At 42.3% G+C, this 144,179-nt stretch overlaps 3 protein-coding genes across 3 annotated transcripts; 1 reads left to right on the top strand and 2 right to left on the bottom strand.

The window, feature by feature from the left end:
- Positions 1–23,367: 23,367 nt before the first annotated feature.
- TM4SF4 (transmembrane 4 L six family member 4) lies at positions 23,368–28,084 on the top strand (the record flags this gene model as incomplete). The annotated part of the gene is made up of 5 exons (XM_082003653.1): positions 23,368–23,541; positions 23,813–23,902; positions 25,813–25,946; positions 27,586–27,775; positions 28,067–28,084. The coding sequence occupies 5 exons, from the start codon at positions 23,368–23,370 to the stop codon at positions 28,082–28,084; spliced, it is 606 nt and encodes a 201-aa protein (XP_081859779.1).
- Positions 28,085–37,857: 9,773 nt separating this feature from the next.
- WWTR1 (WW domain containing transcription regulator 1) lies at positions 37,858–116,030 on the bottom strand (the record flags this gene model as incomplete). The annotated part of the gene is made up of 6 exons (XM_082003422.1): positions 37,858–38,042; positions 39,105–39,217; positions 39,754–39,887; positions 50,265–50,464; positions 70,245–70,381; positions 115,639–116,030. 6 exons carry the CDS (start codon positions 116,028–116,030, stop codon positions 37,858–37,860), a joined length of 1,161 nt encoding a protein of 386 aa, XP_081859548.1.
- Positions 116,031–128,675: 12,645 nt separating this feature from the next.
- On the bottom strand, positions 128,676–131,825 carry COMMD2 (COMM domain containing 2; the record flags this gene model as incomplete). The annotated part of the gene is made up of 5 exons (XM_082003733.1): positions 128,676–128,873; positions 129,366–129,539; positions 130,880–130,962; positions 131,519–131,596; positions 131,759–131,825. 5 exons carry the CDS (start codon positions 131,823–131,825, stop codon positions 128,676–128,678), a joined length of 600 nt encoding a protein of 199 aa, XP_081859859.1.
- Positions 131,826–144,179: the final 12,354 nt, after the last annotated feature.

The raw sequence follows: 144,179 nt of genomic DNA, 5'->3' as shown, positions 1-144,179 counted from the left end.
TGTGTGGAGGATAACTTCCTGATGCAGCTGGTGAGTGAGCCCACCAGGGGAGGTGCCTTGCTGGACCTGCTGTTTACAAACAGAGAAGGACTGGTGAGAGATGTGGTGGTCGGAGGCCGTCTTGGGCTTAGCGACCATGACATGATAGAATTCTCGATTGTGAGGGAAGTAAGGAGAGGGGTCAGCAAAACTGCTATCATGGACTTCCGGAGGGCAGACTTTGGCCTGTTCAGGTCACTGGTTGAGAGAGTCCCTTGGGAGACAGTCCTGAAGGACAAAGGGGTCCAGGAAGGCTGGACAGTCTTCAAGAAGGAAATCTTAAAGGCGCAGGAGCAGGCGGTCCCCATGTGCTGTAAGAAGAGCTGGCGGGGAAGGCGACCGGCCTGGCTGAACAGGGAGATTTTGCTGGGACTCAGGGAAAAGAGGAGAGTTTATCACCTCTGGAAGAAAGGACAGGCAACTCATGAAGAGTACAAAGATCTCGTTAGGTCAAGCAGGGACAAAATTAGAAAGGCAAAAGCCCAGCTAGAGCTCAGTCTGGCCACAGTCGTAAAGGATAATAAAAAATGTTTTTACAAATATATTAACAACAAAAAGAGAGGCAAGGAGAATCTCCATCCCCTACTGGATATGGCGGGGAACATTGTCTCCAAGGACGAGGACAAGGCTGAGGTACTTAATGCCTTCTTCGCCTCAGTCTTTAATAGCCACTCCAGGTATCCACAGGATATTCAGCCCCCTGAGCTGGAAGACGGGGATGGAGAGCACAATGTACTCCTCATAATCCAGGAGGAAGCAGTCAAGGACATGCTAAGCCACCTGGACACCCACAAGTCTATGGGGCCTGATGGGATCCACCCAAGAGTACTGAGAGAGCTGGCGGAGGAGCTTGCCAAGCCACTCTCCATCGTTTATCAGCAGTCCTGGTTAACAGGGGAGGTCCCAGAAGACTGGAGGCTTGCCAATGTGACACCCGTCTACAAGAAAGGCCAGAAGGAGGATCCTGGGAACTACAGGCCTGTCAGCCTGACCTCTGTTCCAGGGAAGATTATGGAGCGGTTGGTTTTGAGAGTGCTCACAGGGCATCTGCAGAACAGCCAAAGGATCAGGCCCAGCCAGCATGGGTTCATGAAAGGCAGGTCCTGCTTGACCAACCTGATCTCCTTCTATGACCAGGTGACCCGCTTAGTGGATGAGGGAAAGGCTGTGGACGTTGTCTACCTGGACTTTAGTAAAGCCTTTGACAGCGTCTCCCACAGCATTCTCCTGGAGAAACTGGCGGCTCGAGGCTTAGACGGGTTTACTCTTCGCTGGGTGAGGAACTGGCTGGATGGCCGAGCCCAGAGAGTTGTGGTGAATGGCGTTAAATCCGGCTGGCGGCCGGTCACGAGTGGTGTTCCCCAGGGCTCGGTTCTGGGACCAGTCTTGTTCAATATCTTTATAGATGATCTGGATGAGGGAATTGAGTGCTCCCTCAGTAAGTTTGCAGATGACACCAAGCTGAGTGGGAGTGTTGATCTGCTGGAGGGTAGGAGAGCTCTGCAGAGGGATCTGGACAGGCTGGATCGATGGGCAGAGGCCAACTGTATGAGGTTTAATAAGGCCAAGTGCAGGGTCCTGCACTTTGGCCACAACAACCCCATGCAATGCTACAGGCTTGGGGAGGAGTGGCTGGAGAGCAGCCCGGCGGAAAGGGACCTGGGGGTGCTGGTTGACAGCCAGCTGAATATGAGCCGGCAGTGTGCCCAGGTGGCCAAGAAGGCCAACAGCGTCCTGGCCTGTATCAGCAATAGTGTGGCCAGCAGGAGCAGGGAAGTGATTGTGCCCCTGTACTCGGCACTGGTGAGGCCGCACCTTGAATCCTGTGTTCAGTTTTGGGCCCCTCACTACAAGAAGGATGTTGAGGTGCTGGAGCGTGTCCAGAGAAGGGCAACGAAGCTGGTGAGGGGTCTGGAGCACATGTCTTATGAGGAGCGGCTGAGGGAACTGGGGTTGTTTAGTCTGGAGAAGAGGAGGCTGAGGGGAGACCTTATCGCTCTCTACAACTACCTGAAAGGGGGTTGTGGCGATGAGGGTGTTGGTCTCTTCTCCCAAGTAACTAGTGATAGGACAAGAGGAAATGGCCTCAAGTTGCGCCAGGGGAGGTTTAGATTGGATATTAGGAAAAATTTCTTCACTGAGAGGGTGGTCAGGCATTGGAACAGGCTGCCCAGGGAGGTGGTGGAGTCGCCATCCCTGGAAGTGTTCAAAAAACGTGTGGATGTGGCGCTTCAGGACATGGTTTAGGGGACATGGTGGTTCTGGATTAATGGTTGGACTTGATGATCTTAAAGGTCCTTTCCAACCTAGTGATTCTGTGATTCTGTGATGTCTGAAAGCAGCAACAACAAAAGTACCATTGCGTTAGATTTACCACACATTTTAAAATGCCCAGTGTTACGGCATAAAAAGCACTGTGTATCCAGACATTATTCACATAACTTAAATAAGATATTAATTTAATCTTATTGTTCACAGCATTGCACGGTAGTTAGCTGTGAGAAATTCTGAAATGGGATGAAGTTTTTTATAAAAATTTGTCAAATCATACTGGAGATTCTTTGACGTTTATAAAACATAGTGTTTTCAACAGAAAAATGAGAACAGCTTCATGCTAAGAATCTCTCTCCAATAAAAATCACATTTTATCTAGTAGTAGAAAACTACTGTTGTACAGTTTGCATGAATTGAAGTTATGCCTTCTAACTGGGCTTCAGTGAAGACTTTCCTTAGATTGCACATGGCTGAAAACTTCTACATTCATTCTTCTGTGTCTAAATCATACTTTCAGAGCTGGCCAGACTTGAAAAACAAACACATGCCTCTCAAATCTTTTAGTGGATATAAAAGCCATACCTTTAGCATTAGAATTCTCCAAAGTGTTTAGAATCGAGGCTGTGATTCCTTCTCCACTTCGATGTATTTCCCAAACATTCACACACTGCAGGGAGAAAAAGCACTTCCCCCCCTCCGCTTTAAACAACAACAAAAATAGCACTACTGGAAATTTATATTAAAACCAGCATAGAGTGAAGATATTTCTTCATAACACAACAGCAAGGTAGTGGCTTTCCCCACTTCTCCGACTCAGTCTTTTAGAATAAGATACAAGCATTACAAATTGGCACAGTGTTCTGCAGCAGAAACCAATCCGCTGTGCAACCCAGTCTGAGAAAGTGCCAATACTGTCATTATTGCTACATGGGGGGTCAGCTTGAGCCTCCACACAGAATAGATTTCAACTGCAGATTAGTTACGGATACGCATTTTTCATAACGCACTTGAAGGTTACTTAACATTTGGTGCATTCAGGGTCAGACTGTGGCCTTTGGTTTTACCTAGTATTTCCAAGAGCCAAAAAAGCTCAGAACCTGTCCACAGCAGAAACCTGCCGGTCAAAACGGTTTGCAAGAAACACATAAAATTTTCAAATAATAAAAAGCCCTCTCTTGCCTTCAGCACAGGATCTGTAAACTACCCATCAAAGAAGAAGAGCCTAGACCATAACTCTGCTTGCTCATAAGAGGACATCAGTAGAAGTAAAATGTCCTGTAAATCCTGCCAAATATGCATGTACCTAAACTCCTGCTCTGTCAGACAACCGCTACCATAGTCCTGACCGCCAGGATACGGCCTCCTGGGCCTAGCTGCTGCTGCTCCGCTGCAGCCGCGCATCTCTCACCCCCTTCTGTTACTTGAGGTTGTGCGCAAGACAAGGGGGTGGCACTCCTAGCAAGACCAGCTGACTGATAAGGGGTTTCACGTGGAGTAAGACATGTGGTTTAAAATGTTCTCAGGCTGAGGAAAGCCTTTAACTTTCCTCATGCTGGGGTGGCATTTCAATGTCCTGTTGTTAAGAACTGGACACCCCACCTTCTTCTATGGTTGCGCTCCAAAAGCGGCGATGTTTGCTCTACTTCTAAAAATGTGTCTCTGCACACTGATTTGCTACAACCTCCAAAATTCCCTCTTCCCTTTGACAGGATCAAGGCATGACCCGTTCGTCCCCCTGGCCAACAACATATTCCAGCAGCCAGCTTCACAGCCACCTGCTACTGCGAAATTCATCCCCATGGGAGGAATCCCCTCTCCCCCGCGCTGCAAGGCGGCCACGGCTCCAGCGCAAGTGTCCCAGCGCCCGCTGGAAGCCAGGTCTAGCCATAGACCATGTCAAGACAGATGAAGCGCTTCCCATTCCTCTTCCAGCACACATCATCACAGCAAGCCACGCTCTGGCCCCACAGAGCACGGGTACAAACGTGCCCCATGTTTCAGATGCCACACACACACCTGCTGAGCATTAAAGCAGACACCTCCTTTAACAGAGCTAACCCAAATTCTCTTGATAAGTCTACAAAAATCCTGAGAAGTTTTATGTCTGCTTCCAAAGCTGCTACGTATCTGAATGTTTTGGTTTCGGTATTACTCAGCACATGGATTTTCCTGCTTTGAAAATAGGAAATTCACTAGCCCAACAGGTAGCCCATTAGTCCCAAGAGTCTGTCCTCTGTTGCTCAACTTGGACACAACTCCCGTTGATGTAATTAAAAAGTTTCCTCGAGTAAAGGCTACAGGCATGGGTGTGCATGAAGGCAGGTATTTCAAAGTAGTCTCTGTGAGCCATGCTGTGGACTTCTGCTTCTTTCTAAAAATATTTCTCAATAGGCCATGGGTGTGCCATCGAATGAATGGCTAATAACTTTTTCCTGTAAGCTCTGGATTAGAAGGCATGGTTGTTCTTGGGAGTAAGAGGCATTATGGCGTTCCAAGATACTGTGTCTAACAGGAGGGTGTGCAGGGTATGCTGACCTACCCCCTGAGGCAATGCAAGTAGTAACTTCTTCCACGGGAAGAATACAAACCTTCCCTTTTTCCACACATTTTGCAAACCAACTATCATTTTAGTATATAGCCTCAGCATAAAACAGGGCTACACAGTTTTCAGAAGGATGAGAAATATTAGGAAGTAGAACTAGGCAAAGCTCAAATATCTAATCAGCAAGAAATTAAAAATGCAACTTTGCTTTTCTATGCATAATACTTATGAGGTATATCCATACATATCATCATATCTATACCTTTTGAGTAGAAGCACTCCAACTGAAAAAGAACTTAGAGGCAAACCCTTTGCATCATATGCCCTAGAACATTACGTAGAACTAAACATACTATTGTCTTTTGTTTGGTTGGTTTTTTCCCCCATTATTGTTACTATATTGTAATGATTGCTGTATGTGTGACAGAAATGCATGTTGTCAGGCATAACGATTGGGACAGTCAAGAAAACAGAGATCACTTTTTTTAAAAAGTCTTTGTCTTGTGTCTTCCATATTCGTTACTTTTAAAAAGACTAAAAACAGTTCTGAAAACATGTGTCTCCACAGATATCACCAAAATGTACCACCACTAAGTGTTGTTTCTGGGGGGGCTGTCTATCAGCAGTATTAGAAAGATCTCTTGTTTTCAAGCAGAACAGGGGGACAATGACCGCTGAGTGCAGACCAAGACTGGCAGGAGATTTCTCACCATTTGGATCTATAAACCAAACCCCAGTGCATTCCTAGTGACTGCTGTCGGCATAACACCGGAGTGAACACGGAATCCGTTGGTAAGTTCGGTGGCCTCCACAATGGAAAAATCAGAGCAGATGTGCAATGTCATCAGGCAATGTAAAGCCTCAGACAGAAAGTCATCACCTGAGCTCGTCCAGAAGAGCAGTAGGCAATCTCAGAACCGTATGAGCTTCATGTAACTTCTCCCTTAGCTTTGAGGAAGGTGGCTCTTACCATCAGGTGAAAATGGCGCTGTGTTCAGGAGGAAACAACGCTCTCGTGTGAACAGCACAGAGCAGCGGCTGCACAGTAGCAGTGACGGAATACAGAACCAGACCAAGTACCAAGAAGTTACCAACATAACTAACTGCAGAGGTAGTGGGGCCAAGAGAAAGATTTCTGCTTGAGGGCTAACGAGTGCTTCTTGAAAAACATGTAAGTACTCCAGTTGCTGTTCATACTGAAAGTTGGTCGCTGTTCACATACCAAATCCTGAAGATTTCAATTAGCGTATTGGGATATTTGGCACCTTGGAATTTAGGTCACTTACTCTATTGCCTAAACAGAAGTTACAGGTGAATAATCCAAGTTTGACAGCATTGTCCTTAAATTGTACCCAGTTATAAAGAAGGAATGCAGCCTGTATCACTAAAAGGTGGGGAGATTTAATGTTTACACTAGTTTGTGATGTTTTGATGAATGGCATTCTATGAAGTGGAATGGCTTACTAAAACACTAAGGAAAAAGTCATGCACATCAGTGACTTCCATTTAAAGACAGACAAAAAACCTAAGAAAAGCATGCCGTTAAAAACCAGGAGTGTTGACAAAGCGCAGATCTGCTGTGCCTGGGAGCACCCGGTTCTACCTGCAAGCGTTAAGTGTGGCTCTGAGCACGCGAGCGAACGATGACACAGCCATGCAGCCAGAGCTGCTCCTGCTCTCGCATGCTGGGGAAACGGCAATTTCATCCCTTGTACATGCACGCATAAAACGGCTTAGCATGTTTCAATACTGTCGTCAAATTTACAGGACGAGCTCTACACTCAAATTACAGAGACTGGCAAGTCAGTAAAAACAGCAGAGAACAAAGATGAAGCTGGGTATAAAGACCTCATTGTATTAAGATGACACTTCATGTAGCAGGTCAGGCAGCTCTGAGTTATTATAGATAATTATATTGCAAGAACATGCAATACTTTTACTCAAAAAGGCAAGGGCATGACAACAGCTGAAGCACTAGCAGGAGGTCACGCAGTAATGACAGAGCGGCTGAGGAGAACCCCGTCAGGTCAATTAAGCACAGCCTGGCATGGTATTATGACACATACTGGTGATGATCTAAAAGAACCTACCGTGCTATAACCAAGCGAAATATATTCACCATTTAAAAAAATATTTTAATCCCCCTCAATGAAAAGTAAGATACCTGGTTAGATTTGAAAACAGTTATTCCCAGCTGTTCTAAATGATGTAAGAATTAGCTACCAACAAGTTAACAAACATACAGCAATAAAATCAATTCACACACACTGAACTTGAAACTATTAACAGAAACCCTTAGTACCACATATGCAAGTCCATTCTTGGTTCCTAAAGTCACCCAGACTGCCAGTAGTCCAAAAGGGAAAACAGAAACAGGGAGATACCTCGCAAACAATTAACACAAAAGGCACCTCTACATCGGACACCCCAGGGCAGGAGAACCCACCACAGGAAGTTTTTGCCGGTTTCCAAAGCAGCATCCTGCTGCTGCCCCACAGCTCACGCATGTTTTGTCAAACCCAACGCCGTATTTTAACCGCGAGCAAATCTGAGTACGGAACCCCAGCTGAGGTACGACCCATCCGAGCCATGGCTTGGGGCTGTCCCCTTCCCAGGGCAGGGAACACCAGGCCGCATTTCAGGGAGACCCACGTCAGGGTAGCCAGCCACCAGCTGCACGCCCGCCGCCGCCCCTTTGGCGAGACGAGAGGCAAAGCCTGCCTCAGCCTCCGCCCGCGACTGCGCCCGGCTGAGCCGGGAGGGCGGCAGGCCGGGGGCGCACACGTGGGACGGCCCGAGCAGCGGGGGATAGAAAGTGCATCCCGAGAACACGACAGCTCGTGTACTTCCTCCACCAGCACCAGGCTTTACTCCCACCTTCCAGAAGGACAGCGGGGACAATTCGCACCAAACGTGTCCGGGGGCCTCTCATAAGCAAAGCTGGGAGCACCTCAGCACAGCCCAAGAGCGAGCCGCCCCCCACAGCCAGCTCACACACACTTTGAGGGCACTCACTTCCACCAAGGTCAGCAACATCCTCCTGAAGAAGCACCTTGTTAATTAGGCCAGATCCAGACCTCCTGTGCAGAACAAGCTGCAGTCAGCATGGCCTTGTTTTGTCTTCAACCCACAGGGACTAAGTGAGTACGACTGGAAAAAGTTACCTTAACGCAAATGGCCACCCATAAAACTTCCACCTTGCTGCCTACTGGCTAGTGTTACTTCGTGGAGAGGCCCAATACCCCCGCTCCAACCGCACTGCTAGCTTCAGTCTCAAGGTGCAATCTGTCAGTTGGCAGATCTAACTGCAGATTGTTGCCAGAGGTTCAGTCCCACTCTCTACTTGCCGCTATAAATATATATATAATGCAAAAAAAAAAAAAAAAAAAAAAAAAATTCCTGCTGCTTCCCTGATACTGGTCCTGGCATTCCTGTGGCCTCGCTCGGGCCAGGTCAGAGAACTAACGTGGGTGAAAACTAGCCTGGCGGTGGAAATTAAAACACAGTGAACAAGCAACTGGTTTTCAGCCGGATCAGTCCCTCGATCCTCTGCAGAGGCGACCGAGCAGTGCTGCCGCCAAGCCAGCGCCATGCCTCCTCCTCTCGCGGGCGGCGGACGCGAGTGCTGCCCAGCTGCCTTCCCAGCCCCCGCGGGAAGGGGGCCTCCCCCCGCAAGGGGCCGGGAGCAGCGGTGACGGCCGGGGAAGCGGCGGGTGAGGCGGGGGTGGGGACGGCGGGAGACCGGGGGGGGAAGCAGCAGCAGCAGAAAGCAGCCCATCTCGGAGGCGCAGCCGATCCCAGGCACTGGTGGCAGAAGGAGGTGTAGGAAAGCGCTTAAAAGACGGACTTGAACAACTGAAATACGCAACCTAAGGGCTGCTACAGTCCCTTGGTCTCAGGCCAGCTTCAGAAGGGTCAGCATATTTTTCACAAAGAGATACAGGTAACTAACTAGAATTATTTCTAATTTATTTCCCTTTTTTTCCCTGATCTAATTTATTTCTAACTTTTTTCTAATCAGTATAAGCAAGATCAGGATTAGGCTCTCGGAATCTTAATGTTTGCACTGTTGGGATCCACCGCAGCCTTTACGCAAAGATGAACGCAACAGAAGCACTGGGCCTTTGAGGCCACACAGCACGTGCCATCCCAGATCGCTGGTACTGAGGCAGGAGATGCATTATCTCTCAAAACAATACGGGAGTGTTCAGAAAGTAGCAGGGTACAGCCTGGTACCATACCATTAAATATTAACACAAGCGATAACTAATCTACTCAAGGTGAGTCAACTCTGACCACGGTTTTAACCATTTACAAAAAAAGAAGTTTAACAAATCAAGTCTAAACACATAAATTATTGTAAGACATGCTACATTATAATTTTGAGTGGAAAGACATATGTGAAAAAGATCAGAATTTTATTTTGCTGTTTGGGGGGTGGGGGGAAGGTTCGTAACCGCCCCTGGGCTTGCAATTGCTTTTATGGAACAACCCACTCTTTTGCATGCAAACTGGATTACTTCCATGCCTTCAGAAAAACAGAACCAAACCCTAAACCCACACATGATACATCTCTGAAATAAACACTGTCCTTCTAAACTTCCCTCTGGGCCTTCTAATTGCATGGTAGCCAACTTCAAATTTTAAGCCGAAACAGGAGCAAGAGGGGTTTTTATAGAATAAATTACCTAGCTCTAGTCACACTAGTAAACACAATAAAATGTCACAGCAGAAAGAAAGAAAACAAAAAAGCAAGGCCTTATGTTTTCTACAGCCAAGATCCTGTGTGTGCTTTTAGCATGGATAAACTGGCATTATCAATAGGCTCTCACCCTCAATTACCTATTTATTTTTGCTGACATCTGATTCTCAGCAACCTGTAACGTTACGTTCCCTTCACAACGAGGTTAAGTGCCTATATTTATCTGTTCATGGTATGGAAATTTATTGTAGTTGCCCACTTATTACTGCACAGAAGGGACTCTCTTCCACTCACTTCAAGTCTTACATGTACTGAAGAAAAGTTATCCGGGAAGCAGAAAGAGTTGTCATGGAAATAAAACCATTTTAACAGAGGCTGCCGCAAAACCTCCATTAATTAACCTATTTATGGTAAGACCACTTCTCCTCTCGTTACATGCAGTTGGTATCATTTCAATGACACAACAAGAAAAATACAGCTGCTCTTCCCTTCTTGTATATTCCATGCTCCAGTGAGAAATGCATCAGCACATCGTCTTGCACCTTTTTTTACTTCATGATAGAGTTTAAACCGAAGTGGTGAAAAGGAATTAACAATTTGTATTGACTTTGAGCACACAAGTGAAGGTCCATCTATAAAACCGAATATAACTTGCTCCTGAAAAAAGCAGCAAAAATTTGACTTGCTTGTTTTGAAACAAAAAGATCTGATTCTTCTAAGAAGATGTTTAAAATTTGTTTTCACTTCTGAAATCCAGACTGTCGAATTCTTTCAGAAAAACGTATCATGAATGTTTTCAATAACTCTCTTGACAAAATGAAATGGTCCATGTCAAATCTCAGGAAATAAAAGAAACTCTAGAGTATAATAAAAGACAAATCTGTGAAATAGTTAACATATCCCAGCTCTCCTCTTGACAGGATACTAGTGTACTATACCTGGAAACCATACAGGCTTTCAGTGAAGGAGTAACAGCTAATTCACTTTCAAGCTGGGACAAACTTTTCCTGAAAAAAAAAGGAAGGTGTAACTAAATGAAGGAACAGTTAAAATACCCTTTTGTTTAGTAACAATTCAGCAACAGAGCCCTGTCTAAACAGATACTGTGACAATGACAAGAACTATGCTATAAGGAGGGACAGAGCATACCCAGAGGCAAGATTTTCAGCGCCAAGGATCATGTGAAGTTTAATGTGGATGCAGTTACCAGCAGTATAATTCTACTCCTACCCTGGCAAATTTGATACAATAAATCATAATTACCAGCCACAAACAGTATGTAATACAAAACAGTTCCTATGCCTTAGACCATCTGGATGTCTATTTAGAGAGCAACCAGTTTGTTGCTGTTCCTAATGCAAATTTCGTGACTGCAAGGTGATTTGGTGGAGGGCGAGAAAGGAATATGAAAAATGCACCACCCCTCATGTGAGTGCTCTGAAAGTAGGAACGGGGTAAGCCTCTCAAAGTTGCAAAGGAAGAACTGAAGGGGCAAAGAGGTTGGCAGAAGGTGTGGAGGGTGTCCCATCCTCCCTCCAAAACTCTAGCCAAGAAATGCAAGCTAAAAAAAAGTAGTAAGAGTCTGATAGCAGCAGTAGCGTCACATCCGTGCCAGCATGGGGCTGTCAACAATCGATTCATAAAAAGAAGAATACAAATTTTCACAGAATTGGTGAGAAATTAGACTTACCATTGCACGATCTATCTAGTTTTTTAATTCATTTGTTAACTGAGAAATCCATGAGCAGCTACAGCAGTGCAAAGTGCAAAGGCAAGCTGCTCAGGTTCTGCTCTGCACTGCAGCACTGAGGAGGAACAAATCCACTGTGGGTAAGGCCACAAAGATGTAGTCACATCTCACCCATAAGAGCGCTCCAAGAGTCTATGGAGCCTAATGCTGGCAAGAGGGAGCACAGAGGCTCCAAGGTCAAGCCACCAGCAGTTTGAGACATGTCGGGTAAAATGATGCACTGTCTTAACTGTGGATGAAGAAAGATTTTGGTAAGACAACTCAATTCTGCATTTCTTCTCCAACAAGGCTTCTCACAGAAGTCAGTGGGAACCATGGATACATACAGGGTATGTACCTAAATTCTTAATGTATAGCTAAAAATTAAACGTTTTATCTGTTCTGGAAAAACAAAGAAAAAAGTCACAATTGTGAGTTCTAGGCATCCCAAAGGTAACAACACAGCTGGCTGCTTCCTTTAGAACTTCTTGATTCTTGCTATCAGAGGAGCTCAGTGTGGAAGAAAATACTACTCAGTCATGAAAATCTCTCTTTTGAACAGAATGCAAGCAGAGAATAGTTAAACAAACAACTGAAGAGGAAATGAAGTGTAAACATGGACTCTGACCCCTTTCTTAACAAACGTCCCCAGTGAAATCAGCATGGGAGATGGACTAGCCAGCTGGAAGTGTATTTGTAGTTATAAGATAAACACAAGGCATTAAGCATCCCAGTCTCACACCAAATGGATTCAAATGAATGCAGTACATAACAGCATTCTTATTGTCAGTCAAAACCTGTTCAGAATCGCATCTAAGTATGTGAGACATAAAGCTTGGAAGATATGATCCATGGCAATTCTTAAATTTGAATGAATTCAAAACAGTAGCAGTCTTTCAAATTTGATCCAAAATGGAAACAGGAATGACCCAGTTCCACTTCCAGGGAAGAGCCAGCCTTCCTGTCTTTCTGCAGTCTGCCTCCCTGCACAATCAGCAATTATGATCCGCACCGAGAAGTGCCTTCATTTCAGACAGGTGATCTGGAAGCAAAACTGAACCTACCTATACAATCCAGATACTCTGAGTATCAATATCATAATATTAGATTAACTTCTTTTACACCACAGGAATTCTTTCTTGCAAACCAGGGTCCATTATTTTCCTCTGTGACACATAAGCCATTTCCACACAAGGGATTTTAGAGCAAAGATGTCTTTGAGGCAGGCACATCCCTTACAGAAAGACGGGTGGGAGACGCAAAAAGCCACGGGCCGCAATCGTGTCACTTCCGTGGAGCATGTGAACAATTCCCCCAGACAACACAAACGGAGGACACGAAGCCAAGCAGCGGGGATGCAACTGGAGAGACATTCTTGGTTCGAGCAATGTGCAGCTCACGTCGCCCCACTGAGACAGGAGCTGACGTGCTGTTGAAGAGCTAGCATAGGGGGAATGCTGTTTCTCAGCAACACAAACAAGCAGCAGAAATTAAGACCTAGTTCTCCTTTGCTCCCATCTCCTCCAAGTCTAGAAAGAAAGAAGAGAGAGACAGGTATTCTCTTCCAGGGTAAAAGCAAAGCAACTCCATATAAATTTTCAGTGTTATTCCTGCTTTACATGTGGGGCCACTCAGGCGCCAGTTTGTTCCTAGGTAAGGTGAGTTAATGAAGCCACAGGAGGATTTTCCTCTCTATTGCACTGGTATCTAGCACGGGATAAGAACACCCAGGCTTTATCTCTGGAACCCACCTTCCTTTAAGGCCATGCATGCACGTGGTGTTTGCATCCCAGCAAAGAGAGAAGTGATCTCCAGCTGCGCCAACGCTGGCAGGTCCGGCGGCGCTGCGGGCAGCAGCCGCGGCAGCACAGCTACCGTTCTTTCAGGTGTCTGCACCAGAGAGTTCTGTCGAGTTCTGGGCAGGCTGGAAGTCCCCTGGACAGGAGAGTGGGAGAGAAAAAAAACAGCAAAATCTCTCCACTACCTGACCAGGTAATTAAGGGTCTGAGTGCTTACAGATGCAAAGAAGGAAATTCCAGGTTCAGAGACATTAAGATGTGAAACCTTCTTAGTTTAAAGGTGTTTGTTGTTGCAGAAGACAGAGAAGGATGATAATTTCAAAAGACAGACATAAAAAAGTCTGTCAGAAACAACAATACAAGGATTAAAATCTGCCCTCACTGAACTTGGTGTGAACTGTGTACTTTAAAGTTGTAGCCAAGCTTTCACTCAAGCAACGGTATTTTCAATTTCTCATGTTTTCACAGCTTTGCAGACTTGTACAAATGTATTTCAGTGGTGCTTAGATGGCCCGCAGCCGTATTGAAGTTCCTTTGTTTTCTCATACAGGCATTGTAGTTTACAAAAAAGCAGTTTTGATTAATATGTAACAAAACACCTTTTCTGCAACGGAACAAAAATAAATATCACAAGACTCAACAAATATAACAGTAGTAAAAACAGACATTACATACACATAGTTACATAATTTTTACTTACTTAAAAGTAATATAAATCAAAGAAGTGCCAGCGATTGCTTAGGAGCGACGAGCCTATTTGCTAGTGGTTGACAGTTACTTTTGGCCCCATGGTTAGAGTATACCTTGAGGAGAATGAAGGACTGGGATTTTTAAAGCCTTAACAGAAGATGTTCCACGTAGAAAAGGGCATATGTGGGAAAGCTGGTGAATGGGCAGTGGGGGTGGGTAAAATGGAAAGCAACAGAACATGACCACAGAACAGTAAAACGGCAAAGTAGTATGAAGTTGAGTTACGGTAAAGCTGTAAAAGTCCAATTAGTAAAATTAATTTCTGTGTAATTTCACTTTAAGTGAAAATGTCAGTAACTTAAACATATGTCTGACACCAATGGGAATCGAAACTTCTTTTCAAATATTTTTCTCTAATGAGAAAGGACTCGGCTGTCAGATATGAGAGTGATGTCATGGAATAAAAACTTTTCTTGGAATGGGGCATTACAGTTCAGGCTTCTTCGTCTGAACCATTTCCATTCTCACCAGAGGCAGAGGAATCTCCCACTCTAAGCTGGCAATTATCTGCCTATAGTAGATACTCAGCCTAGGGCCTAATTAATTTGATCTTTCTTGCAACCTGAAGTTATATCTAAATCCTGACCATTCGTAGCAAAACTGCCCACACAGGATGTGAATCCAGGCTCGTTTTAGTTCTAACACGTTTAGTTCTAAAACATTCCAGCCCACTTCTCTTAAGTACTCTTCATTAGCGTACTTTGCTTTTCTGTATTCACAATGATACCAACGTGCAACTTCAAATACCACCTGGGCCAAGCTACGGAAGCTGTTATCTGAACAACCGTCAGGAAGCGCACGAAGGCCAAACGGCGCCAGGGAACCGCGCCCGTCGCCCGTCTGTCCGTGAGCCCGGGGAGGGCGGGCAGCTGGGGCTGGCACAGCAGAGCCCCGTCCCCGGGAAGCCCCCGACACCTAGTTTTCGCTTGGACGTTTTTCCCTTCTCTGTGTTCGCATGTCTCACCGCACAGCTAGCTGCCGGGGTTGACAGAGAAGTCTGTGGATAGAAAAGGGAGTTAATTCCTCCTGTGTCAAAGCTCTGGATAAGGGCGCGAAGAAGGCTCTTCCTTTGCACGTACACAGCCCCGCTCGTTAGCACCTCACCGATACGCGCTCCGTAGCCATTCGTTTCACCGGGACGGAGCGGCTCATCCGAATCCCTAGCGAAGAGGAGCGGGGTGGGTTCCCTCTGCATGTCCACCTGGGCTTGTTACGCTGCTCTCAGGGCTGGGGGGCTTTCCTGTATTCTCCAAAGGACAGCTTGTACTAGTGTGACCCCTCACTGCAGTGAAGACTGGGGTAACATGAAGGGGGACATTTTTCTCCCCAGAGAGAAGGAACTTAGGCCACAGTTTACCTGCCTCTCTCCAGTCCTCAACGGAACGGCACAACACAAAAGGAAATACAACACTGTGTTAAGTGTGTTCAGCATGATTTTATGCAGGAGCTTCCTTCTGTATTTCTTGCTTGAGATCATTGTGTCACCATGTATATAAGATTACATATATATACACACATACACATAAATCTAGTTGCAGCAGCAGAGGCTCAAACAGACGTGGTTTCAGCTACGCTGCTGAATCCTACCCATAAATTTGTAGCAAATTCCTCCCTGGCTTAATTGGAGGCAGGATCAGTACTTCTCACAGACGCTTGTGAAGCTCCAGATCTCCAAACTGCAGGTAGAATATGGAAGCAGCTACACAAATCACAAGAGAAACAACTCATGACCCTGGGTCATACCTCTACAATGAATTCAGTCATTGACACAATAACTGATTGACACACCTATCGACAATTAAAAAGTAACAGATACATCAAAATACATGTTAAGCCACGTTCATCTATCTGAACAAAATAAAAATCTGATTACCAAGATCAGCAAGAAATCCATGGCCACAAAACAACGGAACTTCTTGTGAAAATAGTACTGGTGGTATCTCAGGCGGTTAGCCTCAGGTACTGAGAAAAGGAGGGCTAACGAGTATATGCTGCATCCAGGATAATTTACTCTTCAGGTTACCATCTATGCTACATCTGGTTCTGTTTCAGGATCACTGCTTCCATGCACTCTGCAGGTTTGTATATAGCCACCGGGCATGTAGCTGTATTTATATTTATCCTTTATATCTATCAAATTATCTGTTCCTGTCATTTCTCAGTCTCCAGGTAGTTTGCAGATCATTGCCTGTCTGTGTTTCAAGAAACGAGGCAAAGGATTGATAAGGTATCATCACTGCTTACATCCTCCTGAAACTACCAAAACTGTCAGAGTGGCCTTCCATGCCTATTGTTTTTTCCATAGGAAAATAATGTCATTTCACCTTTCTCTGCACAGCATGGACTCTGCACGACTCAGGAGGGGAGGAGAGGAGGAAACACCCTCTCAGAGCACACCAGAAAGGAGCGCCTTCCATTGTGACTCCCCAGCTGCTAGGAAAACCCTGTTGAACAGGACAGGATGACACAACATTCAAAGATCGGCTCCACCCCAGTTCACAATGGAGTATTTATTCCAGGACAAGCAGTTGCGGCTAATGCTTGACAATGGGCTCACTGGTCCTCCTCCCAGATAGATGGCCAGAATTGGAAAAGGTGGGCTAGAACGGAAGGGAAGAACCGCTTTGAGAGGAACTCAGTTTTTCCCTGCAAAAAGACTTGGGTCAACCTGAGTTTTGTCTTCCAGCTCAGGCTGGATGCCACTTCTCCTTAAGCCACTCCTGCTGACAAGTATGTGTAACTTAAACCCTCACATAAAGGTTACCAGTAGTCCAAAAACGCCGTGCATAGATAAGAATATAGTTGAGCAGAGGAGTCTGGCTAGCCTTCTGTGGTACTGACCGTGTCGGTGAGTGGAGCGCGAGGGAAAGAGCCGGACTGTGGGGAAGCTTAGCTTGAAAGCCTGGCACGAGCCTGGCAGAAGCCTCTGCCTTGAGCTGCTTGCCGTGAATCAGGATGGCAGGGTGGTGGACGCAATGCAGTTTAAACCTTTTCCCCTTACTGCAAGCCAGGATTCACAACTGCAAAAAACCCACATCCTAGTCTGATAGAGGAGGGGAGGGAAGTAAGATTTATGTTCCAGCTACAGCAGGTATTTTCCCTATGCCTGTTACTGAGTCACTATGCTATAACTGGGAGCCAAATTACAGATGCTCTCTACCCACTGGGAATGTCATGAAAGTCTATTTAACAGATCAGGTGGAGAGTTTTCAAGTTCTGAATCTTTGCCACAGAAGCAATAGCAGGCTGTAGAAAGCCATGAAAACTGCTCACATTGGCCTAACTCTGACATCCTGTGAGCACCACATGTAGGCTGTGCTGTCAGTCAGGACTCCTTCATTTGTTTCTCTGTCCGCTTTTCTGTTGCTCTCCTTCTTGGAAGGAAATACTAAATTTACGAGCACGGGCCTTTCAAAATGCTGTCCTCAGTGGCCATGTGCACGTTGCTTTGACACGTCCAGGACCAGATGCTCCTCCCTCCTTTGGGGGCCCGACGAACAATCACTGGCAATGTCTCCAGACAAACAATCAGTGGCAATGCCTCCAATGGTGCATGTTCTATGAGGAGGAGGACAGAACATCCAGCCCCACGTTAGGCATGACACCGGCCAAAGCAGCACGCAGTTGGCAGAGGAAGCTCCCAGAGCTTGACAGAGCCAATTGCTCTGGCTGAGCAGAGTGGGACGTGAAGGGCCACGCTTTCCAAATGTCCACCAGACAGCTAATGTTGTTCACAGCCTGCACTGCTCCTAGCAAAATGGCTGAGAGGCATCACAATGACACAACAAGAAAAACACATACAGCACAACTCCCAGAAACTGTTCAGTGAATCATCGGTTACAAGCTCCTCCTAAAACCACGCGTGCCAATAGCACTGAACGCACGGTGCTTGATAGGGATCTTCCAGTCTACTGGGAACAACCACTGTCACTGTCCAGGCTGTTCCGCTAGACCTGCTCTTCACACCAAGAACCCGCAGGCTTCATTTGTGTTGCATTATATGCAAACTTGAGAAGCCACTCAAAATTTGTCTTACTAAATACCTGAATAAAACTCTTTTACAAAGTAAACTAGTGTGATTTTCTCGGGAACCATGAGTTCACTCAGCACGACAGACATCAGCACTACAGACATGTTTGTTCCTAGGAGTGGTCCTCACAAAGGAACCATCCTCTGGTCTTCTTAATGCACAAAAGAATCCATGTGATTATTTTGGCAGTGGTGACAATCATTTCTTGCCAACTCTTATTGAATGGGCTTAAGTGTATATGATATGCAACATTCTCCTTTTAAAGAAAAAACTGTGTGCGCATTATCCTAAAATGTGGCATATTTATATGAGGTGGTGGAGTCACCATCACTGGAGGTGTTCAAACAACATGTAGATGTGGCACTTTGGGACATGGTTTAGTGAGCATGGTGGTGTTGAATTGATGGTTGGACTTGACGATCTTAAAGGTCTTTTCCAACCTTAATGATTCTGTGATTCTGTGATTCTCTGATATGCCATAATTTCAAAATACGATCTATGGAAGATACATTCAGGTTTTGATTAATCTTCATCATATGACTTAATGTTTCAATGAAGAGGGCTACTCAAAATTAGAGCATTTCTAATTCAGTCTTTCCTGCAAACAGTCTTGCACCATGTAGCACAGTTTCCAGAAAACACAAAATAAATATAAAAACAACCTTTTAATCCCAAATGTGGGGAAACACATACTCTGTGGCACAGTCCAATAGCAAAAGTCTGTAGGTTTCTAATCTCTGGCAAGTCATCTACACAGACTAGTCTGCCAGAGAAAAGGTCAGCTAAAGAGCAAAAAGAGTCTCTAGCATCACCCCAGGGACTTCTTATGGGAAGGGGAGTTGTTTAAATAAGTTCTTACTTTCTTAGTGCCGTGGGAATTCCCGGTGCCGGAGGTATGGAGCTGATGTGAATCACACCACATATTCAGTCATTCACTCTTTTTTGAAAGATTGGACCCATGGTGTCTGCTGTGAGCAACACTCATACGGCAACAGTGAAGGACAACATTCTGTCTGTGGCACCTCCAGCACTAAACAAACTGTGAGCCAGCTCCCCTTCCACATTACTAACTGGGCTGCTAACCTCATTTTGCAGTCTTCAGGTGGATCGTTCAAGACCCTACTTTCGAGTTTGCTTTTCTTGTCATTAACAGTTACACTAGTGAGAGAGAAGGTGTATGAGAGGTGTAGAGGGTGATACTGCCATCTCTTCCTTCAACATCGACCATCACTCTTAGCAGGGTTTGTTTCATCCAGGATTTAAAGGTATGACATTTTATTTGTGTCACTTAGATGATGGAGCTTCCTTGCAGAACTGGAAAAAAGTAAAAAGAAAAATGGCAGAGGCGGCGACAGCATAAGGAATGGGATAAATGCTGGGTTTCATTAGGGCCTTTTTGAATAATTTCTTGACTAGTACAACATAAGATGGACTCCATGGTAACTTTGCTATTAGTTGTTTGCGTGTAAGTCATGCCACCGTAGTTCTGTCTCTGCTGTATCCATACTACAGAGGACACAGTTCGCTGTATATGGCTGCATAAAGCTCCCACGCTCACCTTCAACAGGCTAATTTATCCCCCCTTTGCTTCTACAGGCCTAACATCAATAGACTGGTGTTTCTCATTCTGTTGCAATCCAAGAACTTTTTCAGATTTGTGGATGTGTATCTTTATCAGTCTATAATGTCTCACCTTTGCCTCAGCTGGCTTATCTACTACTTCATTTACAGAACCACCTCATGACAGGTAAAAAGAATTTAGACCATGAATATGCAATTGTAACAAAATTAACTTCTCAGCTCGTTGGTAATGAAAAAAACCCCAACAAACCCCAATGGTTGTTATTCTCTAATATGCATCTATCCAACACAAAGCTGCCTCCTGCAAGGCCCTGGATACAGGTTTTTGTTAAAGGCGGAATGCCCAGCGAGCGGTACCGCCACTGCACTGAGCTTAACGGCAAATTTTATACACCTGCTAACACCACTGTTAGTCCCCAAAACTTTCACAGAATTCACTTGGAAAACTGCATGTGCTGTAGCCGAATAAATGACACAGGCATGTCACATGCGTGTAGCCAAAGGAATGATAAAACGTTCACCTCTGTCGTACGTGATTCATAAACAGTCCGTCATGCCAAAGCGCAGTGTCACTGACAGTCAGTGTACAGCTGGCGGATCATAAAACAAGGGGACATGCTGCCTAAACGAGTAAATAAATTCCTACCTGTATGAAAGAAAAACTCCCTGAGAGCAGTTTTGGAGAGTTTGGTTGGTTTGGGTCTTTTGCTTTGCGTTTTCATAAACGGGCCGTCTTAACTGTGTGTAATTAGCTGAATAGGGCTGAAGTATGGATCCGATGTAGTCTGATGTGAAATGCATCCTGTGTGAACCTGATCTATTTCTACTGAAATCAGCGCTGCGGTTCTAGATAAGCTTGGCTGGAAAAGAGATGGATTTGACCCCATTACTGTTTTTTTCCTCCCGGTTTTAAAAGGACAAACAGCTGATTTCAGCATTCTGCAGTTCTAACGATTCTAGGACTTACTGTAGTCCCCACCTGGTGCTCCACTTATTTTTACAAATATTGTCCCACCTCCCAGGCTTTTTCGATGTCTTAGATTTTTTCTGGTATTTTGTAATTTAAGAATTAACAATCCCAAACCAGGTAAAAGGGAGGCGACCTCCACACGCTCATGTCTAGTTTAGATATGTCTTTTTTTCCTATTCTCCCCGCCCCGGTTCTGCATCTTCTGCGCAATGCCGATACTTTCACCTCATGGTAATGGTTTTCACAGTTATCAAACAGAGAAGAGAATCAGTAACAGTGACACTGAGTGACATCGTTGCAGTATTACTGACCTTCGAGAAGAGGCTCACAAGTCATGCAGAGTATAAACTTCTAAGTAACAGCATACCAGCTTCAATACAATTTTCTTAGATGTTGAGGCCAAAGAAGACGAGCAGTGTATTTATCTACTGACTACCCTGTAGCTTTTGAGCTGGTTTTCCAGAATAGGTCAGCAGAGTCTCCTATGGCGTATAAAACAGGAAGAGAAGCTAAACGTAGCTGTGGTACTGGGGCAAAGCATGGCTTCCTGGCACTGGGAGCCAAGAGGCCAGCTCCATTACCCATGCTTTACCCAGTCTTGATAGCTTCATACTTCAGACCAAGCACACCTACTTCCATCCATCTTAAATCATTCACAAATTATATCAAAATGCTGTTCCGTAAGTGGTCATACCCAGACAAGGTTAGATGAAGGTAAATGGTGAGACAGATTTATTTATTTGGCTCTACTTACCATTTGGGTGAATAAATCTCATCTACCCAACATGTCCAGCCGGAGATGGTTTGGGGACATCAACAACACTGCTGGGCAGCCCCACTGGCTTTTCACCCCTTATCTTTGTTATGAGCATCTGGGGCTCATTTGGAAAATTCAGTATCATCACACAAAAACAAGTTAGTTCTTTTGCTTTTACATAATTTGACATCAGCCCAGATTTACTTTTTTGTTTGTTTCTCACAACATAATCTTTTCTTGCAGCCTTGTTCCGAGACATGCACTCCAGAGAGACTCCTTAACAGAGAAGATGGCATATATTGCCCAAGCATCTGAATCACAGTGTTATTTTTGCTTAGTGGACCTTCTGTAAATGAAGCACCATTTTTACTTCCCAAGCTATTAAAAGCTATTTGAGAGTTCCATAAATCCTCAATAATAAAAACTTTCGGTGAGTATTTCCTACTTCCCTTGATCTATGCAAATACTTATTTTAATTACAGCAGTAATAGACATATCAGAAAGATGTGATTATCAATTAACCCACCAAAGTACCTGACCACCTTTAGCATTTGCCCAGTTGGTTCCTAGTATCTGGAAAAAGTAAGATTTCTTTGTAGAAATTGCTCCACTCAAGGCCAAGTGAGTGCATAGTAAAGAAGGGAGCTGATTTTTTTACCTGCAAAGATAAATCATACTGTGATAATTTTCTTAGTCCAAGAGCAGGCTCCTTGAAGTAAACATGAAGCTCAAATATCTAGTCCAAAGTTGACATGAAGACGGCTCAAGGTGTCCCTGTCCCTGCTTTCCCAGCTTCCTTGTGTCCACACAGCTGTCGGTGTGGCTTGGGATGAACCAGACGAGGGAATTAGTCCAAATGAACTGTGACTTGTGTTTTTTTCAGCTGTGGCATTTCTGTAAGGATGGTGGCTGCAAAACCCAGTTTATTCAGCGTTGCCACTGAACCGTAAGCCGTAGCTCTGGACAGTTCAAGGCAGCTTTGGACAGTCCAATATCATGTACGTCACAGGATTTTGTGGTTGTTCAAGGTAAAGTTTTAGATGTTTCTGGGCTGCCTGTCTTTGAAGATTAGATTCAGCAAACATCTTTAAAAGGCGGCTTATTTCAAATTTGAATGAAAATTTATCCTCTGAGGAAAGTGGAAACCGTTGACCATCTCAAAATACAGGGAATTCTCGTGTCCACACAGAGACAGCAATGGATTGCAGGTATCACCATTTGCTAGGAATGACGACTGGTGTGAAAATCACCCTAACACAAGTTCTGCGGGACAATATACCAAGTCTAAATACGAAAGAGACAGTACCCAGTGTCTGTCAAAGAGCTGCAGGGCCGGCTTCAGAAGAGGCGCTCGCTCAAACAAAACGCTGGATGCTGAGCCAGCGAGGCTCTGCTTGCGCTCGGGAGCCTCTGCCACGCGCAGCGTAATTTTAGGCGGAAATTTTGCCTGAGCGCAGCTGAACTGCTGGGCCTTGAGGGAGCACATTATCCTTAGCAAACACAAAATGACACAACATAGGGAGCAAGTCCGCTGACTTTTTTTTGATCGTTCACCTTTATCCAGAGATACCAGCTGCAAAGCTCTGCCTCCGTAACAATTCCCTACCTGTTGCAAATTTATAACTTGTCCGAGTGCTTCAAAATAACAAATTACTATCTCAACTTTCCCAAAGAAAAGAAAATTCACTAGAACTTTTCCATCGCACACGGCTGTTGTTAACATCAGCCGATTCATTATGTGTTTTCAGGTCAGTCTTTACAAAGGAGCATTTGGTAGTGTGAAGAAGGATCGTGGGTTGTAAAAACGATGATCCAGAACTAAGAAGGCTATCTACCCATGACCTGAGCCCAGATAATGAAGTGTCTCATCCACTTTAGTAAAATATTAACAGAGGTTATTGGTTGTCATAGTACAATGAGAGGCTGCACTGAACGTAATTTCATTTACGGACGTTCAGAAAATTGACATCACGGCTGTGAGAACGTATAAATAACCAGGACACTGCATTTCGGATCGACTGCGGCAACATCATCTCTGAAGGGAGCATTCTACAGGCTCAGCTCCTCCCAAGGCACAGCAGGAACTGGATTTTGTAAAGTACACCAAGAAGCTCATTTTTCTAACACGGTTCTGAGAACGCCTGAGAGATTTTTCCTCTGCCTTTAGTTGTGTTTGCCATTTCTTTAAAAAAGCATGTGCACAAGAGGTTGTGCTAAGTGCCTGGGAACCACTCTTATCCCCCTGGCTGTGCTATGCACCCTCGCCAACATTTTGTTGTTTTTCCCTGGAGGAAAAGTGGTTGAAAACAACCTACACATTACAGATGAGGTTTGGTACTTCGGAGGGATCTTGGGATCTGGTGTATTGGTGAGTACATAAATTAAATTCAGACTTTCCCACCTTCTCCCCCCACCCACACCACGACTTTGCATTGCTGAATTTCCTTAGTACCTCAAATGCAGGTTCCGACACTGCAAATTCTTCTTTGATAAACACATAAGTTGTAAGTCATCCAAGAGTTTTGCAATAAGTAACTTCATTTAGTGATAAGGAAATAAAAAGACATAGAACTATTACATTTAAAAGCACATGTAACTTGAATTAATCCCAATTCAAACTGTATTTCTGTTATTGGTAGATGATCTTTCCTGCCTTGGTATTTTTGGGCCTTAAGAACAATGATTGCTGTGGATGCTGTGGCAATGAGAGCTGTGGAAAGAGGTTTGCGGTAAGTGAGAGGAAACATGGCAAAAAAGTAAAAGCTAAAGTGTTACTGATACGATATATGTATTTCTGCTCACAGTCCTTGAGAGACTAGACAGATGCTGTCCAGAGTGCAGGACACAGAGCCCTGCCATTTTCCTGAGTGCTGGAAAGTAGAAATAGCAGGCTGTAAAAATTGTATTATGCCTTTGCTGTTGTGCCACAGGTACCACAGCTGTACTGCCTTCTTGCGTTTTGCCGTCTCAGGATACTCATAGTTGCTATCACAATTAAAACTAATTTCTGAAAGATCTGCACTTTGTTTTGCAGAGCACAGCAGTTCTCTCTTCAGCCATTTTTTGTTGGCAGTTTTAAAAATTATTCTGACAGTTGGGCACTACATTCCTAACTCGCTGCAGACCCACGCAAGGGGCTGCGAGTATCTCACTGGGTTCACAGGAAACTTCAGGTTGGAAGAGACCTCAGGTTGTCACGTAATCCCACCTCCTGCTTAAAGCCAGGTAGACCAGGCTCCACTTTGAATTTATAGCCTCCTTGCACACTAGAAGTGAAAATTTTCAAATGGATACCTTCAGACATTAGTAAACATTCCAAGCATTTTAGTTTACAAGTGAGATTAAAGAAAGAATAAAGATATTTCTACCAGGCAAGTCTGTCCTTGTGAAATAAATTGTTTGTGTCAAGGAGATCATTACACTTTTTTATGAAGGAGCAGTTTTTCCAACTGAAAAAAAAAGGATAAAACAGGAAAAGAATCATGACTGTGAGGTTAACAAGCCTTTGATGCTACCTTCAGGCAGCCCCAACAAAGCGGGTGGAATTGCGAGGGGGGACACGGAGTCATGTATTTCTCTTCATCACACTGTGTTACCCATTTTCGTTGACACCGGTTAGCAGCGAACGTACCTTAGTTTAGCTCTGAAGGCCACACACCGCCCACGACTACCAAAGCCCCGTGGCTTTGCCGCCAGGCTGCCGCGCACACCTCCGCCATGCAGCAGAACGGGGCGCGCGGTTGTGCCGAGAGGGGCGAGCAGCGGCGAGCGCTCGCGCCGCTGCTGGCGTCGGTCAGCTACGGCGGGTACTGCCCGCAAAGCAACCTGCGCTCCGCCGCGCGGCGCCTCGCAAGCCGCCAACTGAGAGACCGGGAGCGCTGACACAAGTACGAAGTACGCGGTACCGAGAGTCCGGGGGGCCTTACTGCAGCGTGGCTGAGATCCGAATTTGCTTCAGAATTCAAGCAGGGCATTAGTTTTTGCATAATTTGCTTACATATTAGTATACATGAAAATGCTGTAATGGAAAGCCAGAAAAATAAAAACATCCTTTCCAATCCACTCCAATGGCACTATCAGAGTAATGACGACAAGTACCTCCAAGGCGATGAAGTACACGAGTATGAAACCTGAAGGGGAGGCTCAGGAAGGAAAAATATAATTACTTGGTCCAAATATGACCAAGACATCAAAGCTAAGGGTGCTTCAAGTAAAAGCCCTTTTAGTGAAGGGTGCTGTAGATTTTTTTTTTTTACTGCCTGGAGTGGTCCAAGACGTCAGTTTTGCTTACAATCTCTTGAGAAGGACATCCATGGCAGTTAAAGCCAGGACCCTGAACAACAACCAGGTCTGTTGGATAAATGCTGTCTAAAGGGGAGGAGTGCCATCTGCTGTGTCAGCATGGGCCCCTTGCGTCTTCGGGTAAATGCCGCTAATTCTTTTAAAGCTTCTAAATACCAGTGCAGGTATGCGTTAAACATTTATTATTATGTAACTGCAAACTAACATATTTTAGCTGTTCAGGAGTTGGCTATTTTGACCATTAAGAGCTGAATTTAGGGAATGTACATTCACATTAATAGGGCACATTTAATTGTTTGACTGAGAACAAAAATAACATTATTTTTCTCTTCATCAGATGTTTTCTTCTACAATATTTGCTGCAGTTGGAGTTCTGGGAGCTGGATACTGCTTTGTTTTGTCAGCAGTAGCCCTAAACAGAGGCCCTAAATGTAACACTGGAAAAGAGTGGACCTATCCTTTCCACGATGGGTAAGACAAGACAATAAGAAAAAAAAGCTATACATGTTTTGTTATATGATTTAACTTCCACATCCGTTGTATAAAAATGGGAATTATACTGTTTGTCTAAAACACAGCAGCTCTTGGAAGAGCCAGCAACATACAGGAATACTAAATAAGGTTCAGGAGCACGGAGGTGAAGACTAGCAAGTACAATCAAAACGCCGAGTTTCGAAGGAGCTGATAAAGAGAAATGCACAGCCTTCTAGGTTATTCTTGGGACAATAAGCAGTGTATGGGGATAAATTCCACCTAGATGAATAGCAGCGACATCTTACATTCACATCATTAGTATCCATGTGTCATTTTATCTTGGTTATGGAATTTGGCAGTTGTCTGTTACTCACACTCTGCAACTCAAACACGTTTGCTGTCGTGTATATTTATCGCTCTCAGAGAGGTGGTGTGAACAACATGAAACCCCAGCAATCCGATGGCTCCAAGCTGAAGCCAGCAACGCTCCAGCTGAAAACAGGGTACAATGTGTTAGCGAGGAGACTGGGACAGATCGGCGAGGGGTGCAGCAAGCACCTCGTCACCCGAGATCTTTAATGAGTCTTCCTCAGTCAAGAGCGACCTAGCAGCGTTTCTTGCATAATTCACCACAAAATTATAGTTCAGGTTAAAAAGAAAAAAAGAGGTGTGATGCTGTGTGTTACGGAGTATTTGTTCATGGGCCAGCGAGGGCTGGAAACCAACTGCTTTGGTCTAATTCTGGGAGTATCTGGAAAAATACGCTCTGTTTCAAACACGGTTTTGGCTGCAGTCAAGGAATCACTTGACAAGAACACAAGAAACAAAACAGCATTAAGAATACACAGTGGAAACATAGTGAGTGGTTAAGCAGTTCACAAATAAATCAAAGTGTGAAGGTAGAAATTATGGAAAATACTTTTACCTAATACTGCTGTTCTTTAGACGAGGCATGTAGAAGAGCAAAGGTTGTTTGTTTCTGCTCAGTGGGCAAGAGGCAACCAGTCTTGCAGCATTTGATATTTTGTTAGGAAAACCGAGTTTGTTCATCTTTTATCATACTGTTTTGGTAATTCATTTTTTTTGTTTTTATTACAACGTAATACAGTAAATTAAGACAAATGCTTGGGTGTAGACACCCATCCCGTGTTTCTGCCAAGGAGTTCTAGAAGGTGCCACACTCCCAAGGAGACCCTGGGCATCCCGTGTCCGCAGGGGCACGCTTTGTGGGTGCATCACACACTGCCAGCTGCCGGCACCGCTGCAGCGGCACAGAACCACCACGGCGCGGCCCAACAGCCCGAAGGCATCGGCACGGACGAGCAGCCGTTTGGCACACGCTGGCCTGAGACCTCTTCTTCCCAGAATACCAGAAACTGCCTGAGTGTATCTAGCACATACTCTCTCCGGCTGCTCCCCTCTGATGCCTTTTCTTTTCAAATCGATCGCTTCCATTGATCTAGAAACGCAAATGAAACCTCACTCTAGATAAGCAGCACCAGTGCGGTAACGGGAATTCTTTCTGGCAGTACTGAGGCTAACAGAAGACCACCACAGCGACAGCTTGTCGGCTGAGACAGACCCCCTCTCCACGAGCTAACGTCGTCATCTTCGTAACTGTTTTGTTCCCTCCCAGGAATTACCTTGCTAACCACACATTGTGGGATGTGTGCCATTCCCCCAAAAACATTGTCCCGTGGAACCTGACCCTCTTCGCCTTGCTGCTCGTCATGAGTGGGATCCAGGCAGTGCTCTGCAGCATTCAGGTGGTGAACGGCCTGTTTGGAACAATCTGTGGGGACTGCAAATGTTGCGGATGTTGTGGGGTGAGCAACTGATGGTTTTCTTTCACTATTTTGTGTACTGATGACGGTTCTCTATAGACCTGACTAGCTGACAGTCTGAAAAACTGAATCAGCCTTCATTCAGCGCCATGATCATGTCTTCCAAAGTACAGCTGAAACCCTACAGGGTTGCCAGGTGCTGAAAACACGATCTCAGTCCATATTTATGGTGTTTATCTGACATCTTCCCATAGTCGCTGGGAAACAATAAAAACCTTTGAAAGTCACAGGACTAGAAGCCACTAAGTCACCTCCATGTTTTTATTCTTCCAGGGAGATGGAACTGTCTAAATTGCAGACAACCCTCCCAACCTCGGGAGGCTCCCTTTTGCGACGGTTCCATAAAGCAGCCCTCAGACGCAGCATGCTAAGAAGATGAGAATGAAGGGCACTTCCCCCCACTAACGTTATGAAGCCCTGACTCCCTTTCTAGCCTTCCTGAAACCTCTCATCATGGAATAAAATAAGTTAAATTCAACTCTCACATTCATATTTATTTTTGTAAAACAGCTTCCATTTAAAAAGAGCGTATCCTCAGGCAAAATATTTTCTCTCCCGCGTCAGCTTTCCAAGTGGGAATCACCAAAGGCTGCTGGTACAAGCTCAGCTGTAATGCAGTTGTGTCTATTTTCTTTTGAGGTTTATCAGATGGAAGTATCACAATTCTCATTTTTTTGAGTACATGTTTATGTTACGTGGAAAAGTGAGGACTTCTCTCTCCCAGACCTGCAATGATTAAAATGCTCTCAATGAAGAGAGTCTCTGTTGCAAAAGAGATTTCATGAATCTCATGGCGAGGTCTCTTTTCCGGGCTGTGTCTGCCAGATGGGTGTGTTCAGCAGCACTGCTGTGCAGGTAAGTGTAGGGTCAAGGTAACGGGCAAAAGAACAGCGCGGTGTGGAGCCCCAGCCTGAGGCATCACGAGTCACCTTGGACACCACCATACCCTGCTTCACACCAGGAATTCAGTGAGAAAGGCCAATTCACAGCCATTTCTCAGCACGATGGGGATCTGGCTTCTTCACTAATCCATCACCAATTTTCCTCCAGTCACTCTCACCAGAGGGAATGTTCACAGCACAGTATGGCTGTAGAAGATGAAATTGAAAACAGAAAGTATAAGAATACAGGAGGCTTCTAGAGAGCCTTTCCCAGCCTACGATCCTTTGTACTCCAGGGACCTCCTGAGACAAAGGTTCCATCTCTGAATTTAACTCTCCTTGAGGGACTGCTTCTCCGTGAAGCCGTCCAGTTGTTTCTTGGATTACAGTATCTCTTCCATAGTCTAACTTCACGCTGTGGGAAGAATCTCCTTTGTTCTGACCCTGCCACCTGCGCTTTTTGTTCAGTGCCTCCTAGGTCTTGCCTGCAAGAAAGAGTACACAGCCAGTCCTACCCCCTCTTGCCCACGATAGCTAATTTCATAGGTTCTCTCATATATCCTCTCAGTTGTCACTTTTTTTAGCCTAAAGAGCATTAGTACATTTAGCCTTGCCTCATTCCAAAGTTGTTTCACCTTTATTTGAAGTTTTTTCAGCTCTCCCCACTACACTCTGAGAGGGAGGGACAGAGCAGCAGTGTTCCAGGTACAGGCACACTGCCATAGCCATTTATTCTAACAGTAAACCAAGGATGAACCACAACCTGATCGGTCACTGCTGTGAATCCCACAAGTCTTGTCTGGTTAGAGAGCAACACGGTTTCTCATACAGAGCATCATCTTCAAACACTGGCTCCAAACAAATGGTAAATGAAGCCTCATTTCTAGAAAATCAAACAAATTTCCACATCTCTCATACAATACTGATAAAAATTGGTACCCATGGAAAGGCGAGGGAAATATCCTATTTAAATCCAAGTATGTGATGAGAAAACTCAATGAAAACGTCAATATACGTATCTATCTACTCGCTGAAATATGCCCTATACCTGTAATCTTCATCTTGAATCACTCTTGTACAGAAACTACACAGCCTGTTGAGTTGAAAGGCAAAAATACTTTTTAGAAAGAACCAGTCTTTTAAAAGTTAAAAAGAAATAACTACTTCCCAAAGAAATCAAGGAGGAAATAAGAGGCACTGGAGAAGTTTGAGGGATTCAGATCAACTGACAGGCTTCTTAAGAAAGTCCTAAAACAAATTTTCACAAACCAGCTTGCCAGACTGGATGTCTCAAGGCTTCCAGTTCATTAACATATTTGCCACATCTCTTCCCTAAAATTTTCTTCCTGAAATAATGATTCTGTGGCCTGTACTTTCAGAAAATGTACTTTGTGTACTCTGTATCTACACTACAGATATCTGAAGAACTTATTCAGAAGCACTAAAAGCTCGTGAGCAATATGCAAAAATGTTAAATAGCTAGATATAGGTACTAAAAGTTACATTAATAAAAGCAAAGTGGCCTCTGATAGATTGTGCAAGATCATAAAAGAAATTATAAAAAAACCTCTTTAGAAACAGCTGTCTCTCCCACCTGTTCTACTGCACTGCCAGGGAATTTGAGAGTACCCTTTATATCACCACCCACTGATGCAACCATTTTACATCTATTCTTTCATCTGTGGTTAGCAGCTGTCCTGCACCTCATCTCCCATTTGTCTCGTTTTATTTATATGAAGTCTTTGGGAACATGGAATGTTTCTCATCAGCATTCAACAAAGGGACGGGTAGCTGCATACTGTACAATTTTGATATATTAATAAACAGAATACATAAATCTTTGTGGGAGACTTTGGATCAGAAGTAACAGACAGGAAGCTATGATACCTAAACCCAAAACCAACGGGTGCTTCACGAGTCAATGCTTCTAAGATGCCCAACTACACGGTGGTTTTCTAACATGAGCTAGTATCTAGCAGACACTGAGACAAGGCGCACACGTTTCACCTTGTGATCTGGGCTGCATTTGCACCTTGGCCTTGGGGTGTACTGAACAAGCGTAAATGAACCGGAACCAGCAGCTCAGCTGACCTAGCATTTTAAAGTGCCAACAAGTGTTCCCAAATCTACCCAGGTACCGTTAACCTCTGAGGCTCTCCCCTAGCACTTCATGTCAAGGGAACCACACTTACCTCCAGCGTCAGTTCTGCACTAACGAGATTGCTCTGTGCTTCTACTGAGCGAAGCGTCCAGCAAAATCAAGGAGAGGGACTGATCACAGATTGTTGTAACAGAGAAAGATATAATGGGCCAGTGGTACTCCTGGGAAAGTAGCCGCAGGTGAAGCGAGGACAATGCCAGACAGGGACAGGAAGACGATGGCAAGAGAGGAACCACGAACAGGGAGAACTGAAAGTGTTAAAACAGACCTCTGTAGTCCTGACTGACTTGAACACCACACTCAGCTTTAGCTTGTACTAATGTCAACTGTTATACAGATGCAGAAATCCTTGTAGCCTAAAGGAAAACATTAGTGGTGTTTGTAAAATCTCAAGAGATGCACATGTTAACTGAAGCTTCATTATTCACCCATAAAAACCGGCTGCTCAGTGACTGCTTGACTAGGCTGCTGAGAGCATGGCAGTTTTGAGACTGCATTTTTCCAGCTGAGAGTTTACATAAAAAGAAACACATTGGTTATTTAACAACTCAGATTACAACATGCAGAGTGTGTGCACATGATTTTGAGCCCACGCATTTCAACTTCAGCCTGACAAAACTGGTGCCCCTGCATGGCTAAACTCTCTTTATTGATTGTCTCCAGTAGGCAGGCTGCAACATTAACCACCCCACAGTGTCACCTGCCAGGGCATGATGCATTATTTAAGCGGCCACTCTTTGCAAAAGGTTCGTTTCTAAAATTAGGAAGTAACATGCACAAAGTTAAAAGACGTTTGCTCAGCCAAGAGAAGAGGATGATTTCGAACATCATTCTAGTCTTGAATCTCCACCACCTGCCCCCAGTTCAACTTCAGCTCCCCCTTCGCGGCTTCTACCCTGCTCACGGTGTAGCCAGGATCACGGCAAAGAACAGCACACGCGGAACCACCCCTCCTGCCCGAGGGTGGGCAGACGGTCAGTGGCAGCGCCGGGAGTGGGCTCTTCACTCCAGCGGGCGGGCACTGGTGCCACAGTGGTGGACACGAATAGAAAAACATTTTTTTTCTGAAGTTTTTCACTGGGAGAGGACGCGCAATTTAACCGAAATGACAAAAGCTCTGACAAGACAATGGGACTTTCTTGTAGACATCTTCATTACCCTCCAGTTGTCGCTGCTCATTTGCTGCAGGACCCTTCGCTGAAATACAAATTGCTCTCACCGCGGAGCCAAACAATCCAAATCGGGAAAAAAATCATCAGTGGGCACTGAAAAACACACAACTCATTTACTAAATAACTGCGCTAGAGTAGTTCGTGGCATTATTCGGAGACCGGCACGGGCAGAGAAAAGCGCCAGTAAAAGGTCTCCGCAGCCTTGGCGTGTACAAGCTCTGCCTGCTGTCGCGTTCCGCGATCGGATGGAGCCGCAGGACGGCGGCAGCGCCCGGCGCGCCGGCCCCCGCGCTCCCTCCCGGGGCCTGGCCGGGACGGCGCGGCTGCGCCTCCCGCAGCTCGCCCAGCCGGGTCCGCCGCTGGGAGAGGCCCCGCAGCGCCGAGCCCTCGGAAGCCGGGGCTGAGACCGCCCGGCGCCACTCCAGCCCCCGCCGGCGCGACCCCGCGCAGCCTCCCGGGCCGGCGCTGGGGGTCGGGCCAGCAAGGTAGCGCCGGCGCCCGCAAGCGGCGCCGCAGCCGGCGCCCTCGGCCCGCAGGGCACGGCCTCCCTCGCCCCGCCCCCCCCCCGCAGCCGGCCTCGCTCCTCCCGCCGCCGCCGCCCCGGCTCGCCTCTGCGGAGAGGGCGGGAGCGGCAGCCCCTGCGCGGCCCGGCCCGGCTCCCGCCGGGGACCACGGCAAGAGGCGCGCCGGGCACGGCCGCCCGAGGAGGTGGCGGCAGGGGGCCCGGCAGGCCGCGGCCCTGGCCTGGGGCCACCCCTCCTCCGCTGCTGCCTCCCGCCTTTGCGGCTGCTCTGCCGGCCCGCACCCACGCTGCGTCCTCGCTCTCCCAGTTCTAGGGCCATTTGTAAACCACGCTTCACAAGACAGATTCTGTTCAGAAGAAAACAAAACACACACCCCCCCCCCCCCCCCCGAAGGTCTTACTTCTTCTGGAACGTTGCACGTCATTCTGGCCCGCGCGTGTCGCAGAGCTGCAAGGTAGCTGGTGGAGGACACACGCCAGAGTAAGCTTTGAGGACCAGGTAGAAAAAAAAGCGTAAGAAAGATTTTGACTGAAGTGCCACACTCAAAACAACATCGTCGGGATGCCGCCCTGACGGAGCCGCACGGAGACCGCTGAGCGGTGGGACTCCCGCGAGCGGTGGGCGCACCGAGACGGGCCCCGGCAGGCTCTGCGGGTGTGCCCCGGGGGGGGCAGCCTGGAAGCGCTTCCTGGCCGCCGGCAGCGAAACCAGCGCGCCCGCCAGTGCGACTGCCAGCTGCCTGCCTGTCCGGCAGCGCCAGAGCACGGACGGGCTTCCCCGGACACGGCGCAGGGCTTCAGCACGCCACGAGCTCCGGAGGCTGCAGCCCTTGGGTAACAACGCGCCGCGCGTCGGGCTGACCAGCGTGGAAGGACAGACGGGCACCTGCCAAGATGCGAGCTGGCATCGTTCGGAACAAACGGAACGACCTTTACAAAGAAACACACCTTCAGTGTTTCTGCCAAAGAAACTTGACTAAGATTCCTGAGTGAATATGCCATGAATTAACATATTTCTGAAAACGGGGTCAGGAGCTCGTACACTTCGCGTTCCCGTTTGGTGGAGGTTCCAGATCTCTTTTATGTAAACGCAGATTATTGTTAGAAGCATTCCAACAATTAATTAGATAAATTATGTAAGGGAATGATTCAAGGAAGAGTATTAACATTAACAGTTGCACCGGATCTTAAATCACCCACGTCATGTACCATGACAGTGAAGACCAGATATTCACATACAAGCCCAGGATGTTTAGGTTTCATGGCCTGCTCCTAGGAAAGACGACAGGTATTTTCGTAATGCAGAATTCAAGAAACTTCTCGAGTAAGGGATCAGACTGAAAACGATGCACTATTTAAGTCCCCAAAATAGAACTTAAAAGCACTTGGTGCTAACTCTTCTGCTTAGAGAGAACTGTACTACACAAATCGTAACAAAACACTTCTGTTAGTGAGTTACGAATTAGAAGGTGCCACTAAAAGAAACAAGTAATGGTGGCACTGGGGAGCATGTTGTAAGCATTATGAGTAAAACTGTAATCATCACTAATGGCCATAACAACTCCTAATAAACTGAAACATAATGGTAAAACAACCCATTTCATATGCTAAGTGCTAATCATTTAATTCAAAATATATGCTTTTTGCACAGAATAGTATGCCTGTACCTTTACTCCAAGCAGTGTTATACAGTTCCCTGGGAAGCTCATACTAAAATCCTCACCCCCCCCCCCCCCAAAAAAACCCCAAACAATTTAAGAAACCAATATGCATCCAAAATCTTTAAGCTCATTTATATTTGTTCTTCATGTATGAGATCAAAGAAGTAAAAAAAAACCAGAACCAAACCCTGGATACAACAGTTTGATCTGACTGCTTTTGATACATACAATCTGTTGCAATGTACTAAAAATTAAAAACAAATGCTCATACATGTCATACAACAAAATGAAAAAAGTAAATAAAAAAGTTAAAGTACTAGCATGTACATGGATGTAGTATATTAGGAAACAAAGTTTATTTGAACACCCATATTTTTCTGTATTTAAAATAGACATTTTAATCCTTCCCTTCCCCAAAACAGCATTTGTTCTCAGAAAGTCAAACCCAATCCCTCCCCAAGTTACATTCTAACAGTATTACCAGAATACAAACTGTAATTAACAATGTCTCATTACTTCTGTATCACCAAGACTTATGTATGCCACCCTCAGTGATGGGCAACAGTAAAACTGTCCAGCTGGCACATCTATTGTGTTTATACTACGAGTAGACAGTGTACATTTACTAAAGTAAATGTTCAAAACCTGGAATAGTACAGTGAAATACTGTCAACAATAAATTTAGTTTCATAAGAATTACATATGCTTTGAATACTTAAAAGTTCCGCCATAAGCCTGTTTAAAGCCAGAAACTTTAAAAAAAAAGAGAACTTTAAAAAACAGGATTTTATTGTTGTTGCACTTCAATGCTCTCCATTACATGAATTAAAAGCTTACAGTGTAAAGAATCACTTCTAATTTAACCATTATTTGGTTCAGGACTGAGTAAAGATCTGACCTAAGGTTTTGGCAGTTGTTTTACACTGGAAGTAGGGTTTCACACAGCGCCCTCCTGTTCCAAATCTGCTGCTGGTTTTGTTATGGAAGTAATATGGAAACACAGTTTCTGATTTTTTTTACCTCTTTAAGGTCTTTGAACGAAGACACTTAACCACCTGAAACACCAATGAAAGAGGAATCAAGTTTGCAGCTTCACAATTCTGATAAATATCTTACGTGGCTTTACTAGAAAACTGCATCAGTTTTCATGGTAAGTATGGCCTTCAGTGGATGAAAGTCAGTGTGGCCAAACGCAAGTCAACACAGGTTAGCTAATTCACGCCAGCGGAGAACCCGATCTGCTTGGAGTATCTTTCCTTATGACAAAACTTAAGTTTACAATAGTACAGACTTAACTAGCAAATGAACAAACTGCATTTCCTAAACATAATCTAATGATGAGCAGTATCAGCTGAACCATACTAGAGCTCAGATCTGCAGCTACTGTAAATTGTTCTAGCACCGATGGCTTTCCATTTGTTAGGCCAGTCATGCAGTGCTGATGAGCACTTGCAAGTTGGCATCACAACCAGATGCCAAAGAATCTCCAATTCTTTTACCAAAGCCAGTCATGTCACTAAAAACCAAAGCCTTAGGACCATCTGTTTTTCATTCAGGCTGACAACCTGAAGAAAACCTTAAAAGAGAGAGATTAATCGTAATTACAGTAATATTGGTCAGCCCTGCACGGTCCCCTGTTTGGTGAAAAGAAAGTTCTGCTATCTCAACAGTTAGTGTTAGCAAAAATAATTAAAAAAAACCCGAATAACCTCTCCAAAAGAAGAAAAGAAACACAATGCCCATTCAGTAATTCAGTTCTGTGCAGACACAACTCTGCTGTCACATCTCATTTTCTATTAAAAAAAACAAACATAAAAAGAGCTACTTTTCCCTGTGTAATACAACTTCATGACTGTAGGTCTTTGCCTTCCATCTCTTTTTTTCAAATTTTCGGTGTGTGTGCTTTTTATTTTCCATCTTCTGATACCACATACACCCAGGAGTCCATCATTGACAAGGTAGTTTATTGTATCTAGTTCTTCTATTATGTTTTTTTACAGAACACTGGTGATTCGTTTTCTGTGTATCTCTATCTGCAGCCACCCTTCCTGGCAAGGATCTACACTTGCTACGTAATCATTTGATTTCCAAACCTACTCCATATTCCCATCACTTCATCTCTGACCTCTTCACCTACCTTCACCCAACCAGATGGAAAAAAGTCTTTAGTGATCAATATTCCGGTGCATCAGTACGATCTTGTTAAGCGTTATTAGACCTGGCAAACACACATCTACACTGAGTGCTACATCTCTTCCTCTCTTTACATAGCCTGGATTAAGCTTAGAGAAAAGCTGTAATGCCTTTCATAAAAAGACATATTTTTCAATATAAAAACCTTAAATTCATAATTATAAATAATATAATTTCAAAACATTTAAGAATTTTAGGACTTCATTTGCATTTCAGGGGAACTGTAAGCTTTGTGTCCTTGATGCCTTCTCAGTCCCAAACCTCTGATAAAAGAAGTATTTGTAGGATATACAATAGGTAGAAATACACAGAACACACCCTGTGTCCTGTACACTGATTACAGTAAGTGAAAGACAAGAACTACGCAACTTTACCAGACAAGTTACAATACTGCTTTAGCATTGCCCTGATAAAGTTACCATTTTTTCATGTATACAACTACATGTATTTTGACATTGTCAGTTAAAAACATTACTGAAAACAGTATGAGCAAGGTTTTTTTTCCCCCACTACATATGACATTAAGAAGTTGTGCCACATTTTTCAGAACTAATTTTAAAAGCATGTTTTTGCATTTAAGATATTTGCCACAGATTTTATATATATAAAAAATTGTTTGTTCATGTGTTAAGCTACAAAATTGTAGTGCTTAATACAATAAAAAATCAAAAATCAAAATCTAAGAACTTTTTAAAAAATGCTCATTTTTAAAAGGCACCAGTCAGTACCAGTCTGGTTTATTTTGCGACAATACTGTAGTGTAAAAATGTTCCTAAACAATTCTGGTACTTTCAGATTGCAAGTATTTATTTTCTGAAAACTATACAGTAATATACTGAAAAAAGAAACTGCAATAGAACTGTTTGTGCCTTTACAAATATATAATAAGAATTATTACGGCTGATATGGATCAGATGTAAGCTGTATTCCATAGAGCACAGTTTAACTAAGAATGAAAGAAAGATTTTTAAAGCTTAAGTAAGTTGATAAAGAAAGCTTCTGATGCTATTGTCATAAACACAGTAATAAAACTGCTCTCATGGTCTGATGCTGTGCACATTGTTTGAACCAAGTGACCTAGGAGCTAGCTTTTGTGAGTTGTGAACGGTTTGTGATGTTAATCAATACCTAGATCAGTAAGGAACATGCACAAACACCACTCACTTTCTGTCCTTAAAGTGAAACATTTCTGCCTGGTCTGAAAAGGTAAAGAAGTATACAGATGTGTAAAGTAATGCGCTTTTTTTTAGAGAGGAAGAAATATATATGCATATATGTATTTATATGTATATCTATATATGTATTTTGTATTAGTGTCAATCAAATCCAGGCAGAGATTAAACTGACCATAAAGATGATGTAACAAAAGTCATTAAGGCAGTAAGTTGTAGCTCTTGAGGATTTTCAGATATACTGTCTCAAGAGGAAAAAGAAATGTTGAATTGCATTGTAGGCCGAATCAGCATTGAATGATTACAGCCAGGTAAGGAAGGGCTCATTTTTGTTGAGTACTGACTCCACATCGTTGAGAATAGGGATCAAGTCTTCTGACTCTAGAGTCCCGAGATCAACATTTGTTCCTGGAAGACAGTCGAGGAAATCAGGGAAACGTGTTTGTTGTGGATTTATGTTCATTGTTGTCTGTGCTATGGTTTCTCCTAGGAAAAGTAAAGAAGAACTTATAAAACACCATACTCTTGTTTTGGGTCATTTAAAACACCACAAATGATATAAAAATTAGACTCCCCCTTTCCCGTAAGCACTTGTAAGCATTCCTATCCTATACAAATGTTACCTCAAAACCGTATTTGCTTGCAGAATGCACGTTCTTGTAAGAGTTCATTTGATATCCTTGCGTTGCTCTCAAAAGCACAAAAGGCCCTTTACCAGCAGCGTTGAAAGTAATCAGCCTCCGACCATCCACTTGGGAAGCCTGACTGCTCAAAGTTCACTAGTCTGCCGCGGGAGCAACATGACTGAGTCTTATGTAAACCCTCTATCCTGCTCTCTGCACAGGGCTGAATGCTGTCCATGGGGCTTAATTGAAAAAAGTGGTTTACAGCAATTTAGCTCTGCAATATTATATTACTTTTTTCATAAATTAATAATAAGAAGCATGAAAATCTTTAATAGAGAAACCTTTCACTCTTTGCATCATCTAGAACTTCTGATGACTTCAAAAGGAAGTTTAGGTGAGGAAGTGCTGACAATTTTGCTATCTGGAAAAAAACTTGTTGATTTCCTAGTAATTTATTTCAGTATTTTAAACACCATGAGGACACTGATATAAAAATAAATACATACCAAAACCTAAACTAACGAAATACACTCTGTTTGAAGGCAAATCCAACTTTGCCATTGTCAGAGACTTATTAATGAGACTGATTTCTCAGAGTTAGAAAATGCAGTGATTTGTATCAAGAATGTAACCCAAGACCAGATTTTTACAGAAATTTTTTACAAAAACTAAGGCTCACATTTTCTGACTTTTACTTATTTTAGTATCGGTCTAAGGTAAAAGGATAGAATCTGGACCCAAGTTAAAGCTGAGAACCTCCTAGGCACTAATTACCTTTTAGGCATTTTCCCCCCCAGTCTCAGTCTCATCTTGCATAGGAAAGCCAGAGATTATTGATCAGTTATGCAATTATAAAACATTACTGGTTATAATAGGAAGTTATTAATATCATAATACTTTAAGCTAAATCAAAGTATTCTACCTGTATCCATCTCATCTACGTTGCTGAGGAAATCTTCAGGTGTCGTTGGTATACTGTAGCATCCTAATCCCAAGCCACTGTCTGTACTTTGCTCCCTGGAATGGTACGACCCACTATAGATTGAAACACGAAAAAGCCTCAGTAAATGTGTTTGTTAGACAGAGTCCCTGCTCATGGTGTTTGAAAAAAGACAGCACAGTAGGTTAGATCTTAAATACTGAGTCATCAAACCTCATTCCCAGTTGCTGGCCACTAACGTGGTCATGTTCTGTCAGCCCAAATACAAAGCAACTGGTGAGGCCAGTCTTCAGTTAAATACACACATGTATATATAACTCTCTAGACGACAACAGTTCTGATAGCCTAAAAAATTTTAGTTTATTTATACTTAGGTAACTTAGCTATTCTACCTAGAGTCTTCTACATACACCTACAGTACACTTAAAACCACCTGTTACCATTGGTATGATTTTTCTAAGATTCCTTCTTGAAGTATAAACTGAAAGATTTCAGGTCAGCCACTCGGCCGTACCCCCTGATCCCAGTAAGTACAAAAGAAAATGAGGTGGGAAACTACTTTACAGAGACAGCTTTAAAAGTGCAGAGAAGGCAACAGAACCAACTACTAATGAAGAGGACATGAACTTGCCTGTTCAAGAAAGGATCGGATCCATTATTTGTAATAGGCCTCATGTCTTGTGTCATGGCAGGTGTATTCACAGCTGTCTGAACTGGGGCCATGCTTTCTGAGTCCATGGGAAGTTGTCTGCACAGAGCAGCTTCCTGAAAAGGCAAATAAATATAAGGGAAGGGTTGTTCCAACAGCTTAGAAGGACTGCAGTCTTGTAGCAAGCGAATGTGTGATATATACACATCTTCTTACTTAGGAAAGTAATTCTAACCAATGTCACTGATGACTGTTTACACTGGTATGAAGAAAATCGTAACGTAGACAGACAGCATCTTTCATACCCACCTGTGCAGCTTAAAACACTGCAGGATCTACCGTGGCTACCACCACAGCTGGAAGCCAGACCCATAGTTCAGCCAGCAGGCAGACGTGTTTGAGGACTTCCTAACAGCTTCACACTAAACCAGAGAGCCTGTTTGCCTATTTAAACTAGCCTGACTCTTTTTACATGATGCAAATCGTGGAATGCTCATATAAATGGCTTCACTGGCAGAGCTGTCACACTGGCAACCTCTAGTGAGGGGCAGCGGCGGATGGCCAGGGGAAAGTCGCATCTTGAACAAGCACAGCCACCTGCAGAATGGCCGCACCCCTATAGCCTTGCTGGCCACAGAGAGAACCCCTACAAAATCCAAGTACCTGTGTTATAATTTCGGATACCTTGTGTGTCACCTCATCATAAAACACTGATAGGCCTGCACTTTACAGCTGATGATGACACCCTGTCCACGCCTCATGGGCCAGCAAACTCCAGCTGAGGGCTTTCACATGCGTACTAGCACCGTGTAACACTCCAATTACAATTCTAGTTTACTGTTTGGTGTGGCCAAGTTCTCTGAAAGCTGGAGTACCAATAAAAAAGCCGTTTAAAACCTACAGACTCACATTTAATCTCCCATGTATCTGTTTCTAACAGCTTACCTTAAGTGAAATTGCTCTCAGTGTAAACTGGTGCAAAAGAGAGCAAAATCAGGCAGTGAAACGATGTGAGTTGCTATGAGATGACACAATTTGCCATATAACAAAGCAGAAGAATATCACTTGCAACCATAAAGTACTTAACATGTTAGAAGAAAACCACTGAACCAAGACGTTGACTCAATAATCTTTAAAATGACTCCCCTGCCTAATAATATGCATCTGCCTAGTGACCTGTCTCATGTATACTGTCTTTAGGATGACAAACAAGCAATGAGAGCCAAAGGAAACTTATTTCAGAACTCTTCCTGAAAGATGAATTCTTCTAGCATTATCTCTGCGAAACAACCATGACATCTAGTGGCACAGAGGTCTAGACAAATGTGGTTTGACTCCATAGGGATGTTCCAAACAAATATCCTAAGATCTTAAAACAATAAAGCTGTATCTGTTTTTTACCTAGTTTACTCAACCTTGTTTGTGGGGTTTTTTTAAATGAAATAAGCAAAGGAAATATTTCATTTAAATCCTAGTAGAAAACTTTTCTCCACTGAGTCAGTCATTCATTCTCCCAAGTACAGAAAAGATTAACATGTTTTTAAGGCTAGACTATGTTTTCAATCGATTTATTCATTGAGGGGGACTGGTCTGGTCTCTTCATGAAGAGATATAAGGCAGGATATACTTAGTGAGGATTTTTTTTTTTTTTGAAGTCCAATCCAGCAATGAAGTTCATGTTTTTGATACTTGGGCAGTGCATTTTCAAATCTCACTGGACATCGTTTCACCCTAATAAAGAGAAGATCAGAACAGGAAAGAAGAAAGAAAGAAAAAAAAGCCTTTCCCCTAGTTTGCCAACATGGAAAGTACATGTTGGTTATCATTCTGGTTGCTGTCATTTCTAAAAATCAAATGCTGTTACTAAAAATAAAATAACTGAGAACATCCTGTTGAAGACCCAAGTATTTGCTTCTTTCAGAATATTGTGACTAAGTCCTAATTTGGTGGACATGATTTCTCTTTGCTACTTTGCACCTATGCGCGTGCACTGAAAATACTGCCCCAATACCACCCTTTTTTACTGTAAGAGTGATCTAACGCTGGAACAGGTTTCTCAGAAAGGTTGTGGAGTCTCCATCCTTGGAGATATGCAAAACCTGACTGGATGCAGCCTGCTGTAGTTGACCTTGCTTTGAGCAGGGGAGTTGGCCTAAATCTCTAGAGGTCTGTTCCAACCTCAACCATCCTGTGACTCTATGAATCAAAGAATGACCATGTGCATACACACATCTTTCTGTACAAGATTTTGCTTTTCAGTTTTGGACAATCTTCTTAATAATTTCCTGCCAGCTGTCATGCCATTTTTTTTCCAATTATCAGACTGCAATTCAATTGTATTGCTCAATAAAACTGCACTGTATCAAACATAAGCCTGAAAATTCCTTGCCTGTAGGAGGTGGTGGAAAATCTTTTCTCTATCCAGCAGCTTCTCAATGGACCATACAGTACAAATCAGTGTCTCAACTTGTTGGGGACTGTGTATGTGTATGTTTAGGGGTAGGGGAGAGCTTGCCAAGCTCCCTGCTCATGAAAGAGAAAAATTGAACTAAAATATGCTGCCCAGAAAAATATTAAAGCTGAAAAGTTGGTAATAATGATTAATCAGAGATGACAAAGGCTAACAATCAACTGTTCTATCAAAGAGCAGTGCCAAAGAAAATCTATGACGGAAAAGTCATGCACCTGTAGAGAAGAAAGGCCATTATTTAAGGGTGTATTTGTTGAAAATTAGTAGGTGGATTCACAGCAAGAGTTTTGAAACTCTTTTTATTAAAAATGCCAGATGTGTAGCAGTGATTATATTCTAGTGCCTTATGTTTCCAGAACAGGTAATGACATATCGACAGCCTAATGTATCAGAGTAATTATTTTTACCTAATCATTCTCACTATACTGCCAAAGACAGCTTATTTCTGAGGCTAGTGAATTCTATTACTCTGAAAGTCTCCACTGCTTTCCACAGCCATTGTACAAGTGCTATATTTAAGACAAAAGACGTGCACCAAGAAAGTGAGGAAAGGTTTCCAAGCAACACTGAAAAATCTGTACAATTCCATAGAATTATTATTAAACATAGACAGAGATAAATCTCTTTATCAAACACATTTAATTAAATGATCACAGGAAACATGAGGCTTTTCTCATTCTTCATGTTGTGCTTCTTTCTTTGAGCTTATTACAGAAGCACAAACACACCTCTCCTCCCTTAAGTCTATGATTCTGCTGGTAGCTTTTCAAAACAGCAAAACACAAAGCACTAATAGAGAATTCTGAACCTCCAGCTAATTACAAAATGCAGTTGCACATAAAAACAAAGCACACTGCAGAAAACACAACTGTTGTTCACAAAGGGAGTTTCACATCTTTCACCCTCCATGAAATATTCTTCCTCTCACACTGAACTGCACAAAACCAGGCAAGAATTTCCTTACAGCTTTTCATTTCTCTTACAGACTGACTCAAAAAATGCCCAGCCACATAAACGACAAAAGTGCTGCTGAAAAGAGCAGAGGTTTTCTTACATCTACTGCCGCTGGCTTGTTCCATCTGGCAAAAACAACCAGCGAAAACTGCACCTGTATTACCTAAATTTAGGTTAATACAGATAAAAAGGCTGCATTTTAAGGACACTCATCCACTCGTCCCAGAACCGCTTCATCTGTGCACACACACAATGTGCAACCTCTTTACTGCACATGCAGCAGAACGGCGCTGAGCACGCTCAGCAAGTCCGAGTCTAACCTCTAGTCGTTTCGTCTTACACTGGAAGGAGAATTTTCTGGTAACGCAATGTCTGTGCCACTTCAGTAATCAGCACAACTGTACTTGGGACAACTTTTAATTGTAGCTAACAGGCGCCCAGTGACAACAGAACAGGTTTTATTGTGGGCTAGATGCCCAAGCAAGTGCCACGGGCAAGCTTGTATCGGCCAAGCTGAAACCTGTGCTACTTCAACGTGACGGTTACCGGCCGCCGAACCGTGGGCTGGCCTACGCCTGTGCCAGCATACCGCCTTTTTACAGAGCAGACACAGGCACTGCCTTCCCCCAGGGAGACAGAAGGATTTTTCTGTATCATACTGTAAGGGGAAAAGCCTAAACCATGGGTAACTTCCTCCCCGTTTCCATGGTAATTTCCAAAAGTAGGGCAGAATAGACTATTGACGAAGGAAGAACAAGGGCTCAGGGCCTACATTACTGCTATGCAATCAGGCTCTTTATCCTGTGGTCAGTAAGATGAAAAGTCAGCTGTTTGAGAAGGGCTTTTTGTTGAACTTGAAGGTTTTCACCAAACGGCCTTCCACAAAGAGGAGAGCATTGCAAAATGTCCGCTGCTCCCAAGGCACGGGACTTACTGCTCCGCACAAAGTGCTGGGAATTGCACGTGTGCTTGCAGACCTCAGCGCTGGCCGGCACTTGTCGGTCCGGCAGCTGCCCTGTGCAGTCAGGGAATGCAGACAGCGATCTCTTTGGAAAACATGGTGCCAAGGACTGCTTGGGCCAACAGGGAGAGATTCATACCCAAGTTTATTAATCATGTCCCCAGATACTGTAATTGGCCCTCCTAACCACTAACTGCTGCAGGGCCAACAATCCATTCCAAGAATGTTTCATCTACCATGCGATTTAGACAGGCCTTGCAAAACAAGACAATCTGTGAGCTGAAAAGCCTCCGGCACCCTCAAGAAAGACTCATAATGGCATTTCCAAAATCTAAGTCCCTGTCTCTTCTTTGTTGCAAGAATCACTACATTTATTACAGTTACTTGATCCACTGTCACTTGGGGAATGGCATGGCACCTCCCATGTCTTTATTTCAACACACGGCATGTTGCTTGTAATATTAATTCAATGTGTACTTTATAGCCAGGAACAACAGGCTCCGCACACCGGAGTCAGAGCTAGGCGGGGGAAGCTGGGAGAGCACTGGCTCTACCGTACATTAAGGCGCGCTCCTCCGCTGCTGCTGCCTGCCTGGTGCAGGTGCCTTCTCCAGAAGTCACAGTACAGTTTTAGTACCGCTACAGATGTTGGACTTCGTCACTTCTTTGATATTACTACAGCAATGGTCAATAGTAATGGATTAATTACACAGTCACAAAAGCTGTGTGATAGCCTGTGATGTCCTGTTCTCTATTCTAAGCATGACTGCAAGGTCAGGAAGAATATTCAGGCGTCTCCCACCCTAGGTTAAAAAGTCTGGCAAAAAATACGAGAGACCTCTCGCGGCCCTGTGAGAGGCAATATTGCAGTCACAAACTAGGAGAACAGCCTCAGCTGTTCCAGTTCGCTCCCAGCTCTCCAGCGCAGGATGTCTCCTGTTGGACAGTCCTTAGCATCGAGTTCAAAAAGGACCAAACGCCCATAATGATCCCCTTGGCACTACGGCATATGCTATTTTAAAAACCCAAAGGGGATTTTCAAAATAGACAACCAAATAAAATAAAGCTAAAAGAGCCAATGGTACTCTGACATCACAAATGCATGTCAAAAAGCTTTATCAGTGGTTATTTGCAAAAATCTTTAAAAGCTTCAACGCATTGCAGTGAGTTGAACTATTCACTGCCTCTGAACACAGCTCTGATGTGAACCCCTTTTTAGCTGTATGCCAGACAAATCTAGAAATTCATTCTCGCATTTCCTGGAACCCTCCTTGGCAGAACTGAACTGAGCTCCATGCTTAGTTGCCAAACCGCCATTTCCAGCTGGGGGAGATGAGTGAGGGCATTTTCATAGTGAGTTTACACTGCTAGTCACTGCAATTCCTTTTCTGCCAGTCCTCAGGGTGGAAAGCGAGACATCTAGATATTGCCCGTGCCTCAATAAATCAGACGATGGGCCATTTCCAGCTGGGGGAGATGAGTGAGGGCATTTTCATAGTGAGTTTACACTGCTAGTCACTGCAATTCCTTTTCTGCCAGTCCTCAGGGTGGAAAGCGAGACATCTAGATATTGCCCGTGCCTCAATAAATCAGACGATGGGCCAGTCTGTGCTGTGGAAAGAGCACAGCAGGGCATTTTGGGCATTTTTCTCTTCACGCCGTAGCAGGCCAGTAAGGTTCTATGCTGTGAGGACAAAACAGGGATAAATCTTCCTCTGCATCCCCATACACCACGCCTTCTACATTCTCTTTTGAGCCCCTGGATCTTTCTGTGCATATATTTATGGAACAGGATTCGGGGATCAGAAAGAAACCTCTGAGAAGTGCTGCCTTTTTCTGACTTCGTACCCTTCCAAACAAGGTGCCAGATGGCACTTGTGCACACGAAGTGCTGGGACATCTTTCCTGTCGGACCCTTCCAGGGACTTCTTACTGACATCGCCTCTAACTCCTTGGGGAGTTAGAGTTACTTCGAAGAAGCTCTTGAGCAGCAAGCAGATTCTCCCTTTTCCTTTGGAAAGCTGACAAAAACAAATGAGTAATAAAGAAAATTAAATCTTTCCAGAATGACAAAACTGAGTAAGGAAACATTTAAACAGAAGCTGTCATACTGGTTTTCTGAAATGCTGCCCTGCTTGCATGTACTCAGCCTGCCGTTCTGGAGGCTCTACCAGCTACACGAAGGGGAGCACAAAGGAAACGAACTCCCCAAGCAGGGAGCTCGCAGCACCGCACGCGGCTCCTGGCTGGGCGTGCTGCGCCGGCCCGGCAGCTGCAGTCAGGAACGGCCATGGGGAGCCAGCAGCTGCTGCCCGGCTGCACGGAGGTTTGTGACCCACCGAAAGAATTCTTCCCCTCTCACTCAGACCCTCTGCACCGCCTCGCAGTTGCTAGCAGCAGCGTGCACGCTTACTCAGCGTTCTTCCCTTAGATAGGTTACACTAGAAAAGCAAAAGCAGCAGCGAAGGGTCAGGGCAGGAGTAACTCTACTGGAGCACTGACAACTCCAGAGGGATTTGTCACATTCTTCTCAGCTGCTGGGGTTCAGAAGTGCTCAGGTTCCCGGCAGGAAGTTCACAAAGTCCTCTTGGGAAGCACGGATTTTGCATCTTGCTTTCCTTGGGTGGGAAATGTGTTGCTCCCCAAGAGCTACACCAGTTCTGAAAACTTTAGTAATGCAACGGGATACTGTCCAGCTTTGTGTCATGTGGAACTCAACCACACACCGTGGGTGCAGGGTGGTACTGGGCGTAGTAAGTTGGAGGCTTGATTAAGTACGGCACAGCTGCAGAGTGTTATGTGTGTATTAGTTTCAAAGTAAAACACAGTCAGCTGAACAGAGCAACCAGCCCTTGTGTTAATGGCACAAGTGTTCTGAAGCTTAATTTGCTCTTGTCCTGAAGCAAGAACAGAGCCAAAGAGAGTAAAAATAGATAAACATGTTATTAGCACGATGATAATTTTGACTAAGCTCATACCAGCTATCCCCACTCTCTTCCCACACCCATCTCCATTATGTTCTGGGCTCTTGAGAGTGAAGGAGAAGGCATGCAAAAGACTTGCAATCACTGCTTGGGTCATTGACCACCGCCTTGAACACAGTTTTGCACACACAGGTAACGTACTGTAACGCAACTCCCAAAACTTAAGGGTAATGGAAATTGAACATAGGCACAAGATGTTGGTGTCTGTACTGCTCCCAGACTCAGGTGTGAACCATGAAAGTCAAACTCAGCCCTGACATGAGCAGGTAAAAAAATTCAGAAACTTTAGTGGAATCGTATCTGCCTTTCACCCCTCTTTGGCAAGAGCACTGAGCACTTGCTTATCTTTGAGCATGTACAGACGATGGGAATAATCACGTGCAAAGATAGCCAAGTATTGCTGCAGGAGCTCTAAAAGCACATAATTTTAATGCTTTTTTTCCAAATGCAGCTAGATGGTGCTGTACAGTTTCAAAATGGATTAATGAATTTTTGTTAATTAATTTTTTTAAGCAATTTTTTTAAAGTTCCTATACATATATTTCAAGGAAGGAGGTAAAAGAGTAAAAACATAAATGAAGGAAATATATTGTTGTAAAGTGTTTTCACAAATATTCTCACTAATGTTTTTTTGATTGTACTCGTCAGACATCGATTTTCATTTTGTTATCAATCTCTTGTTTACAAAAGCCTACTATATGGTAGCACGTACATTCATCTTACATTGGGGAAGAAAAGTACAATTGTATTCTTGTTGTGAGAAGTCTGTGTTAGTACAAAGGGCCACATCAAACTGCATTTTCTGTATATGAAGAAAAAAACCACTTTCAAAATAATTCTCGTATCTTTTAATCTGGTGAGTGATTGTAATAGTGTCTATTATTACTTTTTGAAAAGCGATGTTTTGGTAAAATGCAATTAAAAATTACTTCTTCTGAAATAAAAGCATGGATAAAGAGCACCTCAAATTCTCAATCATTACAAACTGATATTAAAGACTTTTTCTTGCATTAATTTTACTGAGACAGTATGTTAAAAAAAACCCAAACCCAACATATTTAGCAAAACCAACATTCAAAGGTTGCAGAGAAAAAACCAAAAAGCTGGCCAGCAATTTGAGATTTTCATGACTACTGCCTCTAAAAGATGACAAATCCTTTGTGAGCACATCTCCCTTCTGGTAAATCTGCTCTGATCATCCAGATCTCTATTTCAGACCTCAAGGTTTTAAAAATGTGTGTCTCCCTTTCTTTGGTACCCACAAAGCCTTCCAGAGGTCACTGAGATGCTCCAGTCCGTCTCCATCACTAATGTGTTTTCTCTCAGTCATTCTCCTCCAGACTTGCAAGCAAAAGTGCATCACTCCTCATTTACTTGCAGCTAGTCAACCTATGACATATATTCTGCTACTCCTCCTCAGAGGGCATCAAAGTGTGAGGATTTTTCCTAGGCTTCTTTTTGCATTTTACATAAGTCACTAGCTTTTCTAAACATTACAGCAACTTTCAGTTCTCAATTGGTGACGGTAGCCCAGTAACAAACGTTGCTTCTGCCTGCTGCAAAGAAATGTCATATTGTATTTCTAAATACAGTATAAACAAGTTACCCTAAAATGACCATGAATGATGGTACAATCCCAAAGGCAAAAGGACTGAAGGCATGAAATAGTAATTCCACAAAATTATTACTTCCACAGAGGATGGAAGTAAGGATGGGTAACCTGGGAGGAATACAGAGACGTTGCCCGAGCACGCAGTGATGAGGTTAGGAAAGCTAAAGCCCAGCTGGAATTGAATCTGGGCAGGGGAGGCAAAGACAACAAGAAGGGCTTCTATATGTACCTAGGTGACAACAGGCAGGCGAGGGAAAATGTGGGCCCACTGCTTTTCCTACGAGGAAAGGCTGAGAGCGCTGGGACTGTTCAGCCTGCAGATGAGAAGGCTCAGGGGTCCTCATCAATGTATATAAATACCTGCAAGGAGGGTGCATAGAGGAAGGAGCCAGGCTCTCTTCAGTGGTGTCCAGCGACAGCACCAGAGGCGATGGGCACAAACTGACACACAGGAGGACCCCTCTGAACATCAGGAAACACTTTTTCACTGTGAGGGTGACCGAGCACCGGCACAGGGCACCCAGGGAGGTGGCGGAGTCTCCATCCTTGCAGGTATTCAGAAGCTGCCTGGACACAGTCCTGGGCAACCGGCTGTGGGTGACCCTGCTTGAACAGCGGTGTTGGACCAGATGACCTCCAGAGATCCCTGCCAACCTCAACCAGTCTGTGATTCTGTGATTTTGTGAAAGTTACCATTTTAAAGGTACTTAGAACTGTAACTGCAGCATTTACAAGACCACCAATAATGGTGTTATTCTTGATAAAAAGTACTTCGTTCACACTGTTCCCAAGAGAAATAGGTTATTTATTTTCCCTAAGGAAGCTGATTAATATGCCATGCAAAACACAACATCACCAGTGGAGTTGTCTGTAACAGAAGAAACACAATTGTTAAAACTTTTTATTTCCTTGAGGCAGTGTAAAGGAAGTTACATATCTATCTTGTACAATGAGTCATTATGTAGAGCTAAAACTTAAGAAATAGAACAATAAACAAAACATCCACAAAGAACCATCTCTGGAAAGTCTTCAAATCAGAGCTATTCATTTAAGATGTGTGTGTGATTTTATTTTAATTCAAAGGCAAAGAGTGCTAGTTATAGAGTTGGGATCATAGTCAAGAACAACTCCCTATGTTCTGCCTTTGTCTTCAGTGAAGCATGAATGTGGTCTACTATGCAAACCACGTTAAATAGAGGATTAATCAGTGATAGTTGCTCCAGATTTATAAACAGACGCAGAACAGAATTTGGTCCTTACACTACTATTATAGCTGGTAAGAAAGACACCAGGTCTGTAGCTCCTGACAGGTGGCCACTTTGTGTTCTGCTCAATGCTAGTTTAGAGAAAAAACAGAAATATTCTATTTATATTAGCTTTTTGATTACTTTTGCCTAGAACGATGGTTAATCTTTACATGAAGTAACAGAACTACTAATTATACCTGGTAAAAATTTGGATGGACTGAACTAAAGGCTCTTGAACAAAAGAAAAGAGTATCCTTGGCATTACCTGTCGCAGCAACTCCTCCTGACGCATCCTAATTCGCTCCCTCTCCATCTGGATTCTCTGCAGCCTCAACTTCTGCTGCTGTTGCTGCTGTGTGGTCAGCGCACTGGGCAAGTTCAACAGCCCTGGCTGCGGAGTCTGGGGAGGACGACTCTGCGGCGACATGGCTGTGCTGGGTGTTATTTGGTGCTGGTGATTCATGACTGTGGGAAAGAAATAAATCATGGCTGGTTAAGTAGAATGAGTGTTAATATTATTCTTATATCTCGCAGAAGTGTTTTAAGCACTGTTTACCTCACAGGCAGTCACACACGACAGAAATGAAAAGCAGCTTGAGAACCGTAACTGAAGAAAAAAAGTGCATCTAATGAGATCCAGCGACAAGCTGGACTGTCAGAAGGTACAAAGGCAGCGCAATAAAGGCACCAGAAATTTATCAGAAACGACATCTTTCTGTATTGTCCTGAACATACTTTCACTTACCATTTCAAAGCAGGTGAAATGCAAGGAAAAGATAGTTAAATTGAATCTGCACCACATCAATAAATGAAAAAGCAAAGTAGTGACAATCACTGCTAGCGTTTCTTGATAGATGTGTCTGTCCCTTCTGATCAAACACTGCCCTTTTCTCCAAGTGGCCTCAGCCATTCTGCGTTTCAGGGTGCAGTCAGTGTGAAGTCAGCTATCTAAGTTCACAGGATGAGAGTGACTATCAATAGCAAAACAGTGTAATTACAAGTTACTAATACATTATACCTGTTTCATTATCAAACTCGGCAAAAATCTTCATCAATCTTGTCCTGAAAGAACTGCCCATATTCACTGCTGCTTTAAACAGCTACATCATGCAAGAATCGAGTTCAACGAGTTCTTAAATGCAAGCCTGTATAAAATCAATCCAAAAAAAGATGCCAAGTTCAGGCCTGGCATAACTCTTCGCAGGAGTTACATAAGTCAGGTAAGGCTGAATTTGCAATTCATGGTTTCGGTTCCAAATGAAAAAGGTCAAATTAGAGATTAAGGTGTCTGATTTTAGACCCGATGTAACACATCAGAGGGATTTGTAACTCTCTCCTGCATTCTGGATATGCAAGCACCATATTCCATAGTTAGTATCTTACAAAGAAAACCAAAACAGTCTCTTGCACATTTGATTAACACCTGAAACCTTATCTGTTAGGGTATTCAGATTTGGAAATGACCCATTAATTCCCCACCTTTGGTAGGACATTCCAAAGGTCTGTCTGGGGAATAACTCCATAGATGGCAGGTGAGAAATGGGACCTTTTGGAAGCAAATCTGATTTATACCCATGTAACCCAGCTAAACACTTTCACTTGCAGACAGAAGACTGCTGCTCAGTCAGTTAATGTTGTTCAGACTGTTAATGCTATTTAAATCAACATAATCTTTTCTGGTCAAATTCAGAAGCTATAAATCAGAGCAGAATTCTCTGTTGGATAGGCATTTTTATTAAGAGAACTGTTATGAAAGAAATTGCAAGTCTTTGTGTAGCTCCATAGTCACTCTGGTAATCATGCCAGAAAGCTAAAATAATAATTCGGCACCTTTGGCAGCAGGTATCACTTGGCCATGGAAACCGCACCACCCCTGCTCTCCAGAAATGCTTCCCTCTTAGTAATAGGCTTGGAAAAACAGGAGGAAAATGAGACAGAGAGGGCAAACTGCATAGCCTCTGCTTGGACCTCCTCTTTCTTTTTGGGTAAAATGTGCCAGTTCCCAGCAACGCAGCCTAATACCTTTTGTGAACCGCGGAGTGAACAGTTCCTTCTTTTCCTTCCCCAGCTCACATTTCCAGTAAAAAACACATACAGTACCTAAAGCCAGTCTGGATTACAAGTGGTAGCCATGTACTGCTTTAAAAATTAATTGTCATTTTTGCAAGGATTATTTCACTAACGGGGCAACAGCATAAAAATTAACAAAGCTCTTATCTTTTAAGAACACCCCAGATACTAAAATACACTCTAGAAGAGATACAATATTTTTCTGTCCAAAGGACTAAGATTTGTATCTTCTTTTTTATCTTTCACGCATTGTTCTTACCACACGAGAACTGAAATCTCAACACAGTTCTATGTTTCTCAGACCTGAACATATTTATGCGGTGTACATGCCTGACCCTGAAGGATACAGAACAGCAAGCACTGTTAGAAGTGTGCACTGAAATAAATGGGTTGATGGATCAAATGTATGATACCCATACAACACAAACTGCTGAGCCTAACCCACTCTGCCAGTTCCAAGTTAAAAATTTTTTTGAAAGGTTGACTTTATGCTAGCCAGCTTTCTGCCAAATCAGGTACTGTCTTGCCTTTCTGCAACTGGAGTAAGGCAGGTACACAGGCATTAGGTCAGAATAAACTTTGCATTGCTTCATTTGACAGAAATATTTACACGTGCTCACGTCAGATCTGAATTAAATTTTTAAATTTTTCCTTCTGGGTGATCCAGTATCACACAGGTCCAGCATGTAAAGACTATGGAACCATTTGAGAGCGCAGCTGTACGATATTCTAGCTTCAGCAGCAAATCGAGCTCAAGAAATAATCCAAGTTAAAAGCAGCCTGGCAGTAATATAACCTTTTTATAGATTCAGCTTATGTATGGTCCACAAACAGCTGTATCCACACAAATGACATCATGCTTCCACATGAAACCAGAGTGTTGCCGTTTATCACCTCTTCCACACCCAGCTGCTTGCTCCTGCTCACATGGTACCCCTTATTGAGCTGGCAAAAGCATTTGTGTGGTCACACAGCAAACTAAAAAATTCCTGGGGGTAAAAAGAAGGTATTTTCTGGCTAGATCAATTCCCAGCAGAAGTAACTGGGTAGCCATAAAAATGCTTATGTGCGACCAACGTAGGAGTCCCCGTGGGAAAAATAAGCTGGCTGCAGGAAAGATGGACCAAAGCCAGCACTGATCAGTAACTTTTCAGTGGTAAAAACCCAGAAAGGTTAGCAAGCTGCAGTGCTGAGAGGGGAAAGGTAGGAATGAGAGCTGGGTGCAGAAATCAAACCATTTTCATAATGTGAAAACAATGTGTGGAACCCATTTTAGGATGCAGTGTATCTAGTCTTATTCACATTAAAATAAGTAATAAATATTATAAGTACAAATACATAAATTATATCAGTGTAAATCTGGTGTTAAATTGCCAGGACCATAAGCACTTAGGCAGGAATTTAACTCTTCTTAAGCACATTTAAGCATGTGCTTAAGTTTTTGGCATGCCAATAGTTGAGTGAACAGAACGACCATGCCAAGAATCCAAGCTGGTTGAAGGATTATCTCAATATAGTAAGTTCTCCGTAGGAAAACTGCTTTCATCTACATAGCACATGCAAATGATAGAACCAGGCAAAGTTAAGTAAAGATTAATAGCCTGTATGCTGTGTCTGGGATACACTCAGGGCTAGGACATGAGTTGTAGTATTATTTGTCACAGTTATTTGTCGCCTTTGCTATATAAAATACTCCTTTTTTCTTCATCAGCTGATCTGCACCCATGTTGTATCAGAGCTGAAATTATATATGCAGGAAGGCAAAGAACAAGATAATATGAAAATGCTGAGGAATACTTCTCCTTGAGCTATGGTCCCCAATAACCCTCCAAGTAATTTCTTCTCATGGGGACAGACAGAATATTTTGGCCCAATGAACCCTGTATCTTGGAGTAAATTACCTTTCTTTCAAGCAACACTATCCATTGCTACATACCATCAAGGAACTACAAGAAGCTCAGCACAATCAGTAAAGCAAGCATTCCCACACTGTGACATTAGGAGTATAGAAATTACATCACACTGAATCTCCTAGAAGTCAAATATGCCATAAGTATGTGATTATATTTCTAACAACAAAAATCCATTCTACTTCAAAAAAAGTTATTTACATCATCTGGGTTTGATAAAGCTATAGCTATGGCAAAGTCTTACAAGTTTCAGTGCAGGAGATACACAGAAAGCAAAGGAATAGGCAGGCACCATCCACAGCCAGTTCCACCACCTGCATTATTTGGCTCTGCTCCTCTTTCAGTCAATGCATTTCTCCTCAGAGGTTTGCAGGTCTAAACCTCCGGACACAGGTCCACAGAAAAATAGATCTGTCCAAAACTACCACTACTGGGAATGGCTTTTAAAGAACCATTGATTTGGGTCATAGAGAGAAACTTACTGAAGCTCATTTGAAACCGCTGACCCCACATTTTCCCCAGCATACACTGCTTCAGGAAAAAATGGGATTTAGGTAACTCACCATTCGGTTTGAATACCAGACACCCACTTCAATAGCAGCCCAAACTGGATAGACTCAGAAACATTAAGTATAGAGGAGCCATGTATCTGTGCTTTCGAACAAGTACAGATAGTTTTGCCAAAGTATCTGAATAAAGTATGTTTATGATAGAGTCTAACTTAAAATGGAGCACTAAATTGATATGGTGATAAAATCAATCATCTTTTTTCAGTATCATTCAAAACCAGTTTATAAACAGATGCTAAAGCCCCGGTTTTGATCCTCCCAGCTGCATAACAGCATCGTTCCACTTGAACAATTCCACTTGAGTGCAATTATTATAATGTCCCATAAGCAAATTTAGGACATATGTGGTCTACTTTTGTGAAGTTTGGGCATGTGCATGCACACATATCACAGAATCATAGAATCTTTGGGTTGGAGGGGACCTTTCAAGGCCATCTAGCCCAGCCCCCCCACAATAAGCAGGGACATCTCCAACCAGAGCAGGTTGCTCAGAGTCCCATCCAACCTGACCTGGGGTGTTCCCAGGGATGGGGCATCCACCACCTCTCTGGGCAACCTGGGACAGGGGTTCACCCTCAGCATGAACAATTTCTTCCTTATACTTAGTCTGAATCTGCCCTCTTTTAGTTTAAAACCATCATCCCTTGTCCTGTCGCTACAGGCCCTGCTAAAAAGTCTGTCCCCACCTTTCTCCTCAGCCCCTCTCACCCCGGCAGCTGCAGGAAGGTCTCCCCGGAGCCTTCTCTGCTCCAGGCTGAATCCCCCCAGCTCTCCCAGCCTGTCCTCCCAGCAGAGCTGTTCCAGCCCTGGAGCATCGCTGGGGCCTCCTCTGGCCCCCCTCCAGCAGGTCCATGTCTCTCCTGTGCCGAGGGCTCCAGAGCTGGACGCAGCACTGCAGGGGGGTCTCCCCAGAGCAGGGCAGAGGGGCAGAATCCCCTGCCTCGCCCTGCTGGCCACGCAGCTTTGGGGGCAGCCCAAGACACAAATACCATGAGGAGTGCCTTGGCGACTACATCAGGACTCTGGATGCACCTCATCAGGTCCCATAGACTTGCGAACGGTCAGGTTCCTCACGTGGTCTTGAACATGATCTTCTGGGTATAAAGCACATTAACTTAATCTAACCTAGCTCAAAACAAATATTAACTGGAAATAAAAATAGTATAAAACACCAGACTGCTAGGCGATTCTTTTTTTTAAGTCTATTATAGAAAACAAAATGAAACCAAAAACTGGGGCATTCTGCAGCACTTCCCACAACAACTGCTGCATTCAGCTGCTCTAAAAATACATCCTAAGGGTCAAAATGTTACATGTACAGTAATAAAACAGCTGACTCTGGGAACTAGCTGAAGAGTAATTAAATCATGGCAGATTTACAAGTACTCTTTTGCATTGGCTCCACTGAAAGGCACTGAAATTTTTATGAGCTAGCCTTCAGTTAATGTGTTAAGTTTTAGGGCTTTTCTATACCAGCAGTTCATGTGCGATGGCACGTGGAATATGTCCTCTTGCAAAACAGCCTGTCCAAACAGTCCTGCAGACGTTGGAAAAGCACCGGCCATCACCTTCCTGGGGAATACCAAAGCCTGGGCCATATCAAACGCGGCATGTCATCTCCAGTTGGAAACACTCCCGCAGGAAGGACCACGAGGCCAAAGACAGGCTGTGCACAGAAGATGAAGCACTTGCTCCTTCCCCCAGTCAGGAGCCACCCTGCAGCCACTGCTACTTTCCTCGACACAGTTCATGGCCCATGTTTGGGCTCTAAAAAACTCCATACAGTTTACCCACTGGGAAATACCCGTAGGCAGCAGAAACATCTGTGTCGTGTTTCCCTGCTCGTTCAGCTCCCCGTCACCTTCCTTACTGCCGAGGAAACCATCTGACTTGCGGGCCCCACGCTGACGGGAAGCCTTGAGCTTGAGGTTGTGTGAGAACGTGCACGCGTGCTTGCTTGCCCGCGACCAGGGCATCGCACTGAGCAACACATTTTGCAGGACCAGAGGGGGGTGCAGAACGTACTCCTGAGGAGGCAGAGCATGAGAGAAAAGTGCAAAGAGCTACTGCCTGCAGAAGAGCTCTGCTGCTGCAGCTCTGCTAGACAACACTCCGCAAACACAGAATCAGCCATACAAAGATCTTGCTTTGTATACAGGACCGAACACAAAAGATAACGATGAGAAAATGGTGAAAAGATTTTGTTATCTCACTGGGGTAAGTGTAAAAAAAAGAATGGGCCAGTACTACCGAGAATAATGCCCCAAAGCAACACAGATGTAGTAAATACACTAGAGAGACAGTAACTTACGGGTAATCTTACATACATGAAGCATCCCTGATTCAAGACAGGAAACATTCATAGAAAGCATGACTGTGGCTCTCAAGAAAACAATGTAACTGATAGCAAAATTTCTTCAAATTTAACTGAAATCAATGGGGAAGATTTAACTGAAACATCCAGGAAAATGCAGAAAACAGTAACAGCCAGTAGAGCTCAACAAGTGTATCGGCTCCGGCTAAAGGAGCTGTGAATTCAAGAGACAGGCTGACTGAGGACATAGTTCAGCAAGCACTGGAGGATAGTGGTGACAATTCCCAGATTGTACACAACAATTAAAAGACTGTGAGGAACAGAACCACTTTAAAGTTTTTGGTGCCAGAGACACCCTTTGGGCACCTCACAGCGTTGTGTAAATGTAGTGATTGTCAGTATCAGCCATTTTCAGTGAAAAAGTCTGCAACTGCAGAAGCAAGTCCAGTACTTCTGATATTAAGCAACCCAAAGACACTGTACTGGCTCCTGATTTACCCAAGACAAAGGTTCTCCTGTTTATGGTGCTGAGAATAGCATCCAGCACTGATACTCTCGAGATGAGCCAGGAGTGAAATACAGTGAGTATTTGAAGTATCAACTATATGGTTTGCTCAGAGTGCAGATTAGCCTTACTACTTACACAGCGCAGTACAAGCTGCATTGAACGGGCGTGGATTAGTCCAGAGCCGGTTTGGGTCTACAGGCAGCTTTATTACCTGTAGGTGGTGCAAAGCCCACAGCAATACATCCTTCTGTACCTTGTGGAAAGCATGCAGGCGTATCTAAATCATCTCTGCAACACTCTTTCAGACTCGGGTGTTCTGGAGATTATAGCAGAGAAGAGGCCAGTGTGTCATGCAACACGACTTCTCCAGAGGCACGTAGATGTCATCTTATCCCCAACTTACATCTCCTGGAACCCAGAGACTGCAGTGCAGAGGCACCCACTTCATTTTGTGGACATGTATTAACACCAGCTTTGAGAGGATCATTATCAGACCTGGGCTAGACCTTCATACAATTTCAGATCTGACATTCTCTGCATAATGCTCTCAAGATAAAGAAAGATGACTGTACTACCAAATACAGACAGGCTTATACTGAAAAATGCAGCTTCCTATATTAACAGATATTATCGCTGAGAAATTCTGACCCGAGAAAATCAGAAGACCTAAAGAAACGTCCAGGTCAAAGAACATAAAGAAAGTCTACCAACGATAAATATCTTTCCATATTCCCTGCAAACCCAGTGGCAGCTGGAGTACTTGAGACAAATGATGCACAGAGAGGAAACGCGGTGATGTTACAAAGCCAGAGGCGGAGAGACAGTACTAATAATCCTCCTAAATGAACCATGAGCCCGGAAATCCTGCAGTTTGGCAGGGCAGTTAGTTACCGAATGATGCGTCAGAAAACCTAACGCAGCAGTGCCGCACAAGCTGCAACCAAAAGCATTTGCCATTGGAGTTCTGACAGATGGGAAAAGGGACTGCTTGGTGAATTGAACAATTCTACCAGAAGATAGCTGGCTACAAGGCTCAAGATGTTTGGCAGGAATCTGCGTGTGCTGTACAGTGTGTGCCAAATATACACAGCAAATCAGCAGTGCGGGACTTCAGGGACAGGTGGTTCAATACAGTGCAAACGTGCAGCAAGTCCATCCAGAGGTTTTGAAAATTGCAGTTGTCAAGTCCATCCAGAGGTTTTGACAATTGCAGGTGTCATGCTGTGGCTGACTGAGCCCCCCCCACCCAGCAACTAAGCCCAGACACAGGCAGTTACTCAACTGCTCCCCCCGCCAGCAGGATTGGGGAGAGAACTGGAAGAGCAAAAGCGAGAAAAACTTGTGGGATGAGATAAAGATGGTCTAATGAGTGAGGTAAAGCTGCGCACACAAGCAAAGCAAAAGAAAGGATCTATTCACAACCTCCCATCAGTAGGCAGACGTTTAGCCGCTTCCTGGAAAGCGTGTACTCAGCACATCGAAGGGTTACTTGGGAAGACAAATGCTGTCACCATGAACGTCTCCCCTTCCTCGACCTTTTATTGCTGAGCATGGCACTATATAGTATGGAATAACCCCTTAAGTAATTCAGATCAGCTCTCTCAGCAGCGTCCCCTCCCAGCTTCTTGCGAATCCCCAGCCTCCTTGCAGTGTGGAGGGGAAACAGTGGGAAAAACCAGAAAACCTCAACACTCTGCAGGCTCTGCTCAGGCATACCCAAAACACTGGTGTGTTATCAGCACTGTTTTAGTCACAAATCCAACACACAGCACCACAGGGGCTGCTGTGAAATTAACTCCATCCCAGCCAGGCACAGCTGCAAATGCAGGGTGAGTGCACAGCACTGGTATGGTAAGCTGAACGCTTCTGTAAAATACGTTCTGTTCAGATGCAGCACAACTGACCTGAAGGGCTCCTCAGTAACTTTTAGTCAGGATGCTGGAAACTAGTAATTCAAAGGGAATATTAAAAAAATCCTTATGCTCTACCTGAATTCAAGTCTGAGTAAAAAAAGAAACCACATCTGGAGGCAACTGGACTTACCATAGCTCCCCTGATCTTCTCTGCTGGAGAGGAGATTGCAGATGTTTTCTAATGTCTCAAACTTTCTGACTGCACAGGGAGACTATGGCAAGATACATCTGGGAATAAACCAAAACAAACTAGCGAGTGATTTGTTTTGCTGCATATGAAAAATAACTTCATCCCATGCCAATCTTATTACAGAAAACATCTTTACACATTGTAAAGTCAAGGCATCTGCTCATGTTGGTCCTGTGTATGCTTCTTCACATTTCATGACAGAAAATATGATTGTTTCCTCTCACTGTGGCAAAAAATATGGAAGCTTCCAAAGTATGTAGTCCTGGAATGATACAATTACTATGACTGGAGATTCCACAAAATAAACTGGGGCCAAAAAACAGCACTTGGGCAGAAGTCCAGCCTCCTCATTAGAAGTGTGTAGAAGTATGATAATATAGTTATTACAGTACCAAGACTTCTCACTGCTTTTGCATTTTCCACTGTGCGAGTTCTTCAAACAATGTGAAAAAAAATTTGGAATAAACAGTAAGTTGCTTTTCTTAAGGGTACAGCTACAACAATGTGCATGGGGAAAACAGAAAAATATAGTACCTGGAATACCTTTAAGCATGTTTGGTATGTCTAATATTGTCTAGATTTCAATTAATAGTGAACCTTTCAATATACTAGCTGGAACGAAAAGAATCCCAACCATAGAAAAATTACCCCTGTGGTATATACCTAAGTTTAGTTTGTGAAGTCTTCTACCTAACTGCTTTTCCTGGAATGAGTCCACTGAACCAGAGCTGAAGACCTGTACTGAACAGTTCAGTAACGCTGTTTTTGTATACAGTTGATAACTCTTTGTCACTAACGGTTTGAATGAGCCCAGTAAAGTCAAAGGAAAGTCTTGTGCCAACTCCAGTCAGCAACTTAACAATACAATGACATTCTACAAATCTCTCTTCCTTATGATATAATCATATGGCACATTTGGTATGCTATTTATGCAATTTTATTAGTGCCTGCGATTACTTATATTTGAAATCTGAATTTGTATTTGAATGCTATGAGAAACATAATGGAGTTTGGGTTAAAAAAGAAAAACTTGCAGTTCATGCTCCAACTAGACTACCCAGCATGAATACTGATTTCACTACAATGACACTCGTCTAATAAATCAGTGACACTTAAACAACTCTTTTCAGCCTGTAGTCTGGGGAGCCTTAGGACCTCTGGAATGTTTTTGAGAGGTCAGAAGGTAACTACGGAAAATCAACTGGTCTTCAGTAAGCTTAAATTCACTAGGCAGGGTCTGGCACTCCCAGTGTAATATTTCTAAGGTTCTGCAAACAAAGGAAACATATAAAAAGCTCAAATCTACCACTCTAAAGGAGATTGGATATAACATAGCAGGTGAAAAGTATCCACCATTCTAGCAGGCAGACTCAGGGTGGCCTTGAATTCAGTTCTCTTGGGGAAAAACAAATTCATTTCGCAAAATGAAGTAAGTCACTTCAAGAAACAGCCATTACACAATTTTCCAGCTCAGATGAAAGCAAGTAAAAATGTGGAGCCAAGTCCAAGCCTGGACTATGTGGCCAAAGTTTCACAGAATCATAGAACGGTTTGTGTTGGAAGGGTCTTTAAAGATCTAGGTGCAAACCCCATGCCATGGGCAGGGACACCTTCCACTAGACCAGGTTGCTCAGAGCCCCGTCCAACCTGGCCTTGAACACTTCCAGGGATGAGGCATCCACAACGTCTCTGGGCAACCTGTTCCAGTGCCTCACCGCCCTCACAGTGAAGAATTTCTTCCCAAATCTGCTCTCTTCTTCTTAATGGTTTAAAGACATTAGCCCTTGTTCTATCATGACATACCCTTGTAGAAATTCCCTCTCCAGCTTTCTTGTAGGACCCTTCAGGTACTGTCAGGCTGCAATAAGGTCCCCCCGGAGCCTTCCCTTCTCCAGGCTGACCACCACCAACTCTCTCAGCCTGTCCTCATAGGAGAGGTGCTCCAGCCCTCGGATCATCTTTGTGGCCCTCCTCTGGACTCGCTCCAACAGGTCCATGTCCTTCTTATGGTTGGGGGCCCCAGAGCTGGATGCAGTACTTCAGGTGGGGTCTTGCGAGAGTGGAGCTGACGGGGAGAATCAACTCCCTTGACCATCTTGGTCATGCTTCTTTTGATGCAGCCCAGGATACAGCTGGCTTTCTGGGCTGCAGCCGCACATTGCCAGGTCATGCTGAGCTTCTCATTGACCAACAGCCCCAAGTCCTTCTCCTCAGGGCTGCCCTCAATCCATTCTCCACCCAGCCCGTATTTGTGCTTGGGATTCCCTGACGCGTGTGCAGACCTTGCATTTACTCTTGTAGAACTTCATGAGGTTTGCATGGGCCCACCTCTGAAGCCTGTCAAGGTCCCTCTGGATGGCATCCTTTCCCTCCAGCATGTCGACCGCACCATGCAGCTTGATGTCGTCTGTAAACTTGCTGAGGGTGCACTCGATCTCACTGTCCATGTCGCCAACAAAGATGTTAAACAGCGCCGGTCCCAATATCAACCCCTGAGGAACGCCCCTTGTCACTGGTCTTTCACTGCAGTCCATGGAATTACAACTATTTAGTTTGCATCTCAAGTTAGACCTATGTAATTTTCTTTTTCTAGTTAGATGAAAAATGAAAAAATTCTTTTATTGCTTTTGTTTGGTTTTAAATTAATAATGATATTCTAGTGAATTAGGTTTTCTGACATTGTAGGAGACCTTTCTGTCGCTGACTTTGCTGGATATATACTAAGCAAGGACTATTTTGTGGGCAAGACACCCTGCAAGTTGCAGAAGCCTAAATATGCAAGTGTAAATTGTTTCGGACATATGCATTGAACTGGCTGTACCAACTTTTATTATTTTAGTATCAGAAGTGTCTGGATGAAACTGTGGATCTTTTTCTCTATTTATAGGCAGCCCAGAACCTAATTCATATAAACTGGCCAGCGTCAGGTGTCACGCAACACAGTCTGATGAAAAACAAATGTCTATAGAGGTTTAAAAAAACCCATGAACCAAGCCATATTACAGTTTTGACTTAGTCACGACATTGTGAAGAAAAAAAGACTAGGCTCCCCTCCTTTTCTCTCTCTGCTTCTGCCAACAAAGAACTGCTTGTTTCACTTATTTCCCAGAAACAGCATTAGCCTTCCAACAAGGTCAGCAAAAAATGCTGCTTTTCAGTTCTGGTGCATTTTGTTCCAAAAATCTGTAAAGTATTAAAGCAAAAAGTTGTACTATCCCAGTGCACAGAGACTCCTTTATTCAGATTTCTGAGCGGAAAATAGCTATACAGAAATTTCTCAACAGTTTCAGCTGTTACGTTAAGTTCTGTGATATTCACATTTAACTAATCTTTCCTGTCTTCAACGATTCAAGCTTAAAAAAACCCAAACGAACAACCTGCAGGTGCAGCATCAAAGCTATGATTTAGCAGGAAGTTATTTTAAAGATTAGAGATTTACTCTGTAAGCACTTTCAACAGTAAATCAATAACAACACATAATGGTGGGGGCTGCTTGACTGGAATAGGACAGCTTTAATGCTAATGACCAATTACCAATTATTATTTAAAATATTTAATAAATTAATTAAAAATATTTAATAAATTAATTTTGTTTTTGTTTCATGCAATCTTCAGCTTTTGCATTTCATTCACTTTGAAACCATGAAAATGACACTCCACTCTTGCACTGGAACATGTTTGGATTACTAACGTTGAAGGGAAATGCTTACACCAACAGGAACTTCTTTGTGTTAAAATTAAAAATTACTAGATTTTGAAACAATACGAACACCTCTTTTGAACACATCAATCTTTAACATTTCAGATTTACTAGATAGTCAGTTGCTGGTTTTAAAGGTGTGTGCCCTTGCAGGTATCTGGATTTAATTTGCCTGATACTGAAGTTAATTCCTGTTAGTCTCTGGAACTGTTAGCCAGTCCTTAAAACATAAATTACTCCGTTTGAAATCTCCCTGAAAAATTATTTCTTAGAGGTTTGAAGTGCAAATAACGAAAAAACCCTGTTCTTTTCCAGAGCTGTGTTATAAAACTCTCATTCCCACAGAACGTGCAGGTCTTCTACGATGCTTTCAGCTCTTTTATAAGTATTATTTCATTAACCAGAGGTAGGTGCCAAAATTATTCACATCGACCACAACTGAACTGTGTCCACTTCTTTCAGGATATCCAGTAATTAAAAATGACCTGGAACAGGAAGCCTTTCCACTGGGCTGGGGGTGTGAGGGTAGTGGGCTACACTGAGGGAAAAACCCGTTCCTCTCAACGTTACATACTTGTAGCCAAATTTCCAGCCAATGCAAACCAAGCCTTGCAAAATCTAGACCATGTCATGTGTGCTAGTTATCACTAAAATACATACCACCTGTTTTTAAACACTTTGGTAGTTTCTGTGTTCTTATCTCCAGAGACTCACTTTGACACGGTAACCAAAACTGCATTTTTATCATCCTCAAACAATAGCAGCTACACCTCTTTTATCATGGCAGGATATGGAAACTTTGGTTCATGTGTTTATTGCTCTTAGACAGGATTATTGCATTGTTTTATAGGTTGGATTTCCTGGCTGATTAAAAAAAACTGAAAGCAGAGGCCAAGTGCCATAACCCCCTGTTGTATCCAGACCCAAATAAATTACTGCTAGCAACACAGCTGAAAGCAAAACTTTTTAGATTCACGGATTAATTTCTCTAACACAAACAGTTGTCAGTGTAAGAGGCTTTCCATGTTAAATTCTGTCGTGTCATACATGACGTCTTTCACCTTAGAGAACCAGTGCATTTAACAGCTAAAATTATCCTGCTTGTATCACTTGAGTCATGCCTGCTGGTGGATCTTGATAAGAGTAAGCTTCTGAGGTAAGGAGCTTTCTCTTCTTCAGTAGGGGGGAAAAAACCCCCAAACCAACTAGTTCTTCATCTGGAGTTTGACATAGTAAGTTAATATGGTTGAACTCTCAGGATCAGTGCATACACTGACCCTAAACAAATTAACATTGGGCTTTCTACTGTTTTATGCCTGGACTGCTTGATCTATAAAATGGAAGTAAATATTACCAGCTTCTACCATGGATGTACCATGTTGTTTTATTTTTCTTATATTCTGTATTTACACATGATCTGGTCAGGTGAAAGTGCAGGCATCAAGTGCCAACAAAAGTATATGTAGCATGCTTCTCCCTCTGCCCAAAATCATTCTCTATGCTTAAGTGTGTATTATGCATTCTGAAACTCCACCACCTAGCGCGGACAATGCAACACCCATTCCTTTATGGTACCAGTCTCCTACCTGATGAAGGCATGAGAACCGCACCAGGACCCCCTAATCTGCCACAAAGGTTTTCAAGACCTGATTGCATAAAGCCCTGAGCACCTGGTCTGATCTCACAGCTGACTCTGCTTTGAGCAGGAGGTTGGGTTAAAGATCTCCCAAGGTCCCTTTTCACCTGAGTTATTCTCTGGTGGCTACAACCTTAAATTTTGCAAAGCCCCGACTCCCAGCCATGTGTGGAAATTCATTTAGCTTCTTTCCTTTCCTTAGAATAGGCATCCTTTCCTTCGCAAGCTCATAACATTATCACTCTACCTTCTAGCAGCTGTCCCTCAAGTCAGTACATCTGAATGAGTTCACAGTTTCTTCTAATACTCTTTTGAGGATGCCACGAGCAGATAACTGATAAAAAACCAGCAGCACAGAGATAAATTAAAACAACCTGCTCCAGATACAGACAGAGTACGGGAACACTGGAAACCTCAGGAATTACAACATTAAGCATCTTTATGATTTATTTTCCCTACAAATATACATGTGAATGAAGTCCTCTTGACAGAACCTGAGAGAACATACAGTTATGAGGTATTATGTCAGTGTTCAGGATTAAGAGTGATCCAGGTACGTTTTCTGAAGGCAGGATTACCTGGGCCAATAGACCCTATACACTAAAATACTAATTTACAAATTATGAAATTATTAAGTTATCAACTTAATAATCAAGTTATCTTCTCCAAAAGTACATGGCAAATAATAGATTATGAGGGAAAAAACAGACAGGGTAAGAGAAGATGGCTCAGCTCTAATGCATAAGGGATCTACACAAACATAGCTCTGCTCGTCTCTCTGCTTCCCTCCATGTCTCTTGTTCCCTGACAGCCAGCTCATACATGATTGCAGTCTTTAAAAGCCTTTCCACCCATCAATCCCATCTCTAAGCAAAGCCTGATGAGTCACACAAGCTCTCTGGTGTACCAGAAGCGGAAACTGCGAAGCGGTAAAACCAGGTGTGTGTTTCAGTTACTGCTGATGCTGGACTGATCACTGTGAAGAGAGAGGCAATGACGACAGCAGTGGCCAGGCACTAGGGAGCATCGACGACATCCAGCCTGGTTGGAGTTCGGTGAGCTTAGTTAGGCCAAACACACATTTTAGCTAGTTGCTAGTGAGATAAATTGAAAGCCCCTATCCACGCCCAAATAAAGGCATTTTACAAAGTGGCAGAGTGCCCAAAACTCTCAAACCACCAAACTCTGGGCACTACTTAACACACAGCTTAGTCACTCACTCGGGACCTAGAATAACTGTGCCTTGCAGTCTGCAACTGGTATTTGCTGCAAGGCCTAAATTCTACAACCAGCTGTACCATGATGTATGCCACTTTGCCCAGAAGGTCCTCCGAGTTTTTTTGCAGGTAGAGTCTGTTCTTTTTGTACGGGCTTTTTAAGGAACTCACGCATATAAATTCAAACTGGTTTATATAGAAAACATAAAATACTAGAGTGTTTTATTACTTTATGTCAAGTTGCAAACTGTTAAACTTGAAAAACATTTAAATGAAGACCAGATTGTGCTTACCAACTGGATGAAGAGCACAATCACAAAAGAAATCTCTTTAAAAGAGTTTGAAGGAAGCAGGATGAAAATAACAATGGTTCTGAGTGTTGCAAAATGAGGAAAAGAGAAACACTGCAAAACAAGCAGCATTTAATTAAAAGTTGTTGCAAAAGAAACTTTTATAAGGATATAATCCAAATCATGCTACACACAGCCAAAAACCATCCTCCACAATCTTCTTAGACCAGTGACTGCCATTAAGGCAGAATAGCTTCCCTAACTTTGACTTAAGCACCTCCAGAGAACAGTTTAGTCATTTAGGCCAGGCAGTAGATTGACCATGAGCTTAGGTGCACTGCAGCTGCTCTCTCCTTCCTTTCATTCACAGAAAGTCCACAGAGCTCAGTCTCCTAATTCAGGGATCCAGGTTAGATGCCTAAAGTAAGGGCGTACAAACACCCCTCCTTCCACATATGGTCTTTGATTCTACCACAATAACGGAGTTGACTGGCAATAGATAGTTAATACTTTATCAATCAGCTGAAAAAGACTTTCAGAATGGGCAGAAAACTAATATACAAACACCAAAGTAAATGGGATTTATGAAGCACTTATGGAGATGCAGGAAATAGTGTTTCTAGTTGTCTTCAGTCAGAGGCTGATCATTTTCCCTGTTGCATTCCAACACCAAAATACATAGTTAAAAGATTCCTGTTAATGCTGTCCTTTCCTTAGTATATCCAACTGCAAACTGTCTTAGAAGAACAACAAAGGTAAAATATTTAGAAAAAGTGAACAAGTCTGGACATATGCTAACCTGCAACAATATACTTTCAATTTCTGGGACAAATTTCCCTTTTCATTCATGGAACTTCATTGAATTTAGTGGTGGTGTGTAGATGAACATAGAAACCTGACTAGCATGTATTAGTTTTCTGTAAATTCAACTAGGTGCATCAAAGGAAGAAATACCTTCAGATGCCTTTCTTGTACATTTAAAAAGCAATGCTTTAAATGTTAGTGAGAAAACTAACAGTGCTGAAGTTATAAGAAAAACAGTATGTGCGGCTCATAAATAGACAACATAAAACCACAGTAAGAGAAAAGGTAGAAAAATACAGCAGATTTTTTTAAGGCATGCCTATTAATGTCAAGCAACTTTCACAACATGTTCCTCTATGTCTCAAGCATAGGCATACTATGATTTGGTATCACTTAGTTACACTCCGTGCTTCTGACAGAATGTTTATAAGCGCCTTTGTACACTTCCCAGCAAATATTGCTGAAAGGAGTTTAAAAAACAAAGCAACAAGCTGTACAGAACAGACCATATTTTCCATCTCTTCATAAGAAGCATAGCAAAGAAAACACATGTGTTAGTAATTGGAAGTGCAGACCAGTATGCAGACCTGGAATACTTAAATGCTTTTCTTTTAAGTGGCACATCTTCAAAAGAAAAACTTCTTTTAATTTTTCCAGTACCAAAGAACGCTAAGGCAAAAGATAGAAGCATAGACTTCATTTACTAAAAAGTTACAAAACTATGGCCAGAAGAGTGACTTAACTTGGTATCCAGTTTCCATTTCTCCTCTGATGTCTGTAAGATGTTGGCACAATCATTTCTGGCTTAGAGGTCTGACTGCCAGACCAACAAATGGCTCACCTCAGTGCCTGAGCGGACCCAAGAAAGCAGGTTTAGCAGTAACACTGTTAGCACCTCAGAGCAGAAAGGCCCTTCCTTTTGGCCAAGATAATTTCAAAATAGAGATGTTCTACTTTAGTACTGGAAACTGCACTTGCATGTATTTTAAGCCGTCACATGAAGTATTCAGAGGCTACTGTATCCTGTTCAGATTATTGCAGTCTTGTAATTTCTGTGTGTATCTATAAGTATATATAGACACACACAGTTTCTAGATTAAATCTTTTACAATAATGTCACAGTTGGTGTGTTCAAACAAGTGGACTGGAAAATCAGGAACTGTGATGCTGAATTTAGTAATATGGTGCTGAAAGTGCTACTCACCTGTGCAAACAGATTTGCTTGCTCCCAGAGTGTCACAATGTGCCTTTCGAAAGCCACCAGAATGAGAAAGAGTTTACCAAAACACATGGACAAAATATTTTTTCGATTAAATAAATATGGACACTGTGGAAATTTTTACATACTATTTCTAGTGGGCTAATGTTTAGGAAATTCAGTCATGGAACTGAAACACTACACCAAGCGCTGTATAAATACCTACCAAAAAGTGGAACCTCATCTATAAATGTGAACGGTACTGAATGAAATATAGTCTGTATTTGATGTGACAGATTTTGAAGTCTGTGGAAATGCCCCCGTTGGGCAGCTGAAGTCCCTTCAAGACTAGACTCTTAATTAGGTGTATGCTTTTAATTCTAATCCTTTGTATCTCGAGAAAGACACTCTAAAATTCAGTATACAAGTATTTCAGTACAGGATTTGGCTTTGATTCACTTCCACTGACAAATTGGGGGAAAAAGCTTGCTGTACACTGTCCTGATTTATGGTACCTCCTTTGTTTTTTAATTAGAGAGAATGTAACAGATGTCAACATAAGATGAGGAGTTAGTACAAACAAAAACCCCCACTGTCCTATTCTTATCTCTTGGCCATTTCAAAACTGCTATAAACAGATTGACCTAAACGCAGCTGTGGCTTGAAGTAACATGCACAGAGCAATTGCTAGTTTTACCATGTGGTGTGACACACTACAGTACATCCTAACCTTTCAGATTTTGCTCAGGTATCTTCTTCAGATATCCACTCTCATGATACAATTTGCTGCTGTCCACTAAATCACATAACATAACCAACACCTTTTACTGAATATATTCAAGCAGGACAGTTGTTGGGAGAAAGGCAGAAGAAAGAACTGAAGTTAGTTACCTCAGGGGACAGCCTAGGTGTTTATTATACATTTAAGACAAAAGTAAATACGTATATTGCATTACTGCTACCGATGACTATTGGCAGCCAAATGTTTACTATTTTCTTGGTACGTGAAGAGACAGCCCTGATAACCACACTGCAAAGGAATAATCATGAAATCTTGAGACCAACTTACCAAACTTAACCTGAACAAGAATCTGGTCTGTGTTTTTAAGACTACCTATTTGACATAGTTTTGTGATCTTGAGCCTGTAAGCTAAACTATCTGTTCCTCATTGTCTTCAGGGGTAGAAAACTTAAAGCTGCAGAAGTGAAATATTAGGAATTATTTGTAATTCTTAATTATACATGAAAATGTTTTCTTCCATTTGCATCTTTTCTTTAAAATTTTCAGAGTCCTCATGGCTTTGTTTTCACTGAGGTTCCTATCTGGCAAAATCAGAGGAACATAAGTTGATGCTTAAATTTAAGCTTAAAGTGCTAAACAGAAACAGCAATGAAACCATGCCATTTATAGAAAGTCTCTAGGTAACTGGTACTGCAAAATAGACTTTTTGGTATTTTGCAAGTAGCTTCCAGTGCAGAACCTAACTATGCGAAACCCCACCACCATAACAAATGAACAAACAAACCAGCTACAACCTCTGACCTGAAGAAACACAGGAAAGACTGCAGAGAGATTATCAAAGAGCATTTTGCAGCACAGTAAGGTCTGAAAATTATGTGGTGGTGTTCCATATACAGGCTTTATACTACCTCCAAATGAAACAGGACAGCTCATTTTTCTATGTTCAATACTACATCAAAAATTTGTCACAGAGGCTCTAAAGTTAAATGCACAAGATGTTCCTCAGACAGTATGCGTTCACTTGCTGCCAACTCTACACAGGGAGAAATAAGAAAAGGAAGTTAGGCCTCATAGAAGAATGAGAGTTACCCTTCTTGAATTAAAAATTACTTTGGCAAACAAATTAGTAAAAGGTGGCTCTCCTCTCTTGTATTTTCACCACAGAGATGACATCTAGTACTCACCAAGATTTGGCTGAGATATTGTCATAGACCTCTGGGGTATTGGTGTGGAAGTAGCTGCAGGATGGTGATTCATGTGATTCAGTGGTTGGTTCATAGTTTTTCGAGGATCTTGCCACGTTGTAATTTTTTCTATGTGACTGAGAAAGAAAAGATAAAACACCAGCTTAACACAAAATACTCCAGTATATCATATACATGGCTAGGCATAATGTCATGAAAGTCCTATTTGCTTTTCTTATCCCATGTTTTTCTACCCTTTTCATCTCACCCTAACCCACTTGAAACTATCTATCATTTATTTCTTCTTCTGATCTTCTGCCCCTGCCATTCTAACTTTTTATGCATTACTGTTGAATAGTTACTTTCACTTGAACAACTGGTGAATTCTGTTATGATACTGAAAATCTGTAATACACACACTTCTTCCAAATTATTTAATTGTCCAAAAGTTGTTTACTCTTGTCCTACCAGTATTTTTCTACATACTTATATATGGCCATTCTTCATTCAGCAATATATGGTAATTTTGCTAAGTTTTGAAAAGACAAGTGTTTGTCTTGCCAAATCCAACTGCCTTCTCCCTTACCACACCATGAAAACTAGTCTGTATGTCTCCAAGAACATCAGAATATATTCTCATTACCAAATGGGGAAGATTATGTTCTCATGACCCGTATCTAATCACCAATTTCTCTGTAAAAGTACGAACAGTTTTTATTGCAATGTAGTCAATGTAGGTCAACAACGTATCTACCACTCTAGTATGCAAACCCTCATGTACCTATATTACCCTGAAAACTATGGAGTAGTGCATAAATCTGCATAAGATTTTACAGTGAGGTAACTATAATGTGTGATCTCTGTCAAATATTTTTTGCCACAGAATACAGCAGTGAAAGAACTGTGGTTTTGTTGCAACTGAAAGTTTTCACTGAAATTCAACATGAGTTTCAAAAGAAACTTATCAGGACAAAGATTTTAAGGATCAGCATGTAATTCTACTCGAAACAAGAAAAGAAAAAGGAGCTGTCTTAAAGCAATCAATAGTCCGGTATCTACCTCGGGACTGCCTGGTTCCACATCCAGCTTTCGCCCAACTGACCAACCAGGCTACTGATTACTGGCTGGACTTGGATGGGTTTTCCTCTATCTGCTTGCTAGAAAACTTTGAAAGAGAGAAGTCTTTAAGAACAAGAAGTAAAGAAGGATAATAATTTAAATATTTTGTGTCTGGAAAATCATTTCAATACACCTTTCGTAAAAGCACAGTCTAACATCATCTTTACTGAACTCAGTCTCAAACCTGTCACTGCTACTTTCACCTCCGTTATCAGCATTGCCACTAATGCTGTGGCACTCCACACCGTCATGCCCAGCTGACCACCACTACTACTTCACAGGCAAGCTTCTGCCTGTTGTGATATTACCATGTCCAAACACTTTACAGTAAGCCTCTGATATTACCAAAATAATGTGAATTACAACCGAGCCGGGGGGGGGAAGAACCACCTGAACCATTTTTCAAAGAATGGAAAAAACCAACACTGTCTTTATTTAGTCCGCAGCCATTTCTTTTCCTATTATTTTACATATATGTACAGTCCCAAAACTGTAATCGAAGATCACACTTTCACTTCGATGCTTGTCTAAAACTCAGTCTCTAAGCCATTGAGTCATTTCCTTTCCTCAAAGCTTCTAGAATATTTGTTTGTTATCATTCACAATGAAACCACCCACCATTGCTTCCCCCTCACATTAAAACACTTTATTCTCCCCTCACTGTAAACATTTGTTATATTTCAGCTTCTCTTCTTTTTACTCTTACATTTCAAGTGTAAGCATTCTTGTATGCAGTTCAGTTAAATGATCTTTTTCCCAGATTAAGAAATGGCATTCTGAATGAAAGACACTGCTATAGCAATAAATTGGGCAATGTTTTCCCTTAAGTCCTAATTGTGCCTAAATGAGATGAAAAGCATTTTTATTTAAAGTTCCTTTATTTTGTTTCTCTAGCATTGTAATTCAAATAAAGAGGCTATACTTAATCAAAGCTATGAGTTTTGGAATACCAACATGTAATAGAAAAGATTTTTCCCGAAATAGTGAGAAACGTTTTTAAGCATGAGCTTTAGTGATGCTGCCTTGATGAAGCTTATATCAAAATACATTTCTCACTTTAAAACTTTTTTTTTACAGATAAACACTATAAAATTTAAAAAGGGTTAAAATTAAATTAAGACTTTTTTCCTGTAATGTTCAACTCTCAAAATCAAAAGCACAAATTCCTGTTAGGACAACTTGAAGCACAAGTTAAGGTATTTATGAAGCCAGTTGTATTAAGCAATCTGTAATTTGTTTGAACGTATTCTTCCCTCTAAATACAAGTCCGAAACCTTTAACTAGAACTACTAATTACGTACAATGACCAATAACAGGAGTACTCTTACAAAAAAGAGACACTAGAATACCAAAATGGCCAATTCAAAATTATCTTTTGTTATTAAAGTTCCTTTCAGCAATAACATTCTCACATTTCATGGGCATTAAAAGACAACCAGACATGATTATTCATCTTTTGATTCAGATGAGACCTACGAACACACGCAGACTCATGTACGTGAGTTTGTACTTAAGATTTTGACAAACCTTCCATTTTAAGTATTTATGAAAAGAGAACAAGTCTACCCAGTAGAGTGCTCGGTCATGCTCAATAAAATAGTGTTTTCTGATGTTCAGAGGGAATTTCCTGTGCATCAGTTTGTGCTCATTGCCTCTGGTCCTGTAAATTAAAGAGGTTGTATGTAATAGCCTGCAGACTCCACCTGAGACCCCACCTGGATACTGCATTCAGCTCTGGGGCCTAAACACGCTTTAACTTTTGGTCAGCGCTGAAGTGGTCAGGCAGATGATCGTTGTAGGTCCCTTCCAGCTGAGCTATTCTGTTCTATTCAGCAGCCCAAAGACAGCCAGTGCTGACTTCAAAACATTTGTATTTTGTTCGGCACTACTTCCTGTTGAATAAATGGACTGTCACATGCTCAGCAAAGAGTTCCACTTCTCTAGTCTTGAAGGGGCACCTTCAACAGGTTCTGAAATACCACGTTCAGGGACGAATTCAAGAGAAAGGGCTTTTATCTCATGGAAAAAATGGAAACCAGAAACCTGCCCAAGAAGCTCAGATGACCAGGAAACTCATAAAACCGAAGTCTGGAAACCACTGGAGCACACACTGGGTGTTGCAGTGTTTCTTCCTTGTCTTTTTTGCATTTGACATTCAGTTACATATAAGCGTTGAAAAGTATTAGTTTTTAACTCAAAACATTTTATATGTAAGTATGTCAGTGCTGTCATTACTCCATGCAAAACACAGCATAGAAAAAGCAAACAAAATCTGCTATTCTTTGCAAAATAGTTCAGCAAGTAGTGAAAGTAGACGTTGATCAAAACATGGCATTTGTCATTTAGGCCTTGATCCTGAAGCACTGAATTCACTGGCATTTTTGCCACAGGTGCCAATGGAAAGTGGGTCATACCCTTGTAATTTTGCACAGACTCAGAGCATTGCAGCTATTTGGGAAAGGGCATGCTAGCAGGAATGCTTGGTTGCAGTTGGCAGTCTATTACAATAACTATGAATTTTTGTCTTACACTTTTAATAGACGGTCATTGGATTTACTTTATTGAAACTGTAAAAATAATTAAGGCATATAGGGTTTAGGTAACAGAAGTCATTAAAATATTCTTCAGCAATACAGTTTGTGTAGTGCTGACAAGTAAACATTGCCACCAGCTCAGCAAAATCTTGTCCAAGTAATGACTTCGAAAAAAATTTTTAAGAACAGTACTATGTTAATATTATCCTCAATATACTTTGACAGCCAGAGAGACAAGCGATAGTTACTCTTTTAGAAACACATTTGGCGTAACACTCCCTGTTGAAACACTTGGTTTCTGATCACCAAATTAGCGTGAAATGAGCTGTAGTTCTATAAAGGAGCTTTTTTCCACACTGTACCATGAGGCAATTCTCCATCCCTTTCTTGTTTTTTTAAAATATGCCCACTTAAAATGTCCTGCCTACCAAGCATTACGAGGAACAGCTCTGCCATCTGCTTTCCCTGAAGTATGTGTCTTTTCTTAGTTACCGACATAGTGAGGCAGTCAGCATTAATCCAGGGCAGTCAGCATTAAGCCAGCACAAAACATGAAGAAACACATAATCTAGAACCAATAAACAAGAAGTATTTTCTAAGTTAATATCTTTCTAGGATGCATCTTTATTGCCCTGCAGATTTTCTCGTTTTTGAAATAAGAGTTGCAAATTAAAAATACTCAATCAAGTTTTAATAAATTCTTAAAGCCTCTTTGTACATAAAAGTCCTCATAAGAAAAGATAAAAATGTTCTGCAAAGCAACCAGTCATGAAACTGTAGCTGAAAACTAATACTGCTTTTGTTCAAAATCTCTTTTATCCTTTTTATAGAGAAAACAATCTTTAATTACACATGTGAGAAGCAAGACAATGATGACCACTTAGCAATGCTTCTTAACTTACAGAAGAACTGAAAAAGTTGATCAAAAAACATAAGGATCATAGATCCTAAAAGAATCCAACTGCATTTTAAACGAAACAAAACAGAACAAAACCACAGGAATTTTCTGTGTAAACATGATAACTTCTCAGCAGGCATAGCCAGGATCCATGAGTGGCTCTGCTTACCCTTCTCGGTGCCATCCTGGCAGTGTGCAAACGTATCTTCTTCATTAAAAACCATGCAGACAGAGTGTCTGAGACAGAACCCTCAAATATGGCACTGATATTATGATTCAAGGTCAAGTAATAGCTGGTTGTTACTAGAATTTATTACTATGACTACTAAACCGATCTGGTTTTACTCAGTTATTAAAGAAAAGGCTGTTGAACACTAGACAATGCTTATTTAACAACTTAAGATAGTAGAATTGAAACCCCAACAATTCCCTACAATCAGCACTAAGACGCCAAAACCAAGGGCTTGGTTTCAGGCCCGAGAAGCCTTCCCTGGTCCCCGACTCCCACCGTTTCTGTACATGCCCACCCCCCTGCTTCTACATAGGTACCGTCCCTTTGCAGACACAGGCACCGGTTCATTCCACTTGGAATCTGTTGGATTTGTACTGGGGTAACAGGTTTTAGCTCTTTTTATTTATACAGTAGAATAAAAGAAACCGTAGCAGTGACAGAAATTAGCCTTTTTTAGAGTCTTACAGCCTCCCGGGTATCAGAACTGACAAAACTGAATTCAGAACAGCCTCTTTCTTCTTAAAGACCAATGGGTAAAGCATTCCATATAGTGGATTTCAAATACTAAAATGCAGAATACTGTCCTAAAATTCAGGACCTTCATCATTAAAATCGATTCAAAGGCAGTTATGAGGCTACAGGCGCCGCAGGGCCGCTGGCTGCCGCTCACCACCATTACAGCCGTTCAGCAGTGTACACTGTGTGGAGCAGCCAGACCTGCTTCAGTCACGACGAGCAGCATTTAGCTCTGGACCGTCCATAGGACCGCCCTGGGGTTTTTAAGGTACGATACAGTTCCGCGTTAGAGTGAGCCCGGCTGCAGCTGCGGTCTCATGACGGGCTGAGGACAACCCGAGTCCCTGCTGCCGAGCGGGGAAGTCCCCCGTCCCCAGCCACACGTTCTCATCCCGCCGGCAGTCGTGATTCCTCGGCTGTGCGGTCTGACAGATCAGGCTAAGCAAACCCTTATGGCTAATACTAATTTCTTAATTCTTTTCTGTTTTGCCTGTTTGTTTCTGCTGGACTCTCACCCTGCCAGCCGCGTGGCTGTGCGAGGCCGGGAGCGGCCGGTCAGGCCTCAGCGGTGAAGAGCAGCCCTTCTGACTGTGAAACCATGCTCTTCGTGTTTCAACCCCGGAAAAAAATAATTTCGCTCCTACGTGTGAAACTTCAGTGTAATGAAGACCATTTATTCAGCTCTGAAATGCATATCTGTACACAAGAAAGAAAAACACTATGGAGAGAACCCCCAAGCACCCTTATCTGGGATTGCATCAATCCATCTGTTCCTTGTTTTAGTATTTCCAGAACTACTAATCCCAGAAGGATTTTTTTCTTGGCGTACATCACACAGCCTACAACCAGACAGAAAACAAAGCTTCAGACAAAGGCAAGTAACATCGGCTAGAAATCTTGCCTTCATTGCTAAACTGTACTACCTCGGTGACCCACTTGGAAGATAGTGGAAGTTTTACTTCTCCCAACATCTGAGCTTTATGCTGGTACTGGACAAAGATTAAGCATTTAACTGTCAGGATCACGGAGACAATTAGATATCACTGAGTTAAACCCCTGGTCTAAGTGTCCCCGAAGGCACTGACTTGTAAGCTACGTTTACCTGCTTTATCAATGGAATTACATTGTTATAAATCACTTTACACACTTAATTCTAGTGTAGCAGCATCTATAGAGAAAGATAGCCTGTTACACTAAATCTGTCTAAATTAATACTTAATAAATACCACCAAAAAAACCCTTCTTTCATTCAGTCCTAAGAGCTATATATTGTGTTTCTGTAAGTTGTAAGAAGTTTCCACTTCCCTTAAGAAAAAAGTATTTTTCTGTAATTGCTAGTTTATGCTTTTAATTTTTGCATAATTTTCTGCAAATTATAATAACATTTTCACTACCAAAACTGTTTTATAAAATAGCTCCAAAGTTATGTAAATAATATTTTTCAATTTCTCTTGTCATTTTTACTTTCCTTTCTCCCCTAAAAGGCAGGTGAGAGGAACAGGAGATGGAACAATAGCACAATTTTTATTTAAAAATGTATATGAATAAAAAATTCTGCACATTTAAATACATTTTCTCTAACAAGTATTACTATACTGATTGCTCAACCAAAGATGAAGCTGAAACTCAATGTCAGAACAATTCTGAAAAAAACTAATTTTATGAGTGCTTGAAATCTCTCATTATTTGTTCTTTCATTATTATGTTCTACTATTATATATCTATTAGTACGTCTTTTATTGCATGCTATTTTCTGTTAATCATCTACACACATTATCCAAAGAGGCAGCCTAAGAGTTTGGGAGAGAATTAGTGAAACAGTTCTTTGCTATAGATTTTTAAGATAAATGTGCATGAATCCAAGGAGGAGGAGCCCCAAACTTTAGATATCTTGCCTGAGCTATAACACTGAAGCTTCACCACGAAGCAGAGAGAACTGCTATGTAGAAACCTAACAAAGTTTTAAGAGTTGTTTTCAGAAGATTCTTGTTTGAGTAATATTCAAACATATGACAAAGTAGCCCCAAAACACATATTCAAATTTCCACTTTCACGTTTGTCGCGTTTCTTATTATAAATCCTAGTATCAGAGCATGCCATTTCTTAACAACGTCTTCATTCATAAGTAAGCAGGGTAGGAAAGAACAGGCATTCATTTTAACTTCTGTTTCTGCATCACAGATGAGACTGATACAGGGTATTCATAGGCAAACGAGAAGTTCTGAAAAGAAGATTTTCAAGAATACTTAGCTGTGCGCTAATAGTGTTCCCACTGAAACCGGGGAAAGCTTAATATTTACAACTCAAATGAGATATGTCTATCTGTCAAGTATGACACAGAACATGCTATTATAAACGCTGCCCAAGTCACGGCATTCACGCCCCTGAAGTCTACCACGCACAAGCTCCGTACGTGGTAAGCTGTATCCTAATGGTGGTACCTCATCAGGAAGAAATCCAAGGAAAGGTCAGACCTAAACAACTCCATATTTTATTTGGACTCTTTGATTCTGTTCAACCTGTTGTACCTTAGGGTTTTGTTAAATGCTTCCTGTTTGGGTGTCTGCCTCCCACTTCGAAATATCAATGTTCTTCAGAATTTGAGCTACCGTTGTGTACTGCGTTTTTTACTGCTAGGCTCTAATCCCTGACTTCCACTGCAGCCTGGCCAAGACAGCTCAGTTAGTTAAAATTAGCAAGCAGCAGCATGAAGTATACTGATTCTTTCTGCTTGTACCAACTCCAACAACAAATGTATCTCTGAGGGTTCTATTTTCAGCCCCCCCTTTTTTTTTTCTTCCTAGTATTAGGAAATTCAGATCTACTCATCTAAAAAGGTTTAAGGGAACCGAGGAGAAAGAACTGATTTGAAATATATTATTCCGTAAGTGTGCTCTCACCTGAAATAACACAAACTTAAGAGTTTGTCCAACACTGTAGTACTTGTAGTGGGTCCTTTATCAGGGTTTTGCCATTCGGACCGAGAGTGGATTTTGTGACTAAGCCACATCAAAGTGAAGCTGCTTCAGGGCAAGTGGGAAGCCGATGACGCATCAGCACCAGCAGCCCTCATGTTCTGACTCACTAGCTGCTCCACACAGGACCACAGCTCACACTGTGCTGGAGAACATCCAGACATCCGCTTCCGGCGACACCGCCATTGCCAAACGTTGGGAAATCTGTTTACAACTCCGCAGGCACAGCCAAATCATTGCACAACTTTTTCTCTCTGTCACTCTGTTCCTTGTAAACAAAAAAGGGACAAAAAGGAAGCTTGTCTCAAGTAAGAGTCCACTCACAGTACTTTGATGCTTCGTGATGTGGCAGATATACTTCGATAGAGATGGAAAGTTTTTTAAATTTAAGAAAATTACCTTGGGGCCACTACACCCGGGTCTACTGTGTTAGCTCGCTCACGGTACTGCAGTGCAACTTCTGGTAAAACTACAGCCAGAGCCAAGCCACACGGTACTGCAGTAACCGCCATCATGAAGGATCCAGCAACAAAGGAGAAGCTGTGTTACCAGCCTTCGGTGCCTTAGAAACGTACTTTAAAACATGCTGATACAAAACCATCGATCGACACAAGCCAGAGCTGCTCCAAGGAGCTACAGAAGAGCTGCCGCCTCCCACCATGCTAGCAGCCTCGGTCATGTGCTCCGGCAGGGCTCCTTCGCTCGGGGCAAGGCGCATTTTCTCCCCTCAGCAGCAGCTAGTAATGTTGGCCCTCTCCGATCCTGATGAAAGCAGCCACTAGCATCACAAGCTGGCCCAGGATTCTTGAGAGACCATGACCCAAACGAGCAGACCGCCTTCTCCATCACCACTGGTTCAGCACGGCCCCCAGCGCAGCCTGAAGACAACCAGCGGAAGTAACAGAGAAAGATTATGTTAATTCTCATTAATGCCTTCATCTGTGTAGGGGCCTGACCCACAATGGTGTTAAGGATTCAGCCTTTCAAAACATAGACGATCCAGTGGAGTTTGAAGCTATCCCCGGTTTTGCAGTACTCCTCATGAGGCGAAACACAATCTCACGGTCAGTTCTGCACCTTGCTGATTCCCATCTGCTGCGACCTCCTCCGTGCAGTCAGTACAACCGGTTTAGGATATGGACAGCAACTCAGACCAGTAAAGGATCCAGATTAATAGTTATTTTGATTAGGTCTGTTTTAAATATACTGGATCAGTTTAGCACAAATTAAGGCTTGGTACAAAAGCTGGAGTGATTGGTCAAGGCAGGAACTCTTCACACCTTTCCCCACGGACTGGCGCTTCGGGCTGGATCAATGTCACACTTTTCAGAGACCAGGCCCTCAGCAGGGACCTTCATGCAACTCCCCCCGACAGTGACTCGGACACAAGAGCTCACTGTCCCTGGACACTCATCCCTGCACCCCCAATGCAGTTTGCTGTCCCCTCCTTCAGCTATGCTACAGTTTTCTGGGGCTGCACCTAACCCAGATTCACAAAATGAAGTGGGTTGAAAAGAATTATGAATAAGGAAGCAATGGTAGGCTTGTGCAGTTGCATTCGCTTACCTTTAAACATGCAAAGTTTAAAAATGCATCTATTTTTCAGGAACTGTCTTTTCTAATCTAATGAAGTGACTTACAGCAGGATGAAAGGAACTGTACTACTACTATTACTGTTGTCATTACCTTTACAAGACAAGCCAGCACCTGCTGAGGATACTTTGCACCCTTCAGACTTTTAGGCACTCACTGCCTGCCCAAAAGGAGCTCAGAGGACTAACCTCACAACACAACAGGCAATTGCAAAATAGAAGTGTGTTTGTATGTGCTCCTGAATGCACATAAACACATTTCTGTGGAAAAAAAGAATAAAGAGTGAACTCTTTCCAATTATTTTCTAAATTAAATTTATTTTAAAACTTCAGTTTAATTCAAATATTCAACAACTATTGGCCTGGGAAAAGATGACTACAGCATATTCACAGTAAAAAAAAAAGTGAGTATCAAGAGCAAATCAAGACTTCATCTTGCACACACCGAGAAATAAGGCATTGTTAGCATACTCATTAATTATGGTGGTACCTATCAGCCGTATCTTCATTTGCACCAAACAATAAATGCCAATTGTTACTGTACACATCAGTCCCAGCACATTCATGCGTCTCTCAAAAAACTTGTCAGCTGCCTTAGGGCAGACAGCAAAGCACCACTGACAGTCCCTCATTCCCTTTCCTGCAGAAGATTATTAAAATAGAGCAGCTTGCTTTCATCTTTCCCAGTACCTTTTACCCAACAGTGTCTTTCAACGGATCAGTCCCATCTGCAAACATTTCGCTGGTTTTCTGTTATTCCAGGTTCAGTTCAAAATGACTTCTCATTTTAGAACTGCCCATGCACTTGACCCAGCCAATTTCATAGCACTTTATAATTTAATTCCCCTCCTCAAGTCCTTTAGCTAGCTAGCTTTGGCTTGATCTCCCTCTCTTCAAACAATCTGCCCCAAGCAGACAAGGCGCTAGGTTTTGGCATGGTTTTTTTGCAACTCTTTCCATTGAAAGAAACATCCTATATGGTTTTGCCTTATGAGGTCCCTCAAAATTCTTAAATATTGTTAAATATTTTCTCCTTTGCTCTACTTTTAAACTATTTCACACTCCAGTCCCTTTCACTAGGGTTTCACTTCACAACCGCACAAAATCAGCTTTAGATGGCATTTAGTGCAGATTGTTTTAAAGATCCTATCTACTAAAAGGGAAACAACCAAACAGATGTGGGAGTTCGGTGAGCTGTGCTGTAGACTGGCGAGAAAGAAAATATCCTTACTAAGAAGCAGGAACAAACAAACAAACATCTCAGCTTCTTGCTAAGTTACTTCAGAATGGCGAAAAAAAAGCAGCATACATATTGTGTTCTCAGTGGTCAGAAAGAAGATCCTTCTTCTTGGACTATAAACTCTGGCTAGCTTTTCACAATCTCTGTTATATCTGAGCGAGTTAGGGAACAGTTGATTCGGGTTGTTCACAGATAACGAATTTGGAAGAGTCTGGTTTGGTTTTCTCTTACTGTTAGAGACATCAGATACAGAAGTATGTTTCTAGCTCCCATACAGTTTTGACATAAAAGCTATTTACAAGAAGTTTTCTTTCTACTCCCTGCGTTTTACTAAACGTTAAATATTTCAAAAAAGTGCTCCTTCCAGGCTTCACGCAGTATAAATTTTGTAGCCTTTTTTCTAAATATGACATTGTTAAAGACATTGTAAAAGCTATTTTTCCACCTGCAGTTCCCTTCAAATGCAATTTATTTTAAGCCTTGCCATTTTTTCATGTCACAGTTATTCCTTGCCAGGTGGACTTATATGGCTTTAAAAAAGAAAGTGTAAAGGTACTGAAATTAATTTACTGATTTTTCATGGCAATGTAGATGGAATCATCATTTTGAAAAGCCAATCTACCCATTCTACCAGTTAAACTACATAGTACTTTGAGATTTTCAAATGCAAAATGAACTCAACTGGAGTGTGAAGTCACAATTTTTTAAAGCGTATTTCTTGAGAACTGCTTCACTAGCCTCACAGAATCTTGCTCATCTGGGAAAGTCTCATATCGTCAACTGCTTAAATATCCTAGTTCTATTAGTCTTTTTTAAGTGACCTTTATGTCTTGCAGTCACAGGTGAGCAAAACTTAAGATATGAACTGAACGGAAATGATTTTTAGCTTTAGAAACAATTACCCTACACGCATGTGTCCAATTCCCACAGAAATAATGGATTTTGTGTGTATATACAGAAAATATACTATCGCATTGTGCTAAAGAAACCAGGATAAGGGCCATGAAGGTCCTTCACTATACTGGATCTCTGACATCGTGCAAGTGAATAAACACAAAAGACCACAGAACCAATGTCCTCTGTCATTAAACAGAGAATTCAAAAACTATCACTAAAATCTAAAGACATGAAATCTACTCAGTACAGTCTTAATCTATTAAAAAAAAACAGTTAAGTGATAAGATGCCAATTCAACCCCCAAAGATCACATAAAGTAACTTTCAGAAGTATGATTTTACCCCTCTAAGGTAAGTGGAAAAAAACGTGCACAAGTACTTAGTCCTGTGTAACAATCAGGATGAAAAAATTACTGTGCATATAAAAATACCACTTTTTTCTTGTGAAAACCTTTGATCTCATTTCCCTCACACACTTCAGAATGATTTCCAGGCCTAGTGTCTGCTCCTGTGAAACTTCCACAGGAGAATGGTGAGACCCGCTGTGCGCAGAAAAATGAAAATACTGTTTGGAGTAAAAAATTAACTCTCAAAAGAGTATTTTTAAATGCTCACCAACAGCAGCTACGCTTACCAGCATGTTTAGAGACCTCCAAACCTAACCTACTGTTCGCTACGGAAACGCCAACAGCTCCCCGAGGATCGCAAGGCAGCAGCACCGCTGTACCACCACTGCTCGTTAGTTTGACCAAGGGTGGGGCCAGGAATCTCTGGAGGGGCTGAAGGGGATCAAGGAAATTCCATAATTAAGCAGTGTTTTACAGCAGCTCCTGGCAACTGTTGGAGCCAGGGGCAGGAGTGGCTGGGGGGTGCGACGACAACGAGCAAAACTCTTCCCGAGCAGAGGACCCACAGCCTGTCAGCACCGCGCCTGCGCCGCAGCGGGGTCACCTCGCACCGGCACCCGCTGCTTCTGCGGGCTCGGGGGTGCTGCCGCCAGCGTTCTGACCCTGAAAGGGGGAGGAACTTACTGTCCTTCAAAAAAAAGTGAGAAACATTTTAGAATGTCTCTAGTAAGAAAACTGTACATATGCTATGTGGTCCCTCGGATATTAAAAGAGAAGTTGTGAATGCTTCGTTGTAAGAATCGTCCATTAAGCACTCTTCTTAACAAAATACTAATGGGTTACTTAATTCTCAACTTCAAGTAGCTTTAGTTTCAAAAGATGAACCTTCAGTATTGGATACACTGTAACATATATACAAATATACATATTTATTTGCAGATATTCCGTCTTCTCCGTGGCCGTTATATGCACAAAAGGAGGGCAGGACACGGTTCAATAACTTTGTGAGAATACCCCGTGCTGTCCGTAGCATGCAGTTGGATTCCTCTCCCTTTGCCACACTTCTTTTCCCCTTCCCTCACCACAGACTGGAAAACTGCAAGAACCGAGTTCTGCTTCTCATCACGACGTGAAAAGGCTTTACAGAAACTACAGCGCTGTGTCCTGACATCATGTACCCACCTGCGCATTTGATAACTGCAACACATTAAGAAGAGTGCAACAGTCCCCACAACGTGGGATCCACCTTCCAAACACTTAAGAGACAGTCACTTAAAAATTTAAAGCTTGAAGAGCACATAATAATTTCAGTAGAATAGCCCAATTTTTATGGCTTGTCACTTGTTCATAGCTCTGTTAAATGCAAATTTAAGCGGAAACGGGGCTGAGTTAAATTATGATCTGAATCACATCTTGTTAAAGACAACGAGCTTCACTCTGGCATGAGCCCACACAGAACATGCTTGGAGGCAAATCTCTATGGGTATAGACAGTTGACGTGACAGACTGTGCAGACAAAGCATCATTTCATTAGGTTTGCAGTTGTCTTAGTCTTTTCTTTCAGCTTATGTTTACATTGCACACACAAAAAAAGGAATGTGAAAAGTTTAATACAATGAACCAAAATAACATACTCGGTGTTAGCTTCTTTTGGTCCTCCCATGGTTGTGCATTGTGATACCATCGTTAATTATATAATCACACACTATTTTTCCAGAGAGCGCCTGCTTTACTCACTAAGTGTGCTTGACTATTCAAAGGCTCAGGTACTGACGCGCTAGTAAGTACTTTCGTTATCTATCATGCAGCTCCCTTATTTACTGCAAAATTCTCAAACTCAGCCCTAGTGACAGATGTAATAAACTGTCTTTAAAAGATGAGTAAATCATCACAGTGCAACTTCAGGGATTTTCATTCCGTTTTGCAAGGCTGTCCCCATTTTATAGGTCAGGAGTACAACGTATTTAGAAGTATCCAGTAATTTCAGGGAGCACTCTGAAACATCTAGACCCTGACCTTAGAAAATGGGTATCGCTTTTGCGTTCAAAACACAACATCCAGGGACTTCAGCTACCACTGTGCACGCCTGGCATATTTAGAAATCACGGGGGGCAGGGAGGAGTGTTAGCGTAGGTCCGGGGGGTTCTTTCTCTCAAACACATACACCCTTTCATGCAGTTAAATGGAGCTAAAAATCCATTTCCATACAGCGAACATGAAAACAGGTGAACAGAAGATGAAGGAGGAGAGCCCTTCTTTAGGCTATCTTGTGAAGACACGGTAATTCACAAAAATATTTTTAGCAAATAATGGGTAAAAGTGGCATTCCCCACAGACATTTATCACATCTTTCTCTTGTAGCTTCATCGCCATTAACAACCACATTAAGAATGAATACTATCTGCACACCAAGCGTTTCTCCCTTAGCCTAACGTTTTCCAACATCATATAAAGAAAAGTTGATAGGTCTGGTTCTCTTCCATGTACTCAAAGAAGAATGCTATTACCTTCTTCTTCATACACACAAATGGAATGTAAATTTATTTTTAGATGGATCCTATCTCCTCTAAGAAAATATGTTTGAAATGATGAGTTCTTGTAAAAAAAAAAACCCAAACCATAGTGACAGTACTACACAAGAACCTCAACAGGATGAGTTGTACTACTGGTGTGCGTATGGTTGGCTAAATACAGACACAGAGTATTTTTCTGGCACCGGCCTATGTCCAGGACCATGCTGCAGGGGTGTGGTACATACAGCTGGTAAAATGCTGGTAAACTGGACCAATGGGTAGGATTCTCCTTTCATGGGACAATACTCTGAAGTAGGACCATCAGACAGTTGCAGTGCGTTCCCTGCTATTTAGCACAAGTGACTTGACTAATGTATTGATGCTGCTTGATGTTTCCAAGCCTCTGGGGCAGACCATGGGACACCTGGGCTGTTGCAAATAAAACAAAAACCAGATTGAAAATCTGTTCTATTTTTCTGTGGTTCTAAATCACGAACAATACATCAGGCAGCTCAAGGTCACAATCCAATCCCAGTAGACTGCATTAAAAAAACACAGGCAGGTAGCCTACACTTGGCTAACAGCACATCCCTGCGGTTCCACGGCCACGGCGCTGCTGGAAGCGGTGGCCTACCAGAGGCAGCACGCTCCCACCATTCCCTTTGTGTGAGTCCCAACAGCCATGTGGTGGCAAGGTGAAACGAATGAAAGCCGTCACCAGCTTGCTGAACCCATGGAAACAAACGCTTCTGATAATTTCAGCTACATTAACAAGCTGGTCTGACTGACCCTGCACCCAAACACAATGGAGAAAAAGGTTTGGAAATATGAGGACAGGATCAGGTCACCTCTTTTCAGCAGTACCCTGCAGTCAGCACAGCTCAAACCTAAGACGGCCGGGTCCGTTTCAGTCCATTTCATATTCAGTTGTGGTCTAGGGGTTTCAGACAAGGGAGGGTTGAACAGGAAAGATTAATGGAAATCTAGAGTGATATTTTCATTTTATACCAAAACCAGACACCAACGAACACATGCTTTACTAGATTTTTGGTCTGAAGAACTTTCACAATGTCCCTCTCCTAAACGGAAGACATTTGCCTGTTCTTAGGGCACTCTCAAAGCACTCACTGGCACTTAAGCGAGTGTAGCTACTCCATGTTTACAGCTGCTGCCAAGCACTCCGGGTGGCCCCTCTTGATACGCTTGAAACAACTGGTGGGAGGCAGCCACAACAGCTGCTAAGTATTATTTTCTAACTGCAGCATTTTAATTATCTACCGACATTATTCACTGTTAATCAGGAAAGCAAAAAGGTTTGCCTCATTCAAAGCCAAAATGTTAATAATAGTTTGCAAACAATCGTGCACACAGTATATATGTTCGAAGAGAAAATACCTATTAGGCTGAAGAGCTTAAAGCTGCATGCTATTGATTTCATTTATATTCTTCATTTCAGCAGCTGGAAAGAGCAACGTTTTATCTGCCATTATGTCACTAAAAGCACACCAACACATACAAAAACAGTCTCTCTCAATCACTTCTCCTTTGAAAGTGCAGAAATTAATAACTAACATTCAACAGGTCAACTATTCACTACTGTAGCAGGTTCAAGTGACCGTCCACAGTATTCCAACCTGCAGGTTTAGCTAATAAAACCCATGGCGCTTGCTTTTTCAGGCACCCACAAGGTTCCATGAGAACTTCATTACGCTTTAGCAAGGAGACACAATGTAATTATTAAACTGATTGAACCATGAACTTTGTTCTACTGCACGTCCATCCTTATTTCTAATCTTGAAGCTGGAACATTACATAAGTATTTGAGTATTTATTATCCTATGCTAAGTACTAATTAAAACAACTTCTTCAGTGAAAAGAGTTGCTCTTTTCCTGAATTAGTTTCAGCATTATTTGCTACTGTGAAGGGAACTTTAAGAATGTCCTGCTAAGCTTCCCTGTAACTGACTGATTCCATTGTTGGTACATGCCGAGGACTTAAAAAACATTAAACTAGTTATACAAATGGAAACAGAAGACCCTTTGAGTTCTATTGACAACTTAACCTTTAGAATTTGGATGAAATCCCAATTCTTGAGAGAAAGAAAAAAAGGTACTGAATGAAACTATTATATAGAACATTCTTATGGGATTTTTTTGGTAATGTATACAATATATAATGGCATTAATGCATTTGTTTACTTATGAGTGCCTGCAGCACTCATATTTAAAGAGACATATTAATGATTCTATTAAAACGATGTTTATTTTATTTTGCAGGAAAATGTAATAACCTGAAGACAAAATATTCCTTTGTGAGAGATACATGACATTTTCGGATTCCTGAAGTTACAGAAATTGTTAAATAGGTTACAGAATGCAAAATAATTAACTGTCCTCCACTTGAGCTAGAGGGCTATAATCAGGTTTTGTTGTGAATGCCTCTATTTACCAATACAAAAGCCATGTCAAAAACGATCATATTTGTGAACAATCAGCGTTTACATACATGAAATACAAAAAGGTGCTGTCTTGTAACAAGACAGGGAGAAGCAGCCCAATCTAATACTCTTTTATTACCAAGCTGACATTTCTAGACAAGCTGTTATTATTTTAACATATTCTGCATTCCAGTAAAAATAAAAAAAAAGAAAGAAACCCCCCTTCACCTATGCAAAAACCCCTTACAGGGAAATAATAAAAAACTTTCTGAGGCAAGAACAGATAGTAGGACAGACAAACAACCCCAAACAAAAAAAAACATAAAATCCCTATGAAGTTGTAAAAAAAAAATCTCTTTAAAAGTTGTATCCCACTACATTGGCTAGAGGCAGAGAAATGTATGACACGACCGAATTTGGTCCCAGAATTGCCTTCTGCAGTCTAGATTTTTATTTCATGATTTGCTTTCTGAGTCTGTCAGAAAATCACCGTTAATGTTCCCAGAGCACTGTACATCTTGCATGTGCATTAAAAAAATGGGATTTTTTGCCCCCTTGTGATCAGAGAATTAATAGGGTTGAACTCATTATCATAATACCAGTAAAACTCTGCTACTTGTGCTATTTAACTAACCATCATGTACTGTTTTCTCTCTGTAATTTGAAGAATAACTGTCAAGAGCTTCAGATCATTGCAATCTATTCAAGCACACTTTTGTAAAAGGTTTTTGTTGCAGAAAGGAGTTATTTTCTACTCCTACCAAAAGTAGGCACATCTGCAATCCCATCTACCTGCTGGTTTTGATATCACACAGGGACCAGAATTTCTTAAAAAGACAAAATGGTGTTACCACAGTCTCTAGAATTTCTTTCCACAAACGCACAGCAGTTGTTCTAACTTTTTCCTATGATAAGCTCTCTTTTTCCAGTTCTGCTTGGTCAGAGTTTCCAAATGGTAACATGAATTGGCTTGAGGAATATATTTCCCAAACAGATGATTCTCCTTCACTGGAAACCGAGTGCTCTGTCTCAAAATACACACATTTGTACAAAGCAGCTCCTGGTACTGCAACTCTCATTCAGAGATCATTCTCACAACCTCAGCTTTCAGGTCAGTACATTTATTAAGCTCCAAAAAAAGTCAAAATAGCTTCTGCTCTCTGAACTTTACAGGCAGTAATCTTTGTATTTTAATACGAATGCCAACGGCTACAGCATGACAGACATGCAGAGCCAAACTAGATCCTAAAATACATTTTTTGTTTTTCCTCAAAGCCCTAAATCCTTAATTCTTCAGACCAAGATTAAAATCTTATTGACAAGATGTAAACTAGTTTGCCAAAATTACTTGGCAAAACCATTTTCTCCTATGATTTAGTTTTAACATAAGCAATTAAAAATAACATTTAGGCAACAAGCCTCTTTCATTATATCACAGATGTAACTATTCAGGTGAATGAAATTACTTTGGATGCATATTTATCTACTACAACAGTGCCTATGAGGTGGCTAAGATTTTTTTAAAAATCTCAAATCTCTCAGTATTCTAGAAAGTAATTTTTTTGTTCCTGACAATTTTTCAGTAACAATTTTGTGTCTGTTAACTGTAAGTGCTCAAGTTTTATCAACCTGCCAGTGAAATGCACCACTTTTTTTTTTTTTTTTTTCAGATTTATTTAATGAATGAAGCAGACCCTGAAAAAAGGGCAGCTCACAGTTGCATTACAAGATTGCCTGCTGCTCCTGGAAGCAAATCTTCTATTGATTTCACTGTGAGTGACGATTGTACAAGGAGTATGGAATCGTTTAGAGGCATAAGAAAGAATCTGTGCTTCATGCTGCTTATCTAACCACCAAAATCCATTTTTCAGTCCTTGCTCTCTTCTGGTGTAGAATAAGAAGCATTCTTCCAAACCTACGTGTCTGAAGTTAAACACTTCTAAATTTCTTTTATAACGTGTAGTATGTATATAAGGATGTGGACGTGTGGTTACTTGAAATAGCTGTACTGCCCAAGCATTTTCACAAGGTTTGAGAACCCTGCCCTCCCATACCAGGGTCTGTACTAACTAGCCTGCTAGTCAGTGGTAACTATACCCAGATTATGTTCTTGCAGACAATCACAGCCAGAGGTGTGGAGTATCTGTACATATTTTAAAAATAACCAACTAATGAACTTATCTCCCCACCTCAAACCCAACCCTACAAAACCAAAACTTTTAGATCTCATTCATACAGTGGAAAAAAGTTGAACTCTGGACAGCGAAAGAAAGTATCAGGATGCCTTTGACATTTCCTCCATAAAATAAATTCAATGGGAGAAAATTTGCTTCATTTAAACTAATTCTGAGACACTCATGAACTTGAATGGATCAGGACTTCATCCTATGTCCTCTATTTGGACCATTTTCATCACTACTGAGAATACAGTAAGGACAAAAGACAATTCAGGATAAAGACAATTTTTAACAGACTGTAGAACTTCTTAAGTCCTCATAAGGTGAGGAAAAGGAAAGCAATCAACCAAAATCAACTGATGTACACTAAGGAAAATGGAGCATAGCTCCTTCCTCTTCCCTCTAAGATTGAGAAATCCATTAGGCCTCCCAGTAGTCAAAAAACACCCTCACTTTCAGGACCTGAAGAAACATCTGATGGATTACATGAAAATAATGACAAAAACCTGTCTCTCATCAACATCAACATCTTCTCTATTAGTCCATATTACCCATTTAGGGGGCTCCCTCAGAAAGTGGGAAAATTTCAAAGGGTTCAGTCTCTTCTATGGTGTATGCACACAACAAAAATCCCACCACTTCTTCCAGTGAATCGACTCACAGGAAACTAATTAAAATTGGTCGAATTTCTCATAATGTCTGTGGGTTTACATGCTTTTATTAACCCCTTGCTTTTAATTTTGAAGGACAGCTTAGAATATAAAAGAAAGTTTAACAAAGAAATGGTTCTTTTCACAGTCAGCACTGGTTATCCGCTGCCTTCTGCTCGCACAGCTTTAACTCATGGGTTATGTGCTGCGAGCTTCTCAGTACCTCACTCTACTAGACAAAAATGGGATCAGGTTATAAATTACTTTTTCAGGAGCTTCCACAAAACTTTGACTCCCAAAACACTGGTTCCAGATCTTCAGAAGTCTTAGTAACACAAAGGTTGGGAGGTGTCCTACTTTGATTTTTTGTTTTGTTTTGTTTATGATTCGTGGTGGAGGTGATTAGCTTGCAAATGAATTTTTCTTGGACTCTATTTCTACCTTCCATGATGAACTGATTAGTTCCCATGGAAGAAAAGGCAGTACAAATAACCATACTAATCGCTAGAGTTCAGAAAGTTGGCCTTTTACAATCTCAAACTACTATGTATCCAGGAAATCCTGCCAGACAGTCACTGTTTGCAAATGGTTGGGAAATGTGATCGTTTGCCACGAAAAACAGATGAAAAGAAGCAGCATCTGGTTAAAAGACCGAGTCTTTGCCCAAACAAAACCTTTCCAAAACAAAGAAACCCTGTCTGGTAGCTGACAGTTGACCTCAGCTGAGGAAGGGTGACAGTTCTGTACTGGTGCTCTCAGTACGTAATTTGAAAATTTTAAGATGAGGCCAGAATTTCAAGTAAGATTTAGCTGAACATAAGGTGAACATCAATTCCGACAGGGTAGTAATATTCTGATCAAACGTCGTCTATTTGTAAGGAAATCTGTCTTTTTAAAATTTAAGTACAAATATGGACAAGCAAGACTTTGATTAAGCTGAGAATAATGCATAAAAATATCAGACATTTGACAATGTAGGCGCATCTCACCAACTTACAATGGGGTGCACTGTTCAATTAGAAGTACAAGTGCACACTTTTTTGAGGATTACTGGTACAAGCATGAGAAGTTGTGTACATTTCAAAAGAATATACTGTGCTGTATTTAAAAGGAATAATGCTATGATATTGAAGCAGCACTTTTTAACTACATTATTAGCAGTTTAGACACAGGCTCTAAGCCATTTATTTAGTAATGCAAAGAGAGTAAGTGATCAGGTAATGTTTAACATATGCATTAAACCTGGCTAACAAATATAATTTTGATGCAAGGGGAAGAGAAAGAGACTTGCTATCCTCAGAAAAGGCGTGACTATTTTTTTTTAATTTAAAAACGCTGTTTTTGTACAGCGTTTACAGAATGCTGTACCATAGCTATGAAAAATGCTGACATTGACTGAAGAAACATTAAAAAGGCAGTGTCACAGAATGCTGTAAAATTTCCTAGTAAACCATTAAAAATCTGGTATCGAAAAGCTGAAACCTAGTAGGAATTAAGTATTTTAGACCACCTTCTTACCTGGAAAACAGCCTCCCTGTATTTCAGTCAGACTTTTTATTAAATAAATGTGGAATTATTTCATAGAAACATAGAATATCCTGAGATGGAAGGGACCCAGGAGGATCATCAAGTCCAACTCCTGACTCCACACAGGGCAAACTGAAGGTTAAACCAGGTATCTGAGAGTCAATTAAATGCTTCTTGAACAACAACGGGCTTGGGGCCATGGCCACTTCCCTGGGGAGCTTGTTCCAGCAAGGAACCAAGAGGTAAGAGCAATCATCCTGTGTTTTCATTTTCATTTCAGCTTCTATCAGCCAAAACAAAACCACAGAGTCTTTTTCTTTGGGTACAACTGAATTGCGACCCGAGATACACACCAGGTATGTGCCCCTAAAGCCACAACCCCAACCCCGACGAAGTCGGAGGGCACTGACATAATGGTCCTTGGCACAAATAGCTTTGTGTAGTCATCTTTGTTCTTGCATATGATGAAGCCAGGGCAGGGAACCAAATGGAGCGATCTCCTTGTCTCATCAACCAGCCTCTGCATCAGGGGCCATACCAGACCCAGAGGAGCTGGAGGCCTCTTCACTGTCCGGCCGCGTACCAGCCCCTTCTCTCCGCTAGTGAAACCGCCGCAGGAACGAAGACCGAAGCTCTCTGCTCCCGCCAGGGAGGGAACGGAGCAGCCGTGCAACAAGAGGCAGAGTGTAAGTGACGTGAGGGGCAGCCTGTAGGGCCCTGCCCGCCGAACCACCGGAAAGGGGGCGAAATTATCTTCTACACTTCACCTTTAAAACCTGCTCTCGGCTCACTCATCTACTGGGTTCAACCGACCGTACATGCTTTATTTCGTACTTCCCAACGTCACAGCATCTTCCACCACCAAGGATATTATTGTGGTGTTATTTCCACTGAAGTCCATGTCAGTACTTAGGCTAATTCTCGTTAGACAGACTGCATCATATAATACGATCTTATCTACTGATTTAATATGATCTTATCTACTGATTTGTCGACATAAAGCATATAAATAAAAACAGACGAGCACTGGAAAGAAACCAGAATTGCTGGGTTCTTCTCATGGCAACTAATTGCTTTCTGCTGCCACAAACTCCTGATCCAGGGCAGGTGTGAAGCCACCCATCTTCTCTGAACCTTCCAGACTCTAAGACATGAAAGTCAATAAATGACCTGAGACAAATAACAACTTAAGATTTCCATATGATTACTGTTCACCCCAAGCTTTTCTGTATGCTCTCTGGAAACACTGCAACAATACTCTAAAAGGATGAACATATTAGACACAAACAGACAACACCCCACAATATGACACTTCAAGACCTTCCTTACAGATATGCCCTTCAAAAACAGACAAGTGCATGTTTTTCTGCCAAAGCTGAACATATGGAGAAAAAAAACACAAGACTTTTCTTCATGCTCAGTGTGAAATGAACATTACATGTGACAGCTTCTGCTGCGAACCCCTAGACTTCCTAAACATTCTGCAGGTCATCCTACTTTGTGCCTGTAATTTGCAAGACAGTTTTGTCACTCACAATTAAATATGTTAACTCAGGAATTTTTAAGTATATAGTTGCCTGACTGTGCCCACAAATCAGACAGCCAGATTATGAACTCCTTTTTTTATTTCACTAGAGACACATTTGGAACCTCAACGCTGGAGGACAACTACGGCTCCAATCATGGTGTCACAGGCAATCTCTCCTAGCTAGGAAAAGGACGGAACGGATCAGGAAAGCTTGCAAGGCTATCCATGGGACTGGCACAGCCCTCCAAAGGGCACCACATGAACTCCAGTGAGAAGACATTATTTCTGTCTTCAGAACAAGTTCAGTAGTGTGCAGCAGGTAAAAGTACTAGAATACAGGAAAGGAGATGAACACCTGGATTTTTATTAACTGTGAACTTTTCATCCTCTGTAGTGAATGAGTCAACAAGCCAGGGAAATCATATGCAAAGGCATAACTAAAGACAGCTTTAGCTGTTAAAATAAAGGAGTCAAAAATAAAGGCTGCACAGAGAAATAAAAACTGGACCTAATAAAGCAGTAGGAAGTTTCATAGAAAAAAATCAGGTTAATGGGCCTGGTTACTATAAACATGAATGACAAAGCAGGAGGGAATAAAAGATGGGTTGAGAAGTTGTAATTGTTCAGGCACTGAATCGCTTGCAAGCTATACACAAGTTTCTAAGTCCCCCTTATCTTTTGTCATGTAGAATGCATGTCTGACTTCTATTTCTAAATAAGTGAGCTGCTAGCCATCCAGTTTGTAAAAAAGGGTTAAAAGGCCAGCAAGCATCTTCACAGTGTAATCAGCTGAAGATTATTCACTACACTTTGCAGCAAAGAAAATTAAACTTCAGTGAGTTCTGCATGGCCATGACAGCAAAACTCATTTACGGCTGTATTTCACAGGACGCAGTTAGCTTGCTAAATCCACACAGCCTGAAGTACAGCCTAAGCAGGTGGGAACCCCCGTATGCCTTGCTGAGATGCACCATCTTCAAGGACTAATTCTGGAAGAGGCATCCAATGACAAAACCCCAGCAAGAGAATGGTCTCTTTGGCAGAAAGAAATGCACACTGAATTTCAGTCCAACCATGCAGTTACAACTCTGTGGTCAGAGAAATAATGGTGATTATTCCCAGAACAAGTGATTTTCACAATGTTCCTAAAGGACAGAGTTGTCACAACACATACCTTGTATGATAGAGGTCCCTTTCTTTTTGGCAACTGTGATGTACCTGAAAACAACAGTCTGCGTCATACATACTAATATGCCTGTTCAATTCTTCAAAACTAAACCCACCTCCAGAGTCCCACCTGGCATTAGCAGAAAGGAACGGGGCAGGGAGGGGAGGTGCTGGGCCAAACTCCTGCAGCAAAGCGCTCTCCCCACAGCAAGAGCTGGAGAGCTTTCTCCAGCAGTTATGGAAATCAATTAATTAGCCCCTATATTATGAGGCAGTGGCTTACTTTTGTCTGTCTGTGAGCAGCTATATGAACAATTTCTGATGAATATTTACACTCTCTTTCATCCTTCTACAAAGCAAAAATCCCACCAGATAGGGATCAGCTGTTTTCCCTCAGGTGCCAAATATAGTGGGCTTCAATCCAACACTCCAACAGATTTCAGTCAATATTTTGCTTAGTGAGAGCCAAAACTACCAATTCTTATTAATCCATTAAACAAATGCTTAATATTTTTATTAAAGATATAATCCAGACATGGCTATTCTACTGAGCTCCCCTGTCCTACTTCTACTCAAGTGAACGACAAAACATCCACTGACTTCAGGACAAGTAAGAAGGGGTCATCGCAGCAAGGCAAAGCAGAGCATATCCAAGATGGTACCTTCTTCTTCTGCAGAAGTCATGCTTGCACCTTATGAAGCAAGAGGGCACTTGGAGCTGCAGCTTTTAGATGCATTGCAATTCTCAACAGCTAAAGGAACACTGAGAGTGCATTGCTGAATTATATAGTCTTAAAAGAATGGCTGTTATTTATCAACTTTCAATAAAGGAGATTTCCTAAGTCTTCAGCAACAGTTCTTTCACTAAAGAAAAGCCACCAGTTAACAGTAATGTGACTGCTAACAATAAGATCACCAAACAAACTTAACAATTAAATACAGCATTCGTCAGCGATCAAACAAAAACCTTCTAGGTCACAAGTTTAGTGAGCTCTTCAGAATTTTCTTGTAAAGATACACATAAAAGTATTGTAAAAATATAAGGAGTGTTTCAAATAAGAAAATCTCATATCCTCCTCAAGAAAAGCCTTTGAAGGCGTTTAGATTCATTTACATCACTAGCACAGTCTCCAACACTGCAAGAATTACAAAAACACCACGTTGTATTTCAGTAGAGATGCTTTTAATGAGGCCTGAGAATCATCCCTCCTACAAATGTTAGCTAGAAATGAGTAAACTATTCAAACACTCTAAATAAAGCGTTCAGGTCACAAGCAGTAATTGTTTCAAGTGGGCAGATGTCTTTGAAAAGGCATCTTCTTTCACTTGCTTGCATTTTAGGCATTTAAACTGAAATACTCTTCATGGATAAATCTTTCTCACTGACACAAGAAAACAAATCATATCGTAGCAGTTCCATTTTTTACTAACCTCAAGAAAAATACTCTGAAGATTTTTAGTAACAATGTTGTTACTCAACAGCAAAAAGAACCTGGGCTCCACAGGCATATGATCATGTCAGAAGGTACGTCATTTCTCAACTCGGGATTTAAATTTGTAGTCCTTTTCAGGGCATAACGAGCACCAGTATCTGAGGTTTGACCTCATACAGAAAAGAAAGGCCAAACCAGCTGTGTGAACTGAAGAAGTACACATGCCTCACATGTTTAAAGTGATCATCATCTTCCCTTAGATTATTTTAAGCAGATGAGCATTAAGTGAAAGCAGAATTAGCTTAATAACGCTAACAGATTAAGGACTAAACCACAGCCTAGTCATTACACGATTTACTAATGTCGTATCAACAAAAAAAAAGCTACTATTGTGATCTCACCACGATGATATGCAACACAAAGAAATGGATCTGTTTAAAGGTGACTCTCAAAATTACAAAGTAAAAATAATGGATCGTATCCACCAATTTCAGTGAGAGTTCTATAAAGATCCTGCAAGCCTGCTATAATGATAAACAATATTCTACTCACCTAGCATTTTCCAGTTAAACACCTCTGGGACTCAGCCACATTCAGCCATCTCCAGATCCCAGTCAGTATTAAAATTTCCTGGCTTACCAATAACAAAAAAAAGTATGAAAATAGAGACTAAATGTTGTATTCAATCATCATGCAGTAATGGAGTGGAAAGGACCGCTGATCAGCTAGCTCTCAGTCCTGTTTCAACCACTGGAAACCAGTATGTTAAAATATCTTAGAAATTCTTTCGCATTGGACTAACATCCCATTACAAAATATATTAAAAGACAGTCTCGTCTTCAACTACTTATGCTTATTTAAAATGTTTGTTATTAATCTTCATTACAACTCACTCTTTTTTTTTTTAAATTCCAAACACATGAATTAAAGACAAAACGCTTTATATCACACAGTGAAAAATGGTATTTCTATTGCCTGCTTTGTGCATGCAGATTGCATTAAAACACACAGGCACTTTTCTTCATAAAAACCCTCTTTTGGAATAAAACTCATGCGTATGATCTTCCTTTCAAAGCAACTCACCATACAATTTAACAAACCTACATGTGGTTTGCATTGTGTATTTCTTCTCCAATATTCATGAAAGCAAAACTTGCCCTGAAAAATCCAAACTGTCTTAGAATTAAAACAAATCAGTCAGCTTTGTATCCTTATTTTGAAATACCTGTATTTAAATGCTGTACACGGAGGTGATCTTACCAGGATTTTAAGTTGAAATGAAATAAATGTTTCTAAAGATGAGATTTTAGTATAAGGTAGTATAGTATCATCTAGCAGAGATGATCTGGCATGTCAAGACTCCTGCATATCCCTTCTGGAATTACACTACCGAAGGAATACTCATTCAAGTGACTCAAAGAAATGAGTCATTTGTAAACGGCAATCTCTCAGCATTTAAACCACAGCTTTAATTTAAAAAAAAAAACCAAAAAAAACCCCCACACAAGTAACATTTCATGTATCGATTAAAATTTTAGACTGGCGTAGCCTTGTCTCAAAGACCCTAGGGTAAAACACCAAAAGCAGCCTTTGCAACTTGGCTTTTTTGTAAAAAGGCTGGACTCTGACTAACTAGAAAACATTTCCCTTCGGCCAGTACCTAAACCGCTATCTAAAAAGGCAAGCTGCAACACTGACATGCACAACAAAGTGAGGACAAATGTCATGTTGGTATCGGGTGGAATTTTTGCAGTGATATGCACTTTCCGTATGGCCCCAAGAGGAATTTCAGTTAAGACTTTTTTTTTTTTTCTTCCCTGGTGTTCCTAGTAGTCATCAAGAAAAAAATACCACTTCAAAATAGCCAAATTTATTTCTTAGGAGAAAATTTGTGTTCTGCAATTAAAAGCCTAAAAGCAATTCTGGAGCTTGGGCTCAAGATGTTGGAGAGAGTTGAGCTGGTACCAGTCAAGCAGGTTGTTGGCAGTTACGAACTATCAAATATATTTGAATTGTTTTGTGCAATGACTCTGCGAAGACTGCGAACCAAGGGGCACCGCTCCTCGTCTGGACAGGAATCTACAGTCTTCTCCCAGCACCACCTCAAAGGCAGAGACTTCAGCAACACAGGGTCAGACTAATTGCGGGTGGTTCTGCACTTTGCAAGCACTCTTTGAAGAGAGTCAAGGTAATCTTTCCACGGAGTATTTTATTTATCTGCAGAAAGGGAAACTGAACTTCACGTATGTTCAATACAGCTATTTCATTACAGTGAAAGCATGAGAATAACCCAAGTTTTTTAACTTGACTTTTCTTTTTCTTAGGACGCGTGCCTGTTAGATTTCTACGCTTCCTTCCACCGTCATGGGTGTTAAAACAATGAAGGCCTAATCTTTAAGTTTTAACAACGCTTGTGTTAAGGGAACGCTTTTTCACCAACACACACCACAACAGTAAAGGCAGCTGTCCCCGGGGAAGGAGAACAGTAACCGAGGTACCGGCACGGAGGGCCAGGCCGTGCACAGCAAGGCGCGTACACGAGGAGTACCAGTGACACGTCAACGCATCAACACCCCATCCCTTAGTTATTGCTCGGGATTGCACATACTTAGATCCATCACCCTACTGCCGCGGTTACTGTGGTACGCCATTCCGCTTTTCTTTCAGCATGCAGTCATCCTGCTTTTTAAAGGAGCAAAATGTCCATGGGTATTTCCAGCATACAGGAAGGCCAGAAGAACAGATCTGTATGCAAATCAGAGAAGAGTTTGCCTTCAGGATTTAATCACTCCTACAGCAAAAAGAGCCATGCTTAGTAACGTGGTTATTAATACGCAGGTTTTTTCAGTCCACGAAAATTAACTGGAACATTTTAGCCATTAATCATGTAATTCCATTTAAAAAAAAAATCTCAAACTCATACAGGCCAGAAAGAACTTTCAACTCAAATTTCCCCATTTGGCGTCTTCTCCTGCTTTGAAAAGCACTTTGTGATCGTCAGAATCTGCACCGGCCGTAGTGCAGCAGCAGTGTGGTAGATAACATGGCTCACACAGATGCACAGGCTGCACGTCTTCAAAAACATGCTGCGGTGCTGAAGCTGCTTTAATTTGAGGTTTTCACATGTGTAGGTGTTTTTTGGTTTTGTTTTTTAATAACAAGCTCATCTTAAATTGTTCTTCACATGAGGTTCAGATTAATATGAGGAAAACAGTAGAACTGTAATACCCACTCAGCATCTAACAGTTACTTCCAGTTTGCTTTATACCTTTATAAATTAAATTGTAAGTAACAGTATGCATTTCTTTTTCAGTCTCTCTTTTTTACAGCTTCCTGGTTTTTCTAGAAAAATGAATCAGACATTTGTTTCTCCAAGATAAAAATGGCTACTGAAAATATTGTTCTAGTAGAGGCCATCCTGACAGAAAAGGGAAATGTTCATGAGACAATATCCTCAGCAAAAGGCATGCTTTCAGTAAAGCAAACCAGACAGTACCCCAAAACTACTCAAATAAATGCAAACATATGTCTGTATCTACAGGAAAAGTAGCACAAAATGGACCGTGCTCCTGAGTCTTAATTGCAGCCTGATCTGTTTCATACGCAAGTTTATGCTTCTCTCTCACCTTTTAATGTACTACACTCTGTTGCAAGAAAGATCTATGATAATTGCTAGAAACCAGCATGTCAAAACCTCAACATTTAATGGATGTTTTGAGAAGTATTTTCCTATAAATATACTGCACCAAATAATGGAATCAATTACGGTGCCCAAGTTTTGGCTATTATTTGACCAGAAAATCAGCACAAGAGTCTCCATATGATAATCTACTGGGTCTCTTAAATCTGAAGCTCTTTTTAAAAAGCAGACCATCAGACATAAATAGGATTACTGCTTTTATCTAGCACAACACCAGATCATGCAAGAGTTGCCTTCTGGAATGTGCAGCACCTGAAACCACTTCTGGTGCCATAGGTTGTTCATACTTTTCCATGCTGCAACATGGTAGGTCACAAAATGGTGACCTGCCACAGCAGCATGAAAACATCCAAATGTTTGGCAATGGAATGTCATGGCAAGTCTGTTTCCGTCACATAATTCAGAGGACATAGATCTCAAATTAAACAGAATTTAAGGAATCAAAGTTCGATCACTCCTCTGTCCTCAGAGCAAGTCCACCATGAAAAGAAAATAATGTAAATCATTCAGTCACTGCAGACAACTGCTTAAAATAATGTTTCTCCATAAATTTGGGTGAGAAACCAGGACATATTATTATAAACAAACAAGGCTGACAAAACTCTCCTGTAATTTCCTTACATGAAAATACTTAACATTTCTGCAAACTTTTGGTCTAAACATATTGGCGGGGGCGGGGGGGAGGGGGGGGGGTGTAGTGTGATATAAAGGCCCCAACTACTCACTTGAAGTTGGATGATACTTTCCATCTCATTAGAGTAAACTCAGCTTTAAATTTCTTCTTGTCCTAGCACTGCCTTTAGTGCCTGGTGGATGCCCTCCTCCCAAAAAAACCCCAATCACAACAGGAGAACATGCAGCTGTACATTGCAATTTCTGATGATACTGTGCTAATTTTGAAGATGGAATATTTACATGCCTTTTTCATTTTCATTATTTCTGTTTCAAAAGCAGTTGTCTTTCCAGCCAGAGAAATCTGACTTAAAAAGTCCTTATAGTTCAGTAATTTTATAACACTTACAGAATTTGAATGGGAGAGACATGTATGTGGCCACAATGTGGATGTTAATCTTGAGGCCAGCAATTCAAGTTATTCAGGTTAACTAGCTACTGAAGCGTTCTGCTTGTTATTAGTTTTCATTAAAGTAATACAGCAGCCTGTATTTTGAGAATTCTAAAGCCTTCTTCACCCAAAAGCAGCATGATGATTTGGTCCCATAACCTGCAGGTGCACTCCCAAAGCGTGGCACGCTGCAAGCCCACGGTCAGCTACAAACCCTCCGCGTTCCTGCACTCCTGCTTCCATGATGCTGCTGGCGGGGTCCACACCCCGTACGCTACTTCCATCAGCGCTAGACTGACACTTGCTCTGGAAGGGAGATGTAACACTTCTATGCATGTTTAGATCCTTTTCCTTCTATTTTATTCTTTCTTTACACTTTATTATATGTTCATAGGAAGTTCAAAGTAATTAATTCTGTTTAACGCAAAAAGTTAGAATCAATTAGAGCATGTTTTCCAATAGTGTAACATGCTATTTACTTATTTAGTAAATTTCGGAAAATAACTGAGCATTTTTTTTTGAAAGTCCCTTTTAAGTAGCCTAAAATAACCACATTAATTATAACGGTTCCATCATATCAAGCACTTTGCATATCCTAAAATAAGAAAGCTGTTCTCACAAAAAGAGATACTCCAAAGAAGAAACTATACTTTTGTTACTTATATACTTGTCTTTGTGTGTATTTCTGTTTGTGTTTCATCTCAAAAAAAATCCACTGGGTATCTGAGGAATAAGAAACCCCACAGAAGTAAAAATTTGAGGCAAGAACTATTACAACATGCAGAACAGAATTATTTTTTCACATAACAAGACAGAATTCTTGTTACAAATTCTAGGGAAAAAACCCTACATTCTAGTCATTGTTGAAAAGGAGTTATGTAACAATATGCTGTGGCTGGGTGAGACAAATGGAGGCATCAGGAAACAAAATCAGCTTATTCATCATGTCAACAAGTTTATTTTAATTAACATCAAAAGCCAAGCACATCTGGTTAAAGTCCTAGCTAAGAGGTCTCCACGCTGGGACAGGTACTGAACACATCAGTACACAGCTGCCCTTACTTCAGCTGTTTGTAGGAAAAAATGATTACTTTCCGTTTCTACTTAGAAATACCAAAGGGAAAGACCTTTAAACGTACACTTTTGCCTCATCTTGGTAAGTGTTAAGCATTTAAAATAAACTATTGCCTACAGAAGTTAACAGAGAGTGAGACCATTAACGAAAATCTAAGACTGGACCATCAACCACCTTAAGACTGGAGCACAAGTCTTACAAGGAGCGGCTGAGGGAACTGGGGGTGTTCAGTCTGGAGAAGAGGAGGCTGAGGGGAGACCTCATCGCGCTCTACAACTACCTGAACGGGAGTTGTGGTGAGGTGGGGGTTGGTCTCTTCTCCCAAGTAACCAGCGATAGGACGAGAGGAAATGGCCTCAAGTTGCAACAAGGGAGGTTTAAATTGGATATTAGGAAAAATGTCTTTACGGAGAGTGGTCAAGCATTGGAACACGCTGCCCAGGGAGGTGGTGGAGTCACCATCACTGGAAGTGTTCAAAAAATGTGTAGACGTGGCACTTCAGGACATGGTTTAGTGGGCATGGCAGTGTTGGGCTGACGGTTGGACTAGGTGATCTTAAAGGTCTTCTCCAACATTAATGATTCCATTATTCTATGATCTAGTGACTTTGGGAGCCTCGTTTAGATAAATGAGGAATACTGGCAATTATCAGATAGTAAGAAATTTAAATAAAAGCTTGAAACAATATTTGGACTATTAAAAAAGGATAAATACTCTTACTAATCTTCTGCAGCTAATGGAGAAAAATTTTCACACAATCTGTGAAAATCAATCAACTGTTTACACAGACCAAAGACATCACAGATTGCGAAACATATTACCTGCAAGCCAGTAACAAAGCAGTGCATAAAATGCATTGTGGGTGGCATCTCCCATACCAGAGCATGTCAGCCTTTTGTTCAGGAACCAACAGGCTGGAACAGGGAACGCAAATCCTCTAGGGGCATTCCTGCCTTTCACGTCATCTTCCCTCTACTTGGACAGGGGACTAAAATGCCATCACAGTCACCGGCTACCAACTAAGAGGCAAACTGTTCTGTTAAGAGTGCAGAAGGGAATTCTGAGAACAAAACCCCACAACTGAGTCTCTACGGTTCTCCATACTTACCCACGACCTGCTTGGTTTGGAGAACGGGTCTTAAGGTCCTTCCTGAGTAAGGACACCAGAGAAGAACAAACCCATCAATTCTAAATGTAAAGTTCTGGGACTCTCTTTCCTCTTTAGGAATACGAGAGATGGAATTCTCTCTTTTGAATTTCCACTGAAAGATGTTTTCTCACCGACTTACTCCCCAAACACAAACTGCAACGTACCAGAGGAGTCCCGACACAGGCCCGGCATCACCCGCGGCTCAGGACCCACGCAGCAACGCACTCCGCCATGCTGGGACCGCGGCAGAGCAGATGCAGGCAGTTGGCTGCCTGGCCTCTACCAGCACGTTGTCGCGGTGGGACCCGGAGGAAGGCGGCAGCCGAACGCGGCGGCGGCGGTCCGAAGCACCCCTCCAGCAGGACGGCAGTCCGAGCAGCACGCCGCTGGGTGCCACGGTCTCCAGCTGCCACCTTGCGCCGCGGCCTCGCCCAGTCACATCATCACGTCACCGTCACAGGTAACGCGGTCACCAAGCGCGCGTTCCGAATCTGACGTTTCGCACCTTTGTGGAGCGGGGAGGCCTGGGTCCTCTGCTTCTGGATTCCATCTGGAAAACGCCTGACGAAGTAATGCCTACTCGCAAAAGTAATCTGTCTCAAGTACGGCCTTGTGAGACCAAACTTTTCATTTGCAAGAAGGAAAATCAATGTAACAATCACCAATTCCATTTTGCAAAGCATCTTTTCCAAAAGAGATGTTTCGTTGTACCAGGAAATTACCTAATAACGCGTTTCACAACACTTTTTTTAAATTGTAGAGGTGATAAGGACACTTTTAAAACCTATTAAAACAGCTAAGCTTCTGCCTTCTCATTACAACAACTTGTATTTTTCTGCTATAAAGTCACAGAAGAACAAGTCCAACAGCACTTTTCAAACAAGAAAGCCCTCTGAAATTGCCTTTGAAAACAAAATTTAAAAACAACCCCCCAAACACTGAAACATTAATTCAAAATTAATCTGGTTTTGGAGGGAACGTAGAGCAAATAACGTCAAAAAAATAATGAAATGTAAACAGAACGTAATTAAGGTAAAAGTCATATGAAATCAGTAGCTCCAGAAATTTTCATAAATAGATGCTTTTTTTTAATTGGAATTCTGTCCCTTTTTTTCCTGTTAACATGATGACATCCTGTTGACATGATTCAACATCTTCCCGCTTTCAAGTTTGGCAGAATTTAAAAAGGATGCTTTTTTTAATCCTGGGAATGTCACAAATCTCAAACCAGGATCTTTCTTAGCTTTGACAAGATAGCTTTTACAACACCCATACCTTTACTGACTACTCTCAGTGCTGAAACTTAGCAAAACCTTAATTTCTCTTAAAAAGCAATCATTTAATGTTCCACTTCCATTAAGTTGTAAATAGTCTCACCAGAAATCTCATTTACTCTAGTTATTCAATTTTACATTGTCCGCCCTCTTGCAGTGGCATAATTTAATTGATTCTCCGCTGCCATAAAGTTTTTCAGTAGCAGATAAAAATCAAAACGCCAAATATAAAACATGAATAAAGAAGCAAAACCCTCTGCCACCTCTAAGAAAAATTAGTTTTGTCCAAAATCATAATCTACCATTTGGGTGATGTCAGGACGGAGAGACAGTGATGGCAGCATCTGTGAAAAGATCACCCCACGACTTGGAAGGTCTTCATTACAGGAATGGCTGTGAAAGCACTAGGTATATCCTCTGCAGTATGAAGGGATGGTAAGAATCACTGGCATTGCTGCACTCCTCCTGCTAGCAGGGCTGCCCTGCCAGTCAGAGGAGTTGTAGATCGCATAGACACACACATTTATTCACTGTTAAAATCTGGTTCACAAATTTCACACTAACTTCACATCACATCAAATCCTCATTCCTGACATGTGCCTATGCAATTAAGCCACGTACATTTGCAAAAAAGTATTTTTTCCTAACCTCTCAAGGCGAAAGCAGTTATATTTCTGTTTAAATATGTACAGTAGAATGAGTAAAATGACAAACATGACTAGGAAAATGTAGTGTCAAAACCAAATGTGAAATAAAAAAACCTTTTGTGAAGAACTCCCACACTAAATTCTAAACTTGTAAGCTCAAAAATGTTGACCTTTTACTACATTCCCCACAAAGCTGTACAGTGACGACCACAGGGTGCAGGCTGTACTCATTTACTGATGCAAAGCCTATTCGGTTTGAGTCCCCAGATATCTAACCTAGGCGAGTAACGGCACTGGCGAGGGGCTGCAGAAAAGCGCATCCACAGCATGTACCTTCCTCTGTGGTTCTAAAAGAAATCATACAGAATGGAAGTTAAGATTAGAAAAGATACTTTTGTCCAAACTGTCCAGCTAAGCAGACAATCCAAAGCCTTCCTCAAGTGGTAATTACATTTATTCCTGAAGTTTTTGAAAATACCGTATTTTGAGAAAACTCTGAAAACAACATTTGCATTTGCACCTTAATGTGCACAAAAGGCTGCTTAGGCAAACAAATGACACAAAACAGCTTGGATTTGTTCTCTTTCTTTCTTCCTTTTTAAAAAAGAAGACTCAAAACCCACATCCCCCAAAAGCGATTTATCAGGTAAAAAGACCTTTGAAAATATGGTCTGTAAATCTAACAAACTCCAGTGGGCAGGAGGCCTTCCTCTTGTATCTGTGAAGTCTGCCCCTACGAAAAATTCTGTTCTGCCTCCAAACATGCCTGGGGCATTGCTGTAGCTTGCACAAACTACAGCTAGTTTGTGTAAGCAAGGCTGCAGGGGAAGGGTACTAAAGAGCAATCTGCAGTCCCCTCCAGGGACCCTGAACTCCCGCTTCAAGAATCCGAATTCAAGAATCCTGAACTCCGAATTCAAGAATCACCGGTGACTGCACTACGGTATTCTGGTGGCTAAAGTCTGAGCTGCCCTATGGAAACACAAGCTTTGTACCCACTTAGAAACGTAATGCTGCAAAAGGATGTAAGCTTACATTGTAAGAAACAACTTCCATGGAGCAAAAATTTACTGTTTATTCTAGTACACTATCTGCTTCGATACCCAGAAATTTTTCATGGACAAGAACAGACCCTGGTAAGTTCTTAATGCATAGGCCCTGCATTATCAATGTAATTAAAGATACTTCTGAGTTTCATGCTCGTGCCTCAATCTGAAACATGCTATTTCACATGAACTACCACGACGCGGGAAAATGTATTATTCTAGTTCTGCATATCACAAATGAAGGCACAGAGAGCTTACGTGATTTCCTAAGAGTCACACACTGCAGCACAACAGGAACTGCACTGCTGTTTCCTTCAACACAGGTCAGCTTCCCAGTGACTCGTACTTCCTTCTTCCCTGATGATGCTGTACTTAGGGGCTTCACAGTGAAGGTGAGGCCTAAAAATACACTTCAAACAAGGAGTTTTGAGTTTAAAAAAAAAAATCAACAAACACACAAAATTTAAGTCTGCTAATGGCCTTTAAAAATCTCACATCCGCCTTAAAAGCAGTCATAGGCAGGGAATACTGCAGTACAGTGCAATGTTCCAAAGTTTTATATTCTTGAAGAGTTCACACAACAGTCACAGGCATTAGCACTCACACTAAAAAAAACACCCAAACCAAAAAAACGCCCACCTCCACCCCACATCACACCCACCTCCCTCTCTCTCGAAAACAAAGGGGGAAAATGCCACAAGTCTGTATGCTGAAATGCAGCCCACATGACTTTCCTTTGGATTTAATTGCTTCCATACAATTTGTATCTGCTAGTCACGCTAGCCCCCAGAGCACCAAACACGCTGTACAAAGAAGCTCTTGTCCTGTAATAACCTCCTTAATCAAAGCGACAGAATTATGGGTAAAAACTAATTTTCAACTTCATCCAAAGCATCCAAACAGGAAACAAGTCAAAGCCTAACCACCGACGCTTCCAACATGATCTGAAGGAGCGGACAGCGGAGAGCAGGAAAGGACAGACTTCGCAGGTCCTGCGCTGTCAAACCTGTTCAGGGCTGGACTCGTTCATCAACTTAGGAAGCAGACAGCTCTGCATGTTGTCATCTATTTACCAGTTATGGCGTAAACCTGGCCAGGCAGATCATCTTTCAGATGGTGACTACAAAAGCTCAGAAGATGACAAAAATTAACCTACTGCTCATTTTTCCTTCTTTGAGCAACCCCAAATACTGTTTCAGATGGTTCCAGAAAAAACACTGTCATGGTAGCATTCTTAACTAACACCTGTATCTATTCTATACACATCTTTCTAAAAATACGCTAACTGATATTCTTTGCTAATGATTAATGCATAAAGCAATTGTATTTTCAGCTCATATCATGAGATGGATGCATGACAGTTGTTTAACACTAAGACTAAAGGACTAATTTAAGACAAGTTTCATTAAACCAATGTAATTCTATACATGCATATTATTAATTTATGAGTTTGAAAGTGTACATCAGTCCAATATATCAAATTTTATATCAACACGTGTCTAGAGCAGAGTTGTTACTGATTTCCTTAAATCATTTAGAAGTGCACACACCTAAATTCAGTGCAACTTCTGTGTGTAGACAGCCCTTTACAATAAATTTCTTACATATTTCCTCAAAGGAAACCCTTCTTGGTAAAACTTCTAGAGTCGGCGTAATCTTGCTTAAAGCTTTCTTCACCGACACTTTACAGCTAAGTCAAAAACATGGATGCTAACTCAGAAAAACCAGCTAGAGAGGGAATTGGATCACATCCCATAAATCAAACATGTCCTTGAAGCAATTTTATTCCAGATCTGCTTTCATCCTCAGATTTTATTAACCACTGCATTTTAAGCACCATATTAACCACCAAATTTTATTAAGCACCACAGGTGACTTGATTGTATATTCTGAGAAAACAGTCTATTGTTCATGAAAAGACACCATCTTGGACCAGAAAATTAATAATTCCAATGAATTATTAGCTTTTATTGGAAACTCTGTAGCCGTTCTTATTACTACCAAATCCAGAGGAAAAGAAGTAGCTCATAGATCCTTAGTGGTTTTTTAAGTTTTTAAGAAGGACTCCAACATCAACATAGAAATTAGCTTAATTCTTCTTTTCAGCTATGCTTTATAAATTTTTATCAAAAGAAGTTATTTGTCTATCCAAGTCAAAATTTCCTCCAGTGTATCAGTCTGATTTTGAAGTAATCTATTCCAAATTTTTATAATTGTCAATGGGAAGAAAAACTTCCATTTCCACGAAGTTAAACAAACATATGAATAACCTTTTTCGACTTCACTGTAAATGATGAGCGTGGCAGATCTCACCGTTAGCACTCAAAGCAGACTTCGTTAAATAGCCCATTTACAACCAGCACCAATAAACACGATCCATCACTCCAGCTGCAGCATCTACAATACAACAACTCAAAACACCACGTTCTGCTCTTTTCACCAGCTCTCTTCAGTCAAGATCTCAAGTAGATACCTATCAGTCAGTAAGCTGTGACCCAGCTCTGAACAGGGCCTTCCAAAGACCCTAGAAATAGTTTTTCACATATTTCTGCTATAAGGCCATTGTTGTTGTAACTAAATCTGCATGCTTGACACATTCATGTGCCTTTGGCAACAAACGCAGTTACGGCTAAAAAAAAAAAAAAAGGTGTGTTAATCCAACCCCAAAATTTTAATCTCATGAACCAAACTGTGGTCCACTATGTTGTTAAATTAAAAGTATTTCTGACATTCTGATTTTTACAAATCTGTGTATTAAATTACAAAGCTCTTTCCACAAACTGCTAGGCCACCTGCTGTTTCACCATTTAGTTTGAAAGCATGAAGCCTGAAAACACTGGCACAGGTTGCCCAGGGAAGGTGCGGATGCTCAGCACTGGAAGCGTGCAAAGTCAGGTTGCTCAAGGATGAGGCTCTGAGCAACCCGACCTAGCGAAAGCGGTCCCTGCCCATGCAGGGGGGCTGGACCCGACAGTCTTTAGAGGTGCCTTCCAACCCAAACCACTCTGTGATTCTATGAAAATTAATCTGAAGATATTATTTGTGAACTACTGTCAGCAAATGAACACATAAACTTACTCTTAACTTCCATACTAAAAAATATAATTTGGGTAAATAATTATCATGGCCCAACAATTATTAAAATGAAAGCTACAGAAAAATACAAAGAACAGAAAATCTAACATGTATGGCACATATGATGTCCTGAGACCAGTTTTTTAATTAAAAATTTCACCACAGGATCAGATGAAACCCCTGTTAAAAGGAAAGACGTTCAGTTCACCAAATTCAGCAGAAAGTCAGTGAAAACTAAAAGCATTCGGCACTTCATAAGCTCCACTCTGCTGTGAATGATGATGCAGTCTATATTTAAAGTTGCATAAATACAAAACCTTTTTCATACCTGAAATGTGAGTTTTGGCCTGATCACCAGAAAAAAATTAATGGTCCTGCCCCACTTCTCCTAAAAAATATGTTAGCCCGTATACTCAAAGGCAACTGAACTTCAAAGATTACATAAAATGCAAATTTTAACCCATGAAACAATTTAGCCAAACAATTCATGGTAAGAGAAAGAACTAATTATACCTGTTTCACTGTCAGCTTTATAACTTAACAGTAGTGAAACCTATGCAAGCTTGCACTGTGTGCATACAAGTTGATCACATTTATTGTCCCTTCATTTGCATACCATTTTAATTTTCCTTTATTTCTCAGTATTTTATTGCCATATACTCCTTTGCATTGACAGAAGCACAAATTAACAAAATTAAATTACTAGTCAAAAACTTTTTCCTCCCCCGTGGAGACCACTGCAAGTCTGTTTTTAGTTCAATTCACTACTAACATAACACTGAATACGGAAGTTAATCTATTAAACCTTTCAAATCAACAAAAGAAAATAAATAAATTAATTAATGAAAAATTCCATGTCAGTACTGTCGTACTGATGTACTTAAGAGGTAACCATACAGCATTTTCTTAGGCAGTACATATATCCTCTTTCAATGCACTTGTAAAAGAGACATCTAAAATACAAAATTAATAAGCATCTTCAAAAACAAAAAAAGAAAATCAGTGTAGGCTTTCAAGTGATCACATGAACTTCGTTGTTTGTACTGTCTGAACATTCCTATCAGGTTACATGTTTATATCATGCTGAATACAATAATGAGAACTTACTCATTATTTAGTGTAGCATATCAATAAGAAAACATTATTAGAAATCAAAAAGGTACCTAAAAACCACCAGGAAATAGCATTTCCTTCATGTAATATTAAAAAAAAAATTTTACTTTGTATGCAGATTATTATGAAATAATTACCGTTACAGTTTGTCAGTGTTTATTATTTAATATATTTGCCAACTACAGTAATTAAATTAAGCTCATGCAGACGCATCAGAAAGATAGTTGCATTCTGCACATACATATTCAACTGAGAAACTTTTAAAGCTGTGATGACCGAAATGCAAGTTCTGACTGGAGTCAGAGGTATGCAACTCTAATGAAGCAGAACAGCCCATGAAGTATGTAACAGCAGGAATATGGACTAGCATCTATGGCTTTTATTAGTATGTCCCAATAATAACTATCAGTATCAACAGTTCTTTAATAAAACTTACTTCATACGCTTGTGATTACTGATTCTATTGTTTCTACTGTACTTTAAAATTTACACACCTCATTTTGGGAGCATGTTCAAATTTATCTATGTAGCTCTCCCTTACCAGAAATTTAGCCAAAATATTACAGTATTTTGCACTGAAAGCAAACAGTTATTCCTGAACAATGTATAAGGTCAATTTCTGACCTCAGTTGGGCAAATATCCTATCAAGGCCTAATATTTGCATTAAACTAATTAGCAGACTAAAATAACTCTGTTTTGAGAGGCAACTTGGTAATTCTGGTTTTTTTGCTTGTACATAGTACCAGAGATCATTAAATCAAGAGAATATAACAGTTTATTTCGAATCCTAAAATTATTTTTCCTGTTTTTGTATTTCATATTTTCATTTGTAGGAATTAAATAACCTAACTGCATATGTCTGAAGAGTTCACGTGCTTCTCTCCTACTTGATTACATCAGAGTTCCCTTAGACAAAGCCAAATCACTCAAGTTTTGCCAAAATGAGATCTGGCCCAATCTCAGAATCAAAAGGCTGAAATTACTCCATACATCATGTTGATCCCATGAAGGTAAAAACCAATTCTGACTTGCACAAAAGTTAAGGAAGTTCTCTGGATTTATAACATCATCATTAAAACAGCATTTGAACTAGAGATTCCAGTCAAAGGAGCAATCAGACAGACCTCTAATGCTGCCAATCACAGCTTACAAATTTAGTTTTGACGTGTACATTCCAATCTCAGAACTTCCTAAGCATCTCTAAAATGAGTTACAAATGTGAGCTATAGTTGAATTTCCAGCAATTAAACTTTGGTATTGTAATCACAGCTTTCCTGTCTGTTAGGAACTCTTTAAAATAGTAGATACATGCATTCATTCCAGATAAAAGTCATCAGTAGTAATACATCTCGACACTGTCTTGCACATTGTTCTTAACAAAGGGACGCTGCCAAGGGGAGGAGTTCAGGCACTAGGTCCCAGATGAATAACCACTGGAGACAGGGAGCAAAACAAATCCCATGAAGTGCAGCTTAAACGCTCCAAAAGCCATTTGCTTTTCTAAATGTCTCTTTCTAATGCATGACACCAAAAGCTGCAAGGATGCACCGTTTTTCTGACGGACGAAGGAAAGCTACCTCGATGTGAGCCCCAGCTTGCAGGGCATGCATCGTGCCATGAGTAGTTGTGGTCGTGACTGTGGAACAAGAGCGCAGAACTGTCGTACAAAGGTGTTCGTGTTCTCCACATTTTCATCAGAACTTCACTGAGTAACTGCCTCATCCATTGTCCATCTCCTCTCCCATTTCTACTTGCGTAGAGGCGGAAAAGTATCTTTATTATGAATTCTGTACAGCACCAAGCACAACATCAATATAAAATAATAGCAATCTCTACAGCATTAACACAAATGGCTTTCAGGGAAAGGCTATATTTGGAAATCATTTGAGCACTTCAACTGTCTTAATATTACCTCTTTTGTCATTTTCAGAAAAAAAAAGTAGTTTCATAGTATTAACATTACTTTTTTTCTCCTGTTGTCCTGCTGAACATGCTCAGTAACATAAAACCAATTGTGTGTTAAATCAAGCTTCTCCACCAACAGAAACCAGTAGGAAAATATCTGAACATGTCAAGTAAATAAAACATTGAAAGTAATTAGCCTTCTTTCCCCTCAAGCAGGATTTACTGGCAATTATGTGCTGGTATGGCAAATGTTCTCTGCAACATTTTAAAAAACACACTGTGATGAAGATAACAGCAGCAACAGTTTCACAAATCTGTTCAGAGCAAACACCACACTCTCTATATGCTGTTTACCTTCTGGAACAGAATCAGAGCCTGACCACGAAGCACTGTACACACACTGAGAAAACATTAAAACCTTAGTCTTCGTTTGAAATATGAGGCTGTACCACCTAAAAACAAATTGGTGGAAAGTAATACTTGAAAAATTCTTTTTACAGAATATGTGTACACAGCTCAACACGTGGATCGATACGCAGCTGATATTCCCACTCACCAACATAAGAGCTACGCGAGGCAGTTTGCCCGTCTTTCCAGAAACCCCTTTTATCAGAAATAAATCACACTTACGTTTTTTTCCACACATGCACACGCAGAAAAATGCTTCAGATAACATTGCTGTAAGTGTGTGTTCATTAGCCTGCTTTCCATCCCCCACTTCTGCGGTTTGGTATTTAATTACAGGGTGGAGTGGTCCCCAGGCTACTTATGTTTCTTCCAGCCTCAGCCAGAAAATTTCTGCAGGAACCAACATGCAGGAGTGAGGTTGCTTCGAGTCATAGCTGGTTCCCAGTCAACAAGGTCAGCGCACTTCACTGAAAGTCCCATCACTGCTTTTGTTCAGTAATTCTTGAAAATGTTTAAATACAACAAATTGCATTTTAACTTCAACAGATCATGAAGGCTTTAACAGGACCTAACTTGGCTATTTGCTCTTACTTTCTTTCTCAATTTTCTTTTGCTAGTGACTATAATCAAATCTTGACCATTGAGCTGGAAAGAACTGGCGGGGTTTTTGTTTTTGTTTTGTTTTTTTACAGACAGGCCTTGAATATAGGAAAATGTAACACTGTATGCCTGGTGTGACCAAACAGGATTTTCAAGCACATCATCTTGATTGAACCCTGCATATCACTGCACACAGTTTTAAATGCTGCTTTCCATAAACAATCTTAGGTTTCTGAAGAAAAATCTATTTTCATCTGAAAAATACTACACCACTTGCAAAAAATTATAATTCATATGGGATTATTTTATAGCTAAGTATTAGTCCCAAAAGCATTGAGGTATAAAGAAATACATTACAGGTACAAATGCATTTTTCCAATTAATTTTTATAGAAATGAGAAAGGTTCTGTTACATAAATAAAACTGGGGAAACAAAACAAAGTTACTTAATAAACTACATACACAATGAAAATTTTATTTTATATTAAAAAAAAGATGTTGTTAATCAGAGTATCACTGTTGACAGGATTTGGAAAAATTGAAAGACACTTTGAGTTTGTACCCGTAACTTTTTTTTAGTAAAGGACTTGCATTTTTGGCCTGAGCAACAAGAATCCGCCAGCTTAGAAAACTGTCTCTATGTCAGAAACGTGTGACAGGAAGGTGAAATCACATGAGCTCATTTTGATATTAGTCAAAAACCAAACAGCAGACAAAGATTATGTTATGTAATTTTTAGCCAGAGGTATCTGAAAACACCTGCTGGCCAAGCCCTCGCAAGAATTTATGTAAAATATTTATTTACAAATTATCTGTTACAGTGCTCCTATCAGTCAGATGCTGCTTCTCTATCCTATTGAGAAAAATATATGCAAAGTGCAGAGCGACAAGATCTTCTCATTCAGGCGATAAACCAGGTTAATAAAAACCTCCTAATTTGGACCCTGGTACATGTCCACCCAGTATTTCATACATATACAGTAATATTATATACATATACAGTAATATACGGAATGGCAAAGAAACAAAACGTGTTTCCGTGCTTTGCTAGTAACTCGGAGTGTGACAAGAGGCAAAAATCACAAGTCTGTGCAGGGTAGTTCAAAGACTGGGGTCCTGAGTAATCCTTTGGGAGATGCCAAAGCCGCAAGGCAAAGAAATCACTACAGAATCGTGTAAATTACGCATTTATTCATTTTTTTCTAAACAGCAAACATTCTCTCTCTTTCCCCTGTGTCCCATCATGCATTGTCTATACGCCACTTACTACGGCTGAATGCACACACCCAGGGTTGGAATGAACTCAAGACACTACTCTCCTGACCGAGAAGGCTGCAGTAAACGAGTACGTGGTCTCCTGCAGCCCTGGCAGTTTAACTCCCTCAGCATTCGCAGGGAGAGGCTTCATCAACGTTTTATTTCCTTAGTAAACATTTTGTCACTGCATATTAGCGGATCAATACAGTGCCACTTAATCTGCAATGAATCTGAAGCCGAGATAACAATCCATCAAAATAAGGCAGTGTTGCCTTACCGCGCATTACAATTATTACGTATTTTCAGGCCTATTAAACTGCTTCGGATCAAATTCCAAGTGTCATAAATAAACCATTCTGGTCAAAACTACCGGCCAGAAGGGATAGGTAGTTCTGTTACCGCTCTTCCCAAAATCTGTCACTAAAATAAGGAAGCCTCCTCCCGCGTCCCCAAAGATACGGATGCTATAAATACAACACACACCACTAGTGCCGCAGCGGGGCATTCCGCTTGTGAAAAGCCGCCCAGGACACGACCGCGGCGCTTCCGCGGGCAGAGGCGGGAGCGCAGAGCCGGGCGCCCGGCTTCCGCGGTTCCCCCCTCCGCGCCTTCTTCACCTCCACCGGGCCACAGCCACACAACGCCCTGTTCCCACGTTCCGCAACGCTCCCTGGAACCACTGCTAGCAAACTTATCTTTAAAAAATTAGTTTCTGCGTCTCGGACGCGTGGCCAGGCAGGAGGAAAGGCGGAGCCGACAGTTCACAGGCGGGGTGTCTGCCTCCGCCTCTGGAAGCGGCTCTGCAGCCCGCGCCCGGCGCCTCGATCGTCTTCCTCTTCCCACCGGTGAGGTGGGCAGGAGCTTCCTCCCCGGCTTTCGCATCCGCCGCAGACTTGGGAAGTCCCGGTGCCCCCCCCCATGGCGCTGCCCCCCCCCTCCGCCGCCCTCACCTCACGGCGCTGCCCCCCCCCCTCCGCCGCCCTCACCTCACGGCGCTGCCCCCCCCCCTCCGCCGCCCTCACCTCACGGCGCTGCCCCCCCCCCCTCCGCCGCCCTCACCTCACGGCGCTGCCCCCCCCCCTCCGCCGCCCTCACCTCACGGCGCAGCTGGCGGCCGGCCGGCCCGCCCGGCGCCTCCCCCCCCTTCCCGCGCTCCTGTGCGCTGGCCCCAGCTGGCCGCTGGGCAACTTGGCCCACGACATCCTGCCCCCCCCGCTGCGGACCGGGCCACGGCACCAACCCTCCGACCCGGACTGCAGCCACCGCCGGGCGCTGCAGCTCCAGCCGCCCCACTCACTTGAGGAAGTACCGCTGTCCCGTGTGCGTGAGCGCCATCTCCCAGCCGGGCGGCAGCGGCAGTTCGTCCGTCACGTCGTAGGAGCGCTGGCGGAGGTGCGCGTGCTGCTGCGCCGCGCCCGAGCCCACGAGTGAGGCGGGCGAGGAGTGGGAGCGGACGTGCTGCGCGGCGGCGGGCCGCGGCGGGGGGCCGCCCGAGTCCGTGCTCGACTGCCGCGAGTGCGAGCCCGAGTCGGGCTCCTTGAAGAAGGACTCGGGCAGGATCTTCTTCCTCCAGGAGCTGGGCTTGGGATTCATGACCGCGTTGAAAAGCGCCTCCAGCTCTGTGTCCAGGTCCTGCGTGACGTGGATCACCTGCTGCCCCGGCGGCGGAGGCGCCGGAGCGGGGTTCATTTTCTAGCCGTCGACCCCGACGGCGGGCGCAGACGTCCCGGCGGGCTGGCAGGCGCCGGGGCCGGCCCCGCTGCAGGCCGCCGCCGAAGACGTGCCCTTCGGAGCCGGGCAGGCGGCCCTCCGGGATCAGCGCCGCTCTGCCGAAGCGGGCGGGCGGCGCGGGGAGTGCCTCTGCTGCCCCGCCAGCAGTGGCAGTGTCCCGGGCGGGGGGGCGGCCAGCGGAGGGGCGGGCGGGTCAGCCCCCGGGCAGCGCGGCGCCCTCCCCCGGGCCGCGCCGGGCAGCGGCGGGACGAGGGCAGCGCCGGCCCCTCCCGCCCGCCCCCCGGCGGCCCGGGCCCGGCCCCCGCCCCGCCCGCAGTTATGCAACTGTTGCGGAGACGTTGGGTCCTCGGCGGGGCCGGGCCGGGGGCGAGCGGCGGGGCCGGGCCGGGCCCGCCGGGGCGGCCCTCAGAGCCCGCCGGGGCTGGGGCCGGGCCCGCCAGCGTCTGTCCTCGCATCCCTCCCGCCCCGCTCGCCGTCCCGCACCGAAGTCGGCGGAGAGCAGGGGAAGGCGGCGCCGTCGACGCCGGGCGGGGCGTTCCGGGTGAGCGCGGCGGCCGCGGCCCCGCTCCCGGCGGGCCCCAGGGCTTCGTGGCCGCGCCGGCTCGTCGGCGGGAGCAGCCGGCCCGGCCCGGCCCGGGCGCAGCAGCTGCACCTGCTGTCACGCAGGGCAGTCGCAAGCGTCGCTTTAGTGCTCAGGGGGGCCTGGGGCGTCTTCTGGCCTGATGCGACTGAGTGTCTGTCAACCTAATGAGCTGCGCTTCAAAGCCGTTATTCCGGAGGTTCACGGGTGCTGCTAATTTCTAGGAGCAAAATTATGTTTAATTTACTTCACGTACAAGCTTCACAGCATAATTCAGTGATGGGGGGAAAAAGGGAGGAAGCATTCATAGTGACGGGGACACTACAACTACTTTGTTGTAGTTTAGGTAAGGTTTAGCCCTTTGCTACCTGAATTCAGTGCAGAGTTGTATCATAACGTTTTCTGGCTTGCTATCCATAGGTGGTATTTCAGGTATAGCTGTGATACAGTCACTTGTCCTCTATTTCATCTATACTAGAAGCCAGAGCTGTCATCAAAATGCATTCCTGAGATTTTCTGTAAAGTAAATGTAATACATACAACTTTTTTGAACCTTGTCTCATTTTTTGGTGCACTTGAACAACTTTTGAATGGTGATGTGACCAGAATTTGCTTAAATTCAGTAGCTGCATTTACAAAGAATAATACTGTTCACTTTCCAACTTCAATGTTGTTTTTTACAATAGGAAGCATACAGTACCTTTGACTACTCACATACAGATACCACACATTGGCTAGACAAACACACAACTTTATTTTAGTAATGCATTTCTTCATTTTATTTCTGCATTTTGGACAGACTCCAGGCTATGCTGATTGACAAGAATACATCCTCCTCAGTAAACAGAATCTACGTTAGAAAAGTCTTGGGTAAGTAATTTTTTTCTGAACTGACTTATTTCTTACTCTTATGCATTTCTTAAGAAGAAGCATGAAGTATTCTGAACTTCATTTGGCTCCTCCAGCTTAGAACTTGGACCTGACTCTTGTCCTGTGATCAGTGTTACATTTAATATTGGTAATGCAGATTCTGAGATTCACAGTTTAAGCTGGTATGTGAACTCCAGATTAGGATCAGCTCGCTCTATGGAACAGATCTTGCTTGTGCATTTCCTGATTTCCTTGCTTCAACAAATATTCCCTGTCATTTATTCTTCCTTACATTTCCTGTTCATGTTTCCATTGGCTGGGCAGATCTCCTCCTTGGTGGTTTGGGGTGGGGGTTTTTTTGTTGCCACATCTGCTGTGTTTCTGGTCAGGAAACCCAGTACTCCTGAGACTTGCTTATGCTTCCCTTCCCTAAGAATTTTCCATGCTATCTTTTGTGCCATTCTTCTACTGCTTCCTTACTGGGTCATTGCTAGCGTTTTTACTAGCTCAGACAGCTGTGCTAATTACAGCACCTGCTCCACGGTTATGCAGATACTACACATCTTTTTTTTTCTGTAATTTCCTTGTTTAAAACCTTTGGATATTAGATGAGTGTGTGTGTGTGTGCGCGCGTGTGCATGTGGTTATGGTACAGATAACGATCTGAACATGAGTGATTTTTCATCCAGCCTTTACAAGGGCTTTTTTGCTTCCTCCAGGCCTTTGTATCCTTGAGTAGAGACACACCCATCTATCTACTACATTCCAGATGACATGCCTGTTCAAGGGAAGGCTCTGATAATCTCATTCATAGTGCCACCTCACCTGCATTAATTAGACCACTTCCATAAGACAGGGTGACACCTCATGAGTAAGTATATGCACATCTGTTCTAAACTTAAGCAGTATTTATTACAGCTAGTCTTCTTCAGCAAGATGTTAATATTTCAGCTGCATTTTTTACTGAATAATATAATTAGCTGCTATTGTACCACTCAGTGTAGGCTAAAGCATCTTTCTCCACTAATCTGGAAGTGATTAAAACTGGAAGAATAAATTTTCATAGTATTGTTGTTATAATTCTTTGTTTAGAAAACAGTAACTTCCTTCTTTGGACACGAAAATAGGATACGACCACCAGCTTTTATAGAAAATGATCCAGTATGTTCAAGTCCATGGAAGACAAAGACACTTCCATCACAATGGGGTTGGATTAAGTGATAAAGGAACCAAACCACAAATGTGACATAGAAAGCCTCCTTATCATTACTTCTTTCTTCTAATTACGAGATCATACATTATAGAAAATAAGACAACATTATTTTATCTCAATTTCACGTGCTGTTCAAATGCTTTTGAATAATACAGACTTGGTTTTTTGTTCAACTGAAGGTTTTATGAAAATACAGTACTTTGAGTATACCCTATTTGTTGTACATTTTCCAGCAACAAATTCAATCTATACTTCAGTGGAAAGCCAAGCAAACAGATAGAAGACATAAGTGCACTTTCAAATGTACCCCTAGATAACGAGTATCTAGTGGTTTAATGAAACAATACCACATGTTGTAATTTTTAATCTAGATCCATCACTGCTTTGTATCAAAGCGCTACATACGTTACATTTTTTCTGAGAAAGCCTACATAGGTGAAGATACGTGTCTGATGTCCATTATAAAACAAAACATTGAGGAGTCCCTGGACAAATCTCATGCTTTCTGGGTAAGTGAGTAACAATTACACAGTGCAGACCAGGAAGAGCGCGCACAGTTCCTGCCTTCCGTTTGGGTACGCACTATGCGAAGAGGCTTTGGTCATTAACTACATCTAGTTGCTTTCATACCTTCGGTGAAGAACAGCCCTATATAAAAAGAAAGCTGCTGTTCCTCCAAAATAAATAATGGAGAACAGAGAATATGATGGAACAGTAAACATGTTACCTGAAGTTTCACTATATAAAGGTATAAATATACATCATATACACACATTTACACTTTCAAAAACTTATAGTTTGTCGTGCAAATTAATAATTTTTATTTGCACTTGTGGCAATTGGGTATTGTTTGATAGACTTTTTTGTATCATACTCTTGCTAATAGTTCTATATTTATCTAATTTTCAAGAAACTTCCTCTGGAAAGGTATACTTCAGTAAATGTATTGTGTTTTTTAACAAAGAGGTCAATGCTTAAGATTCTGTTTTTTATCTGTGTGCATTTCACAGCTATTTGTTTCTCAGGTAGCTAACAGCTTTTAGACTTTACTTGGCATCTCAGAATGCATGCAAAGCATATCCTATGTAGACAGCTGTGGTGTGGTTTATTTAATACAAAGACCTGGTGTATATTACAAAGTTGGACCAAAATAGCTATGTAAGCATACCTCCCCAGCCAACATCTCCAAGCCAGCAAAACCTCTAATGTGGACACAGTCTGCTAGCAAAGAAAAAAAAAAAGAACTTCTGTCAGCTTAGTTTATGTTGTTTTATAAGTTGATGTAATTTTACTGGCAAGGAAGCTATGTGAACATCTATAGTAGATGACTGCTCAGACATTCATTTCAGAAACAGCCGTGCTCACCAAAAAATTGCACCAATGTTTGTGTCTCAGAGGTTCTTCCCCTTACAGCAAAGCCAGGGGAATGGGACGTACAGACACGGCTCATCCACAGCAGTACAAAGTCGGATTACACTTAACACAGTTTGCAACAGGGATGTGGGAGAAGGTCTAGCGTCTGGTTTGCAAACAGCTGAAGCCATGTCAGAAGCCACCCCACTACAGCGGCTTGTTCCAGCTTCTTTACTGAGGTTAGCATGCCTCCTCCCAAGGAGGTAGTGGAACAAAATACATAGGCACACCCTCACCAGTTTGCCTCAGGTAGCTTAAACTGCTGATGAAAATGAGGTTTGCTAACATAGCTGACTTGGCAAATAAATTAAGTATGAAACAAAGTCATTTCATTTGTGGAAATGGTGGTAATGTTTAGAGGACAGAAAAATAGCTAGTCTTGAAGACTTCCAGTTACCTGAGACAGATTTCGAAGATGATTTTTGGCCAAATACTGTGGGATAAACAAGTCCTAAAGTAGTCATGTAAAATAAACTGGGACCTGATGTGTTCTGGTGCTTCAGAATAAAAGCCCAGAATTGCAAAAAGAAAAAAAGAAATTGCTTAATACAGTATGATCTTATTGGCAAGAGTTGTTCTGGAATAGTTATGTCAGCCTGGCTCCCTGCGTGAACACTGTTGTCAATACCAGAATAATTACCCAGCTAACAAGACTAAAATACACAGGAGTAGGTACAGAGGAAAAAATATTCTGGAATAGCTCTGCAAACTTCAGTAGCAGGGTAGCATAGAACCGTGCTGAGAATTGTACCAGCATAAAAAGTACTTTTTCTAATATTGCAGAAAGATACAGTAAGGTACAGTTTTCTTTTTTGTTAATAAAAACTGCATGTACACGGAGATGGTTTTCTGGTGTAGATTTTGTCAGGAAACAAAGCTAATAGTTTAATTACCATCAGATTTGATATTTTGGGAGAGTTTTCAGTTGGAATTCCTATGTCTCACACAGAGGGCATACGACTTGCACGAGCTCTGCAGGGCAATTTGAAAGAGAGCCTAGTTATTCCGACATCCTGCTGCTGCTGCTAGCGTAAAACATACCAGTTGTCACCTAGTAAGTGTATATACATATAAAAATAAATAAAAAGGCAGTGTCATATATTTCTTAACACATCTTGAACACGTTGTGGGTTGTACTTGTAACTCAAGTGCTGTGTATTTCACCTTTTCACTTCTCTGCGGAAGATGACGGCCTACGTGACATGTTTGCGTATTTTTGAATCGCAGGCTCCTCTCCTTCCCCTACTCGGTAGAAGCAACGTTCACGATCAGTATTCCCTGTTTTCATCATGTGTTTTCTTTTTGCCTGGAAAGTCATCCTTGATACTAACTTTTAACCTTCGTGGGAGAACAAGCCGGGATGAGAGACAAATTGTTGTTCTAGGAAGTGTTAAAGCTGACCAGTCTAAAAACAATCATTTCAGTTGTAGTCCTGCCACTGAGCATGTAGGTGACAGCAAAAACAGCCAGCGAAGTAGAGAGCGCAGGACTTCTCCGGCACATCCCTTTCCGCTTCGCTGCTCAGGGAGAAGTCCAGGAGCGGGCGCTGGCGTGCAGACCAGGGAGGGCCCGTGTTCTTCGGGTGGACACAGACAGGCGAACACCTCCGTCCATCAGCCGAGAGACCACGAAGTGTGCTCTGACAGAGGGAAAACGGCACGGTTTTTTCTGATGTCGATACCCGGGAAGAATGGAAGACATAGTAGTTCTTTCCTTCTTGCTTTGGTTTTATGCTTTTCATGAGGAAGATCTGCAATATCGGACCTGATGGAGGTATTAAAGAGTTGAAGAGGTGTGATTATAGGACTTATTCAAAAAGGATGAAAAAGAAAATTTCGTATGGTAAAAACAACCTACATAGGAGTACTCAAAATGCGTGCATCCTTTTCAGGGCATTTGTTGACTGATGTACAAGAGGTATGTGTCATGCTTTCTTGTGAGTTCTTGATTGCACCTACCATGAGACTGTATGCTAGACTTCTTTGTGATGTGAGATTTTACAGCACATCCCTAAATTAGCCACGGTTAGGAGGGAAGTCCCTCAATATTCAGATCACGTGAAGCAGGAAAGATCACAGATTTTTAGAAGTGCCACAACCTCTAGTAATTACAAGATCAAGACAAATGACAAAGTCTCATCTCTTTTATGTAACAAAGTTTCTCGAAAAATCCCGGGTTGGCTGTATTGGGGCTTGAGCTCTTGCTTCTCATTATTTTAGGTCTACTTTGAACAGTTCCGGTTGCCTTCATCCCGGAAAACACCTGCAGCCACCTGCTACCTGGGTGTCTACTGTCCAAGAGGGCTCGGTGGCGGAAGGGAACATCCGAACGCGTCTGTGCACGCTCTGGGCTGGTGCAAAGTTAGCCAACGTGAGTAGACCCGCTTCATCAACACTACCGGCCAAGGCGGCTGCCCCGCGTGTTCACAAAACCCGAAACTGCAAGCCCTAGCAAGAAGTGAGAAGTATTTGGGAAACTTGTGAATGCTTAGATCTTGAAATTAGAAGATGCATTTGGATGTAGAAAAGCATAAACAATGGTGATTTTAAAGGCCACCCATGTAAAATTATTAACCAATTCCTGAAATTCAGAACAAAAATGTTTACAACGGGTTTTGTCTCAGTAATAGTGTAAGTACCAACTAAGGGATTTCTCTAAAATTAGGGCTTACTTAGGGCTTCTGCTAAGCGTAAACCTAACATGACAAATTTTTCTGTTATCTTATGGTAGATCTATGAACGCAGACTGCTCGAAAGGCCTGGTAGTGAAGCTTCCCCACTTCCGCAGTTCTGGCATTTTAAGTACTGTTAGGAACACTAGGAATACCGCTTTGAATGTTCACACGCACGCTATGGAGTAAGATAGCTTCCATACAGTTACATTCAGTTTCAATCTATTTAGTCAAGTTTTCATTTTGCCAAAAAAGTAACACTGACAGAGCAATAGATATGGAAAGGGAAAGAGTAAGATCAGTAGAAGGTTCTGACATATTTAATGATGGGAAAAATGTGTTTAAATGTGTTTTGCATCATATTTGGTTACTATGGCCTATATCTTAGCCTGAATATTATCTACATTTTGGGACAATCAGGATGCAACTATTTAGAGTAGTGTTCCTCTTACAAACTTCATTAATTTGATAGATTGACTGAAGGATTGCCTGTCCTTATGTATTTAGAATAAGTTGTCATAAAGAATCTAGAATAAGTCATAACGCTGATGATCATTGCAATTCCTGAAATGCATTCTAAAATTCTATTACACAATCACAGTAAAAACTGCACTTCCATGCACCTAAGAGCAGTCTGCTCACTGCTTCATCTTCAGCAGAACTACTGGTAATGTTTAAAACCCACCACATTTAAAACAAATCGAAACCCAGAACCTTAAATGAAATAGTAGTGTTTTCTATCGATACAAATAGTCTGATGGGTGAGTGAAATTTCAAATTTCAAGATACAACTGCAGTAATCAAACTGCCACAGTTTATACTTATCTGGAAAATAAAATCAGCAAGAATTTTAAAAAAGAGATTGTGCTATAATATACCTGACCCTGACCACACAGCCAAGCAGAGTAGTCACAGGAGACTTCCTTCCCTTTATTTAGAGAAATAAAAACCAGCCGAGCTTTACTCATGGAGTTTTGCCAGGTTATTCCTAATATTTGACTTCCTTTCCTACACACTATCTATTGTTAGTATTACAAAGTCACAGTATAGGAAACGGGCATTCTTACAAAAACTGGAACTGAAAGAAAATCACCATTCATACCTTTGAGTCCATACATGGACACATTTTATAAACAGCACTAAATTTAAAACAGGTCTAATACATTTAACACTAAATTCAAAAGCTTAGTTCAGTGAGTTTTAAATGAGAATTGTAGGCCTAATCCAAAGTTCAGATACTGATTTTATTTATATATGTGTTTATCTAAACTAACTCCATAGCTATTTAAAACAGTTTTACCCATACTATTCAAGGAACGTCTAATTAATTAGTCAGCTAAAAGGTGAAAAAGTATTTAGTCTAGTACATTAAAAGCTTGCAAGAAAGCATGGCAGGGACAAGCAAAAGTACAAGAAAATAAAGCTTGTAGGAGAGTCTAAATACACTTCAGAGATGAGGAATTGATCAAAACTTGGATCAGAAACCTAAAAAATAGATTTTAGAAAATGGGCAGTGATCATACAGTTCATTCAAAAGGATTTAAAAAAACCCAAAAAACAGAACAGGAGGAAGAAAAGCATTGCTTCTTGAGTTTACTCAGTGCTTGAAAGAATATAAACATTTTACAACACCAAATGTCATCCTGAGTTTTAAGAATTGGGTTATATTATGTTCTTTGCTAAATGGCTTATCAAATTAATTAGCAGATTCAAGAAACAATGTTTTACAGTGGTTGAAAACTGGATGTTTTATTGTTTTCAGTTTAAAATTGATCACGGATTTGGAAAACGGAAGGTGAAATACATTCCAAGCTAAGTCTTGAGACTATGAGCAATTCTTATCAGAAGACAAACACTGCAAATGATTGTGTAGTGGAACTTCTCCCGTGTAGATCATAAAAAACAAACTTTCTGCCCTCTGCTGTTTAGACCAGGAAAAATAAACTGGGATACAAATCTGTTGAGATATAACTAAGGGCTGAGCTAACTCTGCTTTTAAGAAAATAATCTAATTTATGCTTAAACTAGTTGGATTATTATTTCTTCTATGTGCTTGGACTCTGCACTGGCGTGGTTTGCCTGAATTTAGTGGTCTATCAAAAAGGTGCCAGGGAACCATTCGCAAGTTGCTTACCTCAAAAAAACAAAAGTTACTTGACATACACAGGAAGGGCAGTTCTGCAAAACAAACTGGCAGTAAAACAAAACATACAGAAGTTCTACACTGAGGGTAACAGATTATGTTCCATACTTAATAGATTTCTAAAGATAAAATACTAATACACTCAACATCCTCATGGATTATTCAGAACTTAATTTGGATCTGTAAACTGCTTCAAGATTAAAATGCTGCACTGCCTACAAGTCAAGTTTGATTAGTCACTTTGAAAAAAGCTACTTAAGAGCTAAGTTGAAAGTCACTTTTCTCCTGTTACAAAACCAACAATCAGTTCTGCCAGACTTGCAAAAAAAAAAAAAAGTAGATAAATGGCCTCAAATGTAACTTTGCTTTTAGTGGCTAGATACCAGAGCAAATTTTAAAAAGCCTATTGTCCTGGTTTCAGCCAGGATAGAGCTGGTTTTCTTCACAGAAGCCAGTGTGAGACTGTGTTTTGGATGTGGGATGAGAAACTGTTAATAATGTGCTGATGTTTTGGGTTGTTGCTGAGCAGTCAAGGACAGTCCAGCTTCCCATGCTGGCCTGCCAGCGAGCAGGCTGGGGGTGCACGGGAAGCTGCGAGGGGACACAGCTGGGACAGCTGACCCAGACTGGCCAAAGAGATATTCCCTACCATACGACATCATGCCCAGGACATAAACTGGAGCTGGCCGTGGGGCGGAAATCGCTGCTCGGGGACGGGCTGTCGATCACGGGGTGGTGAGCAATCGCTGTGTTGGGCATCACTTGTTCTTGTGCATTCCTTTGTTGGTATTATCGTTGTTTCTTTCTCTCTTTCTGTCCTATTAAACCGTGTTTATCTCAACCCACGAGGTTTTTTTCTAATTCTCTCCCCCGTCCCACTGCGGGAGGGGGAGTGAGTGAGTGGCTGCGTGGTGCTTAGTTGCCGGCTGGGGCTAAACCACGACACCTATTAAAAATAAAATGGGTAAAAAGTAGCAACATTACTTTTTTTTTTTAATAGCTTGTGAATAGTGCTTTGTACTCTCCGTGTCTTGTTCAAGAGTTTCGATAAAGCAATTGCAAATTCATGAGAGGAAACAAGTTATATTAAATATAGCTTTATACATCACCTTTAATTTTGGATAGTTTACATTAAAACTGAAAAATCCAGATCCAGGAGTGAATTCTTACTTTACTGCTATCCATGGGTTGCCAAAGCAGATGCTTTATCACTCTCCAGCTTCAACTGCCCTACAGAACAGCAGCTCTACAAGTACCGCAATTCCAACATTGGCAATGCAAGTCAGACCGATTGCATCAACAGCAGTAAGCGTCACTCCCTCTGCATCCACACTCATCATCATGTTTTAGAATTCTGCACTCCGGTACTTCTGTCGTTGCAGCTGCCAAGCCCTCGGTAGCTGCCGTGTGTGCTACAAAGACTGGGAAAGGGGGAATTTGCAGAGCTATAGAAAGACCTGTTCCAACCTCACAAAGGCAAATCTACCTTTCTTTACCTTAAGCTAAAATCCGTCACTGCCGAGAAGCTGCTTTTCCAGGCTCAGTACTTCTCCCCAGAACAAACCAGAAGGTGCAATTCAAAAGCAACATGCTTGGTGCAAAGGATCTTTCTTCGTACTTACTCTTGAGTCTATTCATGCATCACTGCCAGAGTTTGAGTTTCTCTAAATTTCACCCAGCTTCGAAGTTTAATCTGGACCATCCTTCAATTCAGGTCATTTTTTGCTAGAGGAAACAAGACCATTCAGTGTCGCAGTTTTTACTTCTACACTATCGTAGTCAGCTTCAAAAAAAAGGGAACATGCAGGCTTTCTAGTGACATTTTGTATTCACAAAATCTGCTTTGAAGTGTCCATTTTACTCATGACCATTGAGGGACACCCCCCTTCTCTTCTAGCACATGCTTCAGGACATGACACACATGTAAATTGCCAGCACTTACCATGATGCCAACTAGCTCTACAGCAGCTTGTTTTCTTTTTTAAGAAGTTAAAGAGACAGAAAGGTACCTATGTTCAGATTCATAGGGCAGTAGTGAGATGAGATGCAAAAAGCTTCTAGGACTTGTATCTAAAACTTCTATTTTGCTGCCATGAGCTCTAGCCAGTGGCTACAGTGAGGAGAGATGTAACAAAGAGAAAACACTGGCCTACATATTGGTTGTTCTTGTATTTCACCTGAAAAATGTAGACCAATTACATTAAAAAATACTAATCAGAAATCCCAAGTAGTAACAATTGATCACATTTAACTACATACACTACATACATTAACCACATACTGTATGTGAAAAAAAAAATATCTATGATTCTATGAAAAAAGTCACCACATATGGATGGTAAATGAAACATACTGCTGATTCATATATGGGAGAGGAAATTAAGTTTATTCACACCATCACCACCTTATGTAAAGCAATTTGAGAATAAGCAACTCCATATTCTAGAAAACTGACCTTTTTTTAAGCGGTAATAAGTGTTACTGATTAAAGCACTTCTGCCATGCAGGTTTCATTTGAAACAGTACCTCTCAAAGGCACAAAAATTCAAAATAAGAAATTAATGCATCTGTGAATGTAGGAACCCCATTCATACAGAAATTTATGGTGTTGCTATAAAAGACACTAAATACACAGTTATTGCCAGAATCTGGATGTTAAGGTTCTCTCTTGCCTATTTGTCCTCTCCAATATACTTTAAGGGCTTTATGACACACCCTCACTAGACAGTAAAACATTCATTAGTAACTAGTTAACCTCAGTCACAAAAGCTACAAAATATTGCATTAGAATACAATTGAAAAGTGACTTTTGACATAACCCGTGTTAACATGTTTTTCCTCAAAACAGAAAAGCATCATTTATGTTGCAACACTTAGCTAGTGCTTCCTTTATGAGCACACTATCCAAACAGGGGAACAAAAATTGTTGCCTCACAACATGAAGATCAGATTTAGCAGTTAACACTATTCTTAATCTGCCTCCTAGCCCACCGTTTTACTTTTACAATTTTTCAGATCACCTTTACACACAGAAATAATCACTATGCTAACTTACGTTCAGGCCACTGGGTTTTCTATGGTAACTGCTACCTGCAGAAAGCATGAGACTGCCTAGTAGGGGTTATAGCTAGCTTTGTTGAAATGGAAGCGTTAGCATGATTACACTCTTTCATTACACAAGAAGGGTAGAAAAGCAGTGTAACGCCCAGTCTCTGAGCTGACTGTATCCTTTGGAGGAAGAGGGCAGTAGTTCCACATATACTCTTATACATACAGAAGTCTAGATGGAAGAAACATCCTTGTGAAGTATCATTCCCACCAGTATAGGGGTTTTCAAAAAAAATTCAAAACAGAAGGAAAACCAAGGGGAAAAAAATACTATGTGATAAAGGTAAAAATAAATGTGCAGCTTCATATAATATTGAGACAGCTCCACTTAAAGAAAGCTCTACTGATTTAGTGTTAAAAAAATTCTCAGCATAGCATGCTGAATTTCTACATTTGCAAGTAAAGCAAAACGAATTACTTATCTCAGGCAGGTGTGTAAAGTTAGCACCAAAGGACATTCAGCCTATAATTACTGGCTCAAAATCCTGCCACAGGAAAGCATTTCATCTGATCCAGATGCTTATTTTTTCTCAAAATGTATTTGTGAACATTGTTTTTTAGTTGTTTCACAAACTGCTTAGTACGACAACAGCCACGAATTAATATTACTTCATGTTGCGCACTATTCGCCTGCAATGGTTGGTTTTCATTTCCCCCAACGCTTGTTCCAGTTGCTGAATTAGGTGAAGGAGGGTAGAAGGGTCCGTTTGCAACACTTGGGCAGTTTGATCTTCATTCTGATTAAGATGTAGCTTTATAGTCACAGCAGGCTTAATCTGTTGTCTCAAACTTCTGCTTGCAAGCTGCATGAGGGAGTTTAGGTGAAATGGGAAAAGGGAAACAAACAAACAGAAGAGGGTTATCAACTTTCAGGTTTACAATTCACAACAGGTTTGCAGGACCTGCCTGGAAGACTGTTTAAAAATCCTTTTCATCCACATTAAAGATATACACAATCTATTACTTAGTTTTAACATTAAGCAATATTAATCCACTTTAATCAATGCTTTCATAATATTTCTGAAAATGAGGCGATAATTTAGTCTATGCTAACATTTGAAAGACACCAATGGAGCTATGAACTCAATTTTCATAAAGCAACGAATACTTTGTATCATTACATACCCTGTTTATCTCATAACTAGCTATCTTCAGTGCAAGAACAAAACCCTGTCGGTTTTAAATACATGAAAAACTGTTGCCTCAGTTACTTTCAAGCAATATAAATTTGTTGTTTATGATGTTAAAAAAATGTAAAGGAAAATACAGAATACTGAAAACATAAATGAAGGTACCTGCACATCCAGTCTCCATTCAAGACTGTGATAGCTGGGAAGCTTTGGTGCCAGCTCACTAAGGATGCTTCTGATCTCTTTCCTGTTATCAAGGTACAGCTGCAGCAATAATTTGTTCAATTCATCTGAGAATCCCAGAACATGAATGGAATCTTGGAAGTCTATCTCAGAAATCTAGAAATTACAATTTAGGCCTTAATATGGAACTGGGTTATAATTGTTATTTGTTGAGAAACAAATAAAACTGTAAGCAAAAACTACACATGGTATGCCTGCAGTTATTTTCCTGCAGGAATGTGTGAGGACAATTCTACAGCTAGGACAAAACAAATCATCCAGGTTTTAAGTTATTTACACACGTTGATGTATTACTGCTGATTTGCCTCAGCTTCAGGAACAGTTTCAGATCAGTTTTTTAAAAAGAAAAACATTCAACATACTCACATTTAAGCCTTCATGTCAGAGAACAAAATTCAACACAAAAAAGCATCTGAGCTTTGTCATGAGGAAGTACGTTATTTCGGTCATCTGTATATCAACAGTATGTTAACATAATATTGATACTCAAATTACAAATCCTCCGAAATCATCTGAATGTCTACACATGTAAGCGAGCACCAGGTACAACTTTAAGGCTCACATTACAGTAACACAGAGTGGCACTAAGAAGCCGATTCCCACAGGTCAGCACCTTTGTGCTGAACTGGAGAAGCTTGGTTCATGATTGTGGAAGCAGTATTTATTCACCAGAGAACATCATATCTTTACAATGCATTCATACCATAAACATGTTCTGTGATCAACTATATTCTACCATAACACACTATGATTTATCTGTCAGTCAAGTCACCTTACTTCAAGGGAAGTTTCTGCAATATTACAATCCCTTTCCCACTTGCCCTTCAGAACAATGCCTGCTTGAGTTTAATTTGGAGTCACTTGTTTCTGTATCCCTTCTCCATGTCTTCACTGTTCAAATATTCTAGTATATCAATAGCAAAAAGTCTTTCCAATGGAAACAGTAATTATCCAACTATTACTCTTCCAGTGTCTGCTTACACCCACCCAAACTTCTGATGTCAGGAGCTGAAAAAGCTCTCAAACCTACCACATCCAACAAACATAAGGAATACTTCACAGGGGGTTAGTACAGCACACATCCTGTACGGTAACTGAAGTACAACAAAAAAATTTTCCCTCAAGTTTTGTTATACTTCAGGATTAAGCTCTGTCTAAATGTTTCTGTACATGAACTAAATTACTGCATGTTCTTGCTATGCTCTATTAAAATGTTGTCAAGTTTTAGCAGACACTGAATACAAATTCCAGCCATTCATGCAGATGCAGTGCTTCAGTGAGAGAACAGCATAAGAGACTCTTTTTTTAAATTAAAATACATGTCATCAGAATTTTGAACTGGGTTTTCCCCATTCATCAGTATTTTCAGAGCTAGAAGCATTTAGAAGACATCTCTTGAGCATATCGCCAAATTCATTACACAAAGGTGTGCTTACCATAAGCTTGGAGCTTTCAGTAAGGAGGTACATTAGTCCTTCTACCCCGTGCTGAATCGTGTCAACACCGATGTTAAGTTTTCCTTTAAAGAAAACACAAAGTACCTTTTACTTCCTCATCAAGCTGCCACAGCAACAACAGGCAAAACTGCAAATTTATCCAGAGATAACTTGCAAAATATGCATGGAAAAGGCCGCCCTTCAAGTAATAACGTAAGGGGGTCAGACAGCAAGTCAGATGCCCCACCTAGGACCAACAAACCAAAAAACCCAAGAAAAACCCAAACTGATGATTTCTGACGGTAGGACACAGAGACACCTGCAGGCCGAGGTACCGCACGCAGGCCAGCGCCTGCGGAGCGACGCTCGGGAGCGCGGGCCCGGCCGCCCCCGCGGAGGCTCAGAGCGCAGCCCGACGGCGCGGCAGCGCCCGACCGCCGCGGCCGCTCGCTCCGCGCTCTCGGCCCGTCCCCTCCTCTCGCCGACAGCTGCGGGGCAGAGCGGCGCCCGCGGCGGCCCCGCCCCGCTAACGCCGCGCGCCGGCGGCCCGGGGGTCCCTTTGCGGGGCCGCCGCGTTTCACGCTCTCCCGCCCACGCGGCGCAGTCGCTACGGCCGCCGGCCCCGCCCCCGGCTCTTACTGGCGGTTGCCTCGCAGGCCCGCGGCGCCGCGCCTCGCCGCAGCAGCTCCACCGCCAGGCGCCCCAGCTCGCCGACGGCTGAAACGAGAGGAGGCAACTCCGTTGCAGGCCCCGCCGGCCCGGCCCGGCCCGCCCCCGCCCCGCGGCGGCCCCCGGCCCGCGCCGCGTCCCCCCAGTCCCCCCGCCGCGGGCCCAGCCGGCTCCGGGGCGGCCGGCGCAGGGCCGAGGGCGCTGCCGGACCTGCGCCGCCCGCCCGCGGCAGGCAGCCCAGGTGCGCCTTCTGCTCCTCCGACAGCACCAGCAGCATCGCTGCGCTCCGCGCCGCCGCCGCCGCCCGCCCAGGAAGGGGCGGTCCCCGCCCGGCGGGACGGGGCGCGGCGCCCAGAACGCGCCTGCGCGGCGCCGCGCGGGAGGAGGGCCCCGCCCCCGCGCTCCCGCCCCGCTGCAGCCCCTGGCGGCGGGGGCGCGGCCGCGGCGGCGCGTGTCCTGCCTCGGTGCGGGCTGAGGCCGCGGCCGCGGGTTCCGCCGCACGAAGGCACTGGCGTTCTAAGGGAAACGAATCCGAAACCAGCCGGGGAAGCTGCGGGAGAGGGCGTAAGGCGGCAACGCAAATATGCCCGCGGTGCGCCACAGGGGCGGCCAGCGGCAAGCGCGGCCTGGTCCCCCTGAGTATTTGTTACTGCCATGGAGCCATTCTTCTGCTCCGCAGGCCTGTGCTGAAGTTACGTAGTGGATCATAATCTTATGTGCCCTTTACTTCACAATAATCCTGTCGCCCTACCTTAAATACGCAATTCAAAGCTGTTTTGCACATAGAGGCCGCATTAATGCGGAGATCCGTGGGGCGCGGCTGCGCCATTCCTCTCGCGCTCCGGTGACACGGCCGGGTCCTACGGATGGTGCACGTTTGCACTGGTGTGCTGAAATTACGTGGCAATGTCATTGCTCTTCCCACGGGCCTAAAAGGGCTTTCCAAAACCGTGTATTCTGATCATGTTAAATAGTAAACCAAAAAGAAAAAAAGCCCCAAAGTTCTAAATTACTAAAATTATGCGTAACTTCTCCTAAATCTTTTTTCTCTGTTAGCAGACAGTTCATTTTGTTAAGCAGAAAGGGTGGTCAACTTCTGAAGGGTTTGTTTTAGAACAGAATAGCGTTTGGAACATGTGACTGGAAAAATACCTTACTGCATTTTGTTACCAGACCGAAGTACACACTTTTCCTCAGATAATGCTGTGCTTTTCCATGAGACAGGCAGTCAAGAACTCTTTCTAGCTATCCCATGCATCTAGGTGAAATGTTATGTCTGCCAACAGATATGTTCCACTATAATTATATTTTCTATTTATAAACTTATAAATTAACATAGTTACATCTACAGGAAATTTCTGACATTTTATGGCTGGGAGAAAGGGTATAGTATATAGGGAAATAGGTATAGTACAAGCTCCTGCATGGCCAGTGGGGTTTCTTACTCCCCAGGACAGTAGCCTTAACACCGTGAGTCTCTTGTGAGAGGCTATCAATCTAAAATAATCTAGCCTTGGTAAGTTTGTCCATTATTTCCATTCCCTCTCCACCTCACCCTGGTGTGGTTTTAAACATTTACCCATCCTGTTACATGCTCTGGTTAATGATGGTCAATAAATCACACGACCAAGACCTTCTACCATGAACAGAGATGAAAATATATTACAGCTTCATTCCTAACCTTTTCCTTACTTAGTTCCAGTGCTTTCCAGGAGCAAGTCCAACATTACAAGCACTGATATCAAAGACTCTGAGATATTAAATGTAGTATTTCAGCACTTGGAGATTTTAGAGGATAGCTTCACATTACTTCTTAAAGTCATAAAGGAGAAGGTAGAGGCAATGATTGTAAATCAGCATGAAGGGACTTGAACTGCAGACAGACCTGGGTGGTTTAGCTAAGGTTACATATAATGAGCACAACAGTACCCTCACTGCATTGCAAATTCTTTTTTTCAAGACATCCTCTCCTATTTTCCAAGCTGCATTTAACCCCTGTCATAGAATGTATTACAATTTGCCAAAGAGAAACTGATTGTGTAACATAACTCCGTTCCTAGTAAGAATAAAATATCTTTTTAGCACTTTTGTTAACGTGGTCTGTTTCACTGATGATTACTATTCATTGCAGTTATTAATGCATGATTTTTTACTCTCCATTTAGTTTGTGGTTTCTGGTCTGAAGGATACTTTATGCTGACAGATCATCTTTGAACTACAGTAAGACTCATGGATTTCTGTAGTTTGAAAGAGAACCAGGGAATTGCGTTTTGAAAGCATATAATAAATGACACACTTTCCTGCTATCTCCAGTTCAGTGGCAAGTAAAGCTAGATGTTCTAGATGAAGATACTCCCTTTAAAGCTACTGTAAATAGAACAGAGGTTCACAGAATATTCTTCCTAGGAATTCTACTCAGAAAGGTTTCAACGTTGCCCCTCATTTTGCAGCCACATTCAAATGCAAAAAACTTTGGAAGACTGGAGCTAGTATTTGAAAGTGGGTGGGATATCTAATTGACAAACTATCAAAATAAGTTTTTACAAAGACCAATTCTTTCATGGGAATAGGATAAAGATTATGTCCAGTAGGATCTCCGTTATATTTGTTTACCAAGGTATATAAGGAATGCCTCTACAAATATCAAAGTTTGGTGGATCAATATTAAGTTTTTTGCAGGAAACTGCCATTGAAGATGAAGTGACTCCAAGAAAAATAGATTAATTCTGTCTACTCTTCTTTTGGCCAACAGTTTGGCTATGCTGTTTAGTGTAATGACATCTTTCAGCCCTAGAAATTCCTAACACATATATATACGCTGGTAGAATTACAGATACGCACTGTCTCCTATCGGCGAGCTAACTGACTAATTAGCCTGACAAGACAATGCATTAGTTAAATGGAATTTTGAGAAACACACAAGTTTTACTTGTGTATGTTTCTAAAGAACATATACATTATATGATGGAAAATCTTTGGTGGTTTTTTTTCTCTCCAGAAAGTATCACAGAATCACAGAATCACTAGGTTGGAAAGGACCTTCAGGATCATCAAGTCCAACCGTTAATCCAGCGCCACCATGTCCCCTAAACCATGTCCTGAAGCACCACATCCACACGTTTTTTGAACACTTCCAGAGATGGCGACTCCACCACCTCCCTGGGCAGCCTGTTCCAATGCCTGACCACCCTCTCGGTGAAGAAATTTTTCCTAATATCCAATCTAAACCTCCCCTGGTGCAGCTTGAGGCCATTTCCTCTTGTCCTATCACTAGTTACTTGGGAGAAGAGGCCAGCACCCATGTTGCCACAACCCCCTTTCAGGTAGTTGTAGAGAGCGATAAGGTCTCCCCTCAACCTCCTCTTCTCCAGACTAAACAACCCCAGTTCCCTCAGCCGCTCCTCGTAAGACTTGTGCTCCAGGTCCCTCACCAGCTTCGTTGCCCTTCTCTGGACATGCTCCAGCACCTCAACATCCTTCTTGTAGTGAGGGGCCCAACACTGAACACAGTATTCAAGCTGCGGCCTCACCAGGGCCAAGTACAGGGGCACGATCCCTGCCCTGCTCCTGCTGGCCACACTATTGCTGATACAGGCCAGGACGCTGTTGGCCTTCTTGGCCACCTGGGCACACTGCCGGCTCATATTCAGCCGGCTGTCAACCAGCACCCCCAGGTCCCTTTCCTCTCCAGCCACTCCTCCCCAAGCCTGTAGCATTGCATGGGGTTGTTGTGGCCAAAGTGCAGGACCCTGCACTTGGCCTTATTAAACCTCACACAGTTGACCTCGGCCCATCGATCCAGCCTGTCCAGATCCCTCTGCAGAGCCCTCCTACCCTCCAGCAGATCAACACTCCCACCCAACTTGGTGTCATCTGCAAACTTACTGAGGGAGCACTCAATCCCCTCATCCAGATCATTGATAAAGGTATTGAACAAGACCGGCCCCAGAACCGAGCCCTGGGGAACACCGCTTGCGACTGGCCGCCAGCCGGATTTAACGCCGTTCACCACAACTCTCTGGGCTCGGCCATCCAGCCAGTTCCTCACCCAGCGAAGAGTAAACCTGTCTAAGCCACAAGCTGCCAGTTTCTGTAGTACAGAATGAAGTAGTACAGAAATGCATCCTAAATGAGACAGCTTATCTTGTATTTTTAATCTTTTTCATACAAACATATCTCCATTACATTTGGATAAATTCCTTAAGCCAGAAACCAGAAACCCTTTGGTTTACCTTACAGAAATGTGTGCATATATGCATGTGCATATTTTAAGAACACAGTACAGTAACTGTGAAATCATAACCTAAAGGTGATTAGAAAATAAGTTTAGAAATGAGAAAATGGAATACAAATCTCATACTTGAAAAGCAAGTATAAAAATGATGGGAAAAGGTAAAAGAGAAATAAGCCGGAGGTAACATGCATGAAAAAAGGAGGAAAAAATAACCCTCAACATCTATGTGTACAATAAGTAAACTACTCTAGGAATCTTCATAATTGGCTCAGAATGGCAGCTTGTTTCCTTTGTGCTGTAAGAGCATCAGTAGTATAGTGCAGAGAAATAAACAGTACACATTGGCGAGGAAAAAGAATTAAGCAAAGTCAAAGCCTGGAAACATAAAATGAACCAACAGGTAATATGAAGATACTATCTACCTTACCGGAATGTGCAAATTTGTAGGAGGATTTGCTCAAAAGTAGGCACGTACAATCCAGCTGCAAGACTGCAATGTTCTCCATTGCCACAAAAACAGTGGGATCCATCTTTGTGAAGCCCCGTCCTTAGCAGTCATCTAGTCCACTCAGGAATCCTATGGTATGCCAGGGAGAAAAAGAGACAGCCTGTTTGAGTACCCTGTGTTAGATACAACCGTTTAAAAATAGCCCAAGCATGAGTTCAGAAAATTGACAAAGTTGTGAAATACTTTAACATTCCAGGAAAGAAAAAAGGTATATGCAAAGGCTATCTCAGATAATTTGTGTAAAGGATGTTAGCTCCCCAGCTGGCCTCGAAATAACAACGGATGTAGCTGTTAGAGAGATCCACACCTTCTAGCGATGCTGCCCATAACCTCACAATGAAACTCAGGGAAAAAAAATCCAGATACTATCTCCCATTATTGAGATGAACTTTTCCTTTCATTCCCTCCTGACAGGGAAGATTGGTGTCATAAGCTAGAAACCATAATACATGATTTTAAAATCCCAGAATGTTTTCATGAGCTCCCTTCCTTTTTCATCAGTCACTAGATGTCCCAATACATTGGTACATGACAGAAAATTACGAAAAGCCACACAGATCCAAATTGTTGACAGAAGCTGCCAAACCAGTATGTGAAGTAAATGTCCATCTGTTTTACAGGTAGTCAAGTATTACAGCAATGAGCAATTCATACATTCATTAAGTACTCCTGCATTTCATATTTTGTAGGGAAAAAAACCCTTTAAAATCACAGTGGCTTTTACATCCTTGCTTCCCAGTGAAACAAAATTGACCCAAGAAATGCCTGTTCATTTGCTATTTGCTCCCCACTGTACCAGCTTTGAACTTTAGCAGCCAGTTTGGCAAAGGCAAAATATTTCAAATACAATTAAGTTCCTTTACCTGTTGTGAATCTGGTCGAAGGACAAAAATTCATACTGCTTCTGAGTGGCTGATCAGGCAATCATAACTCTAGTCTACATATCCTTTCTTTGTGCATAGAACATCCTATATTTTGCCCAGAGAAAGTGTTACTGTAGGCACGAAGGAAAAGAGTAATTGAAGGAAGTTGTAAATCTGTATAGAAGTGAACTTTAGAGAAAATTCATATGTGGTTTTCTTCCGTATTTTGTTAAAGCAAAGCATACCACATGTTGAAGAAAAAGACCTTCACTACCATTCTTTTAAGTAGGAGATAATGTCAACCCCTGAAGGATACAAAGGTGGTTACTGGCATGATATAGCAAGTACATTAATTACCATAGAATTATTTAGGTAGGAAAGACCTTTAAGATCATCGAGTCCAACTGTTAACCCAGCACTGCCAAGTCCACCACTAAACCAGGTCCCTCAGCACCATGTCTACATGACTTTTAAATACCCGCGGTGATGGTGACTCCAGCACTCCCCCGGAAAGCCTGTTCCAGTGCTTGACAACCCTTTCGGTGACGAAATTTTCCCTTCTATCCAATCTAAACCTCCCCTGGCACAACTTGAGCCCGTTTTCTCTTGTCCCATCTCTCATTACTTGGGAGGAGAGACCAACACTCACCCTGCTAGAACCTTCCTTTTTCCCCCCTCTCCTCTCCCATCCCGTTTACTCTCTGCGCGTAGCTTCCTTTTCTCAAGTGTGTTTTTCTGGTTGGTTTTGGTTTTTTTTAAACAGAGTTCGGCTCAGGGGGAAAAAAACCGCTTAACTTCCTTCCCCCTCCCTTCCACACACCCCCCCCCCCGAACTCGATGTCCTGCTTCGAAGCCTGCCCGGCTGCCGCACACGCTCCCGACACGGGGGTGCGGCCGGGCGGGAGGCGGCCGCCGACCCCGCCGCAGCGGCAGGAGAACGCGCAGGCCACGCCTCGAGCTTCCACGCGAGGGGCGCCCGCGTTAATCTCCGCTGTTTCCCCACGGACCTTCGCGGGACTGCGCTGCTGCCGCTCATGCTAACTGCGAGCTCCGAGGCGACGGCAAACCTTGGCCAAGCCATGTTTCCGCCGCACTCGAGGCGCTCAGGAGGCCGCGCCGCGCCGGCCGCCAGTATCGAAGAGCCGTGGCCGCGCACACGGCTGCGCCTCCCCCCTTCTCCCGGGAACTCGCCGGCTGCGACCAGCCGAGAAGGGGGGCGGGCACCCGCCACCGCCCCCTCGGGCCGAGGCTGAGGCGGCCGCAGCCAGCCCCGCCCCGCCCCGCCCCGCCCGGCCCCGCTCCCTGCCCGGGCGCAGCGCGCGGCCCCTAGCGGCGAAGCAGGGGGAAGCGCCTCCCCTCACCCCGCGGGCGGGGCCGACTGCGGAGCTTCACACCGCCACTCGCCGGGTAAACCCGCCTCGCGTCACGCGCCGGCGGCTGAGTGGCAGCGCGGCCGAGCAATGGCCTGCTCCGGACCGACGCCTCTTGCTGCGAGGCGGCGGGGCGGGACTTCCGCCGTGGCCGCAGAGCGAACGGAGCGCGCTATGGAGTCGGCCTAGGCGCGGCCCTCGGCTCCCCGCGCCGGGCCCTGTGCCGGGCCCGCAGGTGAGGGCCGCCGGGGCGGGGCACGCGGTTGACCGGGTCCTCTGGAGCCCCTTCCCTGATGCTGGGCGCCCTGGCTTCGCGGCGGTTAAGGAATTACTACTGGGCCCGTCTCTCCATTGCGCAGAGCTTATTTGCCTCCACCCTTCGAGCGGCGAGGCGGGGCCGCCCGTCCGTGCGGCTCAGGCGGAGCCGCGGCCGGCCCCGCCGCGGTGCGCTTGGCTGCTGGCGACCGCTGGCCCGGGCGCTTCCCTTTCCCGCAGGCCGGCACGGATGTCTGCGCGGAGATCCGCCTGGGCGGGCGGGCGGGAAGGCCAGGCTTAGGCTAGGCTAGGCTAGGCCAGGCTAGGCTAGGCTAGGCTAGGCTAGGCCAGGCCAGGCCAGGCCAGGCCAGGACGCTAAAGCGCTCTCCGAGCATCGCTTCTAGACTGATGAGAGCTAAAGCCTTGCTCTGGCATTTCACAACTCTGCCTGGTGTGTCGTTCCTCTGAGGCTGCATTGTGCACTGAGATACTGGTTATGCTTGGAAGATAATGAGTGGCATGGAGTCTGGCTGGCTGACAGCCAAATTGTTAGTAAAAAGATGAAAACAAATTGAGAGGAATAATTCCTGTGTCTTAACAGATCTGAGCACAGAGCTTTCTTTGCGTGCATTAGTTTTCAGTTCTGTGGATAGATGTTAGGTGGAGGTTCGGGTCAGTAATGATACAATGACATCAAAACGCAAAAAGCCAGAGATGTTGGGACTTTTGGGGATATGTGTGGAAGTTATTGATGTTGTCTGTGTAACTTTTGTTCACCCTCCACTTGTGGAATTTTGGAAGGTGCAGCCCCAATCTAACAAAATAGTTAGAATGTCACTGAGCTTGTGGCAGGACAAAATTTCTATATGAACATATGATTTTTGTGTTTGTTATAAGCATTGTAATCCTATTTGGCACTAAAATGGAATTTAAGCTTGTTCAATACAGATGTGCAAGTTATCTTTTTCAGCAATGGGAGGGCAAAGAGCTGTTTTCTTGAGAGAGTTGAAGTATAAGCATAGCCCCATGGACAAGGAATTACTTTGTGGCGTCTTCCACTGTGAAATGTGTTTTGAATTGATAGAGATACAAACTTCTGAAAATTTGATATTTGTATGTATTTCATGGAGCATAGTTTGTGGATAGCTACTAAAAGCTCAGAATATTCTTTCCTGTGTCCTAAGCCATGTATTTTTTCATGACATTTTCCTTAAATGTGCTCCCAAGTCTTGTTCATGTTGGCAAGCATGAAACTGGTATTTTTGACAGGATGCAGGGACTGTATCCAGAAGAATGTTTTACAGTTAGGTTGCCTATTCTGGTCTGTAAGTCAGTGTATTGGTGTTAAAAACATTGTGTGTTTCATGACCCCTTATTATGAATACAAACAATACTGTTAATGTATTAAAAGGTAGGCAAGGCGTTCTTGGTGTCTGGTACAGCAGGTAGATGTATCAAGCTTATTTAGCCATCCTTATCTTCAAGTAAGAAGAGACATTTTCCTCTCTTCTTCTTTCGAAAGTGTAATCAGGAATGTATTTTCTATTGTACGTACAACAATCCTACTGCTGCCTTATCTTCATGGGCAATACCTTGTCTGATGTATTCCAAGTTAGTGTATTTACTTCATGGTTGTCTTGCTCCTCAAAGATATGCTGTGATACAGCACACCCCACGTTTTTCCCCTGCTCAGTTCTAACCTGATGATCCTGTTCAGTCCTGTGATGGAGGGATGTAGTTCCTCAGGCTTAGTTTGTTTTGTGAGTTCTAGGATGCAGAGTGTGAAGAAAAAAAAATTACTCTCAAAATGCCCAAAGTTACTTAAGGAGAACTTTGTCTATACACACTGGAAAATCAGGTATAAAGTGCTGAAAATTAATGCAGAGTCAAGTTTAACTTCTTTTGTGTGGTTTACAGTATAGTCTTTAATTATGTACACCTGTATTTGTGTGCTATAAGCTGCCTCATTCAATTAAGAGTGTAGTCTACAAATGAACCACAGAATTTCAGGAATTGTAAGGCTTTTTTGTTTGCATTTGAGGCAATGGTTTGTGGGCCCAGAAGAATCTGTATGTGTGTTAACTGTTTGACAGAGAAGACTGCACTGTACATGCATGTTGTTTGCAAGTACAACTTTAATTCTGGCATTTTCTAACCTTGCACAATATTATTTTAATGCTTTCTCTGTGTTGTAAGGTATGTGCTGAATTTACAGTATTGGTTAAAATACTGTGATAGCTTCAAATGTATTGTTGCTTCTGTCATAGTAAAAATGACTTTATTCTTTGAACAATTGTTCTTTATCCTTCCAGTTTAATCGACATCCTCTTTGTTAGGGCAGGCTGATGAGAGAAACTGGTAAATCTTAATTTAGAAATAAAAATTCATTAATTTAATAATCTACTACAGGTTCCTGTGACCGTAACTTCTGTTCTGCTAACCAGTTGAAAGTTTCACAAAGCATCATATGTCTGAATGACCAAGTCAGAATCATGTGAACTGTTTTTGAAAATATCATCTGTTTCCTCCCATTAGTAATAATGAATTTTAATTATCTTCATGTTAGTGTCAGTTTAAATATAACTCTCCAGCATTTGCTTTAATTAACGTTGAGGACCTCAGATCATGGGACAAAGTTTTCTGCTTAGAAAACCCACAAAGGAAGACAGGAATTCTTAGGTGTTTCTTGATGCTGAAAGAGAATGTAGTATTCTTGGCTGTGATTTCTTGATTAAGTCAGCAAAGTTACAATTTTCAGAATGAAAAAAATCTACAGTAAAATGAAAACAAATCCACATGGAACTATATAAATAAGAAGCCTCAATTTGGAGGTTTTCAACAATTGTACAAACAGTTTGGATGACCTAATTGAGTTTAATTGTTTGTGAAGTACTTTGAATTCCTCCAATAAAAGAAGTTAGAGGAGATCCAGGTGTTCTGATAATGCTATTCTTAAGGACCTACTGTCTACTTTTAAAACTTGTCCCTGAATTATTTTAACTGTTAGAGCAATATTGGATCCAATGCATTTGCTGCTGTTTTGTGTTACCACTGTTTTAATTTAATGTCATTTCAAGTGATTTCTTACTTTGAGACTGGAAGAATCGGTAAAGAGACTTAGTCGTCCATCTGTGGACCAAGCAATTCTTTTAAATTCAGCAATGAAAGTGGTTAGATTTCATGCTGAATGTAACAGTTGTTGCTTGTTTTGTACTCTGAAGTAGGAGGTGTACTGGATCACCTGTTTTTTGTTGAATGTGTTGGAATTTTGAATGTTGGATTTTTTGGCTTGATCGCATTCAGGTGTAAGTTTTTAGAAGGGGAATAAGATATTTTGTACTTCTCTGTTCTTAAGAGATTGCCTTCCCATAATCATATGTTATAGCTAAGCCTAAGAGGAGTCTGAAGTTCCTCTGTAGACAGCTAACCATTGTCTGTCTTAAGACTGGATTATGACTGTAGCAACAGTGCAAAAAGAAACTGCCAGATGTCACTTGTCAATGGAGAACAGAGGTACTGATCTTCCCCATTCCGTTGTGTTTTTGCAGTGAAAGGCATTTAGAAGTGAGAGCTCAGGAGGAGATTCCTCCTGGCTGCTTCTCATTAACAGTGACTACCGCTGTTCTCATGGAGCTATTCCTGATGCCAGAGATTTTATAGCAATTAATGATGATCAGGCTGTGCACTCCTCTAACTGTATCCCAAGTTAGTAAGTAAAAGGCTGTTGTGGGAGGCTGAGTTAAGGTAATTCTACATTACTATTACTGGCTCTGAAGAGTTTTTCTTGTTAAGATGGTCCCCTTCAAAGAAAAACAAGAGTGTTTAAGCAGTAAAATGTATTACCTCAATCATTTTTGTTTGGAATAAACTTTGTGAGAGAGTTCTCTGACATTCTTTTTTAAGATCATGTTCAGCAGCTGAAGAGTCTGTTGTCCGGGTGGATCTCAATGCAGAATCCTGCTGAGTCTTTCCCCTTGACGCTTGTGTGCTTGTAGCTGTCCCATCAAACTTGGGTAGTGCAGCCAGATTGTAAGAGCACGAGACACAGAAATGAACGATAGTTATTGTCTCTCGAGTTCTGTAGATGGAAGTGCTGCTATTAAATGATCTAGATTATTACATAGTTAAAATGTGCTCTTGTAAAATGCATATTTAGAAAACATCTCCCATGTCAGTATGCTTATAAAGGCTTATAATACGCTCATATAGATTAATTGTATTTTTGTGACTCATACACAGTATTGATTCAAAACGTGGTACTAGCACGTTGGTGAAATTGTACACTGATGTTGAGTTCTATTTTGATAAAATTGATAGAATATGACATCTGGGGAAAAGAAAGTGAAAGGGTAAAGTCGGTAGAGAAAACAAACAGTCGTTTAACTTTTTTATAAAGGGAGGGGAGAGGCATGTCAGTAATGCATCCTGTACTCTGGGAACATCATACAGGACAGAAGCCTCTACATGTAGCTCAGGAGAGATGGGGAGAAGATAGAGGGCATCTGGCCAGGATTCTTACCCAGATCCACATCTTTCCTCTCTGGAAGTCTCTATCCCTTGTCAGCTAACTGTTCCCCCAGTTCAGGTTGCATTTCTCAACAGCACAAATTAAGGCTAGATCTCAAACCCCCACATTACTGCAAGCTGTGGGAAGTATATATACAGGAATTTAAACCCCTTTAAAAACATTAGGAAACTTCTAAGGGGGGGGGAAGTATTAAAACGTACAGTTCATGTGGAAATTCAAGGACTGAGAAATGAGAAAATGCTACTTTTATGGCTACTTGTGCAATTTCAGTTTATCCGTTTGTCCTGTTGTGAAGGTGATATATGGCCATATAGTTTAATAAATCGTATGCTCATATTTTTCCCCTACAGAACCTTGCTTTTTTCAGTACATGAGTGGCACTCACTGAAAGACGTAAGTCAGTTACGTGGAAGGCTGAAACTTCTTCCTCTCCCTTGCCCAACCCAAGTTTTGGGATGCTTGATTTTGCAATTTAGCTAGTAGAATTTTTACCTTCATGTGAGTGCGTATTACGCAATTGCCTCTTGTTTTTAACAGAAGCAGAAAGATTGGATTAAATGCCCATGGGCATGTGGTATTGAGCATTTTAGACTAAAGCTTTGCAGGGACGTCGTTACTGCATTAAACATGATATTCAGCAAATGTTGCAAATTTGCACCATGTGTTCATGTGTTTGTGGATTGCAAGAGCATAAATGTGAGGGCCCTTTAAGAAGTGTGGAGGAAGTTGGTCTTTCACAAACATTCAGTAAATTCTGTGGTCCTAAGGAACAGCCTTTATCAGCCATGGAAATGACATCATGTTTGTGGTCTAGACTGGGACTTTCATTAGTGCCAGAAAAATAATTATTTGTAAGAGACAAGTGGAAAGTAA

The sequence above is a fragment of the Phaethon aethereus genome, assembly GCF_964289735.1.
Source record: "Phaethon aethereus genome assembly, chromosome: 9".
NCBI lineage: Eukaryota > Metazoa > Chordata > Aves > Phaethontiformes > Phaethontidae > Phaethon > Phaethon aethereus.
This window is presented reverse-complemented; position numbering and strand designations above follow the sequence as displayed.